At 36.6% G+C, this 144,179-nt stretch overlaps 6 protein-coding genes and 2 pseudogenes across 15 annotated transcripts; 3 read left to right on the plus strand and 5 right to left on the minus strand.

Annotated features, from left to right (window-relative positions):
- Nucleotides 1-1,835: 1,835 nt before the first annotated feature.
- Nucleotides 1,836-79,995, minus strand: LOC18098518 (receptor-like protein 13). 5 transcript variants are annotated; one of them, XM_052453114.1, is made up of 10 exons: nucleotides 79,482-79,989; nucleotides 79,191-79,343; nucleotides 78,919-79,065; nucleotides 78,360-78,521; nucleotides 77,567-77,725; nucleotides 77,061-77,198; nucleotides 76,566-76,700; nucleotides 76,342-76,488; nucleotides 74,908-75,939; nucleotides 1,836-3,676 (listed from the first exon to the last, which is right to left on the minus strand). In XM_052453114.1, exons 1-10 carry the CDS (start codon nucleotides 79,843-79,845, stop codon nucleotides 2,490-2,492), a joined length of 3,624 nt encoding a protein of 1,207 aa, XP_052309074.1. In that variant the 5' UTR covers nucleotides 79,846-79,989; the 3' UTR covers nucleotides 1,836-2,489. The 5 variants fall into 5 exon arrangements, with proteins under 5 accessions (XP_052309074.1, XP_052309073.1, XP_052309072.1 ...); XM_052453113.1 differs by having other exon boundaries at nucleotides 1,837-4,535; nucleotides 75,764-75,939; nucleotides 79,482-79,987; XM_052453112.1 differs by lacking the exon at nucleotides 74,908-75,939 and having other exon boundaries at nucleotides 1,841-4,711; nucleotides 79,482-79,979.
- LOC127905349 (uncharacterized) lies at nucleotides 10,617-11,738 on the minus strand. The gene is made up of 2 exons (XM_052453120.1): nucleotides 11,346-11,738; nucleotides 10,617-11,140 (listed from the first exon to the last, which is right to left on the minus strand). The coding sequence occupies exons 1-2, from the start codon at nucleotides 11,694-11,696 to the stop codon at nucleotides 10,751-10,753; spliced, it is 741 nt and encodes a 246-aa protein (XP_052309080.1). The 5' UTR covers nucleotides 11,697-11,738; the 3' UTR covers nucleotides 10,617-10,750.
- LOC127905348 (uncharacterized) lies at nucleotides 26,806-39,628 on the minus strand. 3 transcript variants are annotated; one of them, XR_008059274.1, is made up of 2 exons: nucleotides 31,796-39,628; nucleotides 26,806-31,542 (listed from the first exon to the last, which is right to left on the minus strand). XR_008059274.1 is itself a non-coding variant. In XM_052453116.1 (2 exons), the coding sequence occupies exon 2, from the start codon at nucleotides 31,368-31,370 to the stop codon at nucleotides 30,315-30,317; it is 1,056 nt and encodes a 351-aa protein (XP_052309076.1). In that variant the 5' UTR covers nucleotides 31,371-31,542; nucleotides 38,258-39,628; the 3' UTR covers nucleotides 26,806-30,314. The 3 variants fall into 3 exon arrangements, 2 of the variants coding, with proteins under 2 accessions (XP_052309076.1, XP_052309075.1); XM_052453116.1 differs by having other exon boundaries at nucleotides 38,258-39,628; XM_052453115.1 differs by having other exon boundaries at nucleotides 26,806-38,004; nucleotides 38,258-39,628.
- On the plus strand, nucleotides 31,429-31,539 carry LOC127905402 (small nucleolar RNA R71; annotated as a pseudogene).
- On the plus strand, nucleotides 37,891-38,001 carry LOC112327756 (small nucleolar RNA R71; annotated as a pseudogene).
- A 12,494-nt stretch (nucleotides 79,996-92,489) lies between the features above and the next one.
- On the minus strand, nucleotides 92,490-93,893 carry LOC18098519 (disease resistance protein RPM1). Its single transcript, XM_006382260.2, has one exon. It carries the CDS (start codon nucleotides 93,891-93,893, stop codon nucleotides 92,490-92,492), a length of 1,404 nt encoding a protein of 467 aa, XP_006382322.2.
- A 7,033-nt stretch (nucleotides 93,894-100,926) lies between these two features.
- On the plus strand, nucleotides 100,927-103,295 carry LOC18098521 (uncharacterized). The gene is made up of 2 exons (XM_024601128.2): nucleotides 100,927-101,112; nucleotides 101,733-103,295. Exon 2 carries the CDS (start codon nucleotides 101,741-101,743, stop codon nucleotides 102,344-102,346), a length of 606 nt encoding a protein of 201 aa, XP_024456896.1. The 5' UTR covers nucleotides 100,927-101,112; nucleotides 101,733-101,740; the 3' UTR covers nucleotides 102,347-103,295.
- Nucleotides 103,296-104,689: 1,394 nt separating this feature from the next.
- LOC112325954 (UPF0481 protein At3g47200) lies at nucleotides 104,690-119,062 on the minus strand. 4 transcript variants are annotated; one of them, XM_052453123.1, is made up of 3 exons: nucleotides 118,743-119,062; nucleotides 117,389-118,098; nucleotides 104,690-105,628 (listed from the first exon to the last, which is right to left on the minus strand). In XM_052453123.1, exons 2-3 carry the CDS (start codon nucleotides 118,083-118,085, stop codon nucleotides 104,784-104,786), a joined length of 1,542 nt encoding a protein of 513 aa, XP_052309083.1. In that variant the 5' UTR covers nucleotides 118,086-118,098; nucleotides 118,743-119,062; the 3' UTR covers nucleotides 104,690-104,783. The 4 variants fall into 4 exon arrangements, with proteins under 4 accessions (XP_052309083.1, XP_052309082.1, XP_052309081.1 ...); XM_052453122.1 differs by having other exon boundaries at nucleotides 104,690-105,434; nucleotides 117,195-118,098; nucleotides 118,743-119,059; XM_052453121.1 differs by having other exon boundaries at nucleotides 104,690-105,082; nucleotides 116,840-118,098; nucleotides 118,743-119,058.
- Between the last annotated feature and the right edge of the window lie 25,117 nt (nucleotides 119,063-144,179).

Consider the following 144,179-nt stretch of genomic DNA (forward strand, 5'->3'; position numbering starts at 1 on the left):
ACTCTTAAGTCGTATTGGTGATAAAGGAAGTTGCGAATTTCTACATTGACTGCTTCTAATGTTGTACTATATGTATAAAAGTGGAACAAGACTAGTTGGAACTTTGGAATCAATTCATGAAAGGACATGGGTTTTGTTACTATTATGTTGTTCTCACTGGAGAAGAATTTGAGGCTTGAGTGGTTCATAAAAGATTTCATTGAAATGGGAACTTCAAAGAGGTTATTTGATAGTGAGAGGGATTCAATGAATATGAGGTTGGTAAGAGGACCGGAGGCAATATTTCCAGTAAAGTGGTTACTAGAAATATCTAATAGTTGTAGAGACAAGTTTCCCAAACAATCTGGGAGTGAACCTCCAAAAGTATTTCCGGAGAGATCTAACTACTTCAAATTCTTCAATTCACACCAACCTGTACAATTTATCTCGAAATAGTCAAAATAGATAGTGTTGAAAGAATCTTGAGTGGATGGAGAGTTGTTAATTTATCTTGAGCGAGCAGGGTGCCATTAAGGTCACATTGGCCAACAGACAATACTTTAAGAGTAGGCAATGTTCCGATGTTCTGGAGAAAGTTTAATGGGAGAGAAGTACGATCTAGATGCAATTCTTCAAGAGTGCTCGAATTGAAGAAAGTCCTTGTGAAAGAGAAAGAAGAAAAGGTACGATGAAAATAGTGGTGGTACAGAGTAGCCATTCCTTTCAATATTATTAATAAAGATTTTAAGAAACTAAACACTAATTTACGTTGACTTAAAGTAGTATCCTTGAGAGAAAGGGTCTTGAGGGATGGTTTTTATTCCTTAAGATTGCGTTTTTGTCAAGAAGGATAGATTGGAAGAATCCATTCTGTGTATTGTAATATAATCATCTGTTAAGCTTGGCTTAACAAAATGAAGCAGAAGGGTGAGAAGCAGGGGAGGAGAAGAAGGAAAACAGAGAATTGAGAGACTCTTACGTAATCCTCCTACTTACACGGTTTTTTACAATAATTGTCAAGAAGTAATTTTTAATCATCCTAATTTTTATTAATCTTTAGAGATGAAAGCGCTGTCAAACATGATGAAATGCTATCATTGATTACTAAATGGATATAAAGTCCTCAATTGTCTGATAGATCCAAAGACTTGAGAGAGGCAACCCATTGAAACACAAATGGGTCAAACATGATGAAATGCTATCATTGATTACTAAATGGATAAAATGCTTTTCTCTTCCTTCCTTGGTCAAGCTACCTGATCCTGTCAGCTGATTGGCTGACAGATCCAAAGACTTGAGAGCGGAAAGCCCATTGAAGAATGATAAAATGTTTTTATCATCATTAAATGGGTTCTCACTTAGGTCAAATACCTCCAGTTTCCTCAGTTTTGATGATAGGACTTCGAAGCCTGGAAGAGAAACACATCAAAGCAAGATAATTTGAATTGATGAAATGCTGTTGTTCAATTGATATATGATTCTCAAATTATACATAAAAAGAATGATACATGAACGCATAGTTAATTATAAAATAGGTTGTGTAACCTTCAAAGATTAAGAAACAATTTTTAATCATTCTAATTTTGATCCTATTGGAAAAAAAACAATTTATGGATATAAAGTCTTTAAAGTCAAACAAGATAAAATGCTATCATTAAATTGATCATTACATAGATATAAAGTCCTCATTTTTCTTGATAAAGAAACAATATAATTAAGAGAATGTCAAGTGAAGCAATTAGATAGAAACTGTGTAGTTAAGCAAGTCGGAACTGCTTAGAGTTTAGTTACCGAAGCTTCAAGTTAAGATCATTTTCATTATGACAAATTAAGCTAATTATATTCTGAAAAGGGTATACATGAAAGTTAAATCCTCTGTTTAAATGGACAAAGAACTTACTGGCAATTCAATTCAATTAAAAGTATCGAACTTTATGTTTGTTTATTTGCTTTTTACATGGATGAGGCAAACGGGACAGGAGAGGAGGTCTAAATACGAGCAATCAAGCACATTATTGCAAGGAAGGCAGATTATGTCGTTGCCTTGTTTTAAGTTTAGACTTGTGTTCTTTCAGCAAACAAAATTATTGTAGAACCACATTTCACCTTGCTGGTATGATCTTTTGGTTCTATTAATTGTTATTTTAATTGAGAAAATACGCTACTGTAAACTATTTCTTGTGAATAAATTCCATATTATTAGGGATATAGTAATCACAAGAAGCCAAGAAATATTGGTTGGTTGCTCATTCTCCAAATCTAAGACCAAAACGCCACATAATTAAAACATAACAAAGAAACAAACAAATATGGATACAAGCACAAGGACAAACACAAGTCATGTCAAAACAGAAAGGCTAAGCAACAAGAACCACACTTCGACAGAACACTTCTCACAGGCAAATTGCTATACATGTTGTGAGCAACCATTGATTTGGAATGCGACTTCTTCTCCACAGAGGATTGCAACAAATTCAGAAAGCAGCCCGCACGCTCATGATAAGACCCAATCACCTTCTGAATCTGTACAACTTGCGAAAGTTTATAGCCAAAAAGCAGTAGCAAGTGTCGATGCATTCTTCAATGAAGTAAAACCACCTGCGTCGCCAATGCGGATTTATGCACAGTACTGCTGCAATTGTCAACACCGCAATTATGTAACACACACCAAAGCTGGCATAGAAACTGTACATGTCTATGAAGCCACCATCTCCGTTGGAATCGTTAGGCACTCTCGCTGATGGTGATTCTGTCTTGTCGCAACTGTTTTGCAATGGAGGTCCACAAAGAAGAGGATTCCCTTTATAACTGCTTTCATCAAAGGTACCAAATTGATTTTTCATCTCCGGTGTTCTTCCTGACAAATTATTGTACGACACGTTGAAAACAGCTAGAAAGGTCAGTTCAACGAGTTGTGCAGGAATTCTCCCATTCAAATTGTTGTGAGAAAGATCCAAGCTCTCTATCTGCTTCAGATTGAAGAAGGATGAAGGGATCAATCCAGTGAGATTATTATGTGACAGATTTAGAGAATATATCCCACTTAAGTTTCCCCATTCTGTCGGTATTTCTCCAGTGAATCTGTTACAAGAAAGATCCAAAGCAGACATGTAACGAAGGATACCGCCTTCGTAAGAGTAGAAATTTTTCTTTGCTGTAAGCTCCACAGCTATTTTTACATCGATCACTGGCAACACAATTTTGTCATCAAGATAATAACCTATCAATGCAAATATTTCTTCCTGGATTCCATCATCTCCTGACATCCTACCAGGCTCAACCGAAGTTTTTTCATCCGATGCCGTAAAATTTAAATTGCTCAAACATGAGGGTAACAGACCAGAAAAATTATTTTCTGAAAGATCCAATATGCTTAATTTCCTTAACAAGCATAACTGATGAGGAAGTATCCCATTGAATTGATTAGATTTGAGAACAAAAATGCTCAATTCCGAAAGGCTATCAATCCAATTTGGAATGGGCCCAGTTAAGTTGTTATCGCCGAGATCAAATATAACCAGCGAAGAGAGATTACAAAAAGCATATGGCAGTGGACCGCTCAATTGATTTCTGTAAAGGTGGACATAGTGTAAATCTGATGCATGGAAGCCCAACGGCAAAGACCCAGACAGATTGTTTTCAGAAAGATCTAAAAATTCAAGCCCATGAGAATTGAAATATTCTATTGGAATGGTACCTTCAAACTGATTTCTGGACAAATCAATTGCCTGAGCAAAGTGGTTTAGTGAAGAGTTCTCAATTCCCCTTGGAAGCATGCCTGACAAAAGATTGTTACTGATATCAAACCACCAAAATGATGATGCAAGAGAAAAGGTACCCGATAGTTGTCCTGCAAATTTGTTTCCATCGAGAAAGAGGTACGCTAGGTTAGTCATGTTGAACACAGAGAGTGGTAATCGCCCATTGAAGTTGTTGTTGGACAGCTTTAAGGACCATAACGAGGAGCCTACTGTTGGCAAATTATGCTCAAGCAGTTCACAAGACATGTGATTGTTGGAAAGATCCAAGTATTCGAGAGAGCTCATATTCCCAAAACAAGGAGGAATACAACCTGTGAGGCTGTTGTTAGCCATCATGAAGTTCTTCAAACGTGGAAAAATCGAACATATGTTTCTTGCAACTTGACCATGTATGTTGTTGCCAGACATATCTACTGTATGAAGGTTGGGTGTTGGATGTTGTGGCAGCTGCAAAGGACCTATAAATGAGGTGTCTCTCAAATATAATCGATTTAACTTTGTATTATTCTCAAACAGCCAAGATGGGAAAGGTTCTCCAACGAATTTGTTGTGGGATAGATCAACCAACACCAAATCGTATTGGCTATGCAGGAAGTTTGGAAATCCAGCTTGGAGTGGTTTTGGAGTACAGTTTGAAGCACTAAAGAAAAGAAGCTGGAACTTGGGAGCTGAAGGCTGAAAACTGGGTGCAGCTATTAGCTCATTGTTATCGCATGCAATGACCTTGAGGTTGGAGAGGTTCATAAATGAACCACATGATATTGGAACTTGAAAGTAGTTATTTGAAACTGAGAGGTATTCAAGCTGCGTAAGATGGGAAATGTGACTAAATGCAATATTTCCCTCCAATTGATTGTAAGATAAATCCAAGATTTGTAGAGATGATAGATTTCCCAAACAAGGAGGGAGTAAGCCCTTTAGATTGTTTCCTAAGAGAAGTAGCTCTTCAAGATTCTTCAGTTCACACCAGCCTGCAGAATATATCAATATGTTCATGTTAAGGGAATAGGAATATATCAATTATGTAATTGCTTAGTTGGTTTTAGATTATATTTAAACAATTTTGTTTGTTAGTTTTTTTAGAGATTAATTATCTAGATTATTGATATTCATAATTTTTTTAATTCAAAGTTTTTTCTATAATTTAAGACTGAGAAATTTTAGAGATTGAGAAACTCTAGATTTTATCCTTTTCGATACGTAACATTAGGAGTAAACTTTTAGTTTAATAAAACATAGATATAACACAAATATCTAGCTAATGAATTACCTTGAGCAGGTAGGGTGCTATGGAAGTCAACTTCGGTCAAGGATAGGACTTTAAGAGTAGACAAGGGTCCAATGTTCCTAAGAAAGCTTGCTGGGAGTGAAGAATAATCAAGGAACACTTCTTCAAGGCTAGACGAATTCCACAACCCTGTGGAGCAGATCAAATAAATCCCAAAGTGTTTAAAATATCGTATTGTATTAGGCACCAAAACTGTCACTGACCTTTCCCAAAGTGTGTAAAATTACTAAAACTTGCTTGTAAGGTCTTGAGGGATGGCAACGCTCCCAATGACTCTATCAAAATGCTTTCCTTGAAGTCAATCATTTCCAGATGCAAGATTTCTAAATTCCTTAAACCTGTGATATAGAGAACAATCAATAATAATTATTTACAATAATTAAATAATTTATAATGTTAGAGTTAATATATACAAGACATAGCTTAAGTTTTAAAATTAAAATAATTTTTAATGTGATATTAAAATTTTATTAATTAAATATTCACCTTCATTTATTTAAAAAATAAAATAAGAAATTGAACAAAAGTTAATAGGGTGTATATGTAAGTTTCAAATTATTTCACTCGATAAGGAATTAATTATATGAAGCCTTTTTAAGGCTTCGTCCAAACAATTACTTAAGGGTTAATACACATGTAATTATTAAACCTTACTAGAAAATGTTATCTTAAGGTAGGAATGATTTACAACTTTACCATTGAGACCAGTTGATCCTGTAAACATGTTGTATGATAGATGTAGAGATTTGAGAGTTGAAAATCCACTAAAAGATGATAAAATGCTGTCGTTCAATTTATTGTCACTAAGATGAAGTGACAATAAATTCTTCAACCCTGAGGCTAGCACTTGAAAACCTGAAAGAAAATTGTCAGAAGCTAGGTACTGATTTTATATACTTCCCCACACGCAGTTCACGATTTATTATATTGTTAACTAACTCTAACAGACTCTTAACAACTTCTAACACGTGTCCATGCATCTGCCACCTACCCTAATTAATCTGCACTAACAGTGACCATAACAGCTGTAACAATACCTTTAATCATCCTAATTGTCAAAAAGTAATTTTTAATCATCCTAATTTTGATCTCTTCCGGTCTTATTAGAAAAACAATTTATATAAAGTCTTAATTACTAAAATGATGAAATTAATTAATGCTATCATTAATTACTAAGTAGATATAAAGTCCTCAATTTTCTTAAGAGAATGCAACTTACTATTGATACCAGTAGATGATCCTGTCAGCTGATTCTCTGACAGATTTAAATACTTGAGGGATGAAAACCCACTTAGAGATGAAAAAATGCTGTCGTTGCACTGATTTCTTCTTAGGTAAAGGTTCTCCAGCTTTTTCAACCTTGATGACAAGACTTTGAGACCTGCATGATGTTTCTCAAAATTAAGCATACTGGAAGGAAATAAACGCATAGAAGCTAAATCATATGAGAAGGAGAAAAGAAAATGTTTCAAAGCTAAATAATTAAACGGTTACCATAGAAGCTACCGGATCCTGTCACCTCATTGTCTGATAGGTCCAAAGACTTGAGAGCGGAAAGCCCATTGAAGCATGATAAAATGCCTTTATCATTATTAAATCGGTTCAGACTTAGGTCAAGTACCTCCAGTTTCCTCAGTTTTGATGATAGGACTTCGAAGCCTGGAAGAGAAACACATCAAAGCAAGATAATTGTCATTAAACACCAGCTAGCCACTTCATCAGCGTAATCTCAGTATAAGATTCACACAATGATATGAATTTACTTTATGATTACAAGAACAGAAGCATTGAACCGACCCTGATTCTCAGAGCAACCAACCAGTCCATTATAACTCAAATCAAGACTTTGCAATTCCTTAAAAGGCAGAAACAAAGATGCGTTGAGAACCCAATCCCCCAAGCGGAAATCCATAAGAGAGAGGTGGATCACTCGCCTTGTAGTGTTATCACACTCGATGCCATACCACTCACAACAATTACTACTGTACTCCACCCAATCTCGCATGTAAATGCTGTTTGGGTCGATCAAAGGTTTGATCTCTAAGAGACCAATTCTCTCTTCCTCCAAACACCCATAACAACGACCACACCAGTCGCCAACCAAAGTCAATAATGCTAGCAACATCCAAGCCCCCATTTTTTTCATCATCATCTTCGATAATTCTAGGAAGTACTACGTAGAATATTGTTGTTTGTTATGTCATATGTGCATTCGGGCAACCATAGAGGTCCTATTTATACTACGTTTGACATATAAATTCGGTTCAATTTAAATCAACTTTTCAATAAATAGTGAATGTTAATGAGCACAGTAGCGAGAACTAAGCAGTGTTATGTGTATTTGGGACTGTGAATACTGTACACTTTGGCTCTCTTCATACAGTCAATTGACTTTGACACATAGTAAAAATGAAAAAAAAATTACTCCGTGGATTTGTGATTAAACTACAATACTAAATATACCCACTGATCTGTGGATTTGTGATTAAACTTGGAAAAAAAGAACAATACTAAAAAAAGCCATATGTGAATTTGTGATTAAGAAAATTCATTATTTTATTTTTTGACATATTAGGTTCCATTAGATGCACCAAGTCAATGTGAGTGGTTGTCTTTTTTCTTATTTTTGAGGATCCAATAGATGCATAAAGTCTAGGGCTCCACAATCACTGTCTGTCACTAGTCAATTCCTCCAACTTGTTGTGTAGACTACTTTGGTTTTTCTTCATATATAGACATGGAAAGTCATGTGTTCTGAACAATTGATTTGATCTTGTGGAATACAAAAATTTCTTCCTCAACTTTTTTCATGGAATGAAGTGATTTGCCGATAGCTTCATCATCCACTTGCACTTCTTTTTCTCCGTAGACTTGTGAAGTCAAGATTCCCAATGAACTATCTGTTAGGCTGATTTACTTCCATATTAATTATTGTTTGAATATTCTTAATCTGAATGATATTAGTCCATTCAAAACAAATTCATTTTCATTTTTATAAATATATTTATATAACTACGAAAGAAGAAAAATATGCATTGATTAAAATATTATTGATGTGCTTGAATGAAGAAAGTTAGGGCAGAGATGACCATCGTAAACACCGTGTGGGCCAATAAAATTGAAAACGAAAGACAATATCAATGGCTTGCAAAAAAAAAAAGAAGAAGTTTTATGTTAAATTTATCTGTATGTTAAATTACTTGATTAACTAAACTTAATTCTGTAATATTGAATTATTTGATGAAAACATTATCTAAAACATGATTAATTGACATATTTAAAGTTAAATAAAAAAAAACCCCGCTTACTTTTAATATTAAAAATTATTTTTTAATATAAACTCTTTAACATGAAAATTTAATAAAATTAAAATAAATTATGATTACTGTTTTAGCAATTGATTTGATCTTGGGTCCCACAATTATTTGTTAGGAAAATTTAGGATGGAAACAAATATGAAGTTGGCTTAGAGGCGTGAAAACACTATCTTTAAGGTGTTTATTTGTTTCACACAGAGACAACACCTTCAGGATATAACTAAACCCTCTAAACCTCTAAAAGAATGAGAAGATAAGACCAAGAAAAGAATATGTCTTTTTGTTGTTTTTTTTTTCCTGTATAGTAACATGTTTTTTATAGACTTGAAACATAACGATGAAACAGTATGATTGTTCATCAAACAATATGACTATTGATGAAACACTATGATTGTTCATCAAATAGTATGACTATACATGAAACAGTATAACTGTTTATATTAAATTTCAAGTTCCAAGTTCCAAATGTTATCTTTTGATATTATAAATATCCATATAATAACATTAGAAAGCTAAATAAGAAAGTTTATTCATCATGGCTTAATTTACTACACAATAGAAATCCACACTTAAAAACATTAAAAAAAATATTTCTTTCCAATATAAAATAAAAATATTTTCTTTATTTATTTACAAACTATACCTACATTATTTTCGTTAGTCTGTTAATGTTTTTCTTCAAGCTTGTGGAACGGGGTGTTCCTCCAGCTTGTAGTGTAAGCTACTTTGCTTTTTTTCTTCGTAGACTGGGGAAGTCATTTGTTCGAACATTTGATTTTCTGACAAGTCAATCATCCACTGCATCAATATAATTATTATGATCTTTGTGGTTCTCGCAATGCAATTATCCACTAGGACACATCATCGACTCCTCTCATTCTTTCCACACATTTCATGAGGCAAACCAACACACTCCTTGCCAATCTTTCAAGTTTTTGGTTTTTTTATTTTTTTATTTTAAAAGTATTTTTTTTAAAAATTAATTTTTTATATAATTTTTTTCTTTACTTCAAATTAATTTTTTTTATATATTTTTAAATTATTTTGATGTGTCGATATCAAAAATAATTTTTAATTATAAAATTTTACAGACGAGGGCTTGAAGCTGATAACTTTCCCTTTATTTATAGGTCTACTTGTATACTATCACTTGGTAGAGGTGTTCACGGTTCGGTTCGGTTCGGTTTAGACTTAAAAAACCAACCAAACCAAATTTCTGTATTTTTGATAAATATTAACCGGACCGGACCGGAAACCTGTTCAAACCGAACCGGTCCGGTTCGGTTAAATCCGGTTTTTTTGGAAAAAACCGGGAAACCTAATCCCTTCTTATATGGATTTTTTTTTGTTTTTTTTTAAAATTGGCTTAGCTTTACATTAAAATTCACAGCAACCTGATGTTCGTTAATTCACAGCAACCTGATGTTTGATTAAAATCTGGACATGAATTAAATCAGATGCAAATTGACTGACTTTTAGTTTTAATATGCTTCCCAAAATGATAAATCAATGCAAGATGCATGATCAAATTTAAACATCTCAAATTAAAAGTTTGTTCGCACTAGAAAAGTAAAAATTAACAAGCAAATACATTAGCAACCAGCAATAAATTATCATAAACATCCGGCATAGTTTGAAGAAAAAAACCCAGCAACACCAGCATCCAAAAATTCCAGCAATGGCAGCATCCAAAAATTCCAGCAACGATAATACTATAAAAAAACACTAGCAAATTAGCAACATATTAGAGTTCAACTATTGAAAGAATTAAGTATGCAAAATGTTAAGGGGAATTAACAAGGTAAAGTAAATTAATTACCCAAAATAATTATATTCCAAGATTGCACCAAGCCATCAATACTACTTACAAACAATCAACTCTTACCAAATTCTATAAAAACATAAATTAAAATGTTAGATTAAACATGTAAATAAATAATATTATAAAATAATTATATTTAAATTTGTAAGAAAAATTACCTTACTCAATAAAGTGAAAATCCATAAATAATACGGTCAAGTTTATTTTCAAAAACTTTCCGTTCCTGGTTTTCAATTTTCACTTCATTGATCCATAAATATTAATATTCCGTTCCTGGTTTTCAATTTACTCATGATACCTTTAGATGGACAGTGCCAACAGTTATTTGCGTATTTACTATATCAATGGATTCTTAAGAAATAATAAGGAAATGAGAAACCCGATAACATGATCCGTTAATTTTATACTCGGATAACAACAGCAAAACAGAGACAAAGGAGCAGAGAAGAGGAGGGAAGAGCAGCAGTTTTCTGTTTTCTGAGGCTCAGCATTACATGATGAAACGTCTGTACAGACCTGAGGAACTTGGCAGAGATCATGATATTCCGGAAACTGTAGTCCTCTCCGTAGCTCACCCCTCTAATTACAGAAGAGTTTCAGAGACCCGTCTCCCCTGGCTCTCGTAGATACGGGTGATTGTTGTGATATGTTGAACTCTCCAGAAATCTTCACCGCGGTTCCTCTCTATTGTCTTGATGAATGTTGAAGGCATATACCACAGAACCAGGTCTCCTATATTTTTCAGGTTTTCAATCCCATCCGGCACAGTTTCTAGCACCGTGCATGCTGTGATGTCTAGCCTCTCTAACCCAGGCACTGATCCCTTTGCTATTCTGATGCGCCGCAATCTCTCCAGTTCATGGAGACCTAGCCTCTTCAGCTTTGAAAATCCACTAGGATCACAACACGGTTCTTCCCCTGCATAAGCTTGACAGAGTTCAAGCACCACCAAACTAGGCAATTTCTGGAGGGCCTTGAGAGGATCACATTTCAAATTAGACTATTGAAGCACTAGCTTGGAAATATACTGGAGTGAAGCTATCCATCCTGGTAAAGCTGGAAGACTACCTATGAGATTTAGTCGTTGGAGATATTTTGGAGGAGATGAAAGAGAGTCAAATTGTAAGAATTCAGTGTTGTTTAGTGAAACAAGATAAAAAGCAGTAAGGTGTTTCAACCTGTCCAAAGTATAACAGAGATCCATTCCCTGCTCTTCTCTTAGCTAAAATGCCCAGCCTTCTCAACTGAGTTAGCTTTCCCAACTCCCTGACTAACTCATAATCTTCATTCACTTCAACGCTTCCCAATGTCTGCAGGTTAGTCAATCTTCCTATTCTTGATGGAACTCTCATTCCATGAGTGTCAGGGAAGAACGATGATGACTGGAAACTGTGTCGATAGTTACGGAGCTGGCAAAGACATGTCAATTGAGTGATCCCAGCAGGCAAAGAAGACACAGGACTCCCTTTCAAATCAAGTATTTCCAAGTACTTGAGCTTCCTTATGGACTCTGGAAGCTCCCTTATCATGGTCCATCTCAAACTTAAGTATCTCAAATTAATCAGTTCAATCAATTCAGGTAGGAAGCTGGAAAGGGGAGCTCGATCTAAATTCAATACTCTCAACAGATTGTAATTGCGAAAACCATGCTCAAAAGTGTTGGTGGGAGAAACCACTGGTGGTGGCTTTGAAACACTCGGAGGGGATAAAACACACTGTTTTATTTCAAGAAACAAATAGCTTACAATTAATTAACACAAAAGTTTAATACAATACACGCCCTCTCTCTTTCTCTCTAGTGTTTCTCTCTATTCTCTCCACTCAGAATAACATAAGCTTAGCTTGTTATTTATACACGAATTCAAAACAAGATAATTCAACCTTCAAGTGTGAAGGCGGCTGTGGACGGTGGTGTGAAGGCGGCATGCAGCTGGTGGCTGGCGGCTGGTCGGTGGCAGCTGGTGGTTGCCTTCCTTGACCATCTAGATTGAGTTTAATATTCAACAAATCTCCCCTTTAAACTCAATCGAGGGATGTCATGCCAAGCATGAACTTTAATCGGATAAATACTTCTCCTTTTAATGGCTTTGTGAAGATGTCAGCAACTTGATCATTTGTGTTGCAAGATATCAGTTGGACTTCTTCATTCTTCACATGTTCCCGGATAAAGTGATGACGTGTATCAATGTGTTTGCTCCTCTCATGATACACTGGGTTCTTTGCCAATGCGATTGCTGATCGATTGTCAATATAAATCCCCGTAGGATTTTCTTGAGGAAATCCCAAAAACTTCAGCATATTCCTTAACCATATTGAGTGGCATACGGCTGAGTTGGCAGCAACATACTCAGCTTCACAGCTTGATAATGTTACAATCGATTGCTTCTTGGATGACCATGTGAAAGATGTGTCTCCCATGAAAAAGACAAACCCTGTTGTGCTTTTCCTTTCATCCAAATCTCTACCCCAATCACTATCCGAGTAGCCTACAAGATTAAAGTCTTTACTTGAGGTATAAAGCATACCTTCATTCATTGTGCCTTTGATGTAGCGAAGAATTCTCTTGGCTGCATTCAAATGAGACTGGTCTGGCGTCTCCATGTATCTGCTGACGAGTCCGACTCCGTAGAGTATATCCGGTCTGGTACATGTCAAGTACCTTAAGCTTCCTACTAAGCTTTTGAAGTAAGTTGGATCAACATTTCCAACCTTACTCTTCCTCAATTCCACTCCATTCTCAACTGGAGTTGATACCGGATTGCAGCTTTCCATCTTGAACCTTTCAAGAATATCTTTGGCGTAACCGCTTTGGGATACAAAAATCCCTTCTTCTTTCTGCGTTACTTCCAAGCCAAGAAAATGTGACATTAGACCAATGTCAGTCATCTCAAACTCATGTACCATGTTTTGTTTGAAGTCGTCAAACATGGTAGGGTTGTTGCCGGTGAATATCAAATCATCAACATACAGGCACGCAAATAAGATGCTGCCATTTGCTCCTTTCTTCACATATATGGCGTGTTCATATGGACATTTCTCAAATCCATTATCTTGAAAATACATGTCAATTCTGGTATTCCAAGCACGCGGAGCTTGCTTCAAACCGTAGAGAGCTTTCTTCAACTTGTATACTTTGCCTTTATTTTCAGCTTCAATGTATCCAAGTGGTTGTTCAACATAGATCTCTTCTTCTAGGAAGCCATTCAGAAATGCTGACTTCACATCGAGTTGATAGATCTTCCATCTATGTTGTGCAGCTAGTGAGATCATCAGTCTGATTGTCTCTAGCCGGGCTACTGGAGCAAATACTTCTCCATAGTCAATGCCTTCTCTCTGTTTGTAGCCTTTAGCCACTAATCTGGCTTTGTATCTTTGCACTTCTCCTTTTGCATTTTTCTTTGTCTTGTAAACCCATTTGACACCTATTGCTTTCTTGTTTTCTGGTAGATAAGTCAGCTTCCAGGTATCATTCTTCTCAATGGCATGTATTTCTTCATCCATTGCTTTAATCCATTTCTCTTCTGTGACAGCTTCATTGAAGCTTAATGGGTCACTATCTGCAAAGAAACAAAACAAATTTGTATCTTCCATTACTTGAGTGGCATCGTACAGCTCTTCAAGATTTCTCATCCTTCTTGGTTCTTCTGATGAGGATGCTGATGGTGGTGTTGATGATGATGCTCCTGGTGTGTTCCTCCTGTTGAATACAGGGAATCTGTGTACCGGACTTTGTGGTTCAGCTGCTGGTACAATCGGTTCTTCGACAAGTACTGTTGGTACTTCTTCACCTTCAAGGATCAAATCCATATTGATCCATTTGACTACTTCTTGATCATCATTCCATTCCCAAGATTTATCTTCTTCAAAGATAACATCTCTACTCATAATCACCTTCTTCGTGATGGGATTATACAGCTTGTATCCCATCCTTCTCTCACCATATCCCACAAAGATGCATCTCTCGCTTTTATCATCGAGCTTTCTCCTTCTTGCATCTGGGATCTTTGCATATGCCACACAACCAAAGACTCGTAGATGAGTAACACTTGGTTTGTGACCACTCCATGCTTCTTCTGGAATGACTCCTTGCAAACTTCTGGTTGGGCAGCGATTCAGTAGATACACTGCACATGATACAGCTTCAGCCCAGTATTGCTTGGGCAACTTCTTTGCTTTGAGCAGACTTCTTGCCATGTCAAGAATCGTGCGATTCTTCCTTTCAGCTACACCATTCAGCTGTGGTGTATAAGCTGGTGTTGTCTGATGTCTGATGCCTTGTTGTGTACAATAGGCTTCAAAGTCGTTTGCTGTATATTCTCCACCTTGATCAGATCTCACTGTTCTGATCATGTAGCCACTTTGCTTCTCCACAATTGCTTTAAAATCTTTAAAACAATTGAATACTTCTGACTTCCTCTTCAGAAAGTATATCCACGTCTTTCTACTAAAATCATCAATAAAAGTGAGGAAGTACCTATTTTGTCCAGTCGACATAGGCGTTATTGGGCCACACACATCTGTGTGTACTAACTCCAGTGGCCTCTTTGCTTTCCAGTTGACTTCTTTGGCAAAACTGGATCTGTGATGTTTGCTGAGGACACAACTTTCACAGACTTCATCTGGATGATCAATGTGAGGCAAACCTTTGACCATCTTCTTGCTTGCTAGCATCTTCAAGCTCGTGAAATTCAGATGTCCAAGCCTCAGGTGCCAGAGCCATTCTTCACTGTTGGTGATGGCACTCAAACACCTTGCTGCATCATACTGGATGTTCAAAGGAAACATCCTATTCTTGGACATTTTCACATAGGCCATTAATCTCCAATTGTTGTCTCTAATTGTCAGATGACAATTCTTCGAGTAAAAAGTATATCCTCTCTCCAAAAGTTGACCTAAGCTGATCAGGTTCTGCTTTATGGCTGGGACATAATAAACATTGGCGATGTAGCTGGAATCGCCGTTCTTCAACTTGATTGGGATGCTGCCTTTACCTTTGAATGGAACCTTTGTGGTATCTCCAAAAGTAACTAGACCTTGCTTGGTCTCATCTAGATCACTAAATAACTCTCGGTAGCCGCACATGTGATTGCTGGCTCCAGTATCTAGATACCATATATTTTCCTGTTTCTCGCCAAGTTCTTGTTGGACAAGAAATGCAGCTTCTATGTCATCCTTCTCTGCATAGTTGGCTTGCTCACGTATCTCCAACGGAGCTTTCCTTCTGCATTCAGTGCTATAGTGCCCAAATTGATTGCAACTATAACATTGGATATTCCTCTTGTCACGGTTATTGTAACCGCCTCCTCTTCCTCTAGGAGTGAATGCTTGCTGTCCTCTACCTCCTCTGGTAGTGTTTCTACCACCTCTTCCTCTAAAGCTTGTATTCCAGGAACCTCTTCCTTGGAATCTCTGGAATCCTCCTCTGGATTGTTGACTTCCTGCTTGAGTGGTATATCCACTTGTTGAAGTCTCCCCTTGCTCATATCTCTCTTTGAGCGACAACTTTGCTTGTAAGGCATGCTCAATTGCCTTATCTCCATTTCGCTTTACAATCTTCTGCTCATGAGCTTGCAAAGAACTCATAAGCTCATCAACTGTCAACTTGTCCACTTCCTTGGACTCTTCAATAGCGACAACAACAAAATCAAATTTTGGATCTAGGGATCTCAAAATTTTCTCAGTAATTCGAGAATCGACGATGGCTTCTCCATTTCTCCTCATCTGATTGACTATCACCATAATCCTTGTGTGATAATCAGAAATAGATTCTGAGGACTTCATTTGCAATAACTCAAATTCACCTCGCAAAGATTGAAGACGAATCTTCTTGATTCTGTCAGCACCTTTGTATTTTTGTTGGAGAGCCTCCCATATATCATGTGATGTTTCAGCGGAAGCTATGATCTCGAATGTATCTTCATCAAGACCTTGGTAGATGATGGTCTTTGCTTTGTTGTCCTTCTTTCTGTTGACTTTCAGGGCTTGCTTCTGTGCCTCTTGTAAAGCATCTTCTTCTTCTTTGGACTCTGGTTCATCATAACCATAGTGTACAATCTCCAAACACTCTTGTGAACCAAGGAATGCCTTTAATCTGATGCACCAACTATCATAGTTGTCTTTGGTCAGCTTCGGGATGAGTGTTTGTGTACTTTCTGTAGTCATTTTGCTCTTTTAATGACTATATCTCCTTCTGGGAGTTGAATTTGGCAAAACGGACACTGTAGATCGATCCGGAATGGTCCAAATAGTAGGGAACCGGTCTGACTTTGTAGAAATCAGGTCTGCAAATGGGTGAACCGGTCAAAATATCGATTCTGGGCGTCGGGCGGTTCGCTGGGTTGAACCGGAATATTCTGCGGAATATTCTATCGGCTCGGCTGCGGCTAATAGTGGCTCGGCTTAGCGGCTCGGCTTACAAGGGAATATTCTCGGGAATATGCTTCGGCTCGGCTGGAGGCTTGGCTTGAGGCTCGGCTCGGCTCGGCTTAACGGCTCAAATATGGCGCGCGTGTGGCTCAGTCGTCGTCTACCTCTGGGCGCGTGGCTGCGCGTGGTCAAACAGTGCAGAATCTTCAGGCGGCGCGTGTGGGCTACCTCCGTCTCCGATCAAGCTGCTTTTTGCGGCAGTGAGTTCTTCTGGATGATCTCTACACTGTGGAATGATCAAAACTTGTTTATGACAACTTTGAAAATTCGGATATCTCCCAAAACACTTCTGTTTTCTGACGAACGGGGCTCTGATACCAATTGTTGGTGGGAGAAACCACTGGTGGTGGCTTTGAAACACTCGGAGGGGATAAAACACACTGTTTTATTTCAAGAAACAAATAGCTTACAATTAATTAACACAAAAGCTTAATACAATACACGCCCTCTCTCTTTCTCTCTAGTGTTTCTCTCTATTCTCTCCACTCAGAATAACATAAGCTTAGCTTGTTATTTATACACGAATTCAAAACAAGATAATTCAACCTTCAAGTGTGAAGGCGGCTGTGGACGGTGGTGTGAAGGCGGCATGCAGCTGGTGGCTGGCGGCTGGTCGGTGGCAGCTGGTGGTTGCCTTCCTTGACCATCTAGATTGAGTTTAATATTCAACAAAAAGAATGATGTGAAGAAAATGACAAAAAAGACCACAGATAAGGAAATCTCATATCTGATTGTACTTCCTCAGAGTTCTCATGGATTGATAGACGCCGAACTTTCTCATTCTTGCTGATTCTTGTTCCGTTTGCTATCATAACAAAAGATTCTTCCCTGGATTTCATTTGAATGATTTCTCGCATTATATAGATCATGAACACGACATGTCTTGACCCTATTAAAATAATTCATCTCCACCACTTGAATCAAACTCCTATTCACGAGTTGCCGTTTAATCTTAAAGATTGGAAAGTATCTTAATATGCTATCTCAACTATTTTTTTCAACCCGGACCCCTAATTGAAGATGGAAGTCTCCACCGAAGAAAAAGATCTACTGGTACGCTCGAACAAAAAGATCAAAACATATTAATAACGTTCTCAAAGTCAGGGACATGGATACGTCTGATTCTACGAATGCAGAGAATGATGTGAGGGGAACTTTCAGCTACAAAGAGTCTCTCATTGGATCGGCTTTTCGAGGACAATCAAATTTCTCTATTCCAGAGCAGGAAGATTTTGCATCTGATGATGATGAGGAGGATGAAGAGGAGGAGGATTGCCCAGTTATTAGGCTCTTTATGGAGGAGAAAAAAAGAATCAGAGAACCATGGCGCCAAACCTTAATCATAAAGGTGTTGGGGTGTCGTGTCAGTTATACCTTCTTACTGAAGCGACTGCAAATAATATGGAAGATTCTAGGTGATTTGAACTTGGTGGATCTCGGTAATGATTTCTTCCGAGCTAGATTTTCTAACAAAGAAGACCGAGAGTCTGCCATGTCTGGGGGACCTTGGATGGTGGCAGACCACTATCTTACTATGCGATCTTGGCACCCAAATTTCGACCCTAACGTGGCAACCAAGGTTGTTAAAATCGCGTTTTGACTCGTAAAATCGTACGATTTTATGAGTCAAAACATGCATTACGGGTTGAATCGCTTGAAAAAAATCAAAAATGGGTAAAATCGGGTTGAAATCGAGTGAAATCGCAAAAATCGGATGAAATCGCGCAAAATCGCGATTTCAGGACCGATTTTGCGATTTTGACAAAATGAGGCCCTGAAACAAAATCCCCCCCTCCTGGACAGCTGTCAGATGCCTATTGGATTATTCCTGCACAGTCACGGACTCACGTGACTGTCTTCACTCTGCTCTTTCCAATTGAGGCGAAAAACTCTTTCACAAATCACAATTACAAATACTCTTTCCAATTCTAACAGAACAAATCCCTAATCGGGTGGCGACAACGATCTATTCTCCATCCTCCACAAAAGCGGCCATTACGCAAACTATTACCCCTCATTTTACACCCAAAAAAGAAAGAAAGAAAAAGACAGAGAGAGACTGGCAGAAAGAGAGGGGCTTGATGAATTTACCGAGATCGGAGGATTCGAGGACTGAAGGTTTAAGATGAGAGTGGAACCAGCAGAGAGAGAATTTGGAGCAGCGGGCTCCCATTGATTAGAGTAAAAACAAAAAACTCCAAGATGATCAGACAGTGAGGAGACAATGTGAGGTGAAATAATCAAATGGTTAGGATGACACTGATCCTTGTTCTAAAAGTTGTTTGCATAGACAATAAAGGGCCTTTTTACTCTCCTTTCTGGTTTCAGCTTTCTGCCTCTTTTACCATCATCATCTTCAACAGCAGCCGGCGACATCGTAAGTTAATTTTGCCTTCATCATCATCACCGGAGTCAAGGTTTCTTTATTTTTGCCCCTGTAATAGATTTGTATGTTTTCCTGTTAAGTGTTAATTGTTAGTTAGTCCTGTAATTCATTTTGCCCGGTCCTGTAAATTGTATATGTATAATGTTGAATTGAATGGAATTGATCGGGTGTGAAAATTGTTGAATTGAATGCCACAGTATATACTATATATGACTGAATTGTGCAAAATATTACTCGGTGAAAATTGGACTGAATTGATTGAATTGGGGGTGAAAATTGGACTGAAAAAATATTGAATATTAATGGGGTGAAAATTGGACTGAAAAATGTTGAATTGGACTGAATTAATTGGACTGAATTAATGGGGTGAAAATTGGACTGAAAATTGTTGAATTTGACTGAATTTAATGCCATTTCAATATTATAGGACTGAATTAATTGGACGAATTGTTATGTATGAATTTTTATTTAAAGCATGAATTTTTTTTAATGTATTTTAAAATTCCTTATGATTTTACGATTTTACAATCCGTTTTTACGATCCGAGTTTGTGAACGGCTTTCCGTACCGTCTTAAAATCGTGATTTTAACAACCTTGGTGGCAACCATTGAAAAAGTAGCAGTGTGGATTAGGCTACCAGATTTGGCAATGGAGTATTATGATAACACAGTGTTATGGAAGATTGGGAACCATATCGGAAAGACTTTGAAGGTGGACAGAACAACCTCTGTGCGGATGCGCGGAAACTATGCACGCATATGTGTGGAAGTGGATCTCACTAAACCATTGTTATCCAAATTCAAACTAAGACGTAGAATTCGACACATTAGCTATGAAGGGTTGCACATGATTTGTTTTGGTTGTGGTCAATATGGACACAAACATGAGGTGTGCCCCTATTCCATGAATAAGGAGGGACGTAACGATGAGCAGCAGGTCTCATCAAATAATGAGAAGGGAAGAGATCCAACAGTTCCAGCTGAGGATACGGTGGTCAGACCAGAGGTGGCGGAGAATTACGGCCGGTGGATGGTGGCCCGTAGGGGGGCGAAAGTTTAGCATGAAAACGGATTCCAATCAATTTCGATTGCCCCAATCTTTGGAAATCTCTCACAAGGTGGTAAAAGGAGTAGTCTACGGGAGAAGCTTAAGGAAACAGAGATTGGGGGAGGATCACGCTTTACTGCGCTTAATGGTTTATATGTAGAATCCCACGATTTAGGGAGCCGGGAATTGAGGGCAGAGATCCCAGGACTAAGCAGGCCAAAGGGTGAAAACAGATTTTGTAAGGAAAATATGGACGTGGTGAATTTTAAACATGAGGAGAGAATAAAGGCCCAGGGTAAGTGGGTGCCTAACAGTAAGGATGAGGTTAATGGATCTAATATGCAGCAGGCCCATCATGAGTTACAACCAGGCCGAAAGATTAATTCATAGAGAAATACCCAGTTGCTAGACCATGTGAATAGAGAACGCACCCCTGTTCAAAAACAAATTATCTTGAGAAACCCAAATCAATCCGACTCTAATATGAAGAAACTCCTTACTGCAAACGAAGAGAGAGAGATTGTGGGTGTTCCTCGTGGAAAAAATTTGAATGTTGAGCCTTTCAAATCTCATTCCCCGCGACCTCCAGATTGTGAGCTAGTGTTAGAGGTAACTTTGGGGGAGTCCACAAATATTGAGGTAAGCGTGGAACCAGAAGAGGATGAAGACACGAGAATGGCTGAAGACGAAGATGAGACAACTGAGGAAATGGTTCGTGGCCATATGGGCTGCACGTAATAACTTTATTTTTATCCTAATTTATGATGAAGATTATGATTTGGAATTGTAGGGGTGCGAGTAGTAATCATTTTTGTTCCTTAGTGTTGAATTATAAGAGAATCCATAATTTTAATGTGTTAGCTGTGGTTGAAACAAGAGTTAGTGGTTTAATAGCAGATAGAGTGATTGGGAAATTGAAATTTGAAAACAGTGTTAGAGTTGAAGCAGTGGGAAGGTCGGGTGGCATCTGGTTATTATGGAATGGTTCTAAGGTTGATTTGAAAGTGTTAAAAACCGCTAGACACCTCATTCATGTCGTCTTTGATGAAGGGGGTTCATGTCCTTGGCTATGTAGCTTTGTATATGCCAACCCGAATGATCAATTAAAGAGAGCTTGTTTTGAGGATATCAAGGATTTAGCGAGCACTATATCATTACCGTGGATGATTGTAGGTGATTTTAATGAGATTATGGGGGCGCCAGAAAAGAGAGGGGGTGCACCAATAGATATGAGGAGATGTTTGAGGTTTAATAAGTGGGTGCAAGAGTGTGGGTTAAATTATTTGGGTAGTTTGGGACCTAAATTTACCTGGAGAGTGGCAGAAAATAGAGGTTACGGGAGAGTATTCGAGAGGTTAGATAGAGGATTTAGTAATCAATCTTTCAGAATCCAGTTCCCAGAGCTTAGTATACGTGTGCTGCCTAGGGTGAAATCAGATCATCACCCATTGTTAGCTGATTTTATGACCAAGTGTGACAATGGTCAGAAACTTGTTAGACCCTTTCGTTTTGAAGTGGCATGGACAACACATGATTCCTTTGCGGATTTGTTAAAGACTGGATGGAGGTCTGGTTCAAACTTCATTACTACCTTAGATAATCTAACTTTGAAGCTGAAGGATTGCAATTGGGAAGTTTTTGGGAGTATTTTTCAGCGTAAGAAGATAGTTTTGGCTAGGCTTGGAGGAGTTCAAAAGCATTTGAATGGGGGACATAACAGTTTTTTAATTAATCTAGAGAAGACTCTGTTGAAGGAATACAATCAGATTCTATAACAGGAAGAAATTTTTTGGGCTCAAAAGTCTCGGTGTAATTGGATTAATTTTGGGGATAGAAACATATCTTACTTCCATACAAAAACTATTATTAGGAGACAGAGGAACAGGATTGGGTGTCTGAAAGATTCTGGTAACAATTGGGTGTGGGAAGAAGATAAACTCAAAAAGTTGACAGTAGATTTTTATAAACACTTGTTCACGGAAGATGAGGTTCCAAATGATGAGATTTCCTTTTTTTCAGCTTTCCCTGACTTGGAGAATAGTTATAGTACTGGTCTTCTTGAAAAGGTTTCGGATGAGGAGATTTGCAAGGCTGTCTTTGATATGAAACCTTTTAAAGCTCTCGGCACTTATGGTTTCCAACCTTATTTCTTCCAGACCCAATGGAGTGTTGTGGGGGGTGATCTATGTAGGTTCATTAAGGAGGTTTTTGCCAACAAACAGGAGGTTGCAGAGGTGAATCATTCATACTTGGTGCTCATTCCCAAAGTTCCAAAACCTGAATGTATCCACCAATTCAGGCCAATAGGGTTATGTAATGTAATTTACAAAACCCTCACAAAAATTTTGGTTAACAGGTTAAAGCCACTTATGCAGAAGCTTGTTTCTATGAACCAAAGCAGCTTTGTTCCTGGTAGGCAGATTGTTGATAATATCATTATAGCACAGGAAATTATCCACTCTATGCGCAATTTAAAAAGAAAAAAGGGGGTGATGGCTATTAAAGTGGATTTGGAAAAAGCCTATGATAGGCTCCGTTGGGATTTTATTAGAGACACTCTTACATTAACAGGAATTCCAAGAAGCACAGTGGATCTCATTATGAAGTGCATTGAAACTACATCCTTAAGCGTCTTGTGGAATGGGAGTCCTTCTAAAAAATTCCTCCCTACTAGAGGAATTCGTCAAGGGGACCCTTTATCTCTTTATATTTTTGTGCTGTGTATGGAACGCTTGTCTCAACTGATTCATAGGGAAGTTAGCCTGGGTAATTGGAAACCATTTCAAATTGGTAGAGAAGGTCCAAAAATCTCCCATATATGCTTTGCAGATGATATGCTTCTGTTTGCAGAAGCAAGTGAGGGGCAATTGGATAAAGTTCTTGAATGTCTTACTCTGGTTTGTTGTGCCTCTGGTCAATGGGTGAGTGTTGAAAAGACCAAGATGTTTTTCTCTAAAGATGTTTCTCATTCTGCTGTTAGATCACTTAGTTACAAGAGTGGGTTTGCTGTTACTCAAGACTTGGGCAAATATCTAGGGTCCCTCTTCTTCATCAACGCATTACCAAGCAAACATATGGTTACATTATAGAGAGTTTGCATCAGAAATTGGCGACATGGAAATCTAAACAGATGTCTCTTGCTGGTAGAATCACTTTGTATAAGTCAATTTTGGCTACTGTTTCTTTATATCCTATGCAATCCAGTTTATTACCTAAGTCAATTTGCTTTGAAATTGAAAAAATCTACCGAGGATTTATTTAGGGGGACAACATTGAGGCTAAACGAACTCATCTTGTTAACTGGAAAACTCTTTGCCAACCAAGAGATGAGGGAGGTCTGGGGCTGAGAGGAATGCATTCTATGAACCGAGCTTTCATAATGAAGTTGGGATGGGGTATCATTAACGACAATACTAGTCTATGGGCTTCAGTTCTCAGAAGTAAGTATGTCAGATCTAGTGATAACATTCCTAAAGTGCAAGCTAAGCAGAAAGATTCTCCTCTTTGGAAAGCGATATGCAAGGAATGGTCTCATGTGATTAAAGGCATTTCTTGGGCTATTGGCAATGGAGAAAACATCAAATTCTAGGAGGATGAGTGGTTGGATGGCTTTGGTTCTCTTGCTAGATATGCGACTCAAGATCTATCTGAGGAATTGCTCAACAAGTCGGTGGCAGAAATGGTTTCCAGCAACAATCAGTGGAGATGGGATGTTTTTGCGCACCTCTTGCCAATGAATATTGTGATGACTCTAGCTAGCTATCCCCCTCCAAATAGGGAGTCGAATGAGGACCAGCTCTTTTGGGACCTTTCCATGAATGGTGAGTTCACTATTAAATCAGCTTATTTCCCTCTTATCAACTCTTGTGATAATCAGACCCATTTGAAGCCTTTATGGCGTCTTGTTTGGAGATGGAGAGGTCTTGAAAGAATTAGATCTTTCCTTCAGCTTATTGTCCATAACAGAGCTATGACCAATGAGATTAGGTATAAAAGACATAGGAGTGGTTCCCCTAATTGTCATTGTGGTAGCGGTGATATTGAGACCATTTTGCATGTGTTAAGGGACTGCAAATGGGCCCGGGAAGTGTGGCTGAAAGTCTTGAATCCATGTGATACTGATGGTTTTTTTGCTGTGGATTTACATGTATGGTTGTTGTCTAACTTGTCAAGCATAGTTAATACGAAAGGAAGGTTGGTGCTGGTCAATCTTGTTTGGTGTTACTGTGTGGTTCCTTTGGAAGTACATGAATTGTCGCATTTTTAGGGAGACTCCAGAAGTGGCAGGCCATCCTTTAATGGCTATTTGGGGTTTGACCAAAGACATAATGGGAGCTGGACTTCATGAGGAGCTTAATACTTCGATTTTTAAGAAGATGAATGTTGTGGGATAGAATTATCCCCCTCCGAATTGGATGAAATTAAATGTAGATGGATGTAGTAAAGGCAACCTAGGTTTAGCAGCGGCGGGAGGATTAATTAGGGATTGCATGGGCTCTTGGATTAGAGGTTTTGCTATTAATACGGGGATTTGTACTTCAGTTCGTGCTGAGTTATGGGCGGTGATTACAGGGCTAGAGATGGCTTTTTGGGCTTTCGCAAGATTATTTTGGAATCTGATTCTTTGGTTGTGGTGGGTTTGCTCTTGAAACAATCTGTGAAAGCTGATGCTAACTTTGCCTTGGTTAACAAAGCTGGTGAAGCTCTAAGTAGAGATTAGGTAGTCCAAGTGCAACATTCTTACAGGGAGGCGAATGCTGCTGCTGATTGACTTGCTAACTTTGGGCTTTCCAGGCATCCACTTTTTAAGGAGGATTCGATTATTAATGACCCTCCAGAGGGCTTGTATTGGTTTTTATACTATGACTTGATTGGAACGGTGTTCCCTCGTTTAATTTAATTTTGGGCTTTAGCCCCGATTTATAACAAATAAAAAACTCCTATTCACGAGTTCATTAAGGTATTCCTCTGCTACTTCCTCCATTGTAAAGCCTTGCTTCTCTTCCACAAACCTTTCAACTATCCATAGCCGGATCAACTTCATTCTTTTTATCAAATAATCCTCTGGAAAAACACTTAAATACAAATAACACTGTTTGAGGTAGTAAGGAAGATTATCGTAACTTAGTTGAAGTATTCTACGTAGACTCCCAAGGTCGTCGTTACTTTTCAATTCTGTAGCTAGGCAGTCATGGACTTTCTTCCATTCCAAACCTCCATTTTTCTTCTTCGACAGTAGGCCTCCTATTGCTACAATTGCAAGTGGCAGTCCCTCGCACTTCTTTACGATATTTCGACACATCTCTTCCAGTTCTGGAGGGCATACAGCTGCTAGGACAGTAAGATTTACACAGAAAAAGGAATAGAGAGAGATGAAGAAAAGCAGAGAAGAATTCTGTTAAACAAAGAGAAAGAAGAAATTATGTTTTGATTTTCTGTTTTATTAATTGAATGTTGTTTTTTTATTTGATATCAGTTTATATATTGCTACAGTAGGAAGCTTATTCACGTTATCTATTCTTCACTAAGCAATACTAACTGATTCTCTTAACTGACAACACTACCAGAAAACTGGATAACACCAACGGCATTACCGACAGAAATAATTCCGTCTCCAAATCTGTCAGAATTAACCGACGGAAAAAATCCGTCGGCGATTCCGCCGGTATATACCTGACACGACCAAAAGATTGATGTCTTCTTCCAAGTGCAGGAGTGTCGAAGTAATAAATAACCCGGCAAGACCGGGGTCGAACCACAGAGAGGTTAATTGTATAAATTATAAATAACAATGCAATAACAACAACAACAATAATAATAATAATAATAATAATAATAATAATAATAATAATAGTAATAATAATACTCAGTACGTGGCGTTGTTATACCTGAGAATGATCTAAAAGATCGGGTCACAGGTTTCCAGCCTATATACTGATTTTATGAAAAGATCAAAGAGATATATTATATAATATAAACAGATTTCTGATGCGAATGAACAAGGCAAGACCAACAATGTCAGGATCCTTGATCAAACACAGAGCATACTTAACGTACATAACATATAACAAGAATGTAAATAATAATAATAATAATAGTAATAGTAATAGTAATAATAGTAATAATATTAATAGTAGTAGTAGTAGTAGTATTAGTAGTAATAATAATAATAAAAAGAAGAAGAGGAAGAAATTAATGAGAACTTTGAGATGGAAGATTAATGTAAGGATTAAATAATGATAAAAACAAATGTCAAGGTTAGAGGATTCACTAATGGTATTTCAAATAAATATAATATAAACTCTTTTTATTACTCAACTAGAAACCACACACAAAGGAGGTTCTAATCGGATGATTTATCATTAATGGCTCATTATAAAGTATTAACATGATCATATTAATTATCTTGTCTAAGTAACACCATACTTATAAATATCATCAGGCATTCATGTTGCTAGCTTATGTTAACAACAAATCAAGTTCCTATCATAACAACGATGTCGGCCGAAAACTATGAAGGATCAAGCATTTGATGTACCAAGTGTTATACAACACAAATCTAGATTAACCATTGAAAAAGCAAGGTATTAAGGATTAGTAAGATAAAAAGATAAGACATGCTAATAACAATTTTTCTTGGATATAAACATTAAAGTTCATGTTGAGTTTATATTATACCTATTCTAACACCATTAGTAAAACCCTTTCACCTTGACATAATTAACTTAGCTAAACATAATGAAGAAGAAAAACATAAATAAACAAGATAAGAACATGATTATGATATAAGTTAACTAATTATAGGAAAGGAAATGAAAAAGCATAAACAAGAGATTAATATAACATGAAAGAAAACTTGAACATTACAAAGATATAAAGAAAGAAAGCAAGAACATGATCTTGATCTGAAAACCAAGATGACTAAATACATGGAAAATGTCTCCTTTTATAGGCTAAGATGTGGAACTATTGCTTGGTGGACTAAGGAAATAGTTGGTGGCCAACCATTGATTTGGTGGCTGGTTTTTGACATTGTTGGCTGCTGGTTCTTGAAATTGTTGGCAGATTTTTGATATTGTTGGCTGGCCAAAACGTCATTGCTAACATCAGAATTTGAGCCCTTTGTTTCATGAAAGCTGTGGGAAATTGTCTCAGCTTTCCAAAAAAAAAAACCAGAGCTCATATGGACTTCTAGAACTCAAGATATGAGCTGAAAACCGAACAGTGTTTGAGCTGCAGGACAGGTTCCGACTTCTCCTTTGTTGCTAAGATTTGAACTTGAAAACGGCAGAATTGAGTCTTGGACCCTTCATGAAAGTTTTAGGTCTATGTCTTATATTTCCATCCATATAAAGTGGACCTAAATCCGAGTTCTACAACTCTAGTTATGATCAAATAACAGAATGGTGTTCCAGTTTGGAATTGAACCAGCATCTCTTCTCTTAGCCTAGTCCTCTTTTTGTCTCTTCACTTTTAATTGTTAATCACATCAATCAATCCTTTGAATTGTGAGATATACCTGCATTCAAAACAAGCATTTACCATAAATTAAAGATATATTATATTATTAGACTTGTTATTATAAAACATGCTTTAGTTAGGGAATTTAACGATACTTTAGTGCAATACGATGATATAAAGCCTTAATGAGAATGCACTTTTAAGTACTAATCACACCCCCCAACCAGCTTATTACTAGTCCCTAGTAATCAAAGTGTTAAAATACAAAAACAATTTGCAAGTTCCACAAAGCAAGGTATTCATCATTTAACTTCCATTAATCTATCCAAATAAACAAACTCTCATTAAATTTATATATCTGCTTCGTACTTCTTAAACAAGATATTAATAAACCATCCTTTTGTGCTCAGTAAATCAAAACATAGCTATGGAGCTTTTCATGGAAGAAAACAAAATTTTGTTCCAATGTTTAAGGTTAACTTCCTTGGGTTGGGATTATTATCTTTTTTTTTTTTTTGAAAGCAAGAATTTATAATACAATGTATCTTGAACCCATGTAACGAGCTTTTAGCTAATGACTCCCAGACCAGTTGGTCTTAGGGCATCAGGTGTTGAGACACCCCTACAAGCTTAGTAACTCGGGTTGCAGATACTGACACGTAGATAGTGCAATGTTTGATTCCCTTAAGCTTTTCTCCTTAACCCATGTAACAAGCACTGGACCAATAGCTCCCAAGTCAGTTGACTTTAGGGTACTAGGTGTTAAAACACCCCTTCGGGCTTAATTGCTTAGGTCAAGGAGGCTACGAAACCAAACTTATCTACTTTTATTTATTTATTTATTTTTTTGTTTTTGTTTTTTTTTTGTTTTTTGTTTTTTTGCATATTATATATTATCCCTTTCCCTTAGTTGTTACCTTTAACAAAAGAACATAAATAATGTAATAATCCAATATGCAACCCACAATCATATGTTAAAGTGTGTGTGCGAAAATGAAGGTTTAAGAATACTTGTTAAATGAGTATATGAGCAGAATTAAGTGATAACAATGCGAGAGTTTGTAAATCTGAATATTTTAAGAAGTATTATAATAGACCTTGTTAAGAATGTTTACTAAGATACGTCTCAAGAGTCACTAAAGTTCCTCCTTTACTCTGCCATCCTAGTAACAACAGGTTTGCAAATGGTTGTAACAATAGGAAACACAGTTAGTTAAATTTTTTTTTTTGTAATATCAACTACTACCCTCTCCCCCCAACCAAAACGAGACATTGTCCTCAATGTTTTAAGGTAGAAAGATAGAGTATAGAAGACATCACCTGAAACAGTGACTACTGACAAACCTGAAACACACTTAAACAAATACAAGAAACAACAAAACACAAATATTATACCATTAATAAAACCAAAAGACACAATATTTCACAAACTAGGGCTCAAATCCAATCTAAGCTTTTTACGGCGTTCCGTGATTGACCAATTAAGTCGACTCATAGAGGAATCAACTACAGGGATGAAAGATTGAAGTTCATCAATCAATTGTTCAGCAGTAGCAGCAGAGATGAGGATTTGTCGCGCTGAAAATGTTAGAAATTGTTGTTCCACAGCATGATCAAGAAAAGACAGTAAAGTATTATAAAAACCATTAACATTTAGCAAACCTATAGGTTTATGGTGAATGTTCAGCTGAGCCCAAGATGAAATATGAAATATCTCTTCTAAAGTTCCCAAACCACCTGGTAAAGCAATAAAGGCAGCATGGTTAAACATTACAGATAGTCGTTCAGACATTATGGAGACCTGTAGTTCCTCTCCGACTGTTTTTCCAATGATGTCCCCTTCGGCTAAAGCTTTGGGGATGACCCCCAAAACTTGACTGCGTCCTAAAAATGCAGCTATTGAAACACTCCCCATTAACCCAAGGCTGCCTCCCCCATACACTAAATGAATCTTTCTCTCAGCTAGTACCCGACCAAGATGATTTGCTGATTCTAAAAACTCTTTTTCTTTCCCAGGACTGGATCCACAAAAAACACAAATATTTTTTATTTTAGGAACAGAGGAACTAGCCATTTCTACACACTTCTATACCTGTTAAATGAATGGGTAGAGTAGAAATGATGGGAAGGAAAAGAAGATTTTATAGATGAGAAATTAAAAATGCAATCATACCACCTATATGTAGGCTAGCTGGAGTCTCACTTTCTCTCTCTCTCTTTTTTATTTTTTTATTTTATTTATTTTTATTAATTTTTTTAAAACATATGTATGTACAAGCAGTTGTGATTGTGGCTCACATCTTCCCTTGGTTTTACGTCCAAGAACGGCTTAAACGCCCTCTATGGGTCGGGGATAGGCTTCCCATCCAGTTTTCTTAAAAACTGACAAACAGGGTCTTTTTTAGTCAGATTCCCAAGACTAAGTCGATCATGTTCTTTATGAAAATGAGGCTATAAATCATGAATTGTACGATGCATATCTCCATTATGATGAGACTTAAGAGTCAATAGAAGATTAACTAAAGACTCTCGATGCTTTGAAATAAATCCCACCTTTTGACATTTTTCACAGGTTTTGCAGAATGCATGTGAGTCTTTGAACATGGTGGGCCAATAAAATCCACTTTGTAAGATTTTTGCAGCTGTCTTCTTTGATGAGAAATGACCCCTACATGTTTCAGAATGACAAAATTTAATGACACTACTTACCTCATTGTCGGGAATGCATCTTCGAAATATTTTATCGGGACAATATTTGAATAAGTAAGGGTCATCCCAATAAAATTTCTGCACGTTGCTCAAAAACTTTCCTTTGTCTTCGGTACTCTAGTGAGCTGGCAAATCTCCTGTTGCAAGAAAATTGATATGATTAGCAAACCAAGGCATTGGACTACGAGAAAGTAAGGATTGACCAGGAAAGTATTTCTCAATTGGTGTGATGTCAGATGTCGAATCTATTGTCAATTTTGACAAATGATCCGCGACAACATTTTCGGTGCCTTTTTCATCCTCGATTTCTTCTTGTTTGAAAGTTTCAAAAATTTCAGAATCGTGATTGACTTCTCTTTGCTTGGTCATGGCATGAGGAAATGGAAGTACTGGTGGGGAATCAGTCTTTTCTTTGCAATATTCAGGTTTAACCCCTTCCTTACCCTCAAAGATTGACTTATCATCTTTCTCACAAGGTTCAAGAATTGGTTTTTCAATAACCTTACCACCGTGGAGAGTAATGACTGATTTGACTTGATCCATGTGTTGGCTTCCAGAACTACTTGCATTTGAATTGTATTGCCCTTTGGGATTTTGCTGTGGTTGAGATGAGAACTTACCTTTCTCATGAAAATTGAGAGCAGATGTGAATTTTGCAAGAGTATCTTTAAAATCTGTCATGCTTTGAGCAAGTTGAGTGTTGATTGTCTCTTGCTTTTCAATGAATGCATATAAAGTGTCCTCAAGATTTCTTCCAGGAGGGGGAACACAAGGAGATGCATACCCATGAGAACTTTGGAAACTATTTAAAGCATTGGCTTGTTCATGGAGACATTCCTTAAAAGAAGGCAAAGTTGGACAATCATTGGTTGAGTGTTCATTAGTTTCACAAATTTGACACACAATTTCTTGAACAGATTTTATTTGACCACTCTTTTTTAATTCTAGTGCCTCAACTTTTCTAGCTAAAGATGCAAATTTGGCTTGGAGGTCATGATCTTCCCTAAGGTTGTACATGCCTCCATTAGATGTATGAGGTTGAGTTTTACCTGGTGCCTCACACGTACCTGTGGTGTCCCAATTTTGAGCATTTTCAGCTAGCAAGTCTAGGTACTCCATTGCTTCATCAGGGTCTTTATCTTCAAAAGTTCCATTGCACATCAATTCCACCATTTGTCTATCTTTAGGTGTTAACCCTTCATAAAATTGTGAGACCAATCTCCATGTTTCAAAACCATGATGAGGACAGGTATTAAGCAAGTCTTTATATCTATCCCAACACTTGTAAAATGTTTCTCCTGGTTTTTGAGTGAAAGTGGTGATTTGTCTTTTGAAAGAGTTTGTTCTGTGAGACGGAAAAAACTTCTTTAAAAATTGTTGTTGCATTTCATCCCAAGCACGAATGGATCCTGACCTAATATTTTGTAGCCATGTTTTAGCTTTATCTTTTAATGAAAAAGGAAAAAGCTTTAATCTGATGGTGTTCATGCTACAATTTAAGTCATTATAGGTGTTACAAACTTCTTCAAATTCTCTTAAATGCAAATATGGATTTTCTAATTCTAAGCCATGAAAAGTGGGTAAAAGTTGAATAATACCTGGCTTAAAATTAAAATGAGAAGCATCAGGAGGAAAAACTATACATGATGGTGCACTTGTTCTTGTTGGATTCATGTGATCTCTAAGTGTTCTCATATGATTATTCTCATTATGAATTGACTGGTTATCTTCTTCGGCCATGTTTTCTAAAGAAATTGAGGATTTCCTAGAAAGTCTACCACTTAATGTACGTGTCCAAACTCTCATGCAAGTGCAAAAGAAAAGAAAAGAAAAAGAAAAAGAAAAAGAAAAAGAAAAAGAAAAAGAAAAGGAACAAAATTAGAAAAACAAATAAAAGTAAAAAAAAAAGAAAAAAAAAGAAATATAAAATTTATACAATACTTACCTCCCCGGCAACGGCGCCAAAAACTTGACACGACCAAAAGATTGATGTCTTCTCCCAAGTGCAGGAGTGTCGAAGTAATAAATAACCCGGCAAGACCGGGGTCGAACCACAGAGAGGTTAATTGTATAAATTATAAATAACAATGCAACAACAACAACAATAATAACAATAATAATAATAATAATAGTAATAATAATAATAATAATACTCAGTACGTGGCGTTGTTATACCTGAGAATGATCTAAAAGATCGGGTCACAGGTTTCCAGCCTATATACTGATTTTATGAAAAGATCAAAGAGATATATTATATAATATAAACAGATTTCTGATGCGAATGAACAAGGCAAGACCAACAATGTCAGGATCCTTGATCAAACACAGAGCATACTTAACGTACATAACATATAACAAGAATGTAAATAATAATAATAATAATAGTAATAGTAATAGTAATAATAGTAATAATATTAATAGTAGTAGTAGTAGTAGTATTAGTAGTAATAATAATAATAAAAAGAAGAAGAGGAAGAAATTAATGAGAACTTTGAGATGGAAGATTAATGTAAGGATTAAATAATGATAAAAACAAATGTCAAGGTTAGAGGATTCACTAATGGTATTTCAAATAAATATAATATAAACTCTTTTTATTACTCAACTAGAAACCACACACAAAGGAGGTTCTAATCGGATGATTTATCATTAATGGCTCATTATAAAGTATTAACATGATCATATTAATTATCTTGTCTAAGTAACACCATACTTATAAATATCATCAGGCATTCATGTTGCTAGCTTATGTTAACAACAAATCAAGTTCCTATCATAACAACGATGTCGGCCGAAAACTATGAAGGATCAAGCATTTGATGTACCAAGTGTTATACAACACAAATCTAGATTAACCATTGAAAAAGCAAGGTATTAAGGATTAGTAAGATAAAAAGATAAGACATGCTAATAACAATTTTTCTTGGATATAAACATTAAAGTTCATGTTGAGTTTATATTATACCTATTCTAACACCATTAGTAAAACCCTTTCACCTTGACATAATTAACTTAGCTAAACATAATGAAGAAGAAAAACATAAATAAACAAGATAAGAACATGATTATGATATAAGTTAACTAATTATAGGAAAGGAAATGAAAAAGCATAAACAAGAGATTAATATAACATGAAAGAAAACTTGAACATTACAAAGATATAAAGAAAGAAAGCAAGAACATGATCTTGATCTGAAAACCAAGATGACTAAATACATGGAAAATGTCTCCTTTTATAGGCTAAGATGTGGAACTATTGCTTGGTGGACTAAGGAAATAGTTGGTGGCCAACCATTGATTTGGTGGCTGGTTTTTGACATTGTTGGCTGCTGGTTCTTGAAATTGTTGGCAGATTTTTGATATTGTTGGCTGGCCAAAACGTCATTGCTAACATCAGAATTTGAGCCCTTTGTTTCATGAAAGCTGTGGGAAATTGTCTCAGCTTTCCAAAAAAAAAAACCAGAGCTCATATGGACTTCTAGAACTCAAGATATGAGCTGAAAACCGAACAGTGTTTGAGCTGCAGGACAGGTTCCGACTTCTCCTTTGTTGCTAAGATTTGAACTTGAAAACGGCAGAATTGAGTCTTGGACCCTTCATGAAAGTTTTAGGTCTATGTCTTATATTTCCATCCATATAAAGTGGACCTAAATCCGAGTTCTACAACTCTAGTTATGATCAAATAACCGAATGGTGTTCCAGTTTGGAATTGAACCAGCATCTCTTCTCTTAGCCTAGTCCTCTTTTTGTCTCTTCACTTTTAATTGTTAATCACATCAATCAATCCTTTGAATTGTGAGATATACCTGCATTCAAAACAAGCATTTACCATAAATTAAAGATATATTATATTATTAGACTTGTTATTATAAAACATGCTTTAGTTAGGGAATTTAACGATACTTTAGTGCAATACGATGATATAAAGCCTTAATGAGAATGCACTTTTAAGTACTAATCACACCCCCCAACCAGCTTATTACTAGTCCCTAGTAATCAAAGTGTTAAAATACAAAAACAATTTGCAAGTTCCACAAAGCAAGGTATTCATCATTTAACTTCCATTAATCTATCCAAATAAACAAACTCTCATTAAATTTATATATCTGCTTCGTACTTCTTAAACAAGATATTAATAAACCATCCTTTTGTGCTCAGTAAATCAAAACATAGCTATGGAGCTTTTCATGGAAGAAAACAAAATTTTGTTCCAATGTTTAAGGTTAACTTCCTTGGGTTGGGATTATTATCTTTTTTTTTTTTTTTTGAAAGCAAGAATTTATAATACAATGTATCTTGAACCCATGTAACGAGCTTTTAGCTAATGACTCCCAGACCAGTTGGTCTTAGGGCATCAGGTGTTGAGACACCCCTACAAGCTTAGTAACTCGGGTTGCAGATACTGACACGTAGATAGTGCAATGTTTGATTCCCTTAAGCTTTTCTCCTTAACCCATGTAACAAGCACTGGACCAATAGCTCCCAAGTCAGTTGACTTTAGGGTACTAGGTGTTAAAACACCCCTTCGGGCTTAATTGCTTAGGTCAAGGAGGCTACGAAACCAAACTTATCTACTTTTATTTATTTATTTATTTTTTTGTTTTTGTTTTTTTTTTTGTTTTTTGTTTTTTTTGCATATTATATATTATCCCTTTCCCTTAGTTGTTACCTTTAACAAAAGAACATAAATAATGTAATAATCCAATATGCAACCCACAATCATATGTTAAAGTGTGTGTGCGAAAATGAAGGTTTAAGAATACTTGTTAAATGAGTATATGAGCAGAATTAAGTGATAACAATGCGAGAGTTTGTAAATCTGAATATTTTAAGAAGTATTATAATAGACCTTGTTAAGAATGTTTACTAAGATACGTCTCAAGAGTCACTAAAGTTCCTCCTTTACTCTGCCATCCTAGTAACAACAGGTTTGCAAATGGTTGTAACAATAGGAAACACAGTTAGTTAAATTTTTTTTTTTTGTAATATCAACTACTACCCTCTCCCCCCAACCAAAACGAGACATTGTCCTCAATGTTTTAAGGTAGAAAGATAGAGTATAGAAGACATCACCTGAAACAGTGACTACTGACAAACCTGAAACACACTTAAACAAATACAAGAAACAACAAAACACAAATATTATACCATTAATAAAACCAAAAGACACAATATTTCACAAACTAGGGCTCAAATCCAATCTAAGCTTTTTACGGCGTTCCGTGATTGACCAATTAAGTCGACTCATAGAGGAATCAACTACAGGGATGAAAGATTGAAGTTCATCAATCAATTGTTCAGCAGTAGCAGCAGAGATGAGGATTTGTCGCGCTGAAAATGTTAGAAATTGTTGTTCCACAGCATGATCAAGAAAAGACAGTAAAGTATTATAAAAACCATTAACATTTAGCAAACCTATAGGTTTATGGTGAATGTTCAGCTGAGCCCAAGATGAAATATGAAATATCTCTTCTAAAGTTCCCAAACCACCTGGTAAAGCAATAAAGGCAGCATGGTTAAACATTACAGATAGTCGTTCAGACATTATGGAGACCTGTAGTTCCTCTCCGACTGTTTTTCCAATGATGTCCCCTTCGGCTAAAGCTTTGGGGATGACCCCCAAAACTTGACTGCGTCCTAAAAATGCAGCTATTGAAACACTCCCCATTAACCCAAGGCTGCCTCCCCCATACACTAAATGAATCTTTCTCTCAGCTAGTACCCGACCAAGATGATTTGCTGATTCTAAAAACTCTTTTTCTTTCCCAGGACTGGATCCACAAAAAACACAAATATTTTTTATTTTAGGAACAGAGGAACTAGCCATTTCTACACACTTCTATACCTGTTAAATGAATGGGTAGAGTAGAAATGATGGGAAGGAAAAGAAGATTTTATAGATGAGAAATTAAAAATGCAATCATACCACCTATATGTAGGCTAGCTGGAGTCTCACTTTCTCTCTCTCTCTTTTTTATTTTTTTATTTTATTTATTTTTATTAATTTTTTTAAAACATATGTATGTACAAGCAGTTGTGATTGTGGCTCACATCTTCCCTTGGTTTTACGTCCAAGAACGGCTTAAACGCCCTCTATGGGTCGGGGATAGGCTTCCCATCCAGTTTTCTTAAAAACTGACAAACAGGGTCTTTTTTAGTCAGATTCCCAAGACTAAGTCGATCATGTTCTTTATGAAAATGAGGCTATAAATCATGAATTGTACGATGCATATCTCCATTATGATGAGACTTAAGAGTCAATAGAAGATTAACTAAAGACTCTCGATGCTTTGAAATAAATCCCACCTTTTGACATTTTTCACAGGTTTTGCAGAATGCATGTGAGTCTTTGAACATGGTGGGCCAATAAAATCCACTTTGTAAGATTTTTGCAGCTGTCTTCTTTGATGAGAAATGACCCCTACATGTTTCAGAATGACAAAATTTAATGACACTACTTACCTCATTGTCGGGAATGCATCTTCGAAATATTTTATCGGGACAATATTTGAATAAGTAAGGGTCATCCCAATAAAATTTCTGCACGTTGCTCAAAAACTTTCCTTTGTCTTCGGTACTCCAGTGAGCTGGCAAATCTCCTGTTGCAAGAAAATTGATATGATTAGCAAACCAAGGCATTGGACTACGAGAAAGTAAGGATTGACCAGGAAAGTATTTCTCAATTGGTGTGATGTCAGATGTCGAATCTATTGTCAATTTTGACAAATGATCCGCGACAACATTTTCGGTGCCTTTTTCATCCTCGATTTCTTCTTGTTTGAAAGTTTCAAAAATTTCAGAATCGTGATTGACTTCTCTTTGCTTGGTCATGGCATGAGGAAATGGAAGTACTGGTGGGGAATCAGTCTTTTCTTTGCAATATTCAGGTTTAACCCCTTCCTTACCCTCAAAGATTGACTTATCATCTTTCTCACAAGGTTCAAGAATTGGTTTTTCAATAACCTTACCACCGTGGAGAGTAATGACTGATTTGACTTGATCCATGTGTTGGCTTCCAGAACTACTTGCATTTGAATTGTATTGCCCTTTGGGATTTTGCTGTGGTTGAGATGAGAACTTACCTTTCTCATGAAAATTGAGAGCAGATGTGAATTTTGCAAGAGTATCTTTAAAATCTGTCATGCTTTGAGCAAGTTGAGTGTTGATTGTCTCTTGCTTTTCAATGAATGCATATAAAGTGTCCTCAAGATTTCTTCCAGGAGGGGGAACACAAGGAGATGCATACCCATGAGAACTTTGGAAACTATTTAAAGCATTGGCTTGTTCATGGAGACATTCCTTAAAAGAAGGCAAAGTTGGACAATCATTGGTTGAGTGTTCATTAGTTTCACAAATTTGACACACAATTTCTTGAACAGATTTTATTTGACCACTCTTTTTTAATTCTAGTGCCTCAACTTTTCTAGCTAAAGATGCAAATTTGGCTTGGAGGTCATGATCTTCCCTAAGGTTGTACATGCCTCCATTAGATGTATGAGGTTGAGTTTTACCTGGTGCCTCACACGTACCTGTGGTGTCCCAATTTTGAGCATTTTCAGCTAGCAAGTCTAGGTACTCCATTGCTTCATCAGGGTCTTTATCTTCAAAAGTTCCATTGCACATCAATTCCACCATTTGTCTATCTTTAGGTGTTAACCCTTCATAAAATTGTGAGACCAATCTCCATGTTTCAAAACCATGATGAGGACAGGTATTAAGCAAGTCTTTATATCTATCCCAACACTTGTAAAATGTTTCTCCTGGTTTTTGAGTGAAAGTGGTGATTTGTCTTTTGAAAGAGTTTGTTCTGTGAGACGGAAAAAACTTCTTTAAAAATTGTTGTTGCATTTCATCCCAAGCACGAATGGATCCTGACCTAATATTTTGTAGCCATGTTTTAGCTTTATCTTTTAATGAAAAAGGAAAAAGCTTTAATCTGATGGTGTTCATGCTACAATTTAAGTCATTATAGGTGTTACAAACTTCTTCAAATTCTCTTAAATGCAAATATGGATTTTCTAATTCTAAGCCATGAAAAGTGGGTAAAAGTTGAATAATACCTGGCTTAAAATTAAAATGAGAAGCATCAGGAGGAAAAACTATACATGATGGTGCACTTGTTCTTGTTGGATTCATGTGATCTCTAAGTGTTCTCATATGATTATTCTCATTATGAATTGACTGGTTATCTTCTTCGGCCATGTTTTCTAAAGAAATTGAGGATTTCCTAGAAAGTCTACCACTTAATGTACGTGTCCAAACTCTCATGCAAGTGCAAAAGAAAAGAAAAGAAAAAGAAAAAGAAAAAGAAAAAGAAAAAGAAAAAGAAAAGGAACAAAATTAGAAAAACAAATAAAAGTAAAAAAAAAAGAAAAAAAAAGAAATATAAAATTTATACAATACTTACCTCCCCGGCAACGGCGCCAAAAACTTGACACGACCAAAAGATTGATGTCTTCTCCCAAGTGCAGGAGTGTCGAAGTAATAAATAACCCGGCAAGACCGGGGTCGAACCACAGAGAGGTTAATTGTATAAATTATAAATAACAATGCAACAACAACAACAATAATAACAATAATAATAATAATAATAGTAATAATAATAATAATAATACTCAGTACGTGGCGTTGTTATACCTGAGAATGATCTAAAAGATCGGGTCACAGGTTTCCAGCCTATATACTGATTTTATGAAAAGATCAAAGAGATATATTATATAATATAAACAGATTTCTGATGCGAATGAACAAGGCAAGACCAACAATGTCAGGATCCTTGATCAAACACAGAGCATACTTAACGTACATAACATATAACAAGAATGTAAATAATAATAATAATAATAGTAATAGTAATAGTAATAATAGTAATAATATTAATAGTAGTAGTAGTAGTAGTATTAGTAGTAATAATAATAATAAAAAGAAGAAGAGGAAGAAATTAATGAGAACTTTGAGATGGAAGATTAATGTAAGGATTAAATAATGATAAAAACAAATGTCAAGGTTAGAGGATTCACTAATGGTATTTCAAATAAATATAATATAAACTCTTTTTATTACTCAACTAGAAACCACACACAAAGGAGGTTCTAATCGGATGATTTATCATTAATGGCTCATTATAAAGTATTAACATGATCATATTAATTATCTTGTCTAAGTAACACCATACTTATAAATATCATCAGGCATTCATGTTGCTAGCTTATGTTAACAACAAATCAAGTTCCTATCATAACAACGATGTCGGCCGAAAACTATGAAGGATCAAGCATTTGATGTACCAAGTGTTATACAACACAAATCTAGATTAACCATTGAAAAAGCAAGGTATTAAGGATTAGTAAGATAAAAAGATAAGACATGCTAATAACAATTTTTCTTGGATATAAACATTAAAGTTCATGTTGAGTTTATATTATACCTATTCTAACACCATTAGTAAAACCCTTTCACCTTAACATAATTAACTTAGCTAAACATAATGAAGAAGAAAAACATAAATAAACAAGATAAGAACATGATTATGATATAAGTTAACTAATTATAGGAAAGGAAATGAAAAAGCATAAACAAGAGATTAATATAACATGAAAGAAAACTTGAACATTACAAAGATATAAAGAAAGAAAGCAAGAACATGATCTTGATCTGAAAACCAAGATGACTAAATACATGGCAAATGTCTCCTTTTATAGGCTAAGATGTGGAACTATTGCTTGGTGGACTAAGGAAATAGTTGGTGGCCAACCATTGATTTGGTGGCTGGTTTTTGACATTGTTGGCTGCTGGTTCTTGAAATTGTTGGCAGATTTTTGATATTGTTGGCTGGCCAAAACGTCATTGCTAACATCAGAATTTGAGCCCTTTGTTTCATGAAAGCTGTGGGCAATTGTCTCAGCTTTCCAAAAAAAAAAAACCAGAGCTCATATGGACTTCTAGAACTCAAGATATGAGCTGAAAACCGAACAGTGTTTGAGCTGCAGGACAGGTTCCGACTTCTCCGTTGTTGCTAAGATTTGAACTTGAAAACGGCAGAATTGAGTCTTGGACCCTTCATGAAAGTTTTAGGTCTATGTCTTATATTTCCATTCATATAAAGTGGACCTAAATCCGAGTTCTACAACTCTAGTTATGATCAAATAACCGAATGGTGTTCCAGTTTGGAATTGAACCAGCATCTCTTCTCTTAGCCTAGTCCTCTTTTTGTCTCTTCACTTTTAATTGTTAATCACATCAATCAATCCTTTGAATTGTGAGATATACCTGCATTCAAAACAAGCATTTACCATAAATTAAAGATATATTATATTATTAGACTTGTTATTATAAAACATGCTTTAGTTAGGGAATTTAACGATACTTTAGTGCAATACGATGATATAAAGCCTTAATGAGAATGCATTTTTAAGTACTAATCAATACCGACGGTATATACCGGCGGAATCGCCGACGGCGAGAAATTTTTTTTGAAAATTGCAATGGCGGGATGACGTGGATTTTTTTCAGACGAATTTACCGACGGAAATACCGAGGGATTCAAACCCGGACAGCCAAACAGGGACATGTCGCTAACATCGGCGGAATCACCGACGGTGTTACCGACGGAACATTCCGTCGGCAAATCCAGTATATACTGTCTCTTCCGACACTCTCTCTTCCTCTCTTCCTCTGTTTCTCCTTCTTCTTCCCCTTCTTCTTCCCCATCCCACCTCTCCCCTCCCAAATTGCAGCCAACCACCCATCTCAACTCTCCCCTCTTCTCAACACAAGCTAGCACTCAAGTTTCTTATACTTTTGTACGTGGTCACAACATCCGTTAATTCTTGTGGATTTTATCATTTTTTGTAAGTAAATGTTTCCTTTTTAGTTTTAACTTTTAAATGTGAATTTTATTGTTTTTTTAGTATATGTATTTTGTTAAAGAAACTTGTTGTATGAATGTATAATTTTGTAGTTGTTATAGTTTGTTTTAGATTTTATCAAATTATATATATTTGTTTGTAAATTGTTGAAATTTTGTTTGAATTACGTACACCGAATTATATTATAACTTGTTTAACGGGTATGTTTTAATTGTTATCAATTCTATTGCGAAGTTGTGATTTCTGTAAATTTATATATGTATAAATTTGTATGTATGAACGTTGATAGTTGATAATTGATAATGAATATTTAACATAAGTGTTTTTTTAGTTTGTTGGATAATTGATAGTGAATATTTAACATAAGAAACCAATATTTTTTTTTATGTTTTATAGAGATTCAATAGAAGTCATGGATGATCGTTCATGGATGTATCGGGACTCACCCCAGGATTGCGGAGGATGGATTATTGCAACGGTGTTCAGGGTTTTATTAATTTCGCAACATCTATCCCGAGGAATTTTACTGATGGCGGTATTAGGTGTCCATGCAGGAAGTGTAAATATTTAAAGTTTCTGCATCAAGATGTTGTAACGATGCATCTTCTAACCTGTTGTAACCCATTTTTGGGTCCCCACACAAAAATAAAAATAAATATATAAATATATAGCTGGAAGAAATTAGAAAAAATAATAGGAGGTTGGAGCGCTCAGAAAAGGATCAGAAAAATTGATTAAGGAGGTTCAAAAATACAAGGATTGAAGTTTTTACAGTATATACTTGAATGAATAGAGCCTTGTGGGAAAATAAAATTTAATTTGAAGAGAAAAGTCTAAAATTGCATGTTTATGGACTTAATTGGATTTTATTGAAGGTTTAATTGAATTTATAGAGGGTTGATTGCAAGAAAAATTGATTTTTAAGTCAATTTGAGCTTTAATTGGAAGAAATTAAAGTTCTGGGGTCAAATTATAATTTTTAAGAGTTGATTTGGTCAAATCAGGGGCTTAATTGCATAAATATTGAAGTTTAATGGCCAATTAGGGACTTAATTGAGGAAATCCGAAACCAAGGACCAAATTGGAAAAGGCGCGTAAATATAGGGGCTGTAATTAACAAAATCAGGGGCCAAATTGAAGAAATTAAAAGTTTATTGATCAATTGAGGGTTAAATTGCATAAATCAGAGGCCAAGGATCAAAGTGGAAAACGCGGCCAACTAATAGGGGCGGATACCGAAATTTTCAGGGATGCAATTGAATTAATTCTTAAAATCAAAATTACATTGTGAGGACTTAAAAGAACAAAGGATAAATTAAGGACTAATTCGAAAAAAGATGCTGGCGCCACCTTTAAATGAAACGGCGCGTTTTATGAAAAACGGCGCCGTTTCATGTTAAAAAAAAAAAAGTGCAGAACAGTGTCGTTTTGAACGACACTGTTCCCCTTTCTCCTTCCCCTGGACGTGCAGCAGGGGAAGGCAATTTTTCTTCTTTCCTCGTTGAACCCGACACGCCACATGCCTGCCAAAGCCGCCCCCCATACGGTCTCATGATGAAGGGTCGAGGGAGCCGCGCCTTGCCAGTCGCACCCACTGGCCAACCGACCGGCGCTGCCCCGCTCCCCATGCAGCCATAATGAGGCCCCGCTCCCTTTGCCCCCTATAAATGGAGACTGAACGCCAGCACGCGAGGGGGAGAAAAAAAGGAGGGAGGAATAGAGGAGAGAGGACAGAACAGGGAGGAACAGAGGAGAGAGGAGCAAAAGGGGAGAGGCAGAAAAATAACAAAAGGAAAAGAGAGAAAGGAACGAACCGAGAGAAAAAGAAAAGGGGAAGTGAATAGAGGAAAGGAGAACCGGAACCGAAAGGAACCACCAGTAAACCCAAACTGAGAGGGAGGAAAACGGACCAAAAAGGAAAGAACCGGGGAAGACACAAACGGGAGAGGGACTGTGAGGTTTAGAGGAAAGGGAAGGCAAACAAAAAAAAAACAAAACAGACCGAGAGGGACAGTGAGAGGTAAAGGAGAGTGGACCGTGAGAGTTAAGAAAAACGATACTGACTCTGAACGAGGTCAGGTCTTGGAAAGAAACACCATCTAAATCCGAACAAAAGGGGAAAGGAAACGCAGCAGAAGAAGAGGAGGAGAACGGAAGAGAAGGGAAGAACAGAAGCCTTTTTTTCCACCGCCTGAAGCAGTAACATTACTGTTTGGAGCCGCCGCCCGTGAGCCACAACCCCGCCACCGGCCTCCACCGCAGCACCGCCAGCGAAGCAGCCAGACCAGCAACGCACCACCTCCTCCACACCAGGTAACTTTTCTCCCCCCTAATTGTTTGCACTTTCGTTGTTTTTCCCCTGCATGCAGAACGAACAGCGTTCTGCATGCAGGAGGGGAGGGGGAAAATAATTCCCCCCTGATGTTATGTTGCCGGGCCAGGCTGATTCTGGCCCGGCATTGTAGGTTTTTCCTTCTCTGGGCCAGACTGGTTCTGGCCCAGCCTTGTGTTTGTGGCCCGGACTGATTCTAGCCCATCCCTGCTGTCTGGGCCAGGTCCGGCCCAGACGAAAAATAGAAGACTTTGTTGGGCCGAGATCGGCCCAATCCCTGCTGGGCCGAGATCGGCCCAACCCTTTTTGGGCTGAGTCCGGCCCAGTTAGTTGGGCCGGCCCAGCCCGGCCCACCTAATATTATATATTATTTATTATAATGTTTTTATATTATTTATATATAGATATCTATACAAAAAAAAAATTTCAAAATCCTGAAAAATCCTTGAAAATATTGTTGATTTTCCTGCATATTTTTATCAAAATGGTTTAATATTGGTTTGTATTTTTATACTGTAAAGATACAAATCCAGTATAAAAAACATCGAAAAGTCGTAAAAAAAAAAATGTTTTTGCTTTCAAAAAAAAATCTGAAAGATCCTTAAAAAAAATATGGTTTATTTTTCAGCATATTTTCATCAAAATTGCCTAATATTGGTTTGTATTTTTATACCGTAAAGATACAAATCCAGTATTAAAATACCCGGTTTTCGTCAAAAACATTAAAAAAAAATACATAAAAAAAAATTGTTTTTGGTTTTAATGCATACGACCTAGTCTCTCCAATATATATATATAAATATTATAACATCATATTTTCACACAACAAAGGAAATTTCAAAACAATATATGTATTAGCATGCATTTTGGCTTTAATAACCAGTTTATTCAAGCCATGAGAATTAGGCCAATATTTCAAAAATTCTAAAAAAATCTTTTTGTCTTCTTTTAGTATTTGGGATTACGAATTTATACGTAAAACGTATTCCTGATATTAAAAATATGGTTTTTTTACATAGACGTTAGAACGGTTAGGTTTTACCCGATAAGATAAGGACCTCCTTATTGAGGAGGACTTTTCTTGAACCATAGACGGACCAACAACTAGGAAACACAACGAGACCTTGAATTTTATCAGACAAATAAACAATGCAGCTTACCTTAGGTAGGGTGTATTTGGGGTGCTAATACCTTCCCTTTACGCAACCAGTCCCCGTACCCAATCTCTAAGACCAGTTAGGGTTCCTAGTGACCAAAATACTAGGTGGCGACTCCCATTCCATTTTCTACCAACAAAAGACAATATTTTCTTGTCTCCCCACATTTGCCAGATGGATACCATACACACTTCCTAGATTTAAAGTGGAATACTCGCCGCGACGCCGCACACGCGCAACATAACCAAAGGGTTCATGGAGGATTACATGTGTTGGTATGCACACGGAGAACTATTTGTTCCTGATGAGAGCATGGAAGAACATGTGGTTGGGTCAACTTCTAGTGCTAGCAGCAACATGCATGAAGTTGGAAATGAGAACAGTAATCCTTACAGGAATATGGTTATAGATGCAATGAGAATGAGTGAAGGTAATGTCAGGGAATGTCCAATCATAGAAGAAGAACCTAATGCAGATGCAACAAGGTTTTTTGATCTGTTGAAAGATTCTGACGAGCCATTATGGGATGGCTGCACGAACCACAATAAATTATCGGCCGTAGCACAGGTGTTCACCATCAAGTCAGATCACGGGTTGAGTGAGGCCGGTTATGACAAGATTATCGAATGGGCGAGAAGCATTTTACCTGAGGGGAACAGGCTGAAAGAGAACTTCTATGCTGCCAAGTCCATGATGAAACCCCTCGGTTTAGGATACCAGAAAATTGACATGTGCCCTAACTTCTGCATGTTATACTACCTTGAAAATGCTGAGCTGACCGAGTGCATGACATGTGGGCATTCTCGTTGTTGCTACCCAATTTTTGACCCATGTTTTGATAAATTTTCAGAAAAATCCAAAAATAGCGAAAAACATTGAAAATCCAAAAAAATACATTTTTAATACATTTGCATCGTTTTTAGCATTTTTAGCATCATCTCAAAAGAATTTAAATTTTCAAAGACATTTGGAACGCGTTCAACTTTTAACGCGTTATTTTTAAAATCATTGATTTTCTTCATTGAGTCGACGTTGATATTGCTCGTTTTCAAAAAATACAAAAAAATTAAGAAAAATCAAATTGACAAAAAAAGAAAGTTGAGGGACCAATTTTGAGATCCATGCAACATTTTACCTATAAATACTGGTCCACAACTCAAACAAAAGGAGGGGGGGCAATTTTGACAACATCAGAAAAAAATACAAAAAAACCTAACCCTAAACCCATCTTTTTTTCAAGAGGAGCCGCCCCCCACGTTTTTGGTTTTCCCTCTCCCTAAAAAATTTTGTCTCATTAGTTTCAGCACTGAAACACTGGAGTAGGCCAAAGAGTCAGACCTAGTCTGAAAACATGAGCAGTCATCGAACTTTGACATGGCAGAGCTCTCTCTACAAAAACCCGTTTATGGCTCTGCAAGTGGGGAATGCAAGAGGGGATGTAGTAGCTTTCAGACGATATGAAAATTTACCCCACCAGTTTCAGCATCGAAACACTATAGTGGGCAGAAAAGCCAGACCTGAGCTAGAAAACAGGAGCAAATATAGAACTTCACCGTGGTAGAGCTCTCTCTGCAGAAATTTGTTTGTGGCTCTGCAAGTGGAGAATCCAAGAAGGGATGCAATAGTTTCTGATCATCTATAATTTTCTCTCATCAGTGTCAGCATTGAAATACAAAAGTAGGGAGAAAAGACAAGCTTGGACTAAACAACATAAAGAAGACTGAAACTTCAATAGAGGAGAACTCCCTCTACAGGTGTCTGTTTGTTGCACTGTCTGTGAGCAATCGAAGATGAGGTAGAAGAGTTTTCGATTCATCAGGTTCTCTTCCAATAAAGACAATGCGTGATTCCACATGTTGCCAGTGGCGATGCTGCAAGTTTCTGGACGCTGCCAAGATTACCAAGCTGTTGAAAGGTTTCCGACAACCCTCAACCAACCACAACAACATTGAAATATTGACATGAAGTTGTGTGGATTGCCAAAAGAATTGAGCTAGCTATCAAGAGAGGAAAGATTGAAGGATCTACCATGGATTCCATAACAATGATGAGAGTTGAATCAGAAGATGACTCTCAATTGAGAAACCTCAGTCATTTTGCCTAGTCAGGTCTTGCCATAACATCAACTGCTCAAATGTCTTTGCCAAGATTGACATTCATCTGCCACTCAAGTTTGTCGACCAGCATTTGTTAGATTCCAGACTTGTTGCACCCACTTCGATAAATTTGCATGCAACCACCGTGGTATAATTCAAACCAGATGTGAATATCATGGAGGGTTCCTGGACCATTTCAGTTGAACAGACACGAGTTTCAAGAATCGAGCTGAGTTTGTGAAAGATGATGTCATCAATCATTTTGTCACCAGAACATCATCAGAATAACAAGTGATCGAAGTTGCTCGGCAAAACACAAATATGGCCAGAAAAGCTGATCCAAGAATGGTGCTGAATTGTCCATCATTTTATTGTGGAGTTGTCATTCCGCATTTTGTTTTGGGGTCACATCTCATCCTTGAACGAAACATGTCTTTTCTTTGTCTTTTTGTTGTTTTGAAATCAAGAGATGCTTCTTTCAAAGGGTATTTTGACAAAAATATTTTTTTGATCAAACTCCAACATACAAAATTAAAGCTAGTCAATCCTGAAGATTAAAAGTGTTTTGATTGCGGAAATGACTTGATGCTTGAAAATGACATGAGGTGACCAAACAATTTTGAACTCATACCTCCTGAAACTGAGCCACACATCATGTAGCTAAATTTTAAGTATGTATAATGACATGTAGTGGATTCAGTAGTCATGGACTCGTGAATCATGATTCTTACAAGTCCAAACCATTACATTGGATGAGGTCAAAATTTATCGATTCTAACTGACCTTACTTGAAATGAGAAAAGGCCATCTTTGTTATCCTTTCACATTTCTTGAAATATTATCCCTTGCGGTCCCCATTTGAGCTTGATAGAATATTTTTCAAGAAAACCCTAACAAGGATCACACCCCGCACTGGGGCAAATAAGAGAAGACAAAAGTGAAAGAGAAGGCTTAGAACAAAAGTCCAACGTTTGAGAGAGAGTTAAAAGAAAGAAGACCTAGACTAGGGGCATGTTAGAAAACCATGAGAAATGATATGTGAAAGCCATGACCTTTGGCATCAATGATAAAGCCCTGAAGTTATCAGATGATTGAGATTGATTATTCATCAAAGAAAAAGTTGGATTTGCATTATGACCTATGTTAAGAGAATTCTGATATTCGAGAATAACAAGGTTATATGTCACTTTCTCTACTATGACAACAAGAGAAAGAGAGTTGATGAATAGTTGATGATGATCCTAAGTCTTTGAAACCCTCAAACACCTTTTTGAGCCTGTGAATTTCCTTTCTTTCATAAGCCATGAACCATAGCCTGCATTACGTGCTTTTAAAAGCCCTTTTCGATCAAGTAAGCAATCTGAACCGATAAATGGCGCTCTCAAAACTTGAAGAGCTTTTCCATAAGGGTCGTGACTTCATGAATCAAGCTACGAATTATTATGCATGCTGATAAAATTGGGGCCGAAAAAGAAAACAATCTTTCTTGATGAATTCTCAAGTTTTGACTTGAGCCTTTTGTTTTCCTTAAAATTCACATAAGGTCACCTCATCGCAGACCATCAAAAGATATACCCAAGATCAAAGATTAAAACTGATACAAAGAACCATGAAAAAAGTCATTTTAATCTTACAACGGGTCATTTCTGTTTTCAAAATACAAGACAGTCAAAAGATTACATTGAATAGTGTGTGTTGGGTCTTTGACCAAAGAAGCTTGATTTCCAAAAACACTTTCAAAAATTGACATCTCTTTGATTTCATTTCAACAATTAGACTTGAATAGACATGACCGTTGAAATATGAGATTTGATTCCAGAACAAGAAAGATTCTCGAACAAAGAAGAACATCGATTGAGTCTGTGAAATCCTTGACATGAATGACATCAACTCTTCTCAACACTCTTTGAAAAGTTGAGACACTTTGGGGCAATACAGTGGACCATGAGAAGGAAAACAAGCAGTATTCAGATTAGCTGGGGGGCAATGAAAGATGATCAAATGATGAATCAATGCACTGAGGACAATGGTGTTTAAAGAAAGCTAATCAGCAGGACAAGCATTCAGATCATTACTGGGGGCAATGTTGTTCAAAGACAGTCAGTGATTTAGTGAACTTCAGCAGCAATTGATGAGCAACGCTGCACTTGAAGGGCATTTTATTATCGTCAGCTTGGGTTACCCTCTAAAACATGGCTATGACTCCTGACATATGTTATCAGCTTAAATGAGCACTTCACCGCATGAATATGGGTGATGAACATCATTGATGATGCCAACGCATTTCCTTTCACAATCTGATTAGAAAAGCTGAGAGGAATCTATTGAGAAGAACATTGAGCATACAACCATGAGCCTTTGTACTGCAAGCTATGAGATGTATGCCTAGATGACTGGATAGTTTCCAAGAAGACTGATGATAACATATACTTGAAAAGTATTGTTTCAACTGGAGGCAAGTTCATGACTGATTAACAATCTTGATGGGTGTTGGCATGATGCACACAACCAATCAGAAGATAATTTTCAGAAGAATCCAGGAGAGAAAATCCTTCATGATGAATCAAGCAACACCACACTTGGGGGCAGAGTCAAGCTTGATAAACAACAAGAGCAGTAATCGTCGTAGACAGCCCGAGATGGGCACTGCACTTACATTTGAGTGGAAGGCTAGCATACGAATGAGCCAGTACATGGGAAGAGCAAAGAAGGCTTTGGTTAGCAAACAAAGGCACCCTATGACGATGGATCATCAAAGGGGGGGACCTATATTTCACATCAGGTAAGGATGCATGCATGTCATCTAACCTCAAAGCATTGCACATACTTGTGATTTGTTACAGAAAGATCCTCAATGAAGTCCAGCAAGTTTGTGGACAAAGAAAGAATCATTGAGTTGATGATGATAAAGAATCGGTTTAGATCCTGGAACGAGAAGAGAATGAGATGAACCCTGCCAGTAGGAGAATCTCAAAGCAACGAGGAGGTTAACCCCGTCATCAAGGAGTCTTCAAGTCAACCTGCAACCAGAAGGTGCCAAGTTTATCAACCTTGTCCTGTCAGGACTGCTCCAACCAAGTATTTTTGCCAGGTAAGTCACATTCTATCTTTGGGTAGGTCACCCGTAACAATGAGACCATTTTTTTGAAAAACAAAAACATCATTTTTTCTGGGTAGGTCACCCATCACAATGAGACCACCATCTTCCATGTGGGTAGGTCACCCATTATAACGCGACCACTTCATATTTTTTCTATCTTCCACCTGGGTAGGTCACCCATTATAATGAGACCGCACATCGCATTCTTTTCATTTGGGTAGGTCACCCATAACAATGAGACCACTTCATATTTTTTCTATCTTCCACCTGGGTAGGTCACCCATTATAATGAGACCGCACTTCACATTTTTTCTATCCTCCACCTGGGTAGGTCACCCATAACAATGAGACCACTTCACATTTTTCTATCCTCCACCTGGGTAGGTCACCCATTACAATGAGACCACTTCACATTTTTCTCATCTTCCATCTGGTAGGTCACCCATTACAATGAGACCACTTCATATTTTTTTTATCTTCCATCTGGGTAGGTCACCCATTATAATGAGACTGCACCTCACATTCTTTCCATTTGGGTAGGTCACCCATCATAATGAGACCGTTTTTTACATTCTTTCCACTTGGGTAGGTCACCCATCACAATGAGACCATTTTTTCTGGGTAGGTCACCCATTAGAATGAGACCATTCTCCATTTTTTTTACTTGGGTAGGTCACCCATTATAATGAGGCCATTCTTCCCCCTGGGTAGGTCACCCATAAGAATGAGACCACTCTTCTCCTTTTCCACTTGGGTAGGTCACCCATCACAATGAGACCATTTTTTCTGGGCAGGTCACCCATTAGAATGAGACCATTCTCCATCTTTTTTTACTTGGGTAGGTCACCCATTATAATGAGGCCATTCTTCCCCTGGGTAGGTCACCCATAAGAATGAGACCACTCTTCCCTTCTTTCCATTTGGGTAGGTCACCCATCATAATGAGACTGTTTTTCACATTCTTTCCACCTGGGTAGGTCACCCATTACAATGAGACCACTTTTTACACATTTTTTAGTCTTGATTTAATGAGGTCGCCAGATGGGATCTCATGTAGCTTTGGTTAAAGGAAATCGCCAGATGGGATTTCAGGTTGACCGAGTTACGCACTTTTTTTGGTTTTGGTTTAATGAGGTCGCCAGATGGGATCTCATGTAGCTTTGGTTAAAGGGAATCGCCAGATGGGATTTCAGGTTGACCGAGCTACACACATTCTTTGGTTTTGAAAAAGGAGATCGCCAGATGGGATCTCAAGTTAACGAAAGAAAGAAAGAAAGAAAGAAGAGGAAAGAAGGAAAAAAAAAAGAAACATTTAGAGTTTTTCTTTACAAAGCTTATTATGCGAAACATTGAGGAGTTTTGCTTCGTAAGCATTGTAAAGAGGGGGCATCTGTTGCTACCCAATTTTTGACCCATGTTTTGATAAATTTTCAGAAAAATCCAAAAATAGCGAAAAACATTGAAAATCCAAAAAAATACATTTTTAATACATTTGCATCGTTTTTAGCATTTTTAGCATCGTCTCAAAAGAATTTAAATTTTCAAAGACATTTGGAACGCGTTCAACTTTTAACGCGTTATTTTTAAAATCATTGATTTTCTTCATTGAGTCGACGTTGATATTGCTCGTTTTCAAAAAATACAAAAAAATTAAGAAAAATCAAATTGACAAAAAAAGAAAGAAAGTTGAGGGACCAATTTTGACATCCATGCAACATTTTACCTATAAATACTGGTCCACAACTCAAACAAAAGGAGGGGGGGCAATTTTGACAACATCAGAAAAAAATACAAAAAAACCTAACTGTAAACCCATCTTTTTTTCAAGAGGAGCCGCCCCCCACGTTTTTGGTTTTCCCTCTCCAGCCGGTTCCAGCATCTTCTTCTTCCCTCAAACCAGCACCATTTTCCTGCTCCTTCTCGCCCAAACACAACCAGCCTTCCCAGTTTGTCATCCGCCGAACACCAGCAGTGAAGGAAGACAAACCAGCACCGTAGCCTCCCTTCTTTTTTTTCCTCTCCATCGTCTTCTCCTCCAAAAACAGAGACTGGCCACTCCCCTTTGCCCTCTGGTTTCTTCTTCTTCCAGCAGCGACGGCCCCTCCCCGTGAAGCAGCACCGTCTTCCTCCAGCAGACCCGGTTGCTCCACCCAACAGCCTCCACAGCGGCTCCCTTCTTCCGCAGCTCCGACCCAGCCCCAGCAACAAAAACCACGAACAACAGCAGCGAAGGAAGACCACCAGCAGCCCCGTTCTCACCAGTGAGCCAGCAGCCCACACACGGCAGCGCCGGGGCAACACTTTCGTCATCTCCTTCAACCGGTCAGCAGCAGCCCTTCTCCAGCAACGGCACCCACAGACCCACGACTTCCCTCTTCAGCTGCAGAAGACCATTTCTTCTCTCAACAGTGACGGACAGAAGCCGACCCACCTCCAGCAAGCACCTTTAGCAGTGCCCACAGACCGGCCACCAGCAGCAGCAGCCGATCTCCTTCACCGCCGGTCGCCAGCCTCCAGCACTCCTTGCTGCCAGTACATGGAACAAGGGAGAAGAGGATGAGCAGTAGCAGCTGATCTGCAACGAAGCAGACCCAAAAGAGGCCGTGGCAGATCTGAAAAAAGGAGAGCCGAAATTGTTTGTGTTGTTGGTTTACTTTGCAGGTGACTGGGAGATGCACCGCCGGTACGGACAAGAAGAGAAGAAGGAGACGATCCCGATCTACTAGCTTGCTGGTCTTCACCGGCGGCGGCGCGTGAACCCACGCGCCGCCACTGTTCCTGCGGCACTGTTCCGGCTTGCAGAAGTCCTTCCCTGCAATTTCTGGAGTTTTAGGGACCATTTTTGTAATTTTTAAATTATGTAATGTAATTTTTGTTTAGTGTTGAATTTTTTGTAATTTGTAATGTGGATGTAACAAAAAAAAGAAAGAAAAAGAAAAGAAAAGAAAAAAATATAGTGAAAGTGTATGTGTGTTTGTATTTTTTTTTTATGAATGTTTTTTTATGATAAAATTGCAAGAATAAAGAAGAATTTAAGATTTTGATTTGCTCACGGATAAAGAATTATGAACTTACATGTAAGTCGTATTTCTAAAATTCGATGAAAGAACAGAATTTTTAAAACTTCTTTAACACATCAAGTCCACGAAGCAGCTTACCTCAGGTAGGGTGCGTTAGGGGTGCTAATACCTTCCCTAACCACAACCAGTCCCTTACCCGCAAATCTCTGATAAGATCAGTGCCCGGGTTTCCTAGTAGCCTTCAATAAATTACTAGGTGGCGACTCCCAACGAACCAATCAAATCAAACGACAACGAAAAATTGCCAAGCCGACGCCGCGCGGATTTTTTGACGTGCGACACCCGTTACAAACCCAGAACTGGAAGACTAAAGACTCTCGTGGCATATAAAAAACTTAGATACTTCCCAATCACACCTAGACTGCAGAGGTTATTCATGTCACCAAGGACTGTTGAGCACATGACATGGCACCAATCACATCATGCGGTTGATGGAGTGATGGTGCATCCTTCTGACGGTGAAGCCTGGAAACACTTTAACAGTGTGCATCCTCACTTTTCAGCTGAATCAAGGAACGTGCGTCTTGGGTTGTGTACAGACGGATTCAACCCATTCGGGTCATTTGCTGCTTCTTATTCTTGTTGGCCGGTCATACTGACGGTTTATAACTTGCCACCGGGGATGTGTATGAGGCCGGAGTTCATGTTTCTATCTATGGTCATACCAGGTCCGAGCAGTCCGGGTCGGAAGATAGATGTTTGTCTTCGTCCGTTGATTGATGAGTTGACACAATTGTGGTCCTCTAGAGCTTTGACTTATGACATCTCGAGGAAACATAATTTTGTTATGAGAGTAGCTTTGATGTGGACTATCAATGATTTCCCAGCTTATGGAATGGTTTCTGGTTGGAGCACGCATGGAAAGCTAGCATGTCCATACTGTATGGAGAACAACAAGGCATTCACGCTAACAAACGGGGGTAAAGCTTCTTTTTTTGACTGTCACCGTCGCTTCTTGCCGCCGAATCACAGGTACAGAAAGAACAGGAAGGATTTCTTGGCAGAGTTGAAAAGGATGTTGCACCCCCGCGTCTTTCCGGTGAAGAATTGCTTGATGTTGTTTGACAGTATGGTGACATTGTGTTTGGTCTCCAATCAGGTAAGCAGAAGTTTCCTGGTTTTGGTTTGACCCATAACTGGGTGAAGCGAAGGATATTTTGGGAGCTTCCTTATTGGAAGACCAATCTTCTCTGTCATAACCTTGACGTCATGCACATTGAAAAGAACATGTTTGAGAACATTTTCAACACCGTCATGGATGTGAAGGGGAAGATAAAGGACAACATCAAGGCTAGATTGGATGTAGCGTTGTTCTGTAACCGTAAAAATATGGAGTTGGTTTGTGATGGGTCACGGGTCGCAAAACCAAGAGCAAGCTTCGTGTTAGAGAAAAACGCACAACTACTAGTCTACAAATGGCTTAAGAGTCTGCGTTTTCCCGATGGACATGCCTCGAACATATCAAGGCTGGTTAATACCGAGGAATGCAGATTATATGGAATGAAGAGTCATGACTGCCATGTGTTTATGCAAACACTCATCCCATTAGCTTTTCATGATTTGTTGCCAAAGGGGATATGGGATGCACTAACGGAGATCAGTCATTTTTTCAGAGATATATGCTCCAGCAAGTTGAATGTTGATCACATTGAGAGGCTTGAAACGAATATCGTGGAGACAATATGCAAACTTGAGATGATATTCCCTCCATCATTTTTTGACTCAATGGAGCATCTACCCGTACATTTACCGTTTGAGGTAAAAGTTGGAGGATCGGTCCAGTACAGATGGATGTATCCATTCGAGAGGTTAGATATTACAGTTGCTATGTAATTCATAATTAAATATTTTTTTTTATTTTTTTTATATAATTTTTGATTATATATATATATATATATATATGCAGGTACTTGTTCAATCTTAAAAAAAAGGTTAAGAACAAGGCGCATGTTGAGGCGTCAATATGTGAGGCCTATATTGTTGAGGAGATCTCAACATTTATCTCATACTATTTCGAACCTCATTTGAGAACGAGGATCAACCGTGTTCCACGGCATGATGATGGTGGTGAAGTGCCTTCAAGTGGGAACTTGTCAATATTCTCTAATCCTGGACGACCCACACCTAAAAATGTCGTGAGGGGAAGATATTTGTCTGAAATAGAGTTCAGACAAACACACAATTATATCCTATTTAACTGTGATGAGCTGAGACCTTTTATTAAGTAAGTAGATGTTCGACATAAACTTTGTCAAGAGTGTACTATTTATGTTTTGTGATACCATAAACTCATATAATTCTGACTAAACCTTGCAGGCAACATCGACGATACTTACTGTCCAATAACTCACAGCTGACGGAATCCCAGATCTTTCAATTACAAGATGAACAATTTGCCACATGGTTTAGAACACATGTAAGTTGACACGACCAAAAGATTGATGTCTTCTCCCAAGTGCAGGAGTGTCGAAGTAATAAATAACCCGGTAAGACCGGGGTCGAACCACAGGAAGGTTAATTGTATAAATTATAGATAACAATAATAATAATAGTGAAGAAGAAGAGGAAGAAGTTGATGAGAACTTTGAGATGGAAGATTAACGTAAGGATTAAACAATGATAACAACAAATGTCAAGGTTAGATGATCCACTAATGGTATTTCAAACAAGTATAGTATAAACTCTTTTTATTCAATTGGAAACCACACACAAAGGAGGTTCCAATCAGATTATAAATTGTTAACATGATTACATTAGTTATCTTATTCGAATAATGCTAATACTTGTAAATGTTGTCAGGCATTCATGATTATAACTTATGTTAACAACAAATCAAGTTCCTTTCATAGCTCAGGTGTCGGTTATACCATACAGTATGGGCTATGAAAGTGCCAAGTATTTGTTGTACCAAGTGTTATACAACATAAATCTAGATTAACCATTTAACAAGCAAAGTATTAAAAGTGAACAAGATAACAAATATAAAGCATGTTAGTATCCAACATTAAGGTCCATGTTAAGTTTATATTATACTTATTCTTACACCATTAGTGTATCCTTTTCACCTTGACATAATTAACTTAGCTAAACATAATGAAAGAAAGAAACATAAATAAACAAGGAAAGGAAATGAAAAGCATAAGCAAGAAATTAATATAAGCAAAACTTAAGCATTACAAAATATAAAGAGAGAGCAAGAGCATGATCTTGATCTGAACACCAAGATGCCTAAATACATGGCAAATGCCTCCTTTTATAGGCCAAAATTCGGAACTATTGATTTGTTGACTAATTGATGAGTGGGTGGCCACATCTTGACTTGGTCACAATCCTTATCTTCTTGTCTGCCAAAAACGTCATTGATGACGTCATAATCTGAACAAACTTCAATCATGAAAGTTCTAGAGAATTGTCTCATCTTTCCAGGGTAAACATTTTAGATCATTTGGACTTCTAGAACTCGAGATATGGGCTGAACACTAAACAGTGTCTGGGCTGCAGGACAGATTCGGACTTCTTTGTTGTTGCTGCAATTTGGACTTGAAAACGGCCTTTTTAAATCTTGGGCTCCACATGAAAGTTGTAGGCCTATGTCGTATCTTTCCATCCATATAAAATGGACCTAAATCCAAGATCTACAACTCCAGATATGACCCGATTACCGAACAGTGTTCAAGTTTGGACTGCACCAATCATCTCTTTTCTAAATTTGCCCATCTCTTTGTCCTTTCAATTTCAGTACTTCAACTCATCAATCAATTCTTTCATTTATGTGATAGGCCTGCATTTAAGATGAACATTTACCATAAATTAAAGGTATCTTATATTATTAGATATGTTATTATAAAACATGCTTTAGTTAAGGAGTTATTGATACTTCAAGTGCAAAATGATGATATAAAACCTTGATAAAAATGCACTTTTAAGTACTAATCATAAGTCCTATCACAAACTCATAATCTCTTGCAATGTAATTCACTGTACGTAAATATATATTACATAATATCTGTTTATTGATTATTGTTGTATTTAATATACAAGGTTTATCAAATGGGAGTTAGTGCTACTATTTCACTGTCTTTACTAAGCCTGGGCCCTGAAAGAAAAGTCAAGTGCTATAACGGGTATTTCGTCAATGGATATATCTTTCATACTGAAGAATATGGGCATGGAAGAAAGACATACAACAGCGGTGTTTGTATTAAGGGATCGACTTCTAGTGAGTTTGAAGTTGACTACTACGGTAGATTGAAAGAGGTCATGGAACTGCAATATCATAGCGAGCAGAATAGAGTGTTTTTATTCAAATGCTATTGGTATGACACAACTGACAGAGTAATCAGAGTAGATCCTCACTATGGTCTCGTTGAAATCAACTCAAAAGCTAGACACCGCAACGTAAACGACGTCTTTGTTTTCGCAAAGCAATGCCAACAAGTTTATTACACATACACCCCTTCCTTTAGAAGGGACCGATCAAGAGTTGATTGGTTATCCATTTTAAAAACAAAACCTAGGGGTCGTGTCGAGGTTGTTCAGGATGAGAACGAAGACACAAGTGTGATAGATGAAGTCTTTCAAGCTAGTGAGTTGGTTGAACCATACCGAGTTGCTCCTTCGATTGACTTAGAAGAAAATTTGAATTTTCGTGTTTTCGACGATAGTCTTGTTGATGTTGATGTAGAGGAGTTGAATGCCGTTTTGAGCTCTACTAGTACAGTACAAAATGTTGATGAAGAAGATGATAACCACATTGAAGAGCGCGATGAAGCGGATGATAACAATTCAATTGAGGACGAAGATGAAAATTCTGACTAAACATGCTGTAAAACCTTATTTTTATAACGTAATATTTTGGAACATGAAATATTTATTATTTTTTAATTGTCAGCTCCTGTTATTGTGCTGTGTGTGATCTAAGTGTGCAGGAGGATAGAAGAAAATTAACATAGAAGCCGTATAAATTTTGACTGTTTTACCGACGGCCTTTTCCAATGGAATAGTGTCGTCGGTGTTTCACAGAGAGTTGGAAACAAATTACGGGCTTGTGCCACAATTTTCAACGGACTCACCGACCGACGCAAGCAATCACCGGCGGAAATACCGACGGATAGTTCCGTCGGTATTTCACAGAGAGTTTGAAAAAAATTACGGGTTGTGCCACAATTTCCGACGGACTCACCGACCGACGCAGCAATCACCGGCGGAAATACCGACGGAATAGTTCCGTCGGTATTTCACAGAGAGTTTGAAAAAAATTACGGGTTGTGCCACAATTTCCGATGGACTCACCGACGGCAATTACCGACGGAAATTACACATCCCGAAGCGCACGCCTGTCAGAGCAGCCACTATTACCGATGGAAATTCCATCGGTAATTTCCGTCGGTAATTGCCGTCGGAATTACCGACGGATAAAAACAAAAGAACAAAAGGCGGCATTGTCAAAAAATTTGGTGCGCATTTCAATTTATTTACCGTCGGAATTACCGACGGAAATAAATGCCACCGACAACATTTAATGTTCCGTCGGTAATTCCGACGGGAACATTGGCATATAAAACCCCCCCTTCCCTCCCCCCCCCCCCCCATTTCATTTCTTCTCTTGGCTCTCATCTCTATTTCTTCTCCTCCCGGTTTGTAGTTTAAGTTTTGGAAGAGATTTAAATGTTTTGGTGATAGTTTTCAACATATTAAAAGGTATGTAATGGTTTTTCTTTATCTTTGTATTTTTTTATTTTAATTATCATTATTTTTTTGTTGTTCTTTGTTTTGTGTATTTTTATAGATAAAATCTAAAAATCAACACTATTAAGGTAAGCATTTTTTATTCCAAAATTTATTTTGAATTAATGTATTGTTTGTTTTGTATTTAGGATGTTTTGTTTAGTGTTATTGAAATATAGAATTAAATTTAATTAGTTTATATTAATTTGAGGATATTATTGTTTGCATTAGAATAATTGTTATTGTTGAATTTATGTTATAAATGTGAATTGAAATATAGAATTAAATTTAATTAGTTTATATTAATTTTAGATATTATTGTTTGTATTGGAATAATTGTTTTGTTGCCTTTCTGTTATAAATGTGAATTGAAATATAGAATTAAATTTAATTAGTTTATACTAATTTTAGGATCTTATTGTTTGTCTTGGAATAATTGTTATTGTTGATTTCTGTTATAATGTGAATTGCCATCTAGAATTCCCTTTATTCGTTTTATATTTTTAGGATCTTATTGTTTGTCTGGATAATTGTTATGTTGAATTTATGTTATATGTGAATCGAATTTATTTAATTACTTTCTATTAATTTTAGGATATTCTTGTTTGTATTGAATAATTGTTATTGTTGAATTGGTATAGATATTAGGTTGTATATATGATGTTTGTCGCACGTCAGAAAAATCCGCGCGGCATCGGCTGGCGATTTTTTCATTTGTTGTTTGCTTGCTTTGATTTGTTGGTTGGAGTCGCCACCTAGTAATTAATTGCGGCTACTAGGAAACCGAATGTACTGGTCTTATCAGAGATTCGCGGGTAAGGGACTGGTTGTGGTTAGGGAAGGTATTAGCACCCCTAACGCACCCTACCTGAGGTAAGCTGCTTCGTGACTTTGATGCGTTAAAGAAGTTTTAATAATTGTCTTTTCATCGGATATTAGAAATACAACTTACGTATAAGTTAATAATTCTTGACCGTGATCCAATCAAAATATTAAATTCTTCTTTAATCTTTACAATTTTATCTTAAATAAAAATAAAACATCCATAAAACAAATACAAACACACCTATACACTTTCACTATATTTTCTTTCTCTTTTCCTTTCCTTTTCTTTTTTCTTTTTTACATACACAATTTTTACATGTAAAACAAATAACAAAAATTCAAAATAAATCAAATACAATAATATCTAAATATACACATCATCTGAAAGTTACAACAAAAAACACAAAGAAATCCTCGGGAACAGTGCTGCACAGCCTTGGTGTCGTCTGAACAGTAGTGGCGCGTTGCTCCACGCGCCTCCGCCACTGGCGGCGCGTGGGTTCACGCGCCGCCGCCGATGAAGACCGAAAACCAGTGGATCGGGAACGTCTTCTTCTTCCCTGTCTTCCTCCGCCGGCGGTGAGGGTCACCGTCACCTGCAACAACAAGAAAAAACGCACAAAAAAGTAGTCGGTTTTAATTCTTTTGTTTTGCAGATCTGCTTCTCTTCGCATCTCGATTTTCTTTTCGTTTCCCCTTGTTTCTCTGTTTCAAGCGGCCGGCGGTGTGACCATAGGGCTGCTGGCCTTTGGGTTTTGTCCGGTCTGCAGCTGTCGGTGGCCGGTGAACCTGTGGACGGCGCTGTGCAGGAGGAACTAGAGGAAGACGGCGGACAGATCCAAGTCTGTGAGTGCCGCTGTGTTCGGGCTGGTCTAGAGGTTGTGAACGGGACTCCTGCTGCTGCTGCTGTGTGGCTTGATGGAGGGAAATCGGAGAGCTTGAGAGAGAGGGGCTCTCGGGTGAAGAAGGAGATGGGATGTGATGTGGTTGTGGCTGTTGTGTTTTGTATGATGTGAGGCTGTGAGCGGCGGCTGGCTGAGAGAGGGAAGAATGGTGGTTGGCTGGAACAGAGGGCGCGGCCGAGAGGGAGAGAGGCAGAGGAAGATGGTGAGCGGCGGGGGAAAAAGGAGAAGGAAAATGAAAGCCACCGGGGGCGCGCTGTCGATTCTGGTTTCTTTTGGCCAAGGGGCTGTGAGCGGCTGCTGGGTGAGGGGGAGATGGCCGGCTGTCAAGAGGGAGACGAGGACGATGGAGCTGGAACTGCGGGGGGAAATGTGGGGGTCTGATATGGCCGGGGGGGGGGGGGGGGCGGCGGCTGCTGCCAAAAAAAATGGAGAAGAAAGTGATGGTGTTAGGGTTTATTTTTGGTTTAGGGTTTTTTGTATTTTTCTGATGTTGTCAAAATTGCCCCCCCTCCCTTTTATTTGAGTTGTGGACCAGTATTTATAGGTAAAATGTTGCATGGATCTCAAAATTGGTCCCTCAACTTTCTTTCTTTTTTGTAAATTTGATTTTTCTTAATTTTTTTGTATTTTTTTGAAAACGAGCAATATCAACGTCGACTCAATGAAGAAAATCAATGATTTAAAAATACAACGCGTTAAAAGTTGAACGCGTTCCAAATGTCTTTGAAAATTTAAATTCTTTTGAGACGATGCTAAAAATGCTAAAAACGATGCAAATGTATTAAAAACGTATTTTTTTGGGTTTTCAATGCTTTTCACTATTTTTGGATTTTTTTTGAAAATTTATTAAAACATGTGTCAAAAATTGGGTAGCAACAGATGCCCCCTCTTTACAATGCTTACGAAGCAAAACTCCTCAATGTTTTGCATAGTAAGCTTTTGTAAAGAAAAACTCTAAATGTTTCTTTCTTTTTTCTTTCTTTTTCTTTTCCTTCTTTCTCTCTTCTTCTTTCTTTCTCTCTTTTTCATTTTTCTTTCCCTCTTTTTTTTCTGTGAGATCCCATCAGGCGATCTCCTTGAACCAAAACCAAAATCTGCGTGGTTGGGCTAACCTGAGATCGCGTCCGACGATCCCCTTTAACCAGAACCAATATCCTGTGTGGTTGGGCTAACCTGAGATCCCGTCCGGTGATCCCCTTTAACCAGAACCAATATCTTGTGTGTGGTTGGGCTAACCTGAGATCCCGTCCGGCGATCCCCTTTAACCAGAACCAATATCCTGTATGGTTGGGCTAACCTGAGATCCCGTCCGGCGATCCCCTTTAACCAGAACCAATATCGTGTGTGTGGTTGGGCTAACCTGAGATCCCGTCCGGCGATCCCCTTTAACCAGAACCAACATGAGATCCCATCTGGCGACCTCATTAAACCAAAACTAAAAAAATGTGTGTAGCTCGGTCAACCTGAAATCCCATCTGGCGATTCCCTTTAACCAAAGCTACATGAGATCCCATCTGGCGACCTCATTAAACCAAAACTAAAAAAATGTGTGTAGCTCGGTCAACCTGAAATCCCATCTGGCGATTCCCTTTAACCAAAGCTACATGAGATCCCATCTGGCGACCTCATTAAACCAAAACAAAGAATGTGGAACAAATGGTCTCATTGTAATGGGTGACGAACCCAAGAAAAATGATGGTCTCATTGTATGGGTGACGAACCCAAGAAAAATGATGGTCTCATTGTATGGGTGACCTACCCAAGAAAAATAATGTGGAAAACGGTCTCATTATGATGGGTGACCTACCCAAATGGAAAGAATGTGAAGTGCGGTCTCATTATAATAGGTGACCTACCCAGGTGGAAGATAGAAAAAATGTGAAGTGGTCGCGTTATAATGGGTGACCTACCCAGGTGGAAGATAGAAAAAATGTGAAGTGGTCTCATTGTTATGGGTGACCTACCCAGGTGGAGGATAGAAAAAATATGAAGCGGTCTCATTGTAATGGGTGACCTACCCAGATGGAAGATGAGAAAAATATGAAGCGGTCTCATTATTATGGGTGACCTACCCATGTGGAGGATAGAAAAAATGTGAAATGGTCTCATTGTTATGGGTGACCTACCCAAATGAAAGATGTGATGTGACAAGTGTGAAAAATGGGACTTACCTGGCGAAGTCCTGAAGGGATGATAGAAGTAGGGCCGGAAAACTTGGTGCTTCTTGATAATTCTTGATCGCAGGGTTTGAAAACTCGATGCTTCCTGATTGCAAGGTTGATCTTTTCATTTCTTTGAGATTTTCCTAACAGTAAGGTTTATCTCATCTTCTTCCCGTTTCAAGGTCACAACCATGATTCTCTGTTATTATCAACTCAATGATTCTTTCTTTGTCCACAATCTTGCTGGACTTCATTGAGGATCTTTCTGTAACAAATCATAAGTATGTGCAATGCTTTGAGGTTAGATGACATGCATGCATCCTTACCTGATGTGAAATATAGGCCCCCCCCCTTTGATGATCCATCGTCATAGGGTGCCTTTGTTTGCATTCCAAAGCTTTATTGGTTCTTTCGATGTATTGGCTCATTCATGTGCCAGCCATCCCCTCAGGTGTAAGTGCAGTGCACATCCTGGGCTGTCTTCGACGGTTACTGCTCTTGCTGTTTATCAAGCTTGACTCTACCCCCAAGTGTGGTGTTGCTTGATTCATCGTGAAGGATTTTCTCTCCTGGATTCTTCTAAGAATTATCCTCTGATTGGTTGTGTGCATCATGCCAACACCCATCATGATTGTCCATCAGTCATAAACTTGCCTCAAGCTGAAACAATACTCTTCAAGTAATGTTATCACCAGTCTTCATGGAAATTATCCAGTCGTCCAGACATGCATCTCATAGCTTGCAGTGAAAGACTCATCGTTGTATGCTCAATGTTCTTTCTCAAGGATTTCTCTCAGCTTGTCAAATCAGATAGTGGAAAGAAATGTCTTGACATCATCAATGATGTTCATGTTATCACCCATATTCATGCGATGAAGTGCGCCTTCGAGCTTCAAAACAAGATGGTCCCACAGTCAGTCTTGGTGAGTGCATCCTTCCAATATTCACAACTATGCGATAACATCGTTCAAAAGTCATAGCCATGTTGGAGATGATAATATGACATTATCCTTCAAGTACAACATTGTTCCGCAATCAATCTTGGTGGTGTGCATCTTTTCATATTCGTTCGAATGCAACTGTATGCCCACATCGGTCGATAGCCATGTTTCAAAAGATGACTATATAAAGATTTCCTTCAAGTGTATCTTTGCTTTCCCGATTGTTGACGGGGTTTACTAGATCATGGACTATCTTTGAACAACATTGCCCCCAATATGATCTGAATGTGCTCGTTCATTGATTATCTTTCTTTGAACACCATTGTCTTCAGTGCATTGATTCATCATTTGATCATCTTTCATTGCCCCCAGTTGATCTGAATACTGTTTGTTTTCCTACCCATGATCCACTGTATTGCCTCCAGGTGTCTCAATTTTTCAAGGAGTATTGAGAAGAGTTGATGTCATTTCATGTCAAGGATTTTGCAAATTCGGTCGATGTTCTTGTTGTTTAACAATCTTTCTTGTTCTAGAATCAACTCTCATATTTCAAAGATCATGTCAATTCAAGTCTAATTGTTGAAATGAAATCAAAGAGATATCAGTTTTGGAAAAGATCTTTTGAAAATCAAGCTTTTTGGTCAAAGACCCAACACACACTATTCAATATAGTCCTTTGATTGTCTTGTATTTTGAAAACAGAAATGACCCATTGTAAGTTTAAAATGACTTTTTTCATGGTTCTTTATGTCAGTTTTAATCTTTGATCTTGGGTATATCTTTTCACGGTCTGCAATGAGGTGACCTTCTGTGAATTTCAAGGAAAACAAAAGGCTCAAGTCAAAACTTGAGGATTCATCAAGAAAGATTGTTTTCTTTTTTAGCACCAATTTTATCAGCATGCATAATAACCAGTAGCTTAATCCATGAAGCTATGACTCTTATGGAAAACTCTTCAAGTTTTGAGATCGCCATTTATCGGTTCAAATTGCTTACTTGATTAAAAAGGGCTTTTTACAGCACGTGATGCAGGCTATGGTTCATGGCTTATGAAAGAAAGGAAAATTCATGCTCAAAAGGTGTTTAAGGGTTTCAAAGACCTAGGATCAATATCAACTATTCATCAACTCTCTTTCTCTTGTGGTCATTGTAGAGAAAGTGACATATGACCTTGTTAATCTCAAAGATCAGAATTCTCTTAGCATAAGTCATAATGCAAATCCAACTTTCTCTGATGAATAATGAATCTAAAAATTTTGAAGACACTAAAGGCTTTATCCTTGACACACCAAAAGACATGAAACTTGATTTTTTTTTTTTTGGTGTTGACTTTTGGCATTTGTTGTGTCTTTCTTCCATTGAAACCTCTTTTGCCCCTCTTAGAATTGATAGGCATCCTCCTTCCATTCCAACTCTTTCTTTTTTTCTTTTTTTTCTTTTTTTACATAGCCTTCCTCGAAGATTTCTTGGAGGCCCTCAATCTATGGCTTTTCTTGTTCTCCCTTTCTCAATCATTGGGCTTTTATTCTAAGCCTTTCTTTTATCATTGATTCTATCAGTGTCTTCATCCTTCCTAATAACATATCTCTCATTGCCCCCAGCGTGGGGTGTGATCCTAGTCAGGTTTTCTTTTTGAAAGAAAATATTTTACCAGGCTCAAAATGGGACTGCAAGGGATAATATTTCAAGAAATGTGAAAGGATAACAAAGATGGCCTTTTCTCGTTTCAAGCAAGGTCGGTTAGAACCGATAAATTTTGACCTCATCCAGTGTAATGATTTGGACTTGTAAGAGTCATGATTCACGAGTCCATAACTACTGAATCCACTACATGTCATTATGCATACTGCTAAAAATTTAGCTACATTGTGGGGTTCAGTTTCAGGAGGTATGAGTTCAAAATTGTTTGGTCACCTCATGTCATTTTTAAGCATCGAGTCATTTAATCAAAATACTTTTAATCTTCAAGATTGATTAATCTTAATCGCATGTTGGAGCTTGATCAAAATATTTTGTAAAAAAATAACCTTTGAAAGAAACATCTCTTGATTTCAAAACAACAGGAAGACAAAGGAAAGACATGCTTCGTTCAAGGATGAGATGTGATCACAAAACAAAAAATGCGACATTGCACAACAATATGATTGACAATTCATTGCCATTCTTGAATCATCTTTTCTGGCAATATCTGTGTTTTGCCTAGCAATTCCGATCACTCGTCATTCTGAGGATGTTCTGGTGACAAAATGATCAATGACATCATCTTTCACAAACTGAGCTCGATTCTTGAAACTCTTGCATTTGTTCAACTGAAATGGCCGAGGACCCCACCATGACATCACATCTCTTGTCTAGATTATACCACCTAGAAAACAGTGGTTGCATGGGATTTAACAGAGTCAGGCAAAAAGTCTGGAATCTGACAGATGCTAGTAGTCCAACTTGGGTGGCAGAAAGATGTCAATCTTGGCAAAGACACTTGAGTAGCTGGTGCTACAGTGAGACTTGACTAAACCAAGTAACTATGGTTTCTCATCTTCAGAGTCATCTCCTGATTCATCTCTCATCATTGTTCTGGAATTCTTGACAGAACCTTCAATCCTTCTCATCTTCCTAGCTAGCTTAATTCTTTCGATGATCTTCACAACATCATGTCATTCTTCCAATGTTGTTGTGGTCGTTTGTGGATTGTTGGAAACCTTCCAGTAGCTAGGTAATCTTGGCAGCACCCGGAGACTTGCAGCATTGCCACTGCCGACGTGTGGAATCACACATTGTCAAAACTGGAAGAGAACTTGATGAATCTAAAACTCCTTTGTCTCCTCTTTGATTCCTCACTGATGGTGCAGCAAACAGACACCTGTAGAGGGAGCTCTGCTCTGTTGAAGTTTCAATCTTCTTTCTATTTTTCAGCCGAGGTTTGTCTCTTTTCCCTTCTTTTGCATTTTCAAGCTAACACCGATGAGAGAAAATTATAGATGATCAGAAACTACTGCATCCCTTCTTGGATTCTCCACTTGCAGATCTACAAACAGGTTTCTGCAGAGAGAGCTCTGCCACGGTGAAGTTCTATATTTGCTCCTGTTTTCTAGCTCAAGTCTGGCTTTTCTGCCTACTACAGTGTTTCGATGCTGAAGCTGGTGGGGTAAATTTTCACATTGTATAGAACTACTACATCCCCTCTTGAATTCCCCACTTGCAGAGCCATAAACAGGTTTTTGTAGAGAGAGCTCTGCCACGTCAAAGTTCGACGACTGCTCATGTTTTCAGACTAGGTCTGACTCTTCGGCCTACTCCAGTGTTTCAGTGCTGAAACTGATGAGCCAAAGTTTTGTAGCATATGAAAGTACTGCATCCCCTCTTGCATTCCCCACTTGCAGAGCCACAAACAGATTTTTGTAGAGAGAGCTCTGCTGCGTTGAAGTTTAATGACGGCTCATGTTTTCAGACCAAGTGTGACACTTCTGCCTACTCCAGTGTTTCGGTTCTGAAATTGATGGGGCAAATTTTTTTTATAGCATATGAAAATACTACATTCCCTCTTGCATTCCCCACTTGCAGAGCCACAAACGAATCTCTACAGAGAGAGCTCTGCAATGTAGAAGTTCAGTGTCTAATCATGGTTTTTTTCAGTTTTTTTTTTTTTTTTTTTTTTTCGGGGTTTTTTTTTTCTTGGTTTTTTTTTTTTTTTTTACATCTTGTGCCGCTGAACTGGAATTGAGCTAACAGTTTGGGTAACGTCAAAGAAGGCTAACACACCATGCACAGAAGGCTAGCAGTTATTTGGTGCTATTGAAAGATGTGGAGGCGATGAACAATTAACAGGGCAGCTGACCAAGAACAAAAGTTGTCATTAGTTGATGACTGAAGCCATTGTTATTGTTCATGACTGAAAATGAGAGGTGTAGCTTCAATGGGACGTGGACGAGCAGTGTTCTCACAGAAGACTGTGCAGACATTCCCTTCCCATTTGATGCTCTACACTTGTTCAGGCAGATCTGAGCCTAGCTACTTCATCTTTAATGCTCTCAACTTTCCTTTGATAATGAGCTTCTCTCTGACATCTTTCTTCATTTCCATTATCTTGTTTTTTAATCACGTGGAGCACAGCTTGTGTGGGGGAACCTATCTTTTAACCCGGTACATGCATGATAAATGTATGAACATGTAAACTATATGAAGAACTCGCCCTTCGAGGGGTGACAATATGGTCGTAACTCTCGTATGATGAAACAAAAATCTTGATTCTTGCCCAAACTCTACAATGAAAATTTTCTGAGTGACGGCCATTGGGTCACCCACAAGTCTTGAGTTCAAGATGCTTCAAGAAGGGTTTGCCCTGATGCAAATAAAAATAGCACATACAACCTAAGGACAGGTTCTATTCACTATGTGAACATGGGTAGGTTCTCTACCTGGTCTCAAAAGGGTCTCATATCTGCCCAGTGACGTTCTTCGTAAAGACAGTATGGGGGCGTTGCAAGGAATAGTTAAGGTACGTCTACCCACCATTACCAAGCAGGCACTCAGATATGAGTTCGGTTTTTCACGCATCTGAACCCTGACCAATAGTCATAGGGCAGATCGCTAATTCACCACATAACTTAGAAGCTTGTGTGTGCTTTAAAAAATAAATACAGGTGATGCATGAAACAATTCTAAAAATACATGGATAAAACAAAAATAAAACAAGACAAAAATGCAAAAACTTAAACACATCAAATACACAAAGCTTAGTCCAATATTGTCAGAAACAGTACCTTCCCCAGTGGAGTCGCCATTCTGTCGCACGTCAGAAAAATCCGCGCGGCATCGGCTGGCGATTTTTCATTTGTTGTTTGCTTGCTTTGATTTGTTGGTTGGAGTCGCCACCTAGTAATTAATTGCGGGCTACTAGGAAACCGGATGTACTGGTCTTATCAGAGATTCGCGGGTAAGGGACTGGTTGTGGTTAGGGAAGGTATTAGCACTCCTAACGCACCCTACCTGAGGTAAGCTGCTTCGTGACTTTGATGCGTTAAAAAAATTTTAATAATTGTCTTTTCATCGGATATTAGAAATACAACTTACGTATAAGTTAATAATTCTTGACCGTGATCCAATCAAAATATTAAATTCTTCTTTAATCTTTACAATTTTATCTTAAATAAAAATAAAACATCCATAAAACAAATACAAACACACCTATACACTTTCACTATATTTTCTTTCTCTTTTCCTTTCCTTTTCTTTTTTCTTTTTTACATACACAATTTTTACATGTAAAACAAATAACAAAAATTCAAAATAAATCAAATACAATAATATCTAAATATACACATAATCTGAAAGTTACAACAAAAAACACAAAGAAATCCTCGGGAACAGTGTTGCACAGCCTTGGTGTCGTCTGAACAGTAGTGGCGCGTTGCTCCACGCGCCTCCGCCACTGGCGGCGCGTGGGTTCACGCGCCGCCGCCGATGAAGACCGAAAACCAGTGGATCGGGAACGTCTTCTTCTTCCCTGTCTTCCTCCGCCGGCGGTGAGGGTCACCGTCACCTGCAACAACAAGAAAAAACGCACAAAAAAGCAGTCGGTTTTAATTCTTTTGTTTTGCAGATCTGCTTCTCTTCGCATCTCGATTTTCTTTTCGTTTCCCCTTGTTTCTCTGTTTCAAGCGGCCGGCGGTGTGACCATAGGGCTGCTAGCCTTTGGGTTTTGTCCGGTTTGTAGCTGTCGGTGGCCGGTGAACCTGTGGACGGCGCTGTGCAGGAGGAACTGGAGGAAGACGGCGGACAGATCCAAGTCTGTGAGTGCCGCTGTGTTCGGGCTGGTCTGGAGGTTGTGAACGGGACTCCTGCTGCTGCTGCTGTGTGGCTTGATGGAGGGAAATCGGAGAGCTTGAGAGAGAGGGGCTCTCGGGTGAAGAAGGAGATGGGATGTGATGTGGTTGTGGCTGTTGTGTTTTGTGTGATGTGAGGCTGTGAGCGGCGGCTGGCTGAGAGAGGGAAGAATGGTGGTTGGCTGGAACAGAGGGCGCGGCCGAGAGGGAGAGAGGCAGAGGAAGATGGTGAGCGGCGGGGGAAAAAGGAGAAGGAAAATGAAAGCCACCGGGGGCGCGCTGTCGATTCTGGTTTCTTTTGGCCAAGGGGCTGTGAGCGGCTGCTGGGTGAGGGGGAGATGGCCGGCTGTCAAGAGGGAGACGAGGACGATGGAGCTGGAACTGCGGGGGGAAATGTGGGGGTCTGATATGGCGGGGGGGGGGGCGGCGGCTGCTGCCAAAAAAAATGGAGAAGAAAGTGATGGTGTTAGGGTTTATTTTTGGTTTAGGGTTTTTTGTATTTTTCTGATGTTGTCAAAATTGCCCCCCCTCCCTTTTGTTTGAGTTGTGGACCAGTATTTATAGGTAAAATGTTGCATGGATCTCAAAATTGGTCCCTCAACTTTCTTTCTTTTTTGTAAATTTGATTTTTCTTAATTTTTTTGTATTTTTTTGAAAACGAGCAATATCAACGTCGACTCAATGAAGAAAATCAATGATTTAAAAATATAACGCGTTAAAAGTTGAACGCGTTCCAAATGTCTTTGAAAATTTAAATTCTTTTGAGACGATGCTAAAAATGCTAAAAACGATGCAAATGTATTAAAAACGTATTTTTTTGGGTTTTCAATGCTTTTCACTATTTTTGGATTTTTTTTGAAAATTTATTAAAACATGTGTCAAAAATTGGGTAGCAACAATGTTGATGGAGATTTTATGGATTGTGGTTATTGTAAAGATTGCAGGTTTGAAAACTGTGGGTAGTCTCCAATATAGGGGAGGTGCTTCCGAATTTTTATTAATGATTGAATTCCTAATGATATTAGGTTGTATATATGATGTTGATGGAGATTATATGGATTGTGGTTATTGTAAATATTGCAGGTTTGAAAACTGTGGGTAGTCTCTAGTATAAAGGAGGTGCTGCTGAATTGTTTTTAAAATAATTAAAGTAAATTTATCTAATAATTCATATACATTTGTGTAGATGCGTCGAATGAAATGTACATCACGTCGTCAGCAGACGGTTGCACATAGTTCTTCTAGCAGCGAGGAGGACATCTCCTTAGGTGTTGATCACGACGATGCATCTGCGCCACCGTGTGATGCTTCCTCTTCTACCGCGGTTTCTCAGCGCAGAAGCGGCGTGCCTTCACAGCGGGGTTAATTCACCCGCAAGTACCAGGCACAATGGAAGGATGACCTCTCAATGTAAGTTTGTTTAGGTTTTAGTTTTTTTTTTAATACTTATAACATAATTTATGAACAAATAATTAATTTTTTATTATTTAATTTCAGGTTCACAAACATTAAGGCTGCCAGGACAATTACAATGGCGATGAAATCGTCGATGAAGATTCCATTGTTTCAATGGAGTCAGGTCTCCAGACATCCTGAGTGGGGACCTAATATCGATGCCTGGTTTCGGCGATTTCAGGTAGGTGTTAATTTTTAATTTCCAGTTTATTTTTAATAAATAATTTTTGTAATTTTATATCTTGTACTATTTTTATTTTCAATGAATTATTTATATATACAGAATAAATTTGAGTGGGATAGCACGGACAACAATGTTGTCAAGAGAGTATGGGAGAATCACGCGGCAACTAGGTAACATCGAAAATAATATTTATTTTTTATTTATAATTTTATGTTCTAAATTCTAATTAGTTACTATGGATGTAGGTTGCGTGATTTTTGGTATGACACTCAAAAAAAGGCGAAAAGATATGCGAGGGACAACGGTCTTGAAGGCTAGAATGAGGTGGTAGTTTGGCGGGAATTTAAATCGCCATTCATCTCGGGAGATATATGGGCAGCATATATTGAGCACGTGACGTCTGAGCGGTTCTCACGGTGCTCACAATCCGGAGCCGTCAACCGGAACCGGGAAATTCATGGTTCGGTGACCACGCACACCGGCGGCTCCGTCCCGTTCAGCGCACATGCGAAGCGGATGGTAAGATTATTTTAAATGAAATATATCGTTAATTAATTTGTTGTTGCTTATAAATATATTTCACTTGCAATCTTTTTTTTCCTTACAGGCTACGTCTCTTGGACGTGAGCCGAGTCCAATGGAGCTATTTCTAGAGACGCACGTGTGGAGTCAAGACCGCCAAAAGGGGGTGCAGCAGTACGTGGACAACCGTGCTCAGCATTTTGTGGTATGTTCGATCAATCAAATTATTTTGTAAGTTATTATTTTCTTAAATTGAATATGATGAATTTTTAAAAAAAAAAATTAGGAGACCTATAATAGCCGGTTGAGAGAGAGATATGGGGACGATCCTTTGACCCAACCAGATTTCGATCCGGATTTGTGGATGGAGGTTGGATCGTCTGGTGGGCCCGATAAAAATCGGGTCTATGGGCTCTCCAACACGACGGCTGAAAAATTACGGTCGGCCCGTAGTGTCTCAACTGTTGGGAGCTCTCCATCAGTATCGAGCACCCAGTCATAGGAGTTTTTAGCCTTGAAACAACAATATGAACGCCTCTCGACGGATTATGCTCAGCTCCATCAAATGATCATGGAGATTAGATCAAAGATGGGTGATGATCCATGTGCTCCTTCTTTTTGGCTGTACGGTCCCGGCAACAACCAGCCTCCTCCTCCTCCTCCTCCTCCAGCTCCGCCGCTATTTTAATTAGTTTAATTTTGTTTTTTTAAAACATTAAATTTGTAATAAATATTTCGATGAATATTATTTAACATTAATTTTACATTTTTAATGTCTAATGAAAATTTATTTGGTTATAAGTTTTTAACTGTTAATTAAGAATTTTTTTTTAATATTTTAAATTTATACCGACGGATTTACAGAGAGAATTTTTCCGTCGGTATTGTAGGATCGTTTACAAAATTTATGGTCGTGCCCCAATCACTGATGGAAATTTCGTGGCTTTTACCGATGGAAATTCCGTCGGTAATTAAGTTGAATTTTACCGACGGATATTGCGTCGGAATTACCATTGAATTTTACCGACGGATACTCCGTCGGTAACTTTGGCGCGCTTATCCGTCTGTAATTCCGTCGGCATTTCCTTCGGTTATGTTTTTTTTATTACCGACAGAAATGGCGACGGAATTATAATTACCGACGCTCATGACGCCGACGGAATAAATCCGTCGGAGATACCGTCGGTAATAATTTTACTGATGGTTTTTGTTCCTTATACCGACGGAATGAATCCGTCGGCAAAACTGTATAATGGCGTAGTGCAAACAAGACTAACAGCTACTAACAACATTCTAACCATTTCATTCTCTAATCTTTTGACATGTGATAGGACTAGAGTCTTTAATATCTTTATATTTCCCCTTAATTTACATTTCCCCTTAATTGCAGCTTAGAGGAGCCAGGCATAAGATTGGAACAGGAAGCAAACAGGTAATAGGAGATTGAACAATATGAAGTTAAGAAGTAGTGAACATTGTAAAATGAAACATTCAAAAATCTTAACTTTTCTAACAACCTTTTCATTTCCTTATACCACTACTGGCCAAATTGAATTTCATGAGGCGTGAATGAATTAGGGTTCTCTTATAGCCTTGAAATTATAGAGGAATAAAAAAAAAAAACTCTCGTATTTTTCAGAAAAATTACAATTAAATAATCTAATCTTAAAACAATACTCCAATTGTTGATATAAAAGTTTAAAACCGATTTAATTAAAAATATTCAAAATTAAGTGCAAAATGGGCTTGAAAGAGACCCAACACGAGAGAAAAATCTGAAATAAACTCTTGATGTTCAAAATAGCCCACAAGTAAGGCTTAAATAGCTAGGGCCGAGAAAATTGCCAAAATAGATAAATACTGATTATTCAATAAATAAATAAAATATTGCCTTGTTTTAAGTTTAGACTTATGTTCTTTCAGCAAACAAAATTTTTGCTTTACCACATTCATTCGGTTCTATCAATTATTTTTTTAATTGAGAAAATACGATACTGTAAACTATTACAATTGTGAATAAATTCCAATATTATTAGGGATATAGAAATCACAAGAAGCCAAGAAATATTGGTTGGTTGCTCATCTAAGACCAAAACGCAACATAATTAAGACATATAACAACGAAACAAACAAATATGGATTTGTGCACAAGGACAAACACAAGTCATGTCAAAACAGAAAGGCTAAGCAACAAGAACCAGACACTTCGACAGAACACTTCTCACAGGCAAATTGCTAAACATGTTGTGAGCAACCACTGATTTGGAATGCGACTGCTTCCCCACGGAGGATTGCAACAAATTCAGAAAGCAGCCCACACGCTCATGATAAGACCCAATCACCTTCTGAATCTGGACAACTTGCGAAAGTTTATAGCCAAAAAGCAGAAGCAAGTGTCGATGCATTCTTCAATGAAGTAAAACCACCTGCGTCGCCAATGCGGATTTATGCACAGTACTGCTGCAATTGTCAACACCGCAATTATGTAACACACACCAAAGCTGGCATAGAAACTGTACATGTCTATGAAGCCACCATCTCCATTGCAATCATTAGGCACTCTCGCTGATGGTGATTCTGTTTTGTCGCAACTGTTTTGCAATGGAGGTCCACAAAGAAGAGGATTCCCTTTATAACTGCTTTCATCAAAGGTACCAAATTGATTTTTCATCTCCGGTGTTCTTCCTGACAAATTATTGTACGACACGTTGAAAACAGCTAGAAAGGTCAGTTCAACGAGTTGTGCAGGAATTCTCCCATTCAAGTTGTTGTGAGAAAGATCCAAGCTCTCTATGTGCTTCAGATTGGAGAACGATGAAGGGATCAATCCAGTGAGATTATTTTGTGACAGATTTAGAGAATATATTCCACTTAAGTTTCCCCATTCTGTCGGGATTTCTCCAGTGAATCTGTTACAAGAAAGATCCAAAGCAGACATGTAACGAAGGATACCGCCTTCGTAAGTGTAGAAATTTTTCTTTGCTGTAAGCTCCACAGCTATTTTTACACTGATCTCTGGCCACAACTTTGTGTCATGAGGAGAAAATCCTCTTCCCCCTATGGATGATAATATTTCTCCCTCGCTCCAATAATCTCGTGACGCCCGATCAGGTTCAACCGAAGTTTTTTCATCTGATGCCGTAAGATTTAAATTGCTCAAACATGAGGGAAACAGACCAGAAAAATTATTTTCTGAAAGATCCAATATGCTTAATTTCCTTAACAAGCATAACTGATGAGGAAGTTTCCCATTGAATTTATTAGATTTGAGAACAAAAATGCTCAATTCCGAAAGGCTATCAATCCAATTTGGAATGGGCCCAGTTAAGTTGTTATCGCCGAGATCTAATGTCACCAACGAAGAGAGATTGTAAAAATCATATGGCAGTGGACCGCTCAATCTATTTCCGTATAGGTGGACATAGCGTAAATCTAATGCATGGAAGCCCAACGGTAATGACCCAGACAGATTGTTTTCAGAAAGATCTAAAAATTCAAGCCCAGAAGAATTGAAATATTCTATTGGAATGGTACCTTCAAAATGATTTCTGGACAAATCAATTCCATCAAGTTGGCTTTTTGAAGAGTTCCCTATTCCCCTTGGAAGCATTCCTGACAAAAGATTGTTACTGATATCCAACCACAAAAGTGATGATTCAAGAGAAAAAGTACCTGGTACTTCTCCTACAAATTTGTTTCCATCTAGAAGGAGGTAAAGTAGGTAAGTCATGTTGAACACAGATGGTGGTAATCGCCCACTGAAGTTGTTGTTGGACAGCTTCAAAAACCACAACGAGGAGCCTACTGTTGGCAAATTATGCTCAAGCAGTTCACAAGACATGTGATTGTTGGAAAGATCCAAGTATTCGAGAGAGCTCATATTCCCAAAACAACGAGGAATGCAACCTGTGAGGCTGTTGTTAGCCATCAAGAAGTTCTTCAAACGTGGAAAAATCGAACATATGTTCCTTGCAATTTGACCATGTATGGTGTTGCCAGAAATATCTACTGTCTGAAGGTAGGGTGTTGGATGTTGTGGCAGCTGCAAAGGACCTGTAATTGAGGTGTCTCTCAAATATAGTCGATTTAACTTTCTATTATTCTCAAACAGCCAAGATGGGAAAGGTTCTCCAACGAATTTGTTGTGGGATAGATCAACAAACATCAAATCGTATTGGCTATGCAGGAAGTTTGTAAATCCAGCCTCGAGTGGTTTTGGAGTACAGTTTGAAGCACTAAAGAAAAGAAGCTGGAACTTGGGAGCTGAAGGCTGAAAACTGGGTGCAGCTATTAGCTCATTGTTATCACATGCAATGAACTTGAGGTTGGAGAGGTTCATAAATGAACCAGATGTTATTGGAACTTGAAAGTAGTTATTTGAAACTGAGAGGTATTCAAGCTGCGTAAGATGGGAAAGGTGACTAAAGGCAATATTTCCCTCCAATTGATTGTGAGATAATTCCAAGATTTGTAGAAATGATAGATTTCCCAAACAAGGAGGGAGTACACCCTTTAGATTGTTTCCTAAGAGATATAGCTCTTCAAGATTCTTCAGTTCACACCAACCTGCAGAATATATTCATATGTTCATGTTAAGGGAATAGGAATATATTAATTATGTAATTGCTTAGTGAGGTTTTAAAGTTTTAGTTGATTTTTGTTTCAATAGCTATGTCGGTTTTAGATTTTATTTAAACAACTTTGTTCGTTAGTTTTTTTAGAGATTAATTGTCTAGATTATTGATATTCATAAAATTTTTAATTGAAAGTTTTTTCTATAATTTAAGATTGAGAAATTTTAGAGATTGAGAAACTCTATACGTAACATTAGGAGTAAACTTTTAGTTTAATAAAACATAGATATAACACAAATATCTATGTTCATGTCAAATTTTAATGAACAACTGGTTCTTCAATAGATTTGTTGTTCTTCCATGGAATTGTATAAAGATCAGATTTTTTAATTACCTTGAGCAGGTAGGGTGCTATTGAAGTCAACTCCGGCCAAGGATAGGACTTTAAGAGTAGACAAGGGTCCAATGTTCCTAAGAAAGCTTGCTGGGAGTGAAGAATCATCGAGGAACACTTCTTCAAGGCTAGACGAATTACACAACCCTGTGGAGCAGGTCAAATAAATCCATCAATATATTATAAAATATCGTATTGTATTAGGCACCAAAACTGTCACTGACCTTTCCCAAAGTGTGTAAAATTACTATAACTTGCATCTAAGGTCTTGAGGGATGGCAACGCTCCCAATGACTCTATCAAAATGCTTTCCTTGAAGTCAGTGTTTCCCAGATACAAGGTTTCTAAATTCCTTAAACCTGTGATAGAGAGAACAATCAATAATAATGATTTACAATATTTAAATAATTTATAATGTTAGAGTTAATATACAAGACATAGCTTAATTTTTTAAATTAAAATAATTTTTGATGTGATATTAAAATTTTATTAATTAAATATTCACCTTCATTTATTTTAAAAATAAATTAAGAAATTGAACAAAAGTTAATAGCATGTATATGTACGTAAGTTTCAAATTATTTCACTCGTTAAAGAATTAATTATATAAAGCCTTTTTAAGGCTTCATCCAAACAATTACTTAAGGGTTAATACACATGTAATTATTAAACTTTACTAGGGAATGTTATCTCAAGGTAGGAATGATTTACAACTTTACCATTGAGACCAGTTGATCCTGTGAAGCTATTGTTCGACAGATCTAGATATTTGAGAGTTGAAAATCCACTGAGAGATGATAAAATGTTGTTGTTAAATTTATTGGAACCCAGATAAAGTTCCTCCAAATTCCTTAAACCTGTGATAGAGAGAACAATTAATCAATAATAATTATTTACAATAATTATATCATTTATAATGTTAGAGTTAATATACAAGACATAGCTTAAGTTTTTAAATTAAAATAATTTTTAATATGATATTAAAATTTTATTAATTAAATATTCACCTTCATTTATTTTAAAAATAAATTAAGAAATTGAACAAAAGTTAATAGCTAGCGTGTATATGTACGTAAGTTTCAAATTATTTCACTCGTTAAAGAATTAATTATATAAAGCCTTTTTAAGGCTTCATCCAAACAATTACTTAAGGGTTAATACACATATAATTATTAAACCTTACTAGGAAATGTTATCTTAAGGTAGGAATAATTTACAACTTTACCATTGAGACCAGTTGATCCTGTGAACATGTTGTCTGATAAATCTAGAGATTTGAGAGTTGAAAATCCACTGAGAAATGATAAAATGTTGTCGTTCAATTTATTGTAACTCAGACGAAGTTCCTCCAAATTCCTCAACGCTGAAGCTAGCACTTGAAAACCTGAAAGAAAATGGTCAGAAGCTACTGTATCAACGTTATCATATAAAAAAAAAATACAAAAACGCCCTGGTTAGGAAATCCAAATATCTGTGATTTTACGACATCATGCCCCCGAAAACAAGTCTATATCAACCCCTCAAAAGATATCTTCAACATCAAGCTAGGTACTGATTTTATGCCTTAATTAAGATTGCGTTTTTTGGTCAAGAAGGATAGAGTGGAAGTATCCATTTTGTGTATTGTTAACTAACAGAATGAAGCAGAGAGGAATGATTCTGTTATTTCTTGCGTGCGTAATCCTCCTACCATTATATATATACTTCCCCACATGAATTACACGGTTTATTCTATTGTTAACTAACTCTAACTGACTCTTAACAACTTCTAACACGTGTCCATGCATCTGCCACCTACCCTAATTAATCTGCACTAACAGTGACCATAATAACAGCTGTAACAATACCTTTAATCATCCTAATTGTCAAAAAGTAATTTTTAATCATCGATCCTAATTTTGATCTCTTCCGGTCTTATCAGAAAAACAATTTATAAATCTTTAGAGATGAAATTAATGCTATCATTAATTACTTGGTAGATATAAAGTCCTCAATTTTCTTAAGAGAATGCAACTTACTATTGATACCAGTAGATGATCCTGTCAGCTGATTCTGTGATAGATTTAAATACTTGAGGGATGAAAACCCACTTAGAGATGAAAAAATGCTATCGTTGCATTGATTGTCACTCAGGTCAAGGTTCTCCAGCTTTTTCAACTTTGATGACAAGACTTTGAGACCTGCATGATGTTTCTCAAAATTATGCATATTGGAAGGAAATAAACGCATAGAAGCTAAATCATATGACAAGGAGAAAAGAAAATGTTTCAAAGCTAAATAATTAAACGGTCACCATCGAAGCTACCTGATCCTGTCACCTCATTGTATGACAGGTCCAAAGACTTGAGAGATGAAAACCCAGTTATAGATGAAAAAATGCTATCGTTGCACTGATTCCTACTTAGGTGAAGGTTCTCCAGCTTTTGCAACCTTGATGACAAGACTTTGAGACCTGCATGATGTTTCTCAAAATTAAGCATACTGGAAGGAAATAAACGCATAGATGCTAAATCATATGACAAGGAGAAAAGAAAATGTTTCAAAGCTAAATAATTAAACGGTCACCATAGAAGCTACCTGATCCTGTCAGCTGATTGGCTGACAGAACCAAAGACTTGAGAGATGAAAACCCAGTTATAGATGAAAAAATGCTATCGTTGCATTGATTCCAACTTAGGTCAAGGTTCTCCAGCTTTTTCAACCTTGATGACAAGACTTTGAGACCTGCATGATGTTTCTCAAAATTAAGCATACTGGAAGGAAATAAACGCATAGATGCTAAATCATATGACAAGGAGAAAAGAAAATGTTTCAAAGCTAAATAATTAAACGGTCACCATAGAAGCTACCTGATCCTGTCAGCTGATTGTCTGACAGATCCAAAGACTTGAGAGCGGAAAGCCCATTGAAGCATGATAAAATGCTTTTATCATCATTAAATCGGTTCTCACTTAGGTCAAGTACCTCCAGTTTCCTCAGTTTTGATGATAGGACTTCGAAGCCTGGAAGAGAAACACATCAAAGCAAGATAATTGACATTAAACACCAGCTAGCCACTTCATCAGCGTAATCTCAGTATAAGATTCACACAATGATATGAATTTATTTTATGATTACAAGAACAGAAGCATTGAACCGACCTTGATTCTCAGAGCAACCAACTAATCCATTATAACCCAAATCAAGACTTTGCAATTCCTTAAAAGGCAGAAACAAAGATGCGTTGAGAACCCAATCCCCCAAACTCTGATCCCTTGCATCCCAAAGAGAGAGTCGGATCACTCGCCCTGTAGTGTTATCACACTTGATGCCATACCACTCACAACAATTACTACTGTACTCCACCCAATCTCTCATGTAAATGCTGTTTGGGTCGATCAAAGGTTTGATCTCTAAGAGACCAATTCTCTCTTCCTCCAAACACCCATAACAACGACCACACCAGTCGCCAACCAAAGTCAATAATGCTAGCAACATCCAAGCCCCCATTTTTTTCATCATCATCTTAGATAGATAATTCTATGAAGTACTACGTAGAATATTGTTGTTTGTTATGTCATATGTGCATTCGGGCAACCATAGAGGTCCTATTTATACTACGTTTGACATATAAATTCTGTTCAATTTAAATCAACTTTTCAATAAATAGTGAATGTTAATGAGCACAGTAGCGAGAACTAAGCAGTGTTATGTGTATTTGGGACTGTGAATACTGTCCACTTTGGCTCTCTTCATACAGTCAATTGACTTTGACACATAGTAAAAATGAAAAAAAAAATTACTCCGTGGATTTGTGATTAAACTACAATACTAAATATACCCACTGATCTGTGGATTTGTGATTAAACTTGGAAAAAAACAACAATACTAAAAAAAGCCATATGTGAATTTGTGATTAAGAAAATTCATTATTTTATTTTTTGACATATTAGGTTCCACTAGATGCACCAAGTCAATGTGAGTGGTTGTCTTTTTTTCTTATTTATGAGGATCCAATAGATGCATCAAGTCTAGGGCTCCACAATCACTGTCTGTGACAGTTAATTCCTCCAACTTGTTGCGTAAACTACTTTTTTCATGGAATGAAGTGATTTCCCGGTAGCTTCATCATCCACTTGCACTTCTTTTTCTTCGTAGACTTGTGAAGTCAAGATTCCCAATGAACTATCTGTTAGGCTGATTTACTTCCATATTAATTATTGTTTGAATATTCTTAATCTGAATGATATTAGTCCATTCAAAACAAATTCATTTTCTTTTTTATAAATATATTTATATAACTACGAAAGAAGAAAAATATGCATTCATTAAAATATTATTGATGTGTTTGAATGAAGAAAGTTAAGGGCAGAGATGACCGACAAAGATACCGTGTGGGCCAATAAAATTGAAAATAAAAGACAATATCAATGGCTTGCAAAAATAAAAAATAAAAAGTTTTATGTTAAATTTATCTATATGTTAAATTACTTGATTAACTAAACTTAATCCTGTAATATTGAATTATTTGATGAAAACATTATCTAAAATATGATTAATTGATATATTTAAAGTCAAATAAAAAACAAACCCCGCTTACTTTTAATATTAAAAATTATTTTTCAGCATAAACTCTTTAACGTAAAAATTTAACAAAATTAAAATAAATTGTGATTACTGTTTGAGCAATTGATTTGATCTTGGCCCCACAATTATTTTCGTTAGTCTGTTAATGTTTTTCTTCAAGCTTGTGGAACGGGGTGTTCCTCCAACTTGTTGTGTAAGCTACTTTGTTTTTTTCTTCGTAGACCTGGGAAGTCATTTGTTCGAACATTTGATTTTCTAAAAGTTTTTAATTCTGTTTGTTTTTATATTTTAAAAGTATTTTTAAAAAAATTAAAATTTTTTTTATTTTTTTATTAACTTCAAATTAATATATTTTTAGTGTTTTCAAACCATTTTAATGTACTAATATCAAAAATAATTTTTAAAAAATAAAAAAATATCATTAATATATATTTTAACACGAAAAATTATTTAAAAAAAACACAACCACACTGTTAATCTCATCATCCACTAGCACTTGTTTTTCTTCTTCGTAGACCTGTGAAGTCAAGATTCCCAATTATCCACTGCATCAATCTATAGGGGTGTTCAAAAAAATCGAGAAACCGAGTAAACCGATAAAACCGACAATAAATTATTCGAAAAAACCAAACCGAAAAATAAAACCAATTAAACCGATTAGATTATGTAGAAAAAACCCCGGTTCTGTTCGGTTTTCGGTTTTGAAGTGCAAAAACCGGTTTAACCGGACCGGTTCAAAAAATGGTCCCTAGGCTAGGCTAGTATAAATAGAAAAAGTTGCGCCGCGCCCCTCTCTTCTCGCCAGTTTACTCTCCGCTAACCCTAAACCTTTCAATTTCAATTTTCAACACAATCTCTCCTCTCACTACTCAGAGCCACCCGCCGTCCCCCTCGCCCCCCGCCCTCTCCGGCCTCCGCTAAGGCCGTCACCATACCAGAGCACCCGCAACCCGTCTCCTCTCGCCTCTTCGCCTCTCCCTCTCCACTCTCCTTAGACTAAGAAAACATAAACACAGATCGACCATCGACATTTCCTCGGTCTCAACTGGACCAAAATAGTCTGTGTTTCCATCATACCGACGTTTCCTCAACCTCTCAAAACCAGTGAGTTTTAAATTTTTTTTCTCATTTCTAATTAATTAATTAATTAATTTGGTTAAGGTTATTGTTATTTTTAATACAGTTAAGCTTATTGTTTATACGTTTCTTCCTTAGTCTCCACTGGATCAACACTGTCGGTGACTCGGTGTTTCCATCAGACCGACGTTTCCTGATTTCCTCAGCCTCTCAAAACCAGTGAGTTTTATTTTTTTTTCTCCTTTCTAATTAATTCATACAGTTAAGCTTATTGTTATTTTTAATCAATTTTGTTGGGTGATGAATTTTGGTTTAGGTTTAAATTAGAATTTAGAGCTATTTGGGTGATTAAAGCGAATTTTTTTTTTCCTTTGTTTGAATAGAAGAGATTTAGCAGTTTAGGATTGTCGCACCCTCCCGAGAGCTCGACGTCGCGGCGACTCGTCCTTCGTAGCGGGGATTGATTGTTGGGGTCTTTCTGTTGTGAAAAAGGGAGTCGCCACCTAGTATTAAGGTCACTAGGAAACCTAACTGGTCTTTCAGAGATTCTAAGGCAAGGGTCTGGTTGCGTAAAAGGAAGGTTTTAGCACCCCTAGTACGCCCTACCTAAGGTAAGCTGCTTGGTGTTTGATTTTCCTTATAACTGTCATGGTGTTGATGTTCTCTAATCCCATCCGTTTCCTAGGATAAGTCTGCTCTGATGAACGAAATCTAGGGTGCTTTAAAAACCTATTTTTGTCTTAATGTTTTGTACTCTCACGGCTCGCAAACCGTGGAGTAAAAAAATTTGAAATGTCCTCGATTATAATCAAGCCTTCTTTCAAGGATGTGTGTAGATTTATTATTCCTAGAAAATTATTTTGGATATTTACCACTCCGGGTTTCTTTATCCAAATATTAACAGTGAATAATAACAAATTATCCCCAATAATATTTTGGATATTCGTCCTATAAGGATTTCTTTATCCAAACATTAGTGGTGAATAATAACAAATTATCCCCAATAATATTTTGGATATTCGTCCTTTAGGGATTTATTTATCCAAACATTAGTGGTGAATAATAACAAATTATCCCCAATAATATTTTGGATATTCGTCCTTTAGGGATTTCTTTATCCAAACATTAGTGGTGAATAATAGATGAATTCCCCAAAAATAAGATTTTTATATTTTTTGGAATATTGGCCAATACCCTTTGGAGTTTTACAAACATGTTGTAAAATCCAGAAATGCAAGAAAAATAATTTTTGTTGTGTTTAAGAAATCCATGCGAAAACACATTTTTGAAACTTCAAATATTTGTTTTTTAGATAAAAAAAAACGTAAAAACAATGTTAGGGTATTGGCCGTATGCATGAAAACAAAACATTTTTTTTAATAAATATTTTTTTTGTTGACGAAAACCGGGTATTTTAATACCGGATTTGTATATTTACAGTATAAAAATACAAACCGATATTGACCAAAATACAGTAATAAAATTACAGAAAAATCACAAATTCTTTGAAATAATTTTTGAAGAATTTTTATTTTTTTATTTATTATTGTTTTTTTTGGGCTAGACCCAGCTGGGCCCACGTGGCTGGGCTCAACCCAGCAGGCCTCACGTGAACAGTGAAATAACATTTCACTGAATTATTTTTGAAGTGAACAGTGAAATGCAAGGAAATGTACAGCGACGAAGGGCAAACCTGGTGGCGGTGGAGAGGAAGTGCTTTGTTCCTGGTAGTGTTGGTGTCGCGGAGGCTGGCTGTGACGGTGGTCGGTGGCTGAGGATGACGGTGTGCTTCCGGTGATTGCAGCGGTGGAGGCCGGCGTTGGAAGTAAAGGAAGAAATCTGCAGAAATTGGGCGAAAATGCTGGTTTTTTGGCTGACTTTGGACCCTCTCTTCTCCTCTCCCAGGTCTTCAACAGAGATTCTATTTATAGGCGGTGTAAGAGGGCCATATTGTCTATATTGGGGAAACGTTTCAGCCCTTGATTCGACTCGAGGAATCCAAATTGTTGGTTCAAAGTGTGCACCTCGAGCTGCCAAATTTGGCAGCTCAAGGCTGTGAACTGCCCGAGGTCGCCACTTAGAGCCACTCAACGGAGCTGTTTCTAAAGTTTTCAAACCGACCGGACCATCCTCCGGGATAAAGGGGTTTCAGGTGGACATGTTGGTGCATGTTTTGTCGGATTTGAAGGCCAGACGAGCCGTAAAATGCGCCTGGAAAGCAGCCACTCGGGCAGCTTTTCGAGGAAGAAAGTGAACAGTAACTGGTTCTTTTTTTTTTTTAAATGCAAAACGGCGCCGTTTTTTATAAAAATAGGGATTTCTTTGCCAATTCTCAATTTAGTCCTCCGACTTTCAGTTTCGTTCAATCTCATCCCTACTTGACCATTAAACTTTCAATTTCTTCAATTTGGCCCCCGGATTTTGTTAATTGCAGCCCCTATACTTGCGCGCCTTTTCCAATGTGGTCCTTGGTTTTGGATTTCTTCAATTAAGTCCCTAATTGGCCCTTAAACTTCAATATTTATGCAATTAAGCCCTTGATTTAACCAAATCAACTCTCAAAAATTATAATTTGACCCCAGAACTTTAATTTCTTCCAATTAAAGCCTAAATTGACTTAAAACTCAATTTTCCTTGCAATCAAAACCTCTATAAATTCAAATAAACCTTCAATAAAATCCAATTGAGTCCATAAACATCCAATTTTGGCCATTTTCTCTTCAAATTAAATTTTCTCTTCCAACAGGGCTCTCATCAGTCAAATATACACTGTAAAATTTCACTCCTTGCATTTCTGAACCTCCTCAATCAATTTTTTCTGATTCTTTCTGAGCGCTCCCACCTCTTATTATTTTTCTAATTTCATCCGGCTATATAATTTTATTTTTGTGGGGGGACCCAAAAATGGGTTACAACAGATGCCCCCTCTTTATAATGCTTACGGAGCAGGGTTTTTGCGTAGTAAGTTTTATAAAGATAAACAAAACTGAACTTCCCAAACTGATCTTGCCAAGGCTTGATTGATCTGAAACTTTGTCCTTATAGCAATCCTTCTTAACCCAAAAACTATGATAAAAACTTAGTTGTCTCAAGATTCCAAATCTGGCAATCATCTGAGATCCCTTCTAGCGATCTCTTTTTAACTAAAAATCCATATTTGTATTTTGGTCAACCTGAAACCCCATCTAGCGATTTCTCTTAGCCAAAGCTGATATCTGTGTTGCGGTTGGGCTAACATGAGATCCCTTCTGGCGACCTCCTTAGCCAAAACCTATATTTGTAGCTTACTCACTTTGGAATCCTATCCGGTGATTCAAAACTAAACTTTGTGGGGTTGGGTTAACCTGAGATCCCATCTAGCGATCTCCTTTAACCACAACCAAAACAAAAAAATGTGTGTGGTCTCATTATGATGGGTGACCTACTCGAGTGGAGAAGGGGAAGAGTGGTCTCATTCTTATGGGTGACCTACCCAAAGGGGAAGAATGGCCTCATTATTATGGGTGACCTACCCAAGTAAAAAAAGATGGAGAATGGTCTCATTCTAATGGGTGACCTACCTAGAAAAAAAATGATGGTCTCATTGTGATGGGTGACCTACCCGAGTGGAAAAGGAAAGAGTGGTCTCATTCTTATGGGTGACCTACCCAGGGGGAAGAATGACCTCATTATTATGGGTGACCTACCCAAGTAAAAAAAAGATGGAGAATGGTCTCATTCTAATGGGTGACCTACCCAGAAACAAAATGATGGTCTCATTGTGATGGGTGACCTACCCAAGTGGAAAAGGAAAGAGTGGTCTCATTCTTATGGGTGACCTACCCAGGGGGAAGAATGGCCTCATTATTATGGGTGACCTACCCAAGTAAAAAAAAGATGGAGAATGGTCTCATTCTAATGGGTGACCTACCCAGAAACAAAATGATGGTCTCATTGTGATGGGTGACCTACCCAAGTGGAAAAGGAAAGAGTGGTCTCATTCTTACGGGTGACCTACCCAGGGGGAAGAATGGCCTCATTATTATGGGTGACCTACCCAAGTAAAAAAAAGATGGAGAATGGTCCCAGAAAAAAAATGATGGTCTCATTATGATGGGTGACCTACCCAAGTGGAAAAGGAAAGAGCGGTCTCATTGTAATGGGTGACCTACCCAAGATAAAGGAAAGAGCGGTCTCATTGTAATGGGTGACCTACCCAAGATAAAGAAAAGAACGGTCTCATTGTAATGGGTGACCTACCCAGGTGGAAGAATGGTCTCATTGTAATGGGTGACCCACCCAAAAAAAACATAGAGAATTGGTCGCATTGTAATGGGTGACCTACCCAGAAAAATGTTGACAATGGCTCAAAGGCGCACTTGAAAGGAGGTAGGGTTAGAAAACACACTACCTAAGAAGTGAGGGCTCAAAGGCGCGCTCAAAAGGAGGTAGGGTTAGAAAACACACTACCTGAATGGTGGTGGCTCAAAGGCACACTCGGAATGAGGTAGGGTTAGAAAACGCACTACCTAAGAAGTGAGGGCTCAAAGGCACGCTCAAAATGAGGTAGGGTTAGAAAACGCACTACCTGAGAAATGGTGATGAAACACCGATCTGACACATGTTGAAAGCAATGCATTATGGTCAATATGCATGTATGTTTTTGTTACCTATCTTGGAAACATAGGTCCCCCTTTCATCGTAAACTTCTTCGAGCTCTTGTTTCAACCTTTTCTCATGAACCGAAATATACCATATCCTCTTAATGAAGAGATCTCTGGTTTCTTATGGGGCCCTTTCTTGCTTCATTGAGTAGTGTGCTTTATTATTATTTCAAAAGGAAAACTCAAAAGATTTGGTTTTGTTCATGAAAACTGAAACTTTCAATGCAATTAGCAATTCTCATAAAAGATGCTTTTTTTAGAAGTTTTTTATTACGATACCCCTTTGGGCTTTGTTTCACTATGGACCCCTATGTGCACTTCGTGCACTTCTTGCCCCCTAGTGTGGCGTGCAAAAATATGTCAAGTTTAGATTTGATTTGGTTCTCCAATTGATGGAGTCGTTTCCTTAGTCATGTGTAAGAAAAGAGTTTGTTTAAGTAAAAGATTTCAAATGCTATGAGATCATGCTTTTTATGAAGAAAGGTTTTTTTACAGAGAAAATTCATGGCCAAACTTTATTTTATTGATTGGTAGATTACAGAATACATCAAGCGTAATATTTCCTTACAGAGTCAGAATTCATGGGCCTAACTAGATCTCCTCCATCCATTCTAGACAGTAACAAAGCTCCTCCTGAGAATGCTTTCTTCACCACGTAAGGCCCCTCATAGTTAGGCGCCCATTTACTCTGATCTTCTCCAGGTAAAGGTAATATTTTCTTTAGTACAAGATCTCCTTCGTGGAATCCTCGAGGTCGAACCTTCTTGTCATATGATTTAGCCATCCTTCTTTGGTAGAGTTGATGATGACAGATTGCGGCTATCCTCTTTTCAATGATCAGATTCAACTGTTCATATTTAACCTTTTCCCATTCTACCTCTTCTAGCTCAAAGTCTATCAATACTCTTAATGAGGGGATTTCAATTTCTAAAGGTATCACCGCCTCCATTTCATATACCAACGTATACAGGGTGACTCTTATTGAGGTTTGGATTGCAGTGTGGTACGCGTGAAGGGCAAACGACAACCTCTCATGCCAATCCTTATAGGTGACTACCATCTTCTGAATAATCTTTTTGACATTCTTGTTAGCAGCTTCTACCGCACCATTCATCTTTGGTCTATACGGCGAAGAGTTGGAATGCTTGATTTTCCATTTAGCGCAAAGTTCTATTATCATCTTGCCATTGAAATTCTGGGCATTATCAGTGATAATCTTTTCTGGTGGACCATATCGACAAATCAAATCTCTCAATAAATTTCTTCACTACTTTTTGCGTCACATGAGCAAATGACCCGGCTTCTACCCATTTTGTAAAGTAGTTGATAACCACGAGAATAAACCTATGACCATTGCTGGCTTTTGGGTTTACAGGTCCAATCACATCAATTTCCCACATCGCGAAGGGCCATGGAGATGTCAAGTTAAATAGAGGAGCTGGACGAGTGTTGATTTTGTCACTGTATACTTGGCACTTATGACATTTTCAGACATAGTCGATGCAATCCTTTTCTAATGTCATCCAGAAGTAACCGGCTCTTTGTATCTTCCTAGCCATCACGTGTCCATTAGCATGGGTTGAGCAAATCCCTTCATGGACTTCTCGTAACGCGCTTTTTGCCTCAAATTCATCCAAACATCTCAATAAAGTCCCGTCGGATGATTTCTTATACCAAATCTCCCCATCAAGATAAAAATCCAATGCCAACCTTCTCAAGGTCTTCTTGTCGATTTTGGATGCCCCCATGGGATATGCCTGGTTTTGGATGAAATTCTTGACATCATAGTACCAAGGGTTTCCATCCACTTCTCTTTCGACTAAGCAGCAATGAGCTGGGTTATTTCTGATATCAATATGTACCGGTTGTACCTTGTGCCTCAACTTATACTTCTTTGGTCTTTCAAGACAATTCCTTCAATATTTGGATATGATTCTCTCCTTCTCTAGGTTTAGGAATCATGTCATCCACATATACTTCAACCTCTTTGTGCATCATGTCGTGAAATAGAGTTAACATGGCCCTTTGGCAGGTGGCCCTAACATTCTTCAACCCAAATGGCATGACCTTTTAACAAAGGTTCCCTATGGTGTTGTCTTCTTTTTATCTTATTGTAGCCCGGAAATCCATCGAAATATATGGAGCTACGTGCTGCATTGCCAACTAGCATATCTATGTATGGCAATGGAAAATTGTCTTTCGGGCTACCACTATGTTGGACACCTATTGCGGGTATTTGACAACCTCTAGAAAACCAGCATTCCACTGTTTTTTTTTTCGATTTTTGCATTCACTTTGATTAAAACCTCTGGATGAGTTCTCCTCCTTTTGCTTAAATGGCTTGCATCCTTCTACCAATGGTACCCTATGTACTACGATATCAGTATCCAAACCAGGCATATCCTCGTAGGACCAGGTAAAGACATCTACATAATCTCGGAGTAATACAATCAACTATTTCCTTTCTTTAGGAGTGATCATGGTCCATATCTTCAATTTTTCTCCTATTTTTTATTGTCCGCATCTATGGTTTCAAGTTCCTCTCTGGCGGGTTTCCAAGCTTGTTCATGTTGTCCTATTTTCATCCACTTCTTCCTCTTCTATAGCTACTATATATTCTCAAGTTTGGCCATTCATTCTCAGTGTAAAGTGTAGATGTTTGTTTTGAAAGATCCGATTTGAAAACGGAAAGTGATGTGTAAAAACATCAAGATGAACCTTTGAAAATGCATGATCTCATTAAAGGAAAAAAATTGTCTCAAAACATTTGCTTGAGCAAACCGATTAGGTGCGTAACATCATTCCGAACTCCTTCAAGTTCCCTTTGATACTGAGTTTCTGGTTGTGACCTTTCTTCATTTTCCAACCTTTTCTCTAATCGAGTGTTGTGGATTCTAGAAGGGGGACCTATGTTTCTTAGTCTGCATATGCGTGTATAGATGTATAAGAAAATGCATGATATAATGCATGATTGTGATAAGAATGCATTTGTATATTGGGTATGGATGCAGCCTTCTTGTGAAGGAATAATAACCACCATCTTATAAACAGAAACATAGATTCTCTTGTCACATTGCTAGGAGTACTGCCTTTCAAGTCATTTGCTTGAATCATGTTCACCAAGAGACAGATTTTGCATAAGAAGATGGGTCAACGCCCTTTTCCATTAATGCTTGATAAGTTTATTTCCTTTCCTCCTCAAACTCTCTAGCCAAAGGTAAAAGAGGCAAAGTCGTGATTCTCAATCTTCCCTAGAAAGGCATCGATTTTAGCTAGGCTTCGGCGATAGCGAATGATGTCCCCTCCCACTTTTCACGCATTGATTCTAATAATCCGAGCATGTGCAGCAGCTTCGTCTATTTGCTCATCTGTTTTGGTCATCTTTTCTATGAGCAACATATTGGTTCTGTTCAAAGCAACATTGTTAGCGTTGATTTGATCCTTGTATTTTTCCATTACTGCTAGCTTATTGTCCAAATACTTTTTATCCTTTTCGCGCTTCTTGTCAAGTTTTTATCCTCACAACTTTTTATCTCATTCTTCTTAACCGCCAACTCCGCTTTAATAGCCTTAAAACCTTTCCTTTGACTCTCTTCCTTTACAATCTCCATCAAACGGTTTTCCAACTCTATATATTTCTTGTTCAAATCCTCATACTTCCCAATCCTATCCATCAGTTCGAATTGAACTTGTGCAAATTTTTCTTGGGTATATTTTGTGCTTCCTTGGCAATCTTTAAAGTCAACCTCTATTGCTTCAAGTTCAAAGCAACTTTGCATCCAATCCAAACTCATCCCTTCTAGCTCCTTCTCACTTTTGTCCTAGCAATCTTCTCTTCACTTAGCTTTAACTCAAGCTTTGTTATTCTCGTCGTTCTTACTTCTTACAATTGTTTGCAGTTTAGGATTAGAGTTGTCTTGTACATGTAATTTCATAATCTTACATGTAATTTTGCAGTTTATTTTGTTGTTTTGTAAATGTAATTTCAATATCTGCTACTGTAAACTTGTGTTGCTTCTGTTGTTGTTGTTGTGTTGATTCTGTTGTTGTAGCCTGTTGTTGTGTTGATTTTGTTGCTTTGTTGGTTGATTACTAAAAACAGATGAATTGTTGATTTTGTTGCTGTGTTGGTTGATTTATAAGGTCACACCAAGTAGTTTGATTAAAATTATGTTTATAAGCCTATGTTTATTGACTTGATTCTGCAAACTAGTTTTGTTTTGATGGGTTTTTTTATTCGGTTTTGTTTTGTCATTCTGTAAAATGTATTCATTATTCTGTTTTGGATTATCTTGATTGGCATTTTGTATTCATTAAAATCATGTTATTCTTGTATTCATTGTTCTGTTACTTCTGTAATTATTTTTCCTCATTGATAGATTTTCTAAGCTTGTTTTGACACATTTTCTAAGCTTATTTTAACATGTTACTTCTGTAATATTTGTTTCATTTTAATTTTTAAACATGATTTTAATCTTTATGTTTATTAAGTGCTGAAAGGAATTGTGCAAGTGATAATGAACATATTTGCATTTGGTAATTACATATGGAAAATCTTCAAAATCAAAATGCTTCATCCACTGGCACTATCCTAACATCAACCAATGCCCCAGCTTCAAACACTAACCCAACATCAACTACTGCAGTATCCACCACGGAAAATAAAGGTAAACAACTTCAAGTCCTTGCATCTAGAAAAAGAAATGTTGATGATAAAAAAAATTCATAAATTTGGGATCATTTTACAAAACTTGATGGTGATCCTACAACCCCTAGAGCTGAATGTAATTATTGTGGAAAGGATTATGCATGTCATACTATTATTAATGGGACAAGTAATATGTGGAGTCATTTGAAAGTATGCAAAAAGTTTCATTTTGTGGTTGATAAGAAGCACAAAAATTTGGTATTAGAACCTAATAAAGTAGGGGGTGAATTAGGAGATCGAAGTGTGGGAACTCTTAAGGCAATAGGTTATGATTATGATGAATGCAGAAAGGCACTAGTGAAAATGGTTATAATTGATGAGTTGCCTTTTAATTTTATGGAGGGTAAAGGATTTAGATTATTTTCTAGGACCTTGCAGCCTAGATTTGACATTCCTTCTCGTTTCACTGTTATGAGAGATTGTTTGAAACTTTATGTTGAAGAGAAGGAAAGATTAAAGAGAGCTCTTAAGGGTCAACGATTATGTTTAACAACAGATACATGAACATCAATCCAAAACATTAACTATATGTCTTTAACGGCCCATTGGATTGATAATGAATGGAATTTGCATAAAAGAATTCTGAATTTTTGTCAAGTTTCCAATCATGTGGGTGAGACAATTGGTCAAGTTATTGAGAATTGTTTGTTAGATTGAGGGATTGATAAACTTTTAACTATTACAGTAGACAATGCAAGCTCTAATAGTGTTACTATTTCATATTTAAAGAATGTGATGAAAGATTGGTCAACTAATATATTGTCAAATGAACATTTGCATGTTAGATGTTGTGCACACATTGTAAACCTCATTGTATGTGATGGTTTGAAAGAGATGAATGTTTCGGTTGTTAAGATTCGAAATGCAATTTGGTTTGTGAGATCTTCACCCTCTAGGCTACTTGCATTTAAGAAATGTGCAGAAAAGTTGCATATCGAGTGTAAGAAATCATTGTGTTTGGATGTTGCAACTCGATGTAATTCAACTTATCTTATGTTAGAAGCTGCTGAAAAGTTTGAAAAGGTGTTTGTAAGGTTAGGTCAAAGTGAACCTAGGTATGTGAGTTACTTTTTGGAGGTTGATTCAAAGGGGAATAAAAAAAACATAGGGCCACCTAGTTTGGAGGATTGGGAAAATGCTAGAACTAGGTGTTCCTATGCTCCTTCCTCCATTGTAAAGCCTTGCTTCTCTTCCACAAACCTTTCAACTATCCATAGCCGGATCAACTTCATTCTTTTTATCAAATAATCCTCTGGAAAAACACTTAAATACAAATAACACTGTTTGAGGTAGTAAGGAAGATTATCGTAACTTAGTTGAAGTATTCTACGTAGACTCCCAAGGTCGTCGTTACTTTTCAATTCTGTAGCTAGGCAGTCATGGACTTTCTTCCATTCCAAACCTCCGTTTTTCTTCTTCGACAGTAGGCCTCCTGTTGCTACAATTGCAAGTGGCAGTCCCTCACACTTCTTTAAGATATTTCGAGACATCTCTTCCAGTTCTGGAGGGCATACAGCCTTATGTTCCCCTCTGAAGGCTTTCATACAAAAGAGGGTCCAAGCTTCATTTTCTAATAAAGCTTGGAGTTCATAAACATGACTAGTGTTCTCTATAGATTCAGCCAAGTTACTTAAACGTGTAGTGAAGATAATTCTACTACCACAGTTACAATCAGGAAATGCATACTTTATTGTTTCCCAAGCGTTTACATTCCATACATCATCCAAAACAATGACATACCTCCTTCTCCATAGATAATTTCTTAGAGCATCAATTAATTGGAAGTCAGTCATTGATTGCAAATTATCCGGAACAGGTTCGTTTGCTGTCACCAGAAACCCCTGCAGAGCAACTCGTAGGAGCTCCGTGGATGCAAACGATTTGGAAACTGTAACCCAAGAATAGGTATCAAAGCTTCTTCTGATGGGGTGGCTGTCATAGACTTTCTTTACGAGGGTTGTTTTTCCCAACCCACCCATTCCAACCACAGAGATACTGGAGAGCTTTTCTTCTCCTTCTACAAGCCACGAAACCAGTAGATGTTTTGGGTTCTCAATTCCCACGACATCAGCTTCATCTAAGTAAAGAGCAGCTAACCGGGGATCATGCCATTTCTCTACGGTAGCACTGGAGGTTGATGGCATATCTATCCTATTCAAAGAAAATGCATTTCTTCTCTCTGAAATGGCTTTCACCCTTGCTTTAATGCTTTGTAGCTGGACTGCCAGCCGGTGCCGTGCACTTAATTTACGGATGGAACGATATGAATTGCGAAGATGATGGATAAAACCACTCTCGTGAGATGGAGCAAACCGGAGCATGAACTCTTCAAGAATGTCCTCGGCATCATAAGCCACATCTCTCACTTGTTTGACCCAGGCTCTCAGTCCTTGATCACTCTCACTCCTTTCTTCCGCATCCTGAAGGAAAGATTTCATGCTATACAAATCATCCAGCAGTTCAACGATTCCCCCTCTAACTCCTCCCAAGAACCGTGTTTCTTCTGCTACAAAGGAAGCCAGTTTCTCGAGCACCACCTGCACTGCGATCATGGCCATGGCTTCTTGCTCCAAAATCACCAATCCTGATCTCTTTTCTTTCGCCAAAAATTTGAAGGAAAAACAAAAACCCTTGATGCAGTTTCTATCTCAGATGTTTGTTACAGGGTTCCAAGCTTAATTAACAATTCCTTCTGCTGATTCATTGTGCATGAAAGATAACGTTTTTTTCATTTAAGAAAATTATTATGTGGACCATAGGGCCCTAGGCAAATTAAGGCCTCACATATAGCCAGCTATAGCATGCGATAGCCAGTGTTATCATTTGTCATTTTTATAAGTTAGGGGGCTGATATGGTATTTAAAAAATGATGATTTTTTTTTTTAATTTTAAATCTTAAGACTAATATCTTACTAAAAATTCCTTCTGCTGATTCATTGTTCATGTGATAATGTGCTTGGCATGTGTCCAACAACACATGTAATATTGCAATAGGATAACACGTGGTCAAATTTAACCCGTCATTCTTGTGTTTTCACATGGGCAGGAAGCTACCTAAACCTCTGATACATGTGATTTACTCCTGGTTTTATAAATTAGAAAGTGTAAATTGTAAAACCCAACCAATAAGATATCTACATGCATGTTATCAGTAAGTGTAAATTTTAGATTAATATTTTTTACCAGTAAGTTATGTGCTTGCTTGGACTTGCTCAACAAACAGATTAAAAAAATGAAGTTTCACCGATCAGTCATCAGAGTCTGTAAATGTTACAGATGATTTAAGTTTGTTTACCAAATTTTTCAAGAACATGTTTGTCTTTGGTAGCTTATTGTCATAGCTGTGAACTCTGAAGAAAATTGATCTAAGAAACCAAAGTCCTGCAATGTAATTCCATATTGCTCTAGATTAATTGTACATGAATACAGGCTTGGTGATTATGCCAGAGAAGAAAACTAAAGAAATAGTAGGTTAGTGTACTGAAAATAAATATTTTTTTGGTATGTAAGAAGAAATATCATGTATTTTCATCATACTACATAGTGTATCCTCTGTTGGAGTCAGTTTACACCTCAGATCTAAAACAATAGCACACAGGAATTAAAAAAGAAGAGGGATCGCAAGGGATACAAGATTTGCAACCAAAAATGTGACCTGACATGTTGAGGAAACGGAGGGAGGTGTTTTTTAAAACACAAGGCAGATTTTTTATATTTTCTTCCTTTTGGTCCTTAAATTTTTAAAAGGGGCTTTGATTTGATTCCTACAAGTTGCTGGCAAATCTTCAGCGTTTCTACAGGCAGCCTCATGAACAAAAGAAAGACATCCTGCGACCTCTCCAAGCTTCTCGTTGCTACCCTGTTCCGATTAGAAACAGAGATTCAAGAAGCTATGCTACGTCCTGAGAGAAGAGTTCCAACGAAATCTACTGTAAGTTCCCAAGACACTCTTTTTCCAGAAAATCATGCCTCTGCTTTGCATAAAGTGATCCGTGAATCTGTAAAAGAGGAACCTGTATGGTTAGGACATTATCTTGTTAGGTCAATTAAAGCGGGTGTGGATTAACGTGGGCCAGGTTTCACTATGCAATAGAGATAATGAAGATAAAGCAGGAAGAGGAAAAGAAGCCTCAATTGCTCAACATGGCAAATTCAGTTGAAGTGACTCGACTCAAAGAAACCAAATTCAGTTGTTTATATTTGCTTTGGAAGCATGGCAAACTTCACTGCCTCTCAGCTTAAGGAGATTGCAGCATGTCTCAAAGCTTCTGGGCATCAATTTATCTGGGTAGTTAGAAGAAGCAAAAAGGGTCAAGAAGACAAGGAAGATTGTTTACCTGAAGGATTTGAGGGAAGAATGGAAGGCAAAGGCCTAATTATTAGAGGATGGGCACTCCAAGTTTTGATTCTTGATCATGAAGCAATAGGTGCATTTGTGACTCATTGAGGATGGTGACTGATGTTTTGCTGAGCAATTCCATAATGAAAAGTTGGTGACCGATGTTTTAAAAACTGGAGTTGGTGTTGGAGTTAAGGAATGACTTACAGTGCATGGAGATAATGTTAAAAGTGAAGCTGTAGAGAAGCAGAGGAAATGAGGAGCAGAACAAAGAAGCTTAGAAGAAACGACCAGGAATGCTGTTGAAGAAGGTGGATCTTCTTGCTCCAATTTCAGTGCTTTGATTGAATAGCTGAGGTGGGGTCGCCCTTGATACAAATGCAGATATTAAGTGTTGTCACGCATGCATAGAATATTTTGTTTGTACTTAGTAGTGATTTTGGCAATTTACAGTATTATAATTCCCTTTATACAACTTAATCAAGTCCTCTCTCCTTGAAAAAAAAAATCAATTACAAATTAACGAAGTTGCGAGAATGAGAATTGAATGCAGACGCAGGTCACTTTTCATTTTATTTTTAGACAAGTCACGAGAGTTGAAAGAGTAATCATGCAAATCAGTTCCCTTCCTAATGGATCCGGAATGAGAAGTCCAGCTTACATTTTTAGCCAAAATAACTAATCAAATAAAAAGGCTGAGCTTAGTGACAATACACTATAAAACATGCACTAGATAGACATACAGGACAAACAATCATCACAAACTAGGAACAATCGTCTCCCCAGTAACAAATTCACCTTCTGAAGTTGGAGAACTTACGAAAACTAGCCACCACAAAATAATTGCAAGAATCTATGCAGTTTTCAATGAAGTACAACCACCTGCGTCGCTAATATGAATTGATGTAAAGAATTGCTAGAAGCGTCATCACCACAACTATATAATATATATCAAAACTGATGTAGAAAAACTCATGTCTATGAAACCATCATCTTCTTGTTCATCATTATCCTTTGGCTGCTATGGTGATTCTTCTTCATTACAATTATTTCGCAATGGAGATCCACACAAAAAAAAGATTTCTTTCATAACTGTTTTCATTGAAGGTCTCAAACTGATATTTTTTCTTGATAATCTTACCTGATAAGTTATTATGCGCCACACTAAAAACTGCTAGTGAGTTGCCGAGAGATGACATCATTCAAGTTGTTGTAAGAAAGATTCAAACTCTCTATCTGCTTCAAATTTAAGAGCATTGCAAATATAGATCAAGCAAGATTGTTGTGTGATAAATTTTCCATCATTTTTTTTAATAATTATTTTCATCGAAGGTCTCAAATTGATAATTTTTCTTGAGAGTCTTACCTGATAAGTTATTATACGCCATATTAAAAATTGTTAGTGTGGTAATTTCAGTAAGTTGCCGAGAAATAACATCATTCAAGTTGTTGTAAGAAAGATCCAAACTCTCAATTTGCTTTAAATTTCATAACATTGCAGGTATAGATCAAGCGAGATTGTTGTGTGATAAAATTTCCATCATTTTTTAAAAAAAATATTAAACCATTATTTCTTTAAACAAGTATGAAAAGAGAGTGCCAGAATCTAAAATTCATGAATTTCTCAAAACCTCATTGTCTTTATAAACAATGAGAACATCTTTATGATTTGTACAATCGCAGCATCTCCAGACTTCTTGCTCCTTAGCTTCAGTTCTTCTACATTGGCTTTCTCCTTCTCACAGTGATACTGAATATAATCTTCTTCATGATAATACAAATTTTTTTTTATCACTATAATCCACTCTAGGTCTAAAATTTGATATAGAGTTACCTCTACCAAAATTATTTTCTTATATTATTTTTCTAACACGAAAATCATAATTTTGCTCTTGAAAGAAACCCATTAGAATTAATGTCGTATTATAATTGACATAATTATTTTCTACTTCTGAAATCTTATCATTATCATTTTTTAATTTACCCTTCCAACCTAGCTACTTCCATATCTCTCCCATTGATAAATCATTTTTTTTGTACCCCTTCCACCCTCCATAAAGTTACCATTTAACTCCGCTTTTGAGATTAAATCTTAAACTTCTTTAGATTAATTTTTTCGTACCCTTGAAATTGTTATAAACACAAGTAAAATAAATAATTTACTTTGTTAATTTTATTTTCCTATTCATTATTATTTTATTCATTATTATAAGTTTTTGAAAAATAAAAATAAAGCAAAACAAAATTAAATATTTTAAAAATCTATTTTATTCATTATTATAAGTTTTTGAAAAATAAAAATAAAGCAAAACAAAATTAAATATTTTAAAAATCTTTCTATATTTATAATATTCTTATTTCTTAGAGTTTTAACTTATAGTAAAATTGATCCAGAGAACTAGTTTGAAAAGCATTTGAACATAAGGACTTCAAATGCTTTGGGCCATGGGTTGAGACTTGAGAGGTAGGTGGTTTCTTAACCGGTATGGGCCAGATATATATATTCTTTAATGCTTACTCTATTGGATAGGCTTAATGCCCTGCAGGTAATAACCAGGATAGGAGTCCGACTTAATTAGAGTTGATAGGGCACAAATATATATAATATTGTGCTCCGATTAATACAAAAACAATAATAATAATAATTAGGGTAATTTGTTCTTTTATTCGGCTTTCTAACCTTCTCAGAATTGCATCAATTAAGAAGCATCAATGGCCGCCGAGAAGGTTACTATAGACCATGAAGAAGCTGTCGATTTTGTAAGGAAGGTGCAGAAGCGCATCAACAAGGAGGCCTACAAAGACTTTTTGATGACTTTATGTGCATACAGAAACAAGTGGAAGGACGTGGCCGATGTGTACAGAGATGTGGTTGAGCTGTTTGCAGACTATCCTGATTTGCTGGAGGGGTTTCACAGATTTTTGCCAACTTCTGAGGTCATAGCTGATCTCGAAAGCAAATTGCAGATTCTATAGATATAAACAAACTTGAGTTGTGATCAAATTGAGTCATTAATTGGTTTTATATATAATATTTTCCTGTAAACTGACATCTTACAATGTGTTTGCTTCCTGTAGTTTTGCATGTTAACTTAAGGTTGCAAAGCCAATAGCATATTAGAGGTACAACACAGTGTTTTTTTTTAGTTTATTATAGGTGTCTGGGCTAGTTTGTTCACGCTTTGACTAATCCCACGGGCTCTGAAATTAACGATCATTTAAGTCTCCAATGACCCTGAGGTTTGTAGAACTCGAATTGATAATCTCTGAAAAGCAAATTCAGGGTATGACCAATTAAATTATACCCCAAGATTACACCATAGTATTTTATATTCATTAATGATGTGGGACAAGAAGAAATTATAATAAGGTTATTTAGTTTATATTTAAATTAAGGATATATTGATATTTTTTATAGATTAATAATAAAAAAATTTACTCGTTTTTTTTCTTGTAAAATAATATTTACAATGTTTAGGGTTTTTGTTTCAAGTGTTTTTCACCTATATTTTATCTTTTTTATACATATTATTTTTATTTTGTTGTTTTCATTTAGATATATATTTAAAAAAACCACATTACAAGCTAATCTTCAAAGTATATATTTATCTAATTTTTAATTACTATACTTATGAATATTAAATTTAAAATTTTATGTGGCATATGTTTAAACATGTAAGAGATTTAACAATAAGAGAGTTAACATCATTTGTCAACCTTCAATGTCTTCCATTTTCATGTATATTAAAGATATATTAAAAAAAAAACATTGTAATTAAATATTGTTCCCTCAATTATGACAAATTGTGTCTCCATTTGTGATTGACAGTTAAGTCAACAACTAAAACTTTGACTATTGATGAAAAAATTATTTAAAATTTTCATTTTTTGTTTTTATATATAGTTTAAGCAAATGCAAACATTAATTAAATCTATAATTATCAAGTTAACCTTTGTATTGTAGTTTTTAAATCTAATTCAGATCAATTAACACGAAGCAAGTTTAAAATCACTGGTTGAGTGGATTAACATCACATCAATTATCAACCTCTAATATCTTCCATTTTCATGTATATTAAAGTTATATAGTTTATTAAAATTACATTGCAGTTAAGGGTGTGTTTGTTTAGTCTTAGTTTTTATATTTACGGTGTAAAAAACACAGTTAGGTATTTGATAGTACACCAAACTGTATTTTATATTATGGGGCCCATCAAAAAATTGAGTTTAAAATGCAGTTTTTACATGCTTTTTTAACTGAGTTTCGTAAAACTCTGTTTGTTTTGCGTTTCAAAAACACTTTTTTTAAAATTTGAATTTTTTTTATTTTTTTCTTTACTTCAAATTAATTATTTTTATTTTCAAATCATTTTGATGCGCTGATATCAAAAATAATTTTTTTAAAATAAAAAAATTATTTTAATGCATTTCCAAGTAAAAAACACTTTTGAAAAACAACCACAACTAAATATTTTATACATGTTTTTCATTGTATATAAATCTCAACCATAATTTTTACCAAACACGTATCTAAATCCAACTAACCACGCCTAATCATATTTTTTTAAACTTATTTTTTTAAAATCATAATCACAAAAATTACCTTTAAAACAAACATCCTCATTATTGTTCCCTCAATTATGACAAATTGTCTCTGTACTTGTGATTGACAGTTGTCAACAATAAAAACTTTGACTTGTAAGAAAACATTATTAAAAAAATTCATTTTTTGTTTCTTAGTTTAAGCTTTTCACATATGATAATATGAATTCAATCTATTGTTATCAAGTTTCTAAATCAGAATTTAAATATGGATTTTTATATTACTATTTCGGGAGTTGATAAGCTAATTTCTATCAATGTTTATTTGTTGGGTTGCCCTCCCAAATCAAAGGTTTGGGGTTGTCTTGAAACAAGTTTATGGCCATAGAAGTGTTAACTAGAATTAACACTGATTAATTTATTTTTTTTATTTTAAAAAAATAAAAATAAAAATATTATTTATTTTTAAAGAATTAAAAATTTTTACTTGGATTTTACCGGGTCAAGAATCAACATGAGTTTTTTACCGAATTATAACAAATTAATTCTTCTTTTAGTTTTATTAAAATTAAAATCTGGATTAGTTTAGAGGTTAACGCATTAAGTCATGTCGGGTTTTTAAAAAAATGATTGCTACCAAGTCTGAATCCAATCCTTCTAGTGTTGGACTAAATTGAATACAAGTAAAGTAGAAGGACTAATGATTAACATCTAAGTAACCTCCCAACTGGGCAGGTACAAAGCGTGACATTGATCATTAACCCCTCCCCTGCGGGCCTGTTCATTGGTAAAGTTTTATCAACTCTTTACTCATTTCTACTCGGCAATTAAAGACTCCGGCAGTCAAATGCCGTCGGAAGACTAAATCCGGTGACCTCCCAACGATTCTCTCTTCGGTAAGTTAGAACTCCAATCTCATCCACCCCTTTTCCCCCTCTCCTTCTGATAGGGTTTTTAATCTAACATTGAAAAAGGAAAAAGTAATTTTTTCAGTGACTTAGGGTTTTGTTTAGCGTAATTTTAGTGTAGTTTCTGTTGATTTCTTCGTTAAGTTCTTGTGGTTCAGTGATTATGAATGGCATTGCAGTGATTGAAATGAACATGCAGCCTTGATTGTACATTGTTGATCTCTTTTAAGCCTTTCATTGATTTTGCTATTATTCTTTCTTTTTGAGAACTTTTTGCTTGGAAATTCTAAGAATTAATTTTTTTGGCAATTTTTGTTTCTTTTATGAGAATATTGTACTTGGAAATTCTAATAATGAATATTTTTTTTCTTTATGAGAATGTTGTTCATAATTTCCAAGAATATCCGGTCTAAGTTTTTGTAAGATTGCTTCAAATATAGTAATTTTTTTTTATGGGGTTGAATGTAAGTGGAAGAGTGGGGGGTTGATTTGCCAATGTAGGGATACTTGGGTTTAGTTTGGTCAATTGCTTGTGAAACATCAATGTTAAGCCTGACCTGGTTGATTTAATGGAATCTCATGTTGTTGTTGTTGTTTGTGGTTTACAGCTTGCAGGATGGGAAATGATACCAAGGTTAGTCGTAAAGGTAAGGATGAGGAAAGTAATGATATAAAAGGGAGAAACATTGGTAACAGATCATCAAGCAGTTTGGGTGCTGCTAATGATACTTTTGGTCTAAGAAAGTCAGCTAGAGAAACATCATTCAAGAAAAACTTGACTCCAAGCCCTTCAAGTAGTAGAAAGTCTGAACGTATTGAGAAGCAGACCCCCCCTCCAATTCCTCCTGTTACGAGGAAATCTGAGAGATTGGTTGAGAAACATAGTTTACCGACTCCTTCTAGAAGGCCTGAGAAGGGTAAGAATCAGTCGTCATCTAGTTCTTCTGGTCCAACGAAGTGTGGTAAAAGCTCGGGCTCTTTAATAATGAAGGAAAAGCACAAGAAAGAGAAGAGTGTGAAACAACTTGAAACTGAAGAAGTTGGAAACAGTGACAAACCTGTTATCAAAACTGTCCTGGTTGGAATTAAGAGAATGGATGCTCGTTCTTACAGGGAACTGTTCAAACAGAAACAAAAGAAAGTTAAACTGGAAGGTAGCCAAGATCTGATAGTAAATAGGATACCTGGGGTTGATACTGAGGTGAAGAGTTGTTGCAAGTGATGTCTTCTAAACAAAAAAGAAGTATTGACGACTTGAATTTTGATGCTACGGAAATGGTTTCAAATGAAGATGGTGATGCAGCTCCATATGGGTGCGGCAGAACTGATTCTGTGGATTCATGTTCCGAAAGGAAAAGGTTAAAGAAGCGCAATAAAGTGTCCAACAATAACACTGATTCGCTTTCTCTGAAAGCTGCTTTAATAGATAACTGGCTAGTTTCACTGTTGATTAATTGTTCTGGTTTTGTTCCTTGTCCTGTTTGCACAGATGGTACTCTTCTCAGAGTATTAGGTGGCAAACATTGTCGGATTTCCCTGATTTTTATAATTAATCTTCATAAAATGTCTCTTCTTCTGCAGGAACTTCTGGAGCTCCAGTGCATAAGATGTGTAAAGTCATGCCAAGTTCAAGTGGCCTTCTTAACACAACTGATGCGAATCACGTTTCCAACTTCTCGCATTTGACTAGTAAATTATCACAAGTACTGAATCACGTTTCCAACTTCTCGCATTTGACTAGTAAATTATCACAAGTACTGAAAGCCGACATGGTTGGGTATAATGGAGGAAGGAACTTGCATGATGATTCTGAGAAGAGTCTCCATCTTTTTTTGAAGCCTGAGATAGCAAAACTTTGTGAAATTTTGCAACTCCCAGCATGCATCTCATCCCTCTGTAGAAGTTAATTTCTCTAGCACTTGTTCATGAATGCTGCAGTAGGTTCTTTGATGTGGTGTATTGGGTCTGCCTATCTACTGCTATTCTTAGTACTTTGAATTGGTTTCAGAATTGATTTTAAGCATAGAAATAAAGAAGAAAAGATCTGGTAAATACCCTACTTTTTGTGCATTCAAGCCATCAACCTTGCAATGATCCCTACTGTTGGCATTGGATTGAAATAACTGTTTTAGATCTTAATGAGATAAAGATACTATGAATTTCTTGGCCTAGAGAGCATTGCATTATTGGGCACTATTGAATTTCAATTTCACTCAATTCCTATTTGAAATGGAATATCATCACCATCAAATGTCGCGTTGAGTTTTATTTTTATTTGTTAATTTCTTGTTCTCTCAATGGCATCACAAATCCTCTCCCTTGTCATCCGTTGAAATAGGAAAATTTGTTTGATATTTTATGTTTCTTAGCATTCTGACAATGATGATCTGCTATTTTTTCCATCTCCTCTAGTGTTTCTCTGGGTTGTGAGAGGCAAATCTCATGGGTCACTGAGTAACATATAGAAGGAAAAAGGAAAACTTAAAAAATAGAAGAAAACTCTCTCTGGTCTTAGTTGGCTTACATTGCCAGGACTCAATTAACCAAATTCTATCTTCACTCTATTAAAAGTGAGGGAAATGATATGCTTACTGCTTTGATGGGTTCTTTTACTTCATTAACATAGTTACTCTGGACTAATGAATTTGCTGGAAGTTGCTGGGTCATGTATCAGGAAACATCATTATTTTCATAATTGATCTCAAGATTATGCAGCAGTATTTCTTCTATGATGTCGTTATGTTGACATGTTTCACTATCCCTTTAGGAAAATGTCAAAGTCATGGTGGAACAGTTTCGGGAATATGTACTGAATAATCACCATGTCAGTAGAGAACCACCTAGCGTATTGCAGGCATTTCTGATATCCTTGGTTAGAACCTTCCTTTTTCTATATTTTCCTGCTGTTTGATCATTAATTTACTTGTGACACAACTCTTACACCCTCTGATTAAAACATAATAAGTCAGTCACTACTGTAAAACGATGCTTTACCATGTTCATGTCATTTTGGATCATGGTTGTTGAATTTGAGGATATTTTACAACATAATAAGTCAGTCACTACTTTTTATCTGAATTGAGGTTGGAATTTATCATATCTGATTATTTTGAAGAAGAAAAGTATGCTTGGCGAAGAATATCTTGACATGCTCCTCTTCCTATTGGTTCTATATTATTTCCTATACCATGTGTCTATAGCTTGGTTTGGTCAACCTTTCAGCCCAAGAAAGTGACATTAATTTGCATAGCTTGAAAACCAAGGAAGGAAATATTATATTAACAAGTCATGCTTGTGTCTTTTTGTTGATGCCTATTCTTATCACCCTCGGACACTTAGAGATAAGTTATGTGAGTGTTTAGAAATATGGTAATTTATGTATTTTACTTTAAAAATATTAAATTAATATATTTTAAAGTAAAAAATACTATGTTCTATAATATTAAACGCAAATTATGAGAAATCCAAAATAAAATATAAAGAATAGTTACATGTGATAAGAATTTTAAAAAAAAAACATCAAAGAGAACGCGCGCGCGCCCGTGTGTTTATTGACTGCACAGGAAACATAAAATCCACAGCACAACACAACAAAAGCCAACAAACAGGAGAAATAAAACTACACAGGCTCTGGATTGACTTGATCCACGCTTGGAGTACTAGCGCAGGCCAAGGATCGCACAAATTGTTTGTACCAAAGTGAGGATGAGGAGGATAGCTGCACTAACCGTTCCAACACCTTTCCAAAAATTCCCGAAAAACTCCTCTATAAAGTATGCGGGGTTTTTGGCCCCGGAGCTTTTATAATAATCATCCACCGCCGAAAAGATGTCGTGATAACAGGAATGGAGATCAGTCGTGCTTGATGATGCAAGACTGCAAATCAGGTCCCTCACTGCAACTTCGTCTTTGCAATAAGTTACAATTTTATTTTCCATTAGGAGTTTCGCATCTTTAGGTTTGACAACAAGAATACTCAATAGGTTGATGTAATGGCAGACGTACTCTTGTCCTGGATAAAGACGCTTCTCCATGGCCATAAGGTTTCTGAAGAGACGTTCAGTGTTGCCGTCTATCTCAAGCTGTGGTATGTGAAACTCCGTTCCCAATCTACGGAAATCCACATCAAGTAAGCAGTTACGTTCTCGTGGAACCTTAAACTTAACTCCTGCTTGGCGTAGCTTGGTTGCACTGTGAAAGCTTTTGATTAGTTCTACAGACTTGCCATTTTGAGTGAAGGATAGTAAAGATCTTACCAAATCAGTGAAATGCTTTGGCATTGTTTCTGCAGGAGATAAGTTACTTCGAAGGTGGGGTTTAAAATAGGAACAAGCAAGAGCTTTAAAATCCGTGTGTTCTCCTTTAATGTTTTTTGGAAGAAGTTCATGTAATTTCTCAAGAATAAAGAATGGAAGCTGGTTTTCAAACAAAATCAAGTCCCGTCGAATCGCCAACCTCAACCATGGTTCTTTCAATATAGAATCTTTTATATACTTCTCTCTACCTTCTCTGTACTTGAGGAATAGCTCGAAGATGAATACAGCATCGTGCAGAATCAGACCCAGAAAGTCTCGAGAATCTTCAATTCCATGGGAACCAACTTCATAACATTGGCGGATCTGATTTTCATCTTCCACGGGACTGTACATGGCTTCGTTTGATTTGCGAAGTGCCCCGCCAACTATGTAGATGCACACATCACTCTCTTGTTCATCTTTCAAATCTTCTCTAGAATAACGGAGTGCTTTTCCATGCTCAACAAATTGTTGTGCATTGTATGAATTTCCAGAAATATCTTGATGAAACAATGGTTCAGAATGAATTTCAGTATTATCTGCAAGGTAGTCTCCGGCTGAAGAATATGGTGAATGAATTTCAGCATTATCTCCAAAGTAGTCTCCGGCTGAAGAATATGGTGGATGAATTTCGGCATAGTCTCCGGCTGAATAATATGTTTGATGGATTTCGGCATTATCTCCATGATAGTCTCCGGCGGAAGAATAAGGTGGATGAATTTCGGCATTATCTCCATGAAAGTCCTTTCCGCCACATGAGAAGTACGGTGAATGAATATCAGAATTATCTCCAAAGTAATATTGGCCAAGTGAAAAATATGGTGAACGAATGTCTCCCATCTATTGCAATTTGCTGCCTAGATCATGATAGATAAACGAATCATTATTTACCAATAAAAACAATTTCTCAAAATTAAGATTATACGACAAAAAAAGTTAACTTATTTTCTTAATTAAAGAATTAACTAAAAAAATTATGCGTTTGAAGTTTTTGCTTCTGTAATCAAAGACAATAGTAACATTTGCCATTAATATTTGCTTCTCAAGAGTCTGACTTCTAGTCTTGTTCTCAAAATGAATAAATTATAAATTAGTCCCTATAAATAAAATGAATTGAATAGCGAGTCTAGTTCTAAAAACTAATTAATTAGTGCGTGAATTATAGATCCGTTAAATTTACATGTGATATCTAAAATAGTCTTTAAGGTAAAGGGGACGAAGGAGAGGCAAAAGAAAAGGGAAGGAGAGATGGGTAGAGAGAAGATAAAAGCAAGGAGGAGAAGGGAAAAGAGGCGGGGGTGAGAGACGAGGAGGTAGAACAAAGCGATGGTTGTTGTGATGGAGGGAAATAAAAAGAGGAGGATAGATAGGTAGTGGAAAAGGGAAGGAAACATGAGAAGAGCGGAAATTGTTTTTCTTTTTTAAAGAATATATAGGTAATTTTCCCTGTAATTGTAAAACATGATTAAGGAATCCACCTAAAGCAAGTCCTGGACCCAAGTTGATCCCAAATCTTTTTTATTCAAATATAAAGGATCAAAGTGATTTGTTTTAACCAAAGTTTTTTTTTAAAAAAGGTAATAGGTTAAGGGTTGGATTTTGATTGAATTAACTAATTGTTTTTAATTTTTTTACATGGAAAAATATAAAATATATTATTTTATAAAATATTTTACGAAAATCAAATGCCCTCAGCAAGTACATAAAATTATAATATATCCATGGCTCTTCATCTAACAAGCTTACTAGCTCCTACTTGTGGTCTTTTTAGCGATCATCTTTTATTTTCAGCTCAGATTTATAGATTCATAGATCTATATATAGATTCATAGATAGTGTGTAATTTTACTTCTAATTAACGACCTAATACGTAGTAAAAAAAGTAGCATCCTCCTTAACCTGCAGGAGCTAAAATCGTCAGGTTTCTTTTTTTTTTCTTTTCTTTTTTTTTTTATAATCATCGAGAATATATTAAGAAGGCCATAAAGCGAATAGCCAAAGAAAAATACAAGAGATAAAAAAAAAAAAGAAGAAAAAAAAAACTGATCTACTACAGCAAACAACAAGAAGACTACCTAAGATTTCTTATTACACCATAATTTGATGCCATCAGAAAATCTTAAGAGGTCATTTCCTGTATTATTGAAGTTTGAATCTTGAGAATGCAACCAAATAGCAACCCGATGAAGGATGGTGGAGAAACAATCAAACAAGTTTATAGTTCCCTCCTCAAAAACAATTTTGTTCCTCAGCAACCATATACCCCAAATAGTACTACTTGAAATTAATCTCCAAGCTGATCTTTGGAATTTGCCATGCACCATTTCGGGCCACTACAGAAGCAGCAAGTCAATTGTTCTCGGTAAACAACATTGGATACCCCACCAATCCAAAACTTTCATCCAAACACTCCTAGAAAAGTTACAGTGTATAAAATGATGCTCTGAGGTTTTCAAATTTGAGCTGCAAAAGACACATGAAGCTTGTGTGGCAGACAAAACAGTCCGTTGATGGAGAAAAGCTCTTGTACTAACTTTGTCTTGTACTGCCAACCAGAGAAACACCTGCACTTTCGGAGGGGCCCCTTTAATCCAAACATTGGCTTCGAAGACTCTATCAGTCGCAGAGGAGGTATTGTCAATTAGGGTGCAACACGATTTAACTGAGAAGCTTCCATCAGAATTGCATGGTCATATAAGTTTGTCATCTTTTCCTTGTCGGATTATCGTTGGCTCCAACATTGAGAGCAAATGATGATATTGTTGCTCTTCATAAGATAAGAGCTTCCTACGCCAAACCAAATTCCATCGCCATTGATCATTCACCCATTGACCCATCTCATTAACCAAACCATTCCGAAAAGTAGAAATTTGGTAAAGCTTAGGGAAAATGCTACGTAAAGCATTTGATCCTATCCACACGTCAGACCAGAAAAGGATGGAGGATCCATCTCCAATCTTGAATTTAATGTTTTCACGCAATACTAAGCCGATGACATTGTTTGGATCCAAGATTGACAAAACGTCTTTCCAAAATGGGAAAATATGACCATGCAATTTTGGGATTCCATTCTCGAAAGTTGGGGAGTAAAAATGGGTTGTTACCTGTTTCCATAAGGCATGGTCTGGTAAGTTTAGCCTCCATATCCATTTGAAAAGCATGGATATATTTTTTGACATTAAAGAACCCAACCCAAGGCCTCCTTCTTTTCTAGCTTTCACAACAATATGCCACTGTACCTTGCAGATTTTCTTTTGCTTCGCCACTCCAGACCACAAGAATCTTCGTTGAATAGATGTTAGTATATTACAGACACCTTTCGGCATAAGAAAAGAAGACATATAATATACTGGCAATGAACTCAAGACACTTTTGATTAGGCAGATACGTCCTGCCATACTAAGCATACGACCTCTCCACATGCTCAACTTTCGTCTGAAATTCTCAATAATAGGCTTCCATGTAGACAATCTTTTAGGATTGGATCCTAAAGGCATGCCTAGATAAGAGCAAGGCAAGAAATCAAATCTGCAAAAGACTGAATATGTCATACTAGCACAAGTATCTTCCCCAACATTTATGCCAATTAAAGAGCTTTTATGGAAGTTAATGTGCAAACCTGAACAAATAGCGAACCACAACAGGATCCTTTTAACTGTTTTGACCATATGAAGATTAGCAGGCATGAAGATTAAAGTGTCGTCTGCATATTGTAGGTGACTGAGGCAAAAGCTGTCTCCAAAAGGGATACCTTTGAAAAGATCATTTGAAGCTGCTCTTTGAAACAAAACAGATAATCCCTCTGCTGCTATTAGAAAAAGGAATGGAGAAAGGGGGTCACCTTGGCGAATCCCACGGCCCATCAAGAATTCCTTAGAAGGAGATCCATTAATCATCACTGATAATTTTGCGGTGGAGATGCAAGTGTTGATCCAATTAATCCATTTTTCACCAAAACCCATATGCCTCATAACTTGCTCTAAATAATCCCACTGCACACTATCGAAAGCTTTGTGAAAATCCACCTTAAAGATAAGGCTCGGCACTCTGTGTCTTTTCAAGGAATGAACTGCTTCATTGGCAACCAAAAACCCATCAATTATTTGCCTCCCTGCCAAGAAAGCTGTTTGATTCTCACTGATAAGGTCATGCATAACCGTTTTCAGACGGCTAGAAAGAACCTTAGCCATTATCTTGTAAATACCATGAATCAAACTAAGAGGCCTGAAATCTTTGAAGCCAACTGGGGAAGCTATCTTTGGAATTAGATGAACATAAGCATGATTGACTCCTTTTGGAAGCCTACCTGTTGAAATCCTCAGGTTTCTCATGGTCATTTTTTCAGTGAGGTTCATTTGAGACTTCTATGAGGTACAATTTTCCTTTCAAAGCAGCGGAAAAGTGAAAACTCGTTTCAAGTGTTGCACTTGCTAACTTACTAATTAAGAGCCAAAAGAAATTAGAACTGGAGTTTCAGAGTGAGAGGCTACATTCATGACATTCCCCTTGAACCGTTCGTCTTAGTGTATCAAATATTATGGAAGGAAGAAACATGGATGGAGAGAAAACAAAACTAATTAATGAGCAAATTAAGCAAAACAGAGCACGCACCTTGGCCTGTACTGGAGAACGGCAATTGTTTGCTTCAAGCAGCAGCAAGCAGAGCCACTTTCCTAGAAGCAATACTGAGATGCTGTATGCAGCCTCTCTCACTCTCACTCTTTTCGATTTGTTTATATTTAGCTCTTCGACTCGATGTCATATATATAGTACTCTTTCCTTTGCTCTCGACGTTGTTTCTTTCTTTAATCTTCAAGTAACTAGCTAGTTAGGTTAACTCCTTTGATTAATTATTGAGAAATTTCTTTCGCATAAAATTTTCTAGCTAGTCTAATAGATGCCTAACCACCAAGTTTTGGATTGTTAGTGAACTAATATAAAATTAAAGTTGGAGTTTGATCGACGGTTTATGTTTTTTTAGGTGAAATGATTTTTCCATATCAAATAATATTTTAAATAAATTTAAAAAGTTTCAGCACAATACATATATAACGTGTTCTGAAAGTTTCAAGTTCAAAAATATTTAGGCATTATTTAATAACTTAAATTTTAGGTTATATATAGAGATCTCTTCCAATAATTTAATCTTTTAGATAAACTCAAAGTCAATTAATTATCAAATTTAGTTGGAACAACATCTAAAACCATTACCAATATCTCATCTAATAATTCAATTTTTTTGAATTAAGATAGTTTTTAACATGTTAAGAGAGACTCTAATAGACAAACCGTCCCAAATTTATTTCTAAGAACTTAATTTATTAAATGAAACTCTAAAAATGATATAACATGATGTTGGATTCCATATGGACATTCATATCACTAAGATTAAGGCCTCAGCTAAGAAAAAGCATTACTCATATCTTGTAATTTATAGTCAATTGTAGCAATGAATAGTGTTGGTAACGAATATTTGTGTATGTGAACGATGAAGTACGTAATGGAATTTTTTAATATCTGAGCCGCCAGAGTGTTTAGGTGGTGGAATTTTTTAATTAACAAGTCAATACTATTATTTAATTAACAAGGTTTCTGTCGGTTTAAAATTAAATTATTAAAAAAAATTTATTGGGGTTGACATGATTAATTAACTTCAACTAGAAACTGAAAGAACCGAGAGAAATTAGAGCCCCCTCCTGTTTTTAGTTTCATCTTGAATATTTTTTTTCCCATTTGATTAAATGAGTTGAAGAAAAAGTTGAATATATGACGTTATCACATGTGTTATGGCAAAGGTAATATAAAATATTTTAGGAATAATAATACTAGACTAAGACCATGTTTGTTTCCCGAAAAGTAGTTTCCGGAAAATCACTTTCCAAACTTTCCAGTGTTTGTTTGCTATTAGAAAACTTAGTCAACAGAAAACACTTTCCGGTCAACGAAAAACACTTTCCAGTCAAAGAAAAATTTGGTTTAGTTTCCAGGAAAGTGTTTTCCCTTTTGGCTATGTTTGTTTTCCGGAAAGTGGTTTCCGGGAAATCACTTTCCAAACTTTCCTGTGTTTGTTTGCCTTTAGAAAAGTTGGTCAACGGAAAACACTTTCCAGTTAAAGAAAAATTTGGCTTGGTTTTCAGGAAAGTGTTTTCCTGGAAAATTTGGGCGTAAAACATTTTCTGAAAGTTGTGAAAAATTTAGAAATGTCATTATTTGCTGATTATATCAAATTTGATCCTCAAACTTTTGATTACTATATATAATTTGTTTTGAATATTTATTTTTCAATTTCATCTATTAAAATTTAATTTTTATATTAAATTTGGTCCTTATTTTTATAATTGCTTTTTGCTTTTTCCTTATCATTTTTTTATTGAAATTTTTTATCTATCAAATTTGGTCCTTATTCTTTTGAATGTTACTTATTTTATTTGAAATAATTTATGAAATGTTAATTATTATTATTTTAATTTCTTCATCTTTCATTTTTTTTTAATTTTTTAAGATTTGATCTCTATTATTTTGATTATTATTTATTTTATTTGAGATAATTTATAAAATTATATATTTTTTCAATTTCATTCTCATTCAACTTCTTAATTTGTAAGATTTGTTCCTCATTATTTTAATAAACTTGAGAAAAATAAAACATTAATAAGTTATTTTCCAGCTCATTTTCCATGACATTACCAAACACTGGAAATTGTTTTCCAACTTATTTTTTATTACACTACCAAATATCGAAAAATACTTTCCCTGGAATTCACTTTCCAAAAAAAACTACTTTCCAGCAAACAAACGGTGTCTAAACTGTATCCAAGCCCGTAAGCTATTGGTTAAAGTGCCATTAGTGTCTGAATAAAAAGTTGACGTCATTATCCTTGAATAAATTGTTTAATTTATTTAGTCCATTCGCTACTTCATCCACTCATCACAAAATTTAAATCTTTTGAATGCAGCCAAAACTTAATTAATTATCAAATTCAATCGTAATAGTATAATAGTGTGTACAATAATTCTTAAAATCTCATCTTATAACTTTGTTTTTTGAATTGAGATCATTTCTGATATGTTATCATAAGCTACTCCGATGAACAAATATTCACAAATTGATTTCAAAAACTTAAATTGTTAAATTAGCTAGCCTCCTAGAATAATTTGATCAACATTAAGTTGATTCTGATTCTAAATCTCATAATAGAGACGCTAAAACTCTCTGCCAGATTCTCCCTTACACTCAATTGGTAATACAAGGAGATTCCGTCGGCGACTCCATACGGACATTATATCGCTAAGATTAAAGCCATAGCTAAGCACAGGTGTGTGTGTGTGTAATGAATTGTAGCAGTGATTAGTGGTAGTGTAAAGAGATTCCGTACGTTGGTAATGATTAGTGGGTGGTGGGTAATGGATAGGGATCGATATGTGACCTACAAAATAGATAATGGGATTTTTTAACATCGGAGCCACCGGAGGGTTTAGGTGGTGAAGTTTTCTTTTCCCACAAGCATTTGTTAAAACAGTTAGAGGATATTTAACGTTATGTACAGGAGGTAAGGCAAAGCTAATATAAAATATTTTAGGAATAACTATAAGGGCTAAATTGTAACCAACCCCAAGACTAATGGTCTAATTACCATTATCTTTTGGCAAAAGATTCTATGCTAATGGTGTATGAACAAATTGTCAGATTTAATTTGGTTTATATATTAATTTAAATTAATATTGATTAATTATTGTTTGACATGTATTATGATTTACGCATGAGTTTTTTGAAGGTGGAGTTACAAGTGTCACGCGACAGTTGATTATTACTAATTTAAATTTAGAGATAGATTGAATAAATCAAATAATTCATTCAAGAACTAGTGGAATGAAATTCACTTTGACAAATTATTCAAAAAAATCACACAAGAATTCTTATTTGGTGAAATCTCTTGCTGCTTATTCCAAATCTAAGATGTTGCTTATCTGACCTCCAATGAATTTACATAACCAATTTCTCTTTTTTTTTTGTAAGCTCCAATAACAACTAGAAAATTGATTTACATCGACAAAATATTCCATCATTCTAAAAGTTGTATTTTCATCACTATAAAAATCATTGATGGATGTTTCGATATAAATATGTTGTTGGTGAGTGCCTTATTAGCGATTTTAGATTTATTGGTAATTATTTAATCAGTAATTTAAATACTAACAAAAACATCAATAAAATATAGGTGCCAAAAAAAAAGAGTTGCCAACCATTATTTTACTAGCTAATTCTTCGGTAAATATAACCAATGGTTTGCTGATGGAATAATCATCGATAATATATTGTGTAGAACTAATGAAGTCCTCAACAAAATCACTGACATAAAAATATATTGGTGAATATGTTGGTTTATATCCAAACATATCAGAACTCTCTGTAATTCTCTTAGGAAAATGAATCTATAATATCGATAAATTCCTCAACAAAATTTTTATACATGTAGGTGATTCAATTGGTGTTTCAGTAATTTGTGCTTTTTTGGATCAAATAATTTGACATTAAACAATTAAATTAAATTAAAAAACATTTTATATTATTAATTTAACAGTCAAAATCAATTACAAATATTTATATACATTAAAAAAGAAAGAAAAAAGCTCTAATCATGTTGTCTAGTGAATGGAGCTCTACATTTGGTCTGCTATTATTATGCTTGTGCACATGTTACTCGTGGCTGATTGCATGTGATATCGTACGTATGAGCTTTGACTTAATGAAGAGTAATATTGACCACGATTTAATCTCTTCGTATATTTTCCATGGAAGAGGTAGTCAGTTTTAAAATCATGCAGGCACCATATTCGTTTAACAGTGTAATTTGGTATGATTTTGCGCACTGTTTGGTATTTTTGGATGGGCAGCTGCCTCTGAAGCCCCTGTTGTTATCAGTGCATATATTTACTGTTTCTTCTTAATTCGTAAAATTAGCACACAGATAGATTGATTCGACCACCAGTTATTCCTTAGTTTAAGAGGGAACATTGCGTATCTCATCCACATCTACATATGTTTTGAGAAATTTCACCGCACTTGTATTAAGATGGAAACTTTTTTTGAATTGCTTGTTTTGCTAGTTCGTAGTTCTATTTCTTTCTTTTAGAATCTTTAGTCATTTTTTTTCTGAAATTAAAAAATATAAATAAAGGACAGAACCAAAAAAACAAAAATTCTGCATAAAAAAGTTGATGTGGACTTGCAAAACAAACTCAAGTTGTGAAAATTTAATAAAATATAAAATAAACATTTGATATATCAAAAATACACTCGAATTGATGTCTAAAAATTGACAGTGTCCAAAATTTAGTGGTGACAAATATGGGCAAGGTAGCAGGTTGGAAGATTTAACAACAGCAAAACAGAGACAAAGGCGCAAAGAAGAGGAGGGGAGAGCAGCAGTTGTCTGTGTCTGCGCGCATCTCAGAATTGTAGCAGTACAACATGATGATGATTTGACCTGTGGTATATTTGCCATGCAAGAGGGCAGTCTGTCTAATTATAAATTATGCAAATACACTAGCGCTACATTTAACAGATTTATGATGATATATTTTATCGGTATTTATTTTATTATTCCATATTTTATTAACTGATTCATATACATAAACTATCTATTGAAAAACTGCTTGTCAGTAAATTTTTTTTTTCTGCTGTTGGCAAAAAAAATCCGATGATTTTACGTACAGATAACAAATGTGAAAAAAAATACCAGCTAAACTATATCGATAAAATTATTTTATTTTTATTGATAATTGACAATGACATTTAAAGTAATTTTATTTTAACCTTTTATAAAATACAAATAGAATAATTTTATTAGTGATATAATAGTTGAAGTGGCATATATAATAAAAAAAAATTTCAACTCTTTGAAATATAATAAATCGAGTCCGTTGCTATCTCTATTCGTAATAATTAAAAAATATATGTTTTTTAAAAATTTATTGAACATGAATAGAAAATAATTAAAAGACTAATCCCGTCCGAATCCAGACCAAGATCTACAACAATGATAACAAAAGCAATAAAGAGAGACAGAGATTACGAGCGAGAGACAGAGAGAGGGCAGAGTACACAGAAGCTGCCCAGAGAGAGATCAAGGAAATGGGAAAGAGGGAGGCTCCATGTATCAACCCGTGCTTAAATATGGGCGTGGTGAGTTAACAGCGTTAGAGACTTAACGATGTTAGGGTAAAAATTAAGATCAATTGGTGGACCCTTAACATTGATAACCAGTAAAAACAATTTCTTATTTTATCTTAATAAAAGCTCTTGTAAATTCTTATTTTTTATCCGATAATGAAACATAATTTTAAATTAATTTCTACATCAATCAAAACTAAATTTAATATTCAAACTATTTTAATATTGTTAATGACTTAACAATGTGTGGTAAAAACGAGATCAATATGTTGACCCCAATTTTCTTTCGTTTGATTTATTAATATTGATGACCACTTATTTTTTTTCTTTTTATGTTAATAAAATACTCTCATAAGTTTCTTATACTCGTGTAAATATATTTTTTTATTGGATAGTAGAGTATATTTTTAAACTAGCTTACATATCAATCAAAATTATATTTTATTTATTTCAAGTTTATTTATTTATTATTTCCTAGACTATGTGTCCACATCTTGGTTTGGTCAACCTTCAGCCCAAGAAAGTGACATTAATATGCATACCTTGAAAATCTAGGAAGGAAATATTATATTAACAAGTCATGCTTGTGTCTTTTTGTTGATGCCTATTCTTATCACCCTCGCACACTTAGAGATAAGTTATGTGAGTGTTTAGAAATATGATAATTTATGTATTTTACTTTAAAAAATATTAAATTAATATATTTTAAAGTAAAAAATACTATGTTCTATAATATTAAACGCAAATTATGAGAAATCCAAAATAAAATATAAAGAATAGTTACATGTGATAAGAATTAAAAAAAAAAACATCAAAGAGAACGCGCGCGCGCGCGCGCGTGTTTATTGACTGCACAGGAAACATAAAATCCACAGCACAACACAACAAAAGCCAACAAACAGGAGAAATAAAACTACACAGGCTCTGGATTGACTTGATCCACGCTTGGAGTACTAGCGCAGGCCAAGGAGCTCACAAATTGTTTGTACCAAAGTGAGGATGAGGAGGATAGCTGCACAAACCGTTCCAACACCTTTCCAAAAATTCCCGAAAAACTCCTCTATAAAGTATGCGGGGTTTTTGGCCCAGGAGCTTTTATAATAATCATCCACCGAAGTAAAGATGTCGTGATAACAGGAATGGCGATCAATCGTGTCTGATGCAAGACTGTAAATCAGGTCCCTCACTGCAACTTCGTCATTGTGAATTACAATTTTATTTTCCATTAGGAGTTTCGCATCTTTAGGTTTGACAACAAGAATACTCAATAGGTTGATGTAATGGCAGACGTACTCTTCTCCTGGATAAAGACGCTTCTCCATGGCCATAAGGTTTCTGAAGAGACGTTCAGTGTTGCCGTCTATCTCAAGCTGTGGTATGTGAAACTCCGTTCCCAATCTACGGAAATCCACATCAAGTAAGCATTTACGTTCTCGTGGAACCTTAAACTTAACTCCTGCTTGGCGTAGCTTGGTTGCACTGTGCAAGCTTTTGATTAGTTCTACAGTCTTGGCATTTTGAGTGAAGGATAGTAAAGATCTTACCAAATCAGTGAAATGCTTTGGCATTGGTGCTGCATGAGGAGAGAATTCACTTGAAAGGTGGAGTTTAAAATAGGAACAAGCAAGAGCTTTAAAATCCGTGTGTTCTCCTTTAATGTTTTCTGGAAGAAGTTCATATAATTTCTCAAGAATAAAGAATGGAAGCTGGTTTTCAAACAAAATCAAGTCCCGTCGAATCGCCAACCTCAACCATGGTTGTTTCAATATAGAATCTTTTTTAAACTCGTCTCTACCTTCTCTGTACTTGAGGAATAGCTCGAAGATGAATACAGCATCGTACAGAATCAGATCCAGAAAGTCTTCAGATTTTTCAATTTCATGGGAATCATCTTCATAACATTGGCGGATCGTATTTTCATCTTCTCGCAGGGCAGCCCGAAACTCGCTCTTAGCCCCTTCCAGTTCCTTTTCCTTTGACACCCTGCCTTTCCAGAACTCTCCATAGTATTTAGACTTTTTCCTTTCCATTAAACGCAGATTTTCGTTGCCGTGGTGAATAGGGCCTATAGAAATTTGTTGAGGACTGTACATGGCTTCGTTTGATTTGCGAAGTGCCTTGCCAACTCTGTAGATGCACACAACACTCTCTTGTTCATAATTCCAAGGTCCTATAACACGACGGGTTACTTTTCCATGCTTAACAAATTGTTGTGCATTGTATGAATTTCCAGAAATATGTTGATGAAACAATGCTTCAGAATGAATTTCAGTATTATCTGCAAGGTAGTCTCCGGCTGAAGAATATGGTGAATGAATCTCAGCATTATCTCCACGGTAGTCTCCGGCTGAAGAATATGGTGGATGAATTTCGGCATAGTCTCCATGATAGTCCTCTCCGCCATATGAAATGTACGGTGAATGAATATGATCAGAATTATCTCCGAAGTAATTTTGGCCAAGTGAAAAATATGGTGAGCGAATTTCTCCCATCTATTGCAATTTGCTGCGTTGATGATAGATAAACGAATCACTATTGACCAATAAAAACAATTTCTCAAAAATTAAGATTATTTTCATAATTAAAGAATTAACTAAAAATATATATAAAAAAGTTATGCGTTTGAAGTTTTTGCTTCTGTAACCAGAGACAATAGTAACATTTGCCATTAATATTTGCTTCTCAAGAGTCTGACTTCTAGTCTTGTTCTCAAAATGAATAAATTATAAATTAGTCCCTATAAATAAAATGAATTGAATAGCGTGTCTAATTCTAAAAACTAATTAATTAGTACGTGAAAAAAGGAGCATCCTCCTTAACCTGCAGGAGCTACTATCCTCAGCTTTCTCATGGTGATTTTTTCAGTGAGGTTCATTTGAGACTTCTATATATGAGGTATCTTTAACAACAATTTTCCTTTCAAAGCAGAGGAAAGGTGAAAGCTCGTTTCAAGCGTTGCACTTGTAAACTTACTAATTAAGAGCCAAAAGAAATAAGAACTAGAGTTTCAGAGTGAGAGGCTACATTCATGACATTCCCCTTGAACCGTTCGTCTTAGTGAATCAAATATATATTATGGAAGGAAGAAACATGGATGGAGAGAAAACAAAACTAATTAATGAGCAAATTAAGCAAAACAGAGCACGCACCTTGGCCTGTACTGGAGAACGGCAATTGTTTGCTTCAAGCAGCAGCAAGCAGAGCCACTTTCCTAGAAGCAATACTGAGATGCTGTATGCAGCCTCTCTCACTCTCACTCTTTTCGATTTGTTTATATTTAGCTCTTCGACTCGATGTCATATATATAGTACTCTTTCCTTTGCTCTCGACGTTGTTTCTTTCTTTAATCTTCAAGTAACTAGCTAGTTAGGTTAACTCCAGCTTTGATTATTGAGAAATTTAATATGCTCGCATAAAATTTTCTAGCTAGTCTAATAGATTCCTAACCACCAAGTTAAGGCCAAAGCTAAGAAAATGTATTACTTATATCTTTTAATTTATAGTCAATTGTAGCAATGATTAGTGTTGGTAACGAATATTTGTGTATTTGATTTATTTTTAATTTCATGATTTATAACACGAGTTTGATATGTTAGATCATAAAATTCAAGTAGATTCAATATCTCATATATCATATTAATATTAAAAGATATTATCTTAAATAAAATTATTATATTTAGACATATCATAGATATATCAAATTAACTAGAATATATTAAAATAATTTTTATATGAGTTAATTTTAAATTTAAGTTAGAGAAGGAGGGAGAGGGAGAGATTTACAAATAGCTCACAACAAATCTGATGTCAAAAACTTGAATGGCTAGATTAAACTTCAAGAATGATTTGATCATAAACATTAAGTTGGATTTCACTGCTATGTTTTCCCCTGCATTCTGTCGGTGCTATAAAAGAGATTACGCTGGTGGCTCCATGTGGACATTCATATCACCGACAATAAATTAAGCCATGACATTTATTTTTTTATATTTTAAAAGTGCTTTTAAAAAACAGACAAACAAGTACGTAATAGACTTTTCTAATATCTCAGCCACCACAGTGTTTAGGTGGTGAATTTTGTTTTTTTTCCCATTGGATTAATGAGTTGAATTTTGTTTTTTTCCCATTGTTATATAGTATTTTTTTAATTTGAGATAAAAAAAATTTAAAATTTTATTATTTATAACATGTATAACTTATATTCTCATCAATTTTTTTTAATTTTTTTATATAAAATATTAAAATTTTAAAAAAAATTTAAATTAATTCGAGTTGGTTGAAGTGAATCCAGATTCATCTATAAAATCCGACCCCAGCTTCTTGATCGGTTAAGTTTGATAACTATGGCTGCTCCACGCTGCAAGAACCAAGCCTATGTTGGCATGCAAGCTCCTGATTTGACAGTCTAGAAATCTATCTGAACTGTACAAGAAGTGGGGGATATAAAAGTAATGGTGCCACGTGGTAGCTTATGAGTTGTCAGTTACGGTACTGTTCAGGCTCATGGTAATAAACTACCTACTGTCTAGAAACAGTCACCGTAGTTCAACCTTCCAAGGCAAAACCAGTTTAAATTCAAAAAATCATAATCCTGTAAGCACAAGCCTATAGTAACACATGGGCGCTCAATGCTTAATTTTTATGGTGATATGATAAAATACAGATACAAAGATAACAAAAAATATAATATATAAAAAATAATAAAACTATCTTTATTTTTATTTTTTTTGTATTTTATTTATATATTTTTTTTAATATAGATATAATAAATATTTAATAAAATATTACTAATTACTCCATGAAACTCTAAGTTTGTATTCGGATTACCCCTTAAGTAATTTTTTTTTTTTAAAAAACAAGAATTATTAACATGCATGAATTGCATCTGAATAAATTTTAGACATCTTGTCACGTCATTTGAAAGGTTCATGACACTACCAGAAATTCGCTAAATAGAAACGGATTTACCGACGGAATATGTCTATCAGTAATTTGAGGTCGAAATTACCGACGGACACTATTCCGTCCGTACTTCAGTCGGTAACTACCGAAGGCAAATTTCCGTCGGTAGTTACCGACTGAATTACGGACGGAAAAGTTTCCGTCGTAAAAACAAAAGGCGGGTTGCTGACGTGGAGGTTTTGGCGGGTTATTTTTTCCGACAGAATCATCGACGGATTCAAAAAGACAGCCCGTACAGCGACGTGACCGGTTCACCATTTAAATTGCCGACGGAATCACCGAGGGATTTGAAATGGCAGATCCGTACGGTGACGTGTCGATTGTTCCGTCAGAATCATCGACGGTTTCACCGACGGAGTGTCCGTCAGTGAAACCGTCAGGAAAAGTTAATATATGTCCGCTCTGCCGACCCTCTCCTCCCCTATTTCTCCTTCTTCTTCCTAATCCCAACTCTCCCCATCTGCAAACAACCAGCCCCCCCTCCCCCCCAAACAAAAATCTCCCTCATATCAGCACAACAAGTTATATTTCTTGAAGTTTTGTGGTCATAGCATCCGTGTTATGATTTACCGACGGATTTTATCAATTTTTGTAAGTAATTCTATCTTTTTAAATTTTAACATTTAATTAAATGTCAATTTTATTGTTTTTTTAGTATATGTATTTTGTTAGTAGATGTACATGTTTTATTGTTATTTCTCAAACAAACTTATAGTATATGAATGTATAATTCTATACCTGTTATGGTTTGTTTTAGATTTTGTAAGATTATATTTGTTTGTAAATTGTTAAAACTTTATGGAACTACCGAAGTACATGTGCTGTTTTGAAATAATTAAGAGCTTGCTTAATGGGTCCGTTTAAAGTTTTATCAATAGTATTGCGGAGTGGTAATTTCTGTAAATTTATATATTTTAATTTGTATGGACGTTGATAAATGATAATGAATATTTAATATTTATGAGAAGTTGTGATTGGTTTGTTGGATAATCTCGAGGTAAAGTAATATTTTTGCAAGTTTATTTACCTAACTTAGTTAATTAATACATGATGTCATCATAATTTTATAGAGGTTCGATATAAATCATGGATGATCGTTCATGGATGTATCGAGATTCACCCCAAGGATTGCGGAGGATGGATTATTGTAACAGGGTTCAGGGTTTTATTAATTTCGCAACATCTATTCCCAGAAATTTTACTGGAGGCGGTATTAGGTGTCCATGCAGAAAGTGTCAAAATAAAAAGTATCTGCATCCAAATGTTGTAATGATGCATCTTCTACACAAAGGGTTTATGGAGAATTACCAGTGTTGGTATGCACATGGAGAAGTATTTGTTAGTGAGAGGAGAATGGAAGAAACGGTGGTTGGGTCTACTTCTAGTGCTAGCAACGTGCATGAAGCGGCAAATGACAACACTAATCCTTACAGAAATATGGTTATGGATGCAATGAAAATGAATCAAGGTAATGTCAGTCAATGTCCAATCGTAGAAGAAGAACCTAATGCAGATGTAGCTAGGTTTTTTGATTTGTTGAAAGATTCTGACGAACCATTATGGGATGGCTGCACGAACCACAGTAAATTATCGGCCGTAGCACAGGTGTTCCCCATCAAGTCAGATCACGGGTTGAGTGAGGCCGGGTATGACAAGATTATTGAATGGGCAAGAAGCATTTTACCTGAAGGGAACAGGCTGAAAGAGAACTTCTATACTGCGATGTCCATGATGAAACCCCTCGGTTTAGGATACCAGAAAATTGACATGTGCCCTAACTTCTGCATGTTATACTACCTTGAAAATGCTGAGATGACCGAGTGCATGACATGCGGGCATTCCCGTTACAAACCTAGAACTGGCAGGGGAAAGACTCTAGTGGCATATAAAAAACTTAGATACTTCCCGATTACACCTAGACTGCAGAGGTTATTCATGTCACCAAGGACTGCTGAGCACATGACATGGCACCAAGCACACCATGCGGTTGATGGAGTGATGGTTCATCCTTCTGACGGCGAAGCGTGGAAACGCTTTAACAGTGTTCATCCTCACTTTTCAGCTGAATCAAGGAATGTGCGTCTTGGGTTGTGTACAGACGGATTCAACCCATTTGGGTCATTTGCTGCTCCTTATTCTTGTTGGCCGGTCATACTCACAGTTTATAACTTGCCACCGGGAATGTGTATGAGGCCGGAGTTCATGTTTTTATCTACTGTCATACCCGGTCCAAGCAGCCCGGGGCGGAATATAGATGTTTGTCTTCGACCGTTGATTGATGAGTTGGCGCAGTTGTGGTCCTCCGGAGCTCTGACTTATGATATATCGAGGAAACAAAATTTCCTTATGAGGGCGGCTTTGATGTGGACTATCAATGATTTTCCAGCTTATGGAATGCTTTCTGGTTGGAGCACGCATGAGAAACTCGCATGTCCATACTGCATGGAAAACAACAAGGCATTCACGCTAGCAAACGGAGGTAAAGCTTCTTTTTTTGACTGTCACCGTCGCTTCTTGCCACTTAATCACAGGTACAGAAAGAACAGAAAAGATTTTTTTGTTGGCAGAGTTGAAAAAGATGTTGCATCCCCGCGTCTTTCTGGTGAATAATTGCATGATGTTGTCTCAGAGTACGGTGATATTGTGTTTGGCCTTCAATCAGGTAAGCAAAAGTTTCCTGGTTTTGGTTTGACCCATAATTGGGTAAAGCGAAGTATCTTTTGGGAGCTTCCTTATTGGAAGACCAATCTGCTCCGCCATAACCTTGACGTCATGCACATCAAAAAGAACATGTTTGAGAACATTTTCAACACCATTATGGATGTGAAGGGGAAGAAAAAGGACAACATCAAGGCTAGATTGGATATAGCTTTATACTGTAACCGTAAAAATATAGAGTTGGTTTATGATGAGTCACGGGTCGTAAAACCAAGAGCAAGCTTCGTGTTAGAGAAAAACGCACAACTGCTAGTCTACAAATGGCTTAAGAGTCTGTGTTTTTCGGATGGACATGCATCGAACATATCAAGGCTGGTTAATTTTGTCGCACCCGACATCGCGGCGGCCCTAAAAATAATCTTGATTTATGGAAAAAGAACAGATTTCTGGCATCTTGTTCTTTTAGGAAAAAGGCCTTGTTTAAGGAGTCGCCACCTAGTATTATGGTCACTAGGAACCCTAACTGGTCAACAAAGATTCTATGGTACGGGATTGGTTACGTAAAAGAGAAGATATTATCACCCCTTAAACGTTCTGCCTGAGGCAGACTGCATTGCTGATTTTGTCTTAAATTGCTAAATATTTATTGGTTTATGCTCTAATGGTTTACTTGCAATATTCCTGACTCTGGCGCCAGTGAATATTCAACTACGAATAATTCCAACTCTGGCGTTGGTAAATATTACGTAGCTATAAAATAAATTTGGATCAATATTTTTATTCCTGACTCTGGCGTCAGTGAAAAAACCAATAAATTTATGTTATTTTTATTCATGCATACACATTTTTTTTATTTTTTATTTTTCTCTACTTTTTATTTTTCTATTATTTTTCTATTTTTTTATTTTTTTATTTTGGGCTGGGCCCAGCGCAGCCCATGGGGGCTGGGCTGGACCCAGCCAGCCCGGCCCGGCCCAGTCAGAGGCACCCGCAACGCGTGTGTGCACGATGAAGGAGTAATTAAATTCAAGCTGCACAGTGACTTTGTAATGAAAAATGAAAGAGGAGGGAACGAAAAACCTACCTGATCTGCAGGTGTTGCTGGAGGCAAAGGACTGGGAATAACACTGGCTTTGGAAGATTCTCTTCTCTTCCTTTCTGTTTTTTATTTGCTTTCTCTTCTGGCTTCCTCTGTTATGTGCTCCCTAATCCTTCTTCCCCGTGTTTGTTCTTTCTCTCTTTCGTCACTGTCTTCTCTGGTTCTTATGCGTTCCTCTGTTTCTTTGAGAAGAAACAGGGGAATAATAGTCCTGCTATTCGGGCTCGTCCTTCTGGGTTATTCTCTTGTTCTCTCTGTGTGTTTATTTCCTGGGCTTTCCTCTTTCTCTAATGGTTTTTTTTTCGGGTTTTCTCCTCTGGTTTTTCTGCTCATTCGTCCTCTGTCTCCTGGGTTTTTTCCGCCTTTTCTCTTGTTTTTCTCAGTTCTCTCTTCCGATGGTTTGGAGTGTGCAGCTGGAGACGAATAATTAGGCTGACCAACGCTTGCAGTTTCCCTGCACTTCACTTGCGTTTTGAGAACAAAGGCAAAGCAGGCCTGCTGTCCTTTTGCTCTCTCCCTATTTCTCTGTTTTTAGGTCCCCTCTCTGTTTTCGTTCATGCTCCCCATTGGCCCCTCGGTTCTGCCCTTTTTTCTCCTCCCCTGTTCTGTCATTACTTCTCCTTTTATAAGACCAAAATCGGTGGTAACAGCCAGCCTCATAAACGCCCTGCAACCGACCCTTTAGGCACCATCAATGATGAAACGTAAGCGGTGACTGCCAACGGATGAAACGTCTCTGCCATTAATGGCGGAGCCGTTGCTGAGGAAGAAGACGGTGAACAGTCAATGCGAAACGACTCCGTTTTCCAGCTCTAAAGGTTGCTTTCAATTTAATCCTTGTAATTCTTGTACTTTTGCAATCAAGCCCCTGGTTAAAATGTAATTGGATCCTTGCATTTCCGCGCCATTTTCAATCTGGTCCTTGGATTTTAATTTTTGCAATTTAGACCCCAATTAAACTCCACACTTTGATATTTCTTCAATTAAGTCCCTGATTTCATCAATTTAATTAAATCCAAGTCCAATTAAGTCTAAAACTTATCAATTCTCCAATTAAATCCTTAATTTGATTAATTAAATTAATTCCAAGCTTAATTAAGTCTCAAATCTTATCAATTCTCCAATTAAACCCTTAATTTGATTAATTAAACTAGTCAAGAATTTAATTAAATCTTTAAACTTCCAATCATGTTGCCCTTAACCCAAATTTTAATTCATTCTTCATTTATTTTATTTTTACTTGTTTTTCATCATTTTTTTTTAGTAAATAAAATAATTAAAATAAAAAGGTCAAAAATTAGGTTATGACAGTTGCCCCCTGTTTATAATATTTACTATGCAAAGATATTGGAAAATTTCATTTTCCATTAGCTTTGTGTAGTAAATTTATAAAGAAAAGTAAATACAGAAAGAACCTTTGTTTTTTTTGTTTTTGTTTTTGTTTTTTTTTTTTTAAATCTTGAAAACTTTGAAAACATGAGATTGACATATGACTTTTATAGAGAGATGTTGAAATCAAGAAACAAGTCATTTGGACGATGACCCACTTTTTTTGTTTTTTGTTTTTTTTTGTTTTTTAAATGGATCAAATTGTTTTGGGCAACCTGTCCGATGATAAAAGAACGCGAAAAGGGTTTCGCGAGTGGTCTAATTGTTCCAGACGACCTGCCCGATAGGAAGAATAAAACGCGAAAAGGGTTTCGCGAGTGGTCAAATTGTTCCAGGCGACCTGCCCGATAAAGAATAAAACGCGAAAAGGGTTTCGCGAGTGGTCAAATTGTTCCAGGCGACCTGCCCGATAGGAAGAGTAAAACGCGAAAAGGGTTTCGCGAGTGGTCAAATTGTTCCAGGCGACCTGCCCGATAGAGAATAAAACGCGAAAAGGGTTTCGCGAGTGGTCAAATTGTTCCAGGCGACCTGCCCGATAGGAAGAATAAAACGCGAAAAGGGTTTCGCGAGTGGTCAAATTGTTCCAGGCGACCTGCCCAATAAAGAATAAAACGCGAAAAGGGTTTCGCGAGTGGTCAAATTGTTCCAGGCGACCTGCCCGATAGGAAGAATAAAACGCGAAAAGGGTTTCGCGAGTGGTCAAATTGTTCCAGGCGACCTGCCCGATAAAGAATAAAACGCGAAAAGGGTTTCGCGAGTGGTCTAATTGTTCCAGGCGACCTGCCCGATAGGAAGAATAAAACGCGAAAAGGGTTTCGCGAGTGGTCAAATTGTTCCAGGCGACCTGCCCGATGAAGAGTAAAACGCGAAAAGGGTTTCGCGAGTGGTCTAATTGTTCTAGACGACCTGCCCGATTTGAAAAATTCTCAAAAATGAAAAATTTTCGAAAGCAATTTCAATCTTTGGCCATTTCAAGTTGGCCTTCCACTTGATGGATTCCGCCAGAATTTTCTCTTATGAAATTTGCAAAACTCATTGTCCAATATCTCAAAGTTTAGATGATATGCATGCATCTTTACCTGATTTGAAATATAGGCCCCCATTTCTTCTTAGTCTTCTTGCTGCTTGATTGATAAGGACTTGCTACCTCTAATTTGGGCCATCTTTGTCGTTTGGCTTCTAGCCCACTCGAGTTGGCCCATATAAGTCTATTTCCAGATTTGTTTTCATAACTCAACCTTTGTGGTGCCCATCGTGACCCACTTGCTTGCTAAATATTTTCTGACTCGTCAAATAATTTGAGAGGACCACTAATTACTCCTCGTTTCACTGCTAGAAACATTCGGTGTCACTTGCTGAAAGGATCAAGCTGTCTTTTGTAAACCAAAATGCCCCCTTGTCTGGTTGAAGGAAATTACCATCTTTTTTCTAGAATTTTTTTCTTCTAAACACAATGTTGCCCCCTTGTATTGGTCATTGCCCCCAAGTGTGCTCTATCAGCTACTTAGACAAATAATGGTTTTAAGAGGCCATTCTCTCATTTCTCTCCTTTTCAGTTTGGTGAAGGATATGGGTCGAGAATAAAGCTTGAAATCTTGATCTTGCATTTTGAAAATAAAAATTATTTCGATGTGAGCCTAAAACAATTTGCTTTTGAAATCTTGCAACTCTTTGGTTATTTTCTTTCTTAGAAAAGAGATTATTGGCTCTTATGTTTGGCAATGAGGTCTTCGGTGAAAACATGTCATGAGATGACCTTTTGTTTCAAAGTGAAGGGCTTGAGAAAAAGCTCGAGGTTTTGTTTGAGAAAAACAACTTGTCTCTTTTTTAACATTCATTTTTATCAGCATGAATAATAATGAGTAGTTTATTCTTGATGTCATGAATCTTATGAAAAAGTATTCTTTGCATTTGGAGAGCATTGTTTATTGTTCTAGGTTGCTTGCTTGCTTGATTAGAAAGGACTTCTACAGGCACGTAATGTAGGCTGTGGTTTTTGGCTATGAAAGAAAAGGATTCATAAGGCTCAAAGAGTATTTCAGGGTTTCAAAGACTGAGGATCACTATCAACAGTTTGACTATTGACGTCATTCATATTTTTCTTTTGCCACTCTTCTTTGATTTGCTGCTTTTTCTTTTTTATTGCTTTGCTAGGACATACTCACTTTATCTTGGAAGTCGCTTTTTCTAGTGATTTGAGTATGCCCCCTAGCATTTGAGTTTCTTGAGCTTTTATGCCTTTTTTGTAGCTTTCTCACGGCTTTTTCTCTTTTCTCATTGAAATTTTCTCTTGCCCCCCAGTGTGGGGTGTGATCCTAGTCGGGGTTTTTTCATGAAAGAAAAATTATTCATGGCTCAAAAAGGGATCGCAAGGGATGTACTTATTTTAGAACGTGAAAGGAATAACAAAGATGGCCTTTCCTCATTTCAAGCACAAACAATTAAGATCAATAAACTTTTACCTCATCTAATATGATAGTTTGGTCTTTTCAAAGATGCATTTCATGGGTCATGAGCAACGAGTTCACTACATACCATTATTCATACATTTAAAAATACATGATTCAAGAGTCATGGGGTAAGGGTTATTCATTTTTTTTTTGTTTATAATTTAGTCACCTCAGTGATGGAGTTGCTTGATTCACTTGTCATTCTACAAGTAGAATGTCAAAAATATCGTTTTTGAATAAACATCAAATTATTTTTGAAATCAAAACGCTAGATCAAATTTTCAAAACTCCAATAGGGAAACTGATTTTGGTAAAAGGGATAAATTGAGTCTATGAGATCACGCGAGGCTTCAAAAGTGTATTCGTGAGTTCTTATAAGCAAACTCTCTTAATCAGATGAATAATGCTTGGTCGTGAACACGATTGAATGACAAACTCATTATTTCATTGAAGCTTAGGAAAATAAGTTCAACAACAAAGATCTTATACCAACATGAATACTGGCATTATAACACATAAAGGGGCTAAACATGTAGTGATCATTGATTGGAATTTCTGGAATCTTTCAATCACTCATTCTTCTTGACAAGGGTATCTTTTTAGCAGTTAGTTGAAGCCATATGCAGACCATTCTTGGCCTAATATCACCGTAGCTTTTTCTTCAAGATATTTGATTTCTAGGAGTCGATATGAAGAAATCAGCTATAGGAACGATAAGTGCCTTGACAACCACCTTCAGTGTCCTTTCCTTTTTTAGTGAAACCGTTCTTTTCAGTGGGATCAACAATTTTGCCTAACCCAATGGCTTGCTCAATCCTCTCAGCTATAACAACCAGGTCAGTGAAATGTTGCGCAGAGCTTCCAACCAAATATTCAAAGTACGGGGCCTTGAAAGTGTTGACAAACAAGTTGATCATCTCCTTTTCCAACAAAGAAGGGTTAACTTGTGCAGCTACCTCACTCCATCTTCGGGCGTATTCTCTTATGGACTCCTTGTTGTTCTTCTCCATAGCTTGCAAGCTTAACCGATCAGGGCCCACGTCTATATTGAACTTATATTGCCTCATGAAGGCATCAACTAAATCCTTTCATTTTTTAACTTTGATATTATCCAACTGTATATACCAAGTGAGGGCAGCGCCACTTAAGCTGTCTTGAAAGAAATGAATCAGCAATTTCTCATCATCAACCACCTCAGCCATTTTGTTGCAGTATGCTTTGAGATGAGTTATAGGGCATTGAGTTCCCGTATATTTAATGAATTCTGGCACCCTAAACTTCTTAGGAATGACTATGTTAGGTACCAAACACATATTGACAGCTTTCACCAAGTCACACAAATGGTCTCCCTTAACTGCCCTTATCCTCTCTTCTAAGGCAGTCCATTTTTCCAAGTCCTCTTCTTTCACCATCTTGCCCTTTTGAGATTCTTTCTCGGTAGAATCAATGGTAAACGACATTCTCCTGGGGTATGCTGGCTGGAAATGTATAGCTTGTTGAAATTCAGATGACACCCTATTTGCCCCTAGATTCTGTGGATCGAAATGAGTTACATGCATATCTCAAGCTGAGCTATAAGTGTTGCTTTTCCGGATTTATCTCTCAAGGCCTGCTCGAGTAGACTAGTAAGCCTTGCGACTTCTTCTTTAAGATTATCCATCTCTTTTTGATGTTGGGCTTCCAACTGGGCTCTTTCTTCATTTTCCATTTGTCTTTTTCTCGAACGAGGGCTATAGATGGGTTTCAATAGGGAACCTATATTTCAACCTGCTAAATGTAAATCATGTAATTATGCAAAAATGCTGAAGCAATTAAAAAATGCGTATGAAATGCGGACTTGCCCTACACGGGATGACAACCTAATAGGAAGTTCCTAATTATTGAGTGCATCAAAGGGTCGGTCATTATCTAGTTTCAAAGGGTCTCTCGCATGCTCAGTGATCGTCCATGAAAGGTCGATATGAGGCTTACAAGTAGTGTGAAGATAGAGGCCCTGAGTAATATCAGTTTGGCATATCAACCACTTCCAAGTAAACAATCAAGCGAGAGTTGGATGGTTTCACGAGTCTTACCCAGGCTAAAGCCATTGGGGTACCGTTACTCCCCCACTTATCCTAGTTTGTAAAGTGTGTGCTTCCAAAGTGATGCATGACAACATAAACAAAGATGCATGCTAAAGCAGTAAATGCAGGAAAATTAAACAAATCAACACAAAAAAAAAAGCAATAATAAGACAAAAGACAAAGCTTAATCCTAAGTTCCCCAGTGGAGTCGCCATCCTGTCGCACCCGACATCGCGGCGGCCCTAAAAATAAATCTTGAATTATGGAAAAAGAACAGATTTCTGGTATCTTGTTCTTTTAGGGGAAAATGTCTTGTTTAAGGAGTCGCCACCTAGTATTATGGTCACTAGGAACCCTAACTGGTCAACAAAGATTCTATGGTACGGGATTGGTTACGTAAAAGAGAAGATATTATCATCCCTTAAACGTTCTGCCTGAGGCAGACTGCATTGCTGATTTTGTTTTAAATTGCTAAATATTTATTGGTTTATGCTCTAATGGTTTACTTGCAATATTCCTGACTCTGGCGCCAGTGAATATTCAACTACGAATAATTCCAACTCTGGCGTTGGTAAATATTACGTAGCTATAAAATAAATTTGGATCAATATTTTTATTCCTGACTCTGGCGTCAGTGAAAAAACCAATAAATTTATGTTATTTTTATTCATGCATACACATTTTTTTTTATTTTTTATTTTTCTCTACTTTTTATTTTTCTATTATTTTTCTATTTTTTTATTTTTTTATTTTGGGCTGGGCCCAGCTCAGCCCATGGGGGCTGGGCTGGACCCAGCCAGCCCGGCCCGGCCCAGTCAGAGGCACCCGCAACGCGTGTGTGCACGATGAAGGAGTAATTAAATTCAAGCTGCACAGTGACTTTGTAATGAAAAATGAAAGAGGAGGGAACGAAAAACCTACCTGATCTGCAGGTGTTGCTGGAGGCAAAGGACTGGGAATAACACTGGCTTTGGAAGATTCTCTTCTCTTCCTTTCTGTTTTTTATTTGCTTTCTCTTCTGGCTTCCTCTGTTATGTGCTCCCTAATCCTTCTTCCCCGTGTTTGTTCTTTCTCTCTTTCGTCACTGTCTTCTCTGGTTCTTATGCGTTCCTCTGTTTCTTTGAGAAGAAACAGGGGAATAATAGTCCTGCTATTCGGGCTCGTCCTTCTGGGTTATTCTCTTGTTCTCTCTGTGTGTTTATTTCCTGGGCTTTCCTCTTTCTCTAATGGTTTTTTTTTTCGGGTTTTCTCCTCTGGTTTTTCTGCTCATTCGTCCTCTGTCTCCTGGGTTTTTTCCGCCTTTTCTCTTGTTTTTCTCAGTTCTCTCTTCCGATGGTTTGGAGTGTGCAGCTGGAGACGAATAATTAGGCTGACCAACGCTTGCAGTTTCCCTGCACTTCACTTGCGTTTTGAGAACAAAGGCAAAGCAGGCCTGCTGTCCTTTTGCTCTCTCCCTATTTCTCTGTTTTTAGGTCCCCTCTCTGTTTTCGTTCATGCTCCCCATTGGCCCCTCGGTTCTGCCCTTTTTTCTCCTCCCCTGTTCTGTCATTACTTCTCCTTTTATAAGACCAAAATCGGTGGTAACAGCCAGCCTCATAAACGCCCTGCAACCGACCCTTTAGGCACCATCAATGATGAAACGTAAGCGGTGACTGCCAACGGATGAAACGTCTCTGCCATTAATGGCGGAGCCGTTGCTGAGGAAGAAGACGGTGAACAGTCAATGCGAAACGACTCCGTTTTCCAGCTCTAAAGGTTGCTTTCAATTTAATCCTTGTAATTCTTGTACTTTTGCAATCAAGCCCCTGGTTAAAATGTAATTGGATCCTTGCATTTCCGCGCCATTTTCAATCTGGTCCTTGGATTTTAATTTTTGCAATTTAGACCCCAATTAAACTCCACACTTTGATATTTCTTCAATTAAGTCCCTGATTTCATCAATTTAATTAAATCCAAGTCCAATTAAGTCTAAAACTTATCAATTCTCCAATTAAATCCTTAATTTGATTAATTAAATTAATTCCAAGCTTAATTAAGTCTCAAATCTTATCAATTCTCCAATTAAACCCTTAATTTGATTAATTAAACTAGTCAAGAATTTAATTAAATCTTTAAACTTCCAATCATGTTGCCCTTAACCCAAATTTTAATTCATTCTTCATTTATTTTATTTTTACTTGTTTTTCATCATTTTTTTTTTAGTAAATAAAATAATTAAAATAAAAAGGTCAAAAATTAGGTTATGACAAATATAGAGGACTGCAGATTGTATGGAATGAAGAGTCATGACTGCCACGTGTTTATGCAAACACTCATCTCATTAGCTTTTCATGATTTGTTGCCAAAGGGAATATGGGATGCACTCACGGAGATCAGTCATTTCACGTCCCTACCGACGGATATAAATCCGTCGGCATTTCACAGAGAGTTCAAAAATAATTACTTGAAATGCCACAATCACCGACGTCCCTATACCGACGGATATAAATCCGTCGGCATTTCACAGAGAGTTCGAAAATAATTACTTGAAATGCCACAATCACCGACATACATACCGACGACTATAAGTCCGTCGGTAATTTGTAGGCGGATCAATTTTACCGATAAAATTACTGACGGACCGCGCGAATTCCAAAGGGTTGTGCATTAAATGCATATCTGACCGCGTCATAGTGCCAACGGAATTACCGACGGACCATGAAAAAAATGGAGGGTCATTAAAAATTTTGGTGCGAAATTCAAAATTTACCGACGGATTTTTGACACTTCACCGACGGAATAAATTAAAATAATAATTAATTGTATATCCGTCTGTAAAACTGCCATATAAGTCCCCCAACCGCCTCTTCAGTTCATTTTTTCTCCTCCTCAGTTTTTCACCGATTCTTTTCCTCTCCATTCTTCAAAGGTTTCACCAGCAATCTCTAGTAACTTTTCTCGTGAATCTCCATCAGTTTAAAAGGTATGTGTTTCTTCTATTTCATTTTACTTTAAGGGTTTTTTTTTGTTATGTTTTTTGTTTTGGTGTATTTTTTGTAATGTAGATAAAGTCTATAGTTTTTTTTGCATAATTCATTGCTAAAGTTTATAGTTTTTTTTTTTTAATTTATTGAATATTTTTTATTGTTGTATTGGCATAATTATTATTAGTTAATTTGTTGAATATTTATTGTTAATGTTGAATTTACCATAGAATTAGTAATTGAATATGTTGGAATAATTACTAATTTTACTCTATTATTGCATGATTTGTGTTTAAATATTTCCATTTATTTTGATTGTTATTCTAGAGTTTTTTTTTAATTTATTGTTTTGTTGTATTGGCATAATTATTGAATAATTTTTTGAATTGTAATTGTTAATGTTGAATTTACCTTAGTATTAGTAATTGAATATTTTGAAATAATTGTTAATTTTACTCTATTATTGCATGATTTATGTTTAATTTTTTCCATTAATTTTAATTGTTAGTCTACAGTTTTTTTTTTTAATTTATTGAATATATTTTATTGTTGTATTGGCATAATTATTGAATAATTTGTTGAATTGTAATTCTTAATGTTGAATTTACCTTAGGATTAGTAATTGAATATGTTGGAATAATTAGTATAGATTGGGTCAATTGGTTGTGACTTTTGTTAATATGTGCAGGTTTGTGGATTTGGGTAGTATCCAGTATAGGGGAGGTGCTGTCGAATTTTTTTTTTTAACATTTGAATTTAATTATATAATTATTTGTATAAAATTATGTAGATGCGTAGAATGAAAAGCAGAGCTGGTCGCTCACATACGGTCGCAGCTAGTTCGTCTAGCAACGATGATGATATTTCCTTAGGTGCCTCTTCTTGAGAGGCACCAACACCACCTGTGCCGTCAACCGATGCTGCCTCTTCCAGCGCTACTTCACAGCGCAGAGGCGGGGTGCCTTCGCAGCGGAATCAATTTACCCGCAAGTACGAGGCACAGTGGAAGGACGACCTTTCAATGTAAGTTTGTTAAGGTTTAATTTTTTTTAAAAAAAAATTACAACATAATTTATGAAGTAATCACTATTTAATTTATTTCATTTATTTTCAGGTTCACAAACATTGAGGCCGCCCGAGTAATATCATCGGCGTTTAAATCATCGATGGAGATTCCATTGTTTCAAAGGAGTCAGATATCCAAGCATCCTGAATGGATGCCTCAAATCAATGCATGGTTTGGCAGATTTCAGGTTGGTGTTAATTTATAATTTTCAGCTTATTTCTAATAAATTATTAATATAATTGTAAATAAATTATTATTTTTATTTAAACTTGTTTATTTATACACAACACAAATTCTGCTGGGACAGTGAGCATAACACTGTTGTGAGGAGGGTGTGGGAAAATCACGCGACAACTAGGTAAGATCGAAAAAATACAAGATTTTTTTTAGACAAAAATTTATGTTTCGAAATGGAATTTTTGGTTGCGTGAAGCGTGAAGTAGGTTGCGTGATTTTCGGTATGAAGCACAAGAAAGAACAAAAAAAACCGCGAGGGATAGGGGTTTTCAAGGCTGGAACGATGTTGCGGTTTGGAGGGATTTCAAACCGATATACATCCCGGAAGATATATGGCCGCACTATCTTGAGCACGTGACGTCTGAGAGGTTCACACGACGCTCACAGTCCGGTGCTGGCAACCGGAATCGGCCAATTCATGGCGGGGTGACAACGCACACTGGCGGCTCCGTTCCGTTTGCTTCACATGCGAAACGGATGGTAAGATTAATTTAAATAAAATATATCATTAAATTAAGTTGTTGTTAATATATCTTTTTTTATTAGAGGCTGCGTCTCTTGGACGTGAGCCGAGCCCGATGGAGCTGTTTGTGGAGACGCACGTGCGGAGTCAAGACCGCCAAAAGGGAGCGCAACAGTTCGTTGATAGCCGTGCTCAACATTTCGTGGTATGTTTGTTCAACCATTTTATTTTGTAAGTTATTATGTTTATTGAATTGAATATGATGATTACTTTTTTTATTTTCAGGAGACCTATAATAATCGGTTGAGGGAGAGATATGGGGACGATATTTTGACCCATCCGGAATTCGATCCGGATTTGTGGATGGAGGTTGGATCGTCAGGTGGACCCGATAAAAATCGGGTTTACGGGCTTTCCAACACTACGGCCGACAACTTGCGGTCGACCCGTAGTGTTTCAACCGTTGGGAGCTCCCAATCAATATCGAGCTCCCAATCTAAGAAGTTTGTGGCCTTGCAGCAACACACGGCTCAGTTCACTGAAAAATACGACCACCTATCAGTGGAGTACGCGCAACTCAAAGCGTCTCATGCAGAACAAAGAGCGGAGTCTGCACAACAAAAAGCGGCTTATGACCATTTCGCGAAGCTGTTCATGACCATTTCGCGAAGCTGTTCATAAGCCGTATAACCACCAGCCTCCTCCTCCAGGATCTCCTCCTCCTCCTCCTCCAGCTCCACCTTTATATTAATTTGTAATAAACATTATTTACCTTTAAAATTTCATTTAATATTTTTTTTGAAACACATTCATTTTGTAATGAATATTATTTAACTTTGATTTTTTTTTTTATGTTTAATATAAATTTTATTTGCATAATTGGTTTTTATTACCATTAATTTATATAGTTTTATATTATATATTCTAAATAATTTTTTAAAAACAAATTTAGAAAAAACTATTACAAAGGGTTTTACCGACGGAATGAATCCGTCGGTATTTGACAGTACCATTCACCGACAGATACATTTGGTCGGTATTTCAAACACTCACCGACAGCTTTCCCGACGGACTTAATCCGTCGGCATTTGACAGTAGCTGCCACACTTACCGATGAATTTACAGACGGATATATTCGGTCGGTATCTCAAACACTCACCGACAAATTTACCGACGGTATGTATCCGTCGGTAAAGCACGATATCACCGACGGAATAAAATCCGTCGGTATATTTCAAGCGGGAAATTTTTTTTTTGGCGCGCAAATTCCGTCTGTAAAACCATCGGCAAATGGTTTTTTTGTTTTTCCGACTGATATAGCGACGGAATGGGAAATCACCGACGAAAGGAAAGCTGACGGACGTAATCCGTCGGTTAAGACGTTGGTAAATAAATCACTGACGAATAGCTAATCACACACCGACGGAATATGTCCGTCGGTAAAACTGTGAAATCTTGTAGTGTGATATGCAGTGCAATTATGAAAACAAAATATTCCTAGGTCATGGAAATTACAAAAAGAACAAAGAACCATGTCAGCTCACTTGCTGTCCTTTCAAAATTGATAATGAAATATCTGATGAGGCCGCATAAAATTGTTTGAACAATAATGTATGATATCTCCTCGAGGCCCTGTCAAAATGAACATTGAATATATGACGTTATCGCATGTGTTATGGCAAAGGTAATATTTTAGGAATAATAATAGCAGACTAAACTGTATCCAAGCCCGTAACCAGCAATCGGTTAAAGTGTGAATAAAAATTTGACGTCGTTATCCTTGAATAAATTGTTTAATTTATTTCCCGTTCATCCGCTCATCACAAAATCTAAATCTTTTGAATGCAACCAAAACTTAATTAATTATGCAATAGTATAACAGTCATTTTGAATTGCTTGTTTTGCTAGTTCGTAGTTCTATTTCTTTCTTTTAGAATCTTCAGTCATTTTTTTTCCATCTTTTTTTTCTGAAATTAAAAAATATAAATAAAGGACAGAACCAAAAAAATAATAATTCTGCATAAAAAAGTTGATGTGGACTTGCAAAACAAACTCAAGTTGTGAAAATTTAATAAAATATAAAATAAACATTTGATATATCAAAAATACACTCGAATTGATGTCTAAAAATTGACAGTGTCCAAAATTTAGTGGTGACAAATATGGGCAAGGTAGCAGGTTGGAAGATTTAACAACAGCAAAACAGAGACAAAGGCGCAAAGAAGAGGAGGGGAGAGCAGCAGTTGCCTGTGTCTGGGCGCAGCTCAGAATTGTAGCAGTACAACATGCTGATGATTTGACCTGTGGTGTATTTGCCATGCAAGAGGGCAGTCTGTCTAATTATAAATCATGCAAATACACTAGCGCTACATTTAACATATTTATGATGAAATATTTTATCGGTATTTATTTTATTATTCCATATTTTATTAACTGATTCATATACATAAACTATCTATTGAAAAACTGCTCGTTAGTATTTTTTTTTGTTGTTGGAATGTCTGTTGGTAAAAAAACCTGATGGTTTTACAAACAGACAATACATGTTAAAAAACAATTACCAGCTAGAATATATCGACAGAATTATTCCATTGGTGATTAACAGTGGCATTTGAAGTAATTTTATTCCAACCCTCTATAAAATACCAATGGAATAATTTTGTCGGTGATGTAACAATGAAGTGGCATATGCAGTAACAAAATTTCAACTCTCTGGAATATGATGAATTGAGTCCGTCGGTATCTCCGTTCGTAATAATTAAAAAAATATATTTTTAAAAAATCTATTGAACATGAATAGAAAATAATTAAAAAACTAAAATTGTATAAAATTCAAGTATGTAAAAATAAATTATTTTAATATAAAAGCCAAATATTTATTACAAATTTATATGTTCAAATAAAATGAAACTAGAACAAAGGCGGTGCTGGAGGAGGAGGAGGAGGAGGATAGTCGTTCCCAGAACTATAGGGCCTAAAATGGGATGCACATGTACCACCCATTTGTGATTTAATATCGATCACCATTTGGCGGAGTTCTTCATATTCCACAGAGAGTTGTTTATATTTTTCATTTAGAAGGGTCGTATGTTCTTGCACTCATTTTCGTAACAAGGTTGCAAACCAGAGATTGGGTGCTCGATATCGATTGCGAGCTCCCATTGGTTAAAACTAGGGGTGAGCAAAAAAACTGAAAAACTGATTAAACTGAGAAAACAGGAAAAAAATAACTGAAAAAACCAAACCGCAAAAAAAACCAATTAAACCGATTAGAGTTTTGAAAAAACCAACCGGTTCGGTTCAGTTTTGGTTTTATAAGCCTAAAACCAAAAAAATGGAACCGAATCGAACCCAAACCGAAAAAAACTAAGCTAAACCGGGAAAAAACCGAGCCAAATTGAAAAAACAGAGCCAAACCGGAAAAAAACCGAGCAAAAAAAAACCAAAACCGGTCGGTTTGAACCGGTTCCGGTTTGTTTTTTTTTTTAAAAACCTGTTTGGTTACTTTTTTTTAATAAAAACCGAATCGAACCGGTAAAGATAACCCCTAGTTAAAACACTATGAGTCGTCCGCAAGTTCTCAACTTTAGTGTTGGAGAGTCTATACACCTAATTTTTATCAGGTTCACTAGACGATCCTGCCTCCATCTACAAATCCAGATCGAAATCCGAGTGGGTCTCATGATCGTCCCCGTTTCTCTCCCTCAACTAGCTGTTATACGTCTTCTGAAAATAAAAATGAAATCATCAAACTCAATTCAAGAAATTAATAACTTACGAAAGAAAATGGTTGAACGAACATACTACAAAGTTTAGAGCATGATTATTGACGAACTGTTGCACCCCTTTTTGGCGGTCTTCACTCTGCACTTGCGTCTCCACAAAAAGCTTCATTGAGCTTGGCTCACGTTCATAAGTCATAGCCTATAAGAAAAAAAATGTTGTCAATTAAATATATTTATAAATAACAACAATTTAATTAAAAGATAGATGTGATTAAAATTAATTTTACCATTCGCTTCACATGTGAAATTAATGGAACGGAGTCGTTGGTGTGCGTGGTAACCAAACCGTGAATTTCCCGGATCTGGTTCCCTACACTGAATTGTGAGCGTCGTGTGAAATGCTCGGACATCATGTGTTGAATATATATTTTTTTAATATATTCTCCGGGATGTATGGCGGTCTGAAATCCTTCCAAACCACCATGTCATTCCAACTTGGTAGAGCATTTTCTCTGGCATATTTTTTTAAAAAACTTTGCGCCTCATACAAAAAATTACGCAACCTACATGATACAAACGTATTCTATATGAGTTAATGACAAATATATATTTTCATATATATAGTACTATATATCTTCAATAGCAAATAGTGATGTAAAATAAAATAAAATAAAAGTGAAAACAAAACAGGCAGATGCATTAGAAGGAACGTCTATACAAGCCTGAGGAACTTGGCAGAGATCATGATTATTATAGAATGTACCTATATAGGAAATATTGTAGTCATACTCTTGTATTGTAACCCCCACCATTCCTATTGTATATTTCCCTACACATATATATATATAGAAAGGGTTGGTTAACCAATAGGTCAAGCCTCCTAATTATTCTCAACTTGGTATCAAAGCTTTTTGCCGTCTGAACTCTTTTCCCTCTCTCTTTCCATTTGCAGCCAGCCTTCTCTTTGCTTTTCTTAAATGAATTCTACTGTTGTCGCTGACTTTTCCATCACCACCGGTGGTGTAGCATAGCCGGCCAGCCATCTACAAGTTGCTGCTGCTGGTGTCTTTCCTCCACAACAACAGCCTCCACTTGCAGAGCATGTCTTTATCGTTCCTTTGCACCTTATGGGAACACACACTCCAGCTATCGTTCCTTTATCAAACACCCACCAAATTGTTTCATTGAAACTTATGAACATAAATTATCTCTATTGGCGAATGTAGATGAAGCCTTATCTCCTTGGTCAAGGTGTTTTTCACTTCGTTGACGGCTCAGTGTCGTGTCTTTCATCTTATGTTTCTGACATTTCTGCTGGTTCTTCCTCTACAATCAACCCTTCTTTTCTTCGTTGGAAGCAACAAGATCAACTTATTTTGAATGCATTACTCTCCTCTCTCTCCGTGGATGTGTTGCATCTCAAGGTAGATTGTTCTACCACGCATTGTGTTTGGCACACTCTTGCGAAAGCGCTTGCATCTCCATTTAATTCTCACATCATGCAACTCCATGGCTCCTTTCAAGACCTTTGATAAGGAGACTCATCGGTTAGTATATACATGCAGCAAGCTAAATCATTATTTGACGAATTGGCTGCTGCTGGTTACCCTATGTCTCTTGAAGACTTTAATCTCTATGTTTTTCATAGCCTTCTTGGCGAGTTCAAAGACTTGGTAACAAGTCTCATATCCAAGGCAAAACCACTGTCATATACTGATCTTTACAGCCACCTTCTTACCCATGAATTTCTGCACAAGAACTCCTTTCATTCCATGGATGTCACTCCCTTTTTGTTGTCTTCTTCTTTGCCGCAGCAGCCACCACTGCTGCCAACACCATAGCCCTCTGCTCATCTTGTTATGTCTCATCACAGCTCCAACTTTAGCCTCAGTAGGGGTCGCTCTCGAGGTAATTGACATCCTAACAGCAACCGCTACACTCACCAGAACATGGGCCAATATGTTGCAGACTAGTGGCCAAACAATTGGCAGGAGAGCAGGTACAACTCAGGGGTTGGGCAGTGGTCTGGACTTGAGCATGTTCGCTGCCAATTGTGCTCCAATTTCGGTCACACAGCTCCCCATTGTCCCCATTTTCGCAGCAGTACCCAGCAACCCTCTACTCACATTGTTGTTGGGAATGTTTCTGTTGCGACTTGGTTCCCCGACACCGACGCAAATCAACACGTCACACCTGATCTTGCAACTCTGACCGATTCTGCACCCTATCTTGATAATGATTATTTGCATGTTGGTGACGGTAAGGGCCTTGACATATCTCATATTGGACATACTAGGTTACATTCCCCAAAAAGCATTTTTATATTATCTAATGTTCTCCATGTGCTTCATATTATCAAACCGTTGTTATCACCCGGAACGACCGAAACATTTCATACCAATTCAAAAAATAAAACAAAAGGGAACAATTTTCATCTCATTTTAAATCTCGGCCCATTCCAGATTTTTCGGCTAAACTTCGGTCGGAATGTTCCGGTTTCATTCCACATGTTCCGTTTCGGTCTTGAAAAGTCATTGAATCAAATTGAACCTATTTCAATTTCATTAATTAAACCACCTAAGTATAAAAAGCTCTTTTCATTACTATTTTCAATAACAATGATATTAATAATAATATTGAAAATTATTATTACTATTTTCATTAACAATGATATTAATTTTTTAAAATTAGATTTATCACTATTATATATGGTTTATATTCATGTTGTTTTTTTCATGTTTATACTTTGTAGGAATTTGAGCAAAACAAGGGATGCTTTAGATCTCATTAGCCTTAATAACATTGACCTACCTTTATATTTAAAATATTTTTGTTAAAACATTTTACTTTCATAATATTTTGATATTTTATTTAAATTGAATTACTTTAAGTTAAAGATTTATTTAATCTTGATTATTTAGAAATATTTTAAATTTTGAAATTATGTTTGTTTGGCATTGTGTTTTTATTGTATAATTTATAATTAATTTATCTTGAATTTGAATTATGTTTGTTGAATATATATATATATATATATATATATATATATATATATATATATATATATATATATATATATATATATGAAAAGTACAACTCCGAAACGGCACACTGAAACATTCCGAAACTGAAACATTCATTCCAATTAAAAAAACAAAACACATATCAAAACGATATTGATAACCTTGGTTTATGCTTAAAGATGTTGTGCTTTTGAAAAATAGCTACCACAACTCCGTATGCATATCGGTGGTCTTCCATAATTTTTTTCCAAACAACCCTTATTAGACTGGGCTCGGAGTTAACCATTGATAAGGCTCATGACATGATTTTTTATTAGATCACCAAATTAACTAAGATCAACTCTAATTTATATATATATATATATATATATATATATATATAAATTATACTACGTTTGACATATAAATTCTGTTCAATTTAAATCAACTTTTCAATAAATAGTTAATGTTAATGAGCATAGTAGCGAGAACTAAGCAGTGTTATGTGTATTTGGGACTGTGAATACTGTACACTTTGGCTCTCTTCATACAATCAATTGACGTTGACACATAGTAAAAATGAAAAAATTTTACTACGTGGATTTGTGATTAAACTACAATACTAACAATACTAAAAAAGCCATATGTGAATTTATGATTAAGAGAATTCATTATTTTATTTTTTGACATATTAGGTTCCACTAGATGCACCAAGTCAATGTGAGTGGTTGTCTTTTTTCTTATTTATGAGGATCCAATAGATGCATCAAGTCTAGGGCTCCACAATCACTGTCAGTGACAGTTAATGCCTCCAACTTGGTGTGTAAACTACTTTGCTTTTATATATAGAAATGCAAAGGCATGTGTTCTGAACAATTGATTTGTGTCATGTATGGACACAAACTGGCTGTTGGTCATGTCAAATATGGCTGTATAGTGAAGTGGTTGCTGAATATTAAATACGGTGTGAGGAGTAGTTGCTATAATTAACTAAAATGATTGTCTTTCATATTAGCTATAAATAGAGGGTATTAATAAAAGCTGAGTGACATACAAAAATAAAGAGAAATAAACAGATAGAGCTAGAAAGAGTTGAGTTGAGTATTGAAAAATTTTCTCATCCTCCTTGTTATTACTCGGATAACAATAGAATTTTCATCGACGATTTAAACACAGATGTTATTACTCGGGCGCCCTCAATGTTTATGAACCTGAAAATCAATAAAATTAATGAAATATTAGTTGTTCATAAATTGTTAAACACAAATCAACTCAAATCAAAACAAACTTACATTGAAAGGTCGTCCTTTCAATATGCCTCATACTTGCGGGTAAATTGATACTACTATGAAGGGACACCGCCTCTACGTTGTGAAACCTATATCAAATAATGATGACAACATGTATTAATTAACTACATTAAGTAAATAAATTTGTAAAAATATCGGTTTAACTTAAGATTATCCAACTTACTTTCAAACTTCTCTTAAATATTCATTATCAATTATCTATGTACATACAAATTTATACACATTAATTTACGAAAATTACAACTCGACAATAAAATTGATAAAATATAAAACAGACTTGTTGAATAAGCTATTATTTATTTCATTACAAAACACCTAAGTCGGTAATTCAACATAAGTTTTAATAATTTATAAACAAATATAATTTTATAAAATCTAAAACAAGACTAAGGCTCCACAATCACTGTGTCTGTCACTAGTCAATTCCTCCAACTTGTTGCGTAAACTACTTTGCTTTTTCTTCATATATAGACTTGGAAAGTCATGTCTTCTGAACAATTGATTTGATCTTGTGGAATACAAAAATTTATTCCTTAACCTTTTTCATGGAATGAAGTGATTTCCCAGTAGCTTCACCATCCGCCAGCACTTCTTTTTCTTCGTAGACTTGTGAAGGAAGTCAAGATTCTCAATATATTATCAACATCATCAATTGTTGCTAATTAATTTGGTGGAAGAAATAAAATTTCGACTGTTGATTGAATGTTTGCTGGATTAGTTCTCTGTTGATTGAATGTCAGCTGATATTTGATCTCAATTATTGGTCACAGCTGAACAAGAGTACTGTCAATAAGAAACATTTTTGGACACGCATTCCACTTGCTGCTGCAAATTAGTATTAGAAGGAAATGAGAGGGTAAACATTATTAAGAAACCCGATAACATGATCCGTTAATTTTATTTTTACTCTGATATATTCTATGATTGAAGAAATGCATGCCCAGGCACCCATGGATTATAATAGACACCGTGTGGGCCAATAAAATGAAAACAAAAGACAATATCAATGGCTTGCCAAAAAAAATGTTTTCTGTTAAATTTATCTTTATTTTAAATTACACGATTAACTAAACATAATTCTGTAATGTTGATTCTATTTGACGAAAAAATTATTTAAAACATGGTTAATAAAATATTTAAAGTCAAATAAAAAATAAACTCCTCTTATTTTTAACGTTAAAAATTAATTTTTAACATAA

Source organism: Populus trichocarpa, chromosome 5 (assembly GCF_000002775.5).
Source record: "Populus trichocarpa isolate Nisqually-1 chromosome 5, P.trichocarpa_v4.1, whole genome shotgun sequence".
Classification (NCBI taxonomy): domain Eukaryota; kingdom Viridiplantae; phylum Streptophyta; class Magnoliopsida; order Malpighiales; family Salicaceae; genus Populus; species Populus trichocarpa.

Coding starts and splice junctions, on each gene's coding strand:
- LOC112325954 (XM_052453121.1), bottom strand. CDS start 118,085: ATGGGAGAAATTCGCTCACCATATTTTTCACTTGGCCAAAATTACTTC. Junction 105,083..116,839: donor GAGTATTCTTGTTGTCAAAC/CTAAAGATGCGA, acceptor TTGTTGTCAAAC/CTAAAGATGCGAAACTCCTA.
- LOC18098521 (XM_024601128.2), top strand. CDS start 101,741: ATGGGAAATGATACCAAGGTTAGTCGTAAAGGTAAGGATGAGGAAAGT.
- LOC18098519 (XM_006382260.2), bottom strand. CDS start 93,893: ATGGCCATGATCGCAGTGCAGGTGGTGCTCGAGAAACTGGCTTCCTTT.
- LOC127905348 (XM_052453115.1), bottom strand. CDS start 32,003: ATGAGAGTTTGGACACGTACATTAAGTGGTAGACTTTCTAGGAAATCC.
- LOC127905349 (XM_052453120.1), bottom strand. CDS start 11,696: ATGATAAGGGAGCTTCCAGAGTCCATAAGGAAGCTCAAGTACTTGGAA. Junction 11,141..11,345: donor CTCTGTTATACTTTGGACAG/GTTGAAACACCT, acceptor GATCCTCTCAAG/GCCCTCCAGAAATTGCCTAG.
- LOC18098518 (XM_052453111.1), bottom strand. CDS start 79,845: ATGATGATGAAAAAAATGGGGGCTTGGATGTTGCTAGCATTATTGACT. Junction 79,344..79,481: donor TGGTTGCTCTGAGAATCAAG/GTCGGTTCAATG, acceptor TTTCTCTTCCAG/GCTTCGAAGTCCTATCATCA. Junction 75,940..76,341: donor TAGCACCCTACCTGCTCAAG/GTAATTAAAAAA, acceptor TATATTCTGCAG/GTTGGTGTGAACTGAAGAAT.